At 41.2% G+C, this 137,495-nt stretch overlaps 11 protein-coding genes across 19 annotated transcripts in view; 5 read left to right on the plus strand and 6 right to left on the minus strand.

The window, feature by feature from the left end:
• Positions 1–49,643: 49,643 nt before the first annotated feature.
• Positions 49,644–54,357, minus strand: pnn (pinin, desmosome associated protein). The gene is made up of 9 exons (XM_026999937.2): positions 54,210–54,357; positions 53,422–53,493; positions 53,265–53,333; positions 53,031–53,106; positions 52,442–52,536; positions 52,255–52,330; positions 51,941–52,096; positions 51,634–51,772; positions 49,644–51,482 (listed from the first exon to the last, which is right to left on the minus strand). The coding sequence occupies exons 1-9, from the start codon at positions 54,320–54,322 to the stop codon at positions 50,254–50,256; spliced, it is 2,025 nt and encodes a 674-aa protein (XP_026855738.2). The 5' UTR covers positions 54,323–54,357; the 3' UTR covers positions 49,644–50,253.
• A 396-nt stretch (positions 54,358–54,753) lies between these two features.
• On the minus strand, positions 54,754–57,520 carry gemin2 (gem (nuclear organelle) associated protein 2). Its single transcript, XM_026999916.2, has 10 exons — positions 57,262–57,520; positions 57,000–57,084; positions 56,835–56,924; positions 56,471–56,530; positions 56,269–56,382; positions 56,055–56,099; positions 55,893–55,961; positions 55,703–55,813; positions 55,137–55,195; positions 54,754–55,039 (listed from the first exon to the last, which is right to left on the minus strand). Exons 1-10 carry the CDS (start codon positions 57,378–57,380, stop codon positions 55,003–55,005), a joined length of 789 nt encoding a protein of 262 aa, XP_026855717.2. The 5' UTR covers positions 57,381–57,520; the 3' UTR covers positions 54,754–55,002.
• A 6,955-nt stretch (positions 57,521–64,475) lies between these two features.
• ctage5 (CTAGE family, member 5) lies at positions 64,476–79,654 on the plus strand. Of its 3 annotated transcripts, none has more exons than XM_026999879.2 (24): positions 64,476–64,668; positions 65,302–65,433; positions 65,577–65,598; positions 65,689–65,777; positions 65,878–65,949; positions 66,080–66,190; positions 66,367–66,438; positions 66,545–66,649; positions 66,748–66,870; positions 67,026–67,128; positions 67,214–67,260; positions 67,345–67,435; positions 69,359–69,497; positions 69,764–69,865; positions 70,063–70,123; positions 70,242–70,277; positions 70,679–70,746; positions 70,883–70,965; positions 71,580–71,714; positions 73,849–73,971; positions 74,970–75,083; positions 75,324–75,379; positions 75,494–75,683; positions 78,980–79,654. In XM_026999879.2, exons 1-24 carry the CDS (start codon positions 64,567–64,569, stop codon positions 79,192–79,194), a joined length of 2,391 nt encoding a protein of 796 aa, XP_026855680.2. In that variant the 5' UTR covers positions 64,476–64,566; the 3' UTR covers positions 79,195–79,654. The 3 variants fall into 3 exon arrangements, with proteins under 3 accessions (XP_026855680.2, XP_026855681.2, XP_026855682.2); XM_026999880.2 differs by having other exon boundaries at positions 75,324–75,373; XM_026999881.2 differs by lacking the exon at positions 73,849–73,971.
• LOC113571101 (F-box only protein 33) lies at positions 67,270–87,804 on the minus strand. Of its 2 annotated transcripts, XR_004776783.1 has the most exons (5): positions 86,634–87,804; positions 85,730–85,837; positions 84,769–85,436; positions 83,814–84,559; positions 67,270–67,356 (listed from the first exon to the last, which is right to left on the minus strand). XR_004776783.1 is itself a non-coding variant. In XM_026999883.2 (4 exons), exons 1-4 carry the CDS (start codon positions 87,023–87,025, stop codon positions 84,273–84,275), a joined length of 1,455 nt encoding a protein of 484 aa, XP_026855684.2. In that variant the 5' UTR covers positions 87,026–87,804; the 3' UTR covers positions 80,474–84,272. The 2 variants fall into 2 exon arrangements, 1 of the variants encoding a protein (XP_026855684.2); XM_026999883.2 differs by lacking the exon at positions 67,270–67,356 and having other exon boundaries at positions 80,474–84,559.
• A 24-nt stretch (positions 87,805–87,828) lies between these two features.
• On the plus strand, positions 87,829–90,612 carry fam177a1 (family with sequence similarity 177 member A1). The gene is made up of 5 exons (XM_026999885.2): positions 87,829–87,951; positions 88,399–88,581; positions 88,672–88,738; positions 89,320–89,417; positions 89,558–90,612. The coding sequence occupies exons 1-5, from the start codon at positions 87,883–87,885 to the stop codon at positions 89,756–89,758; spliced, it is 618 nt and encodes a 205-aa protein (XP_026855686.1). The 5' UTR covers positions 87,829–87,882; the 3' UTR covers positions 89,759–90,612.
• ppp2r3c (protein phosphatase 2, regulatory subunit B'', gamma) lies at positions 90,216–95,821 on the minus strand. Its single transcript, XM_026999884.2, has 13 exons — positions 95,654–95,821; positions 95,172–95,296; positions 94,838–94,942; positions 94,556–94,668; positions 94,304–94,401; positions 94,084–94,154; positions 93,799–93,931; positions 93,593–93,648; positions 93,370–93,445; positions 93,123–93,259; positions 92,452–92,589; positions 92,075–92,134; positions 90,216–90,863 (listed from the first exon to the last, which is right to left on the minus strand). Exons 1-13 carry the CDS (start codon positions 95,718–95,720, stop codon positions 90,672–90,674), a joined length of 1,371 nt encoding a protein of 456 aa, XP_026855685.1. The 5' UTR covers positions 95,721–95,821; the 3' UTR covers positions 90,216–90,671.
• A 42-nt stretch (positions 95,822–95,863) lies between these two features.
• On the plus strand, positions 95,864–106,636 carry prorp (protein only RNase P catalytic subunit). The gene is made up of 7 exons (XM_026999882.2): positions 95,864–97,234; positions 97,316–97,363; positions 97,462–97,594; positions 102,888–102,995; positions 105,826–105,974; positions 106,125–106,320; positions 106,426–106,636. Exons 1-7 carry the CDS (start codon positions 96,267–96,269, stop codon positions 106,555–106,557), a joined length of 1,734 nt encoding a protein of 577 aa, XP_026855683.2. The 5' UTR covers positions 95,864–96,266; the 3' UTR covers positions 106,558–106,636.
• A 3,632-nt stretch (positions 106,637–110,268) lies between these two features.
• psma6a (proteasome 20S subunit alpha 6a) lies at positions 110,269–115,106 on the plus strand. Its single transcript, XM_026999919.2, has 7 exons — positions 110,269–110,431; positions 111,169–111,263; positions 111,508–111,589; positions 111,714–111,869; positions 114,248–114,426; positions 114,530–114,624; positions 114,885–115,106. Exons 1-7 carry the CDS (start codon positions 110,356–110,358, stop codon positions 114,940–114,942), a joined length of 741 nt encoding a protein of 246 aa, XP_026855720.1. The 5' UTR covers positions 110,269–110,355; the 3' UTR covers positions 114,943–115,106.
• Positions 115,107–116,385: 1,279 nt separating this feature from the next.
• On the minus strand, positions 116,386–119,216 carry nfkbiab (nuclear factor of kappa light polypeptide gene enhancer in B-cells inhibitor, alpha b). Its single transcript, XM_026999938.2, has 6 exons — positions 118,920–119,216; positions 118,164–118,269; positions 117,862–118,069; positions 117,681–117,769; positions 117,298–117,564; positions 116,386–117,193 (listed from the first exon to the last, which is right to left on the minus strand). Exons 1-6 carry the CDS (start codon positions 119,162–119,164, stop codon positions 117,158–117,160), a joined length of 951 nt encoding a protein of 316 aa, XP_026855739.2. The 5' UTR covers positions 119,165–119,216; the 3' UTR covers positions 116,386–117,157.
• A 6,604-nt stretch (positions 119,217–125,820) lies between these two features.
• LOC113571135 (insulinoma-associated protein 2) lies at positions 125,821–127,609 on the plus strand. Its single transcript, XM_026999931.2, has one exon. The coding sequence runs from the start codon at positions 125,887–125,889 to the stop codon at positions 127,516–127,518; it is 1,632 nt and encodes a 543-aa protein (XP_026855732.2). The 5' UTR covers positions 125,821–125,886; the 3' UTR covers positions 127,519–127,609.
• A 2,538-nt stretch (positions 127,610–130,147) lies between these two features.
• ralgapa1 (Ral GTPase activating protein catalytic subunit alpha 1) overlaps positions 130,148–137,495 on the minus strand; it is a 51,785-nt gene continuing 44,437 nt past the window's right edge. For 4 of the 6 annotated variants that reach the window (XM_035532518.1, XM_035532521.1, XM_035532520.1 and 1 more), the window contains 2 exons: positions 134,299–134,423; positions 130,148–130,929 (listed from right to left, as the gene is read on the minus strand). In XM_035532518.1, coding sequence (XP_035388411.1) covers positions 130,784–130,929; positions 134,299–134,423 — 271 coding nt within the window. In that variant the 3' untranslated portion in view covers positions 130,148–130,783. Of the gene's footprint in view, positions 130,930–133,076; positions 133,108–134,298; positions 134,424–137,495 lie in introns of all 6 variants that reach the window. The other 2 variants (XM_035532522.1, XM_035532519.1) reach the window with 1 other exon arrangement.

Consider the following 137,495-nt stretch of genomic DNA (forward strand, 5'->3'; position numbering starts at 1 on the left):
GAGCAATATCATAATGGATCGCTTTTTCTTCATAAATGTCCACATTATATTCAGAGTTGTGTTTACGTAGGCTGACTTGTGAACCTTATATTTTATTCTATGAGATGAATATCTCACTTTGTGTTTAACACAGAATGGCATTTTAACTGTCATGGAGCAGTTACATTTCACATTTACATTTTCGGCATTTAGCAGACACTCTTATCCAGAGCGACTTACAAAAGTGCTTTGTCATCTACTCATAGAATGTATCCTAGCCAGTACAGTAGGTTAGAATTCAAAATACTTTTGAATTAGAGTACTGCTGAAATACAGTAATCAATGCTGGTACATAGAAGAAGTGCACAATAAGCACACGCTCTATATCAGTCAACGGTAAGAGCAACAAACAATACCAAACAATAAGTACTAGAGTTTCAGTTGCTCAACACAGATACAGGATCAATGGTCATATAAATATTCCACAAATAGATAAGTCTTCAGTCTGCATTTGAAGACTGCAAGGGACTTTGCTGTTCACACCACCAGTGGAATTTCATTCCACCATCTGGGAGTCAGGACAAAGAATAGTCTCCATGCTTGTCTTCCATGAGATTGAAGCATGGTGTTTCAAGCCAAGCCACACATGAGGTTCGAAGTACTCCAGGTACAGATCAGGCTTTCACCATTGTCATCATGTATGGAGGGACTGGTCCATTTTTGGCTTTGTAGGCGAGCATCAAGGTTTTAAATCTGATGTAGGCAGCTACTGGAAGTTAATGAAGGGAACGCAGAAGTCGGGTGATATGCGTGAACTTTGGAAGATTGAAGACTAGTCGTGCTGCTGCATTCTGAATCAGTTGTAGAGGTCTGATGACCTGTAGAGGAAAACCAGCAAGTAGAGACTTGCAGTAGTCTAGCTTTGAGATGACAAGAGACTGCACAAGTACCTGGATTGCTTCCTGTGAGAGAAAAGGCAAAATCCTTCATATGTCATGAAGTAGAAAGCTGCAACACTGGGTCAGGATTGGAATATGAGTTGAGAATGACAACTGTTTATCTAAAGTTATGCCTAGGCTATGAGTAGTTTCAGCTGGTGATGCTAGAGAGTTCTCAAAAGAAGCTGTGAGAAACTGTGAGAAACTGGTTGCTGCATATGTGCACACATGTGTAGGGGGTGCTGCAATAGACATTAAACTGTAGTGAATGCAACAGGCACATTAATAGGAAACCATATTCAGAGCACCCTTCTGAAAAGTCAAGAAACCCCATATCACCAAATACCTGGCACCGCCCCTGTTCAGAATAGACAGGTACTACTGACTATAGACAGTCAATACATAGTATAGGCAGGTACTACTGAGTATAGAGAGGTACTACTGAGTCCTGAATGGGCAGCAGGTGTGAGAGAAACCAAGCATGGAATTTGTCTCTTTCCCAGAGAACATTCCGTGTGTTCCTAAAAATGTTGCACAATGTAAATAACACAAGCCATATGAACAGAAAAGCACTCAACAGATTTAAACCTAAATTATTCTGGCAAGCCCAAACTCCAGCCCACAGGACCTGACGGTATTACCAATGTGACTGTTCCTTGTTAATGAAATTTCAGCAGGTGGACTTTCTCACCTCAGCCTTAGAAACTGCGCCCAGGATTGGAGGTAATCTACAGGAAAATACCTGCCAGGTACCAGCAAAGTACAAAAGCCATTATTACACGACTTGTTATCATTATCTAAAAGATGGATGCAGGCCCAGTTGTTCAAGGCTATCCTTTCTGTGAGTGACAGAACCCTGCCATTATGAGCTGAATCCCTTTAATAATGAGTGCCTCTTTTTTCAGAATTGGGATTAAAAATGATTTATGACTGTTGCAAAGAGAAAGGTTAAAATATCACAATTAAGGGAGCTGACTTGCAAACGCTAAGGATAGCAATATAGTACTGAAGTGAATGTCTAGACATTTTTACTGACTGTAGCCCCCAAACAAAAATGCAACACCATTTTACTGAACTTTTTGTGGGACCAGCAACAGCAATGCAAAGTGACATATCCAGTTAACATAAAACAACAAAAACCACAACCAAATATGTAACTAACATAAAGAATGGCTCCCAAATAGCAGGACCCAAGTTTGAATCCTAACGATGTAATAGCCATCGTTGCCTAGACGAACTGAAGCACAGCTGGTTCCTGTTCTCAGAGTGGTTCCTGCTCTCTTCCATGTGGACCTCCAGCGGTGCAGTCCAGTTCTGTCAGTGTGGCATGGTGGATCCCCAACACTGGGCAGCACTGCTAGAGGTCCACATGGAGGTCAGAACTCTCTGCTCCATATACAGATAAGGAGAGGGTTGGAGAGGTTGACCACTTACATTTTGGAGATAAGTTGGGAAGAGTCAATGAATAAATAAATACATAAAAGTAAGGATGCTTGGTAATCCTTACACATACTGAGTCATTGATGTTATGGTTCAAAAGTGCTTCAAGGGTTTCAAGAGCTGCACCAACCACACAGAGAGTGCATAATTCTTACCCAGTGCTGTGTGCACCTGTGTAAGTGCTGTCTTGTTAATCAGGTTTAAAAAATGTTTCATCAATATCAAAATGCTTGGCTTACTCTGTATCTCGCCCAATGTTAAGAATGCTACTCGGTCCAGCTTCCACCATCAGTAGGCCACAAAACACTGGTACATTCATCCATGTTCTCCTGAGTGCCAGAGAGTAGCCTGTCCTGATCAAACGAGTGCCTGAGAAAAGTGGAAATTCATTCCTGTGGGCAAGATGGAGGGCCCCTGCTGAGTGCTGCACATCTCTGCATGAAAGGAATTCTGCTGAAGTGAGGAGAGCCTCAGTCACCCAGCAAGGTCAGAATCATTTACGAATCCCCTCCGCGGGACATCTGATTTGTGCATGCTCAATAAACATGCTTTATGCAAAAATGGAAGTCTGTGTGAATGGTGGCATAGGGAAAAGTAAACTGAAAGAATGAGGAAACCGAACCAGTCAAATAATTGTAGCAAATCTAAAACAATAAAGGAATGTAAGTATCTCAGCAAATATGGTCTGGTGAAATATTTAAAAATATTGCGAAATAGAGGTCCGCAGGAATTTACAAAACCTTTTAAAAAGCTTTTTCTCATATTGCTCTTGCTGATAACGTTTTGAAGGCTTGCTGTGACATACATAGCCTATAGCTTGCTGTGATAAACTGCTGCAAATACAAGAAACAGTCACATTCATTTTTATCTTTAGCACTTCTACATGTTCATTCCACCTCTCCCTGGGCATACTAATGCTCCTTGTTTATTGATGTATAGATGCATTCTGTTCCTATGTGCATATAAGCACATAATATAAATGCCCATTTTTATTGCTTATATGTACATCTATGGGGATCCAGGACACACAGGAAGCTGGACAGTTTTTTTTTTCTTTTTTTCTTTTCATAGCTTGCTGTGAGGATGTTTCATAAAGACAATGCCTCTCACTCTCTAATCTTGTTTCCTGTGTGAGAGAGAAAAATTTCAATCAGCTCTACTCCCAATTTCCCTCCATGTTGAATGCGCACCTGCAACTGCTTTGAAATACATGAGCATACATGATGTACGTATTAACCAAAGAAAAAGGAATGCATGTCCATGTGTGTGTGTTTGTGTGTGTGTGCCAAAATGTGGGGTTTACTTGCCTGTGAGCATGATGTACTGCTGTTAAAACAATCCTGCGGACTTTGCTGTACCCAGCAGTACATTTCATAAACTGTGTAGAGCAGTAAAGTCAGAGGTTGCGTGATATAATGTTGTTCTACATTCTTCCTCTGTTGAGTTTGTTCTTGTGAAAGGGAAGTCGTCGCAAAGCCACTCTATGTGCAGGCTCAAAACGAGCTCGATTTGCACACTGTCATCTCTCCTGGAAAACAGGAATAAATTATTCAAAATTAGTCACTTCTTCAAGAAGTGGTATGTCCTTGAGCTTCACGTTTTGAAGGGTTTCCTTGTTTGGATTTTTAAAGACAATTAGATGTGATTTTCAATAATTAATGTCTACGAAAACAACATCTCCCATTACATCTCAGCGTCATAGCCCTCACCTCCAGTCTTGCGCAGTTAGATGAGTCAATTCCAGCCCACAGATATTAATGCAAACCACATATGCAGAGAGAAAAACAAAAATATAAGAGAAGCAACAGAAAAAGCAGAGATCTGTAGTAAAACAGTCCTAACAAACAAGCAGGAACTCTCTAAATCCACAGCCTCCCACAGAGATCGGTCAATAAACCTGTGGTATTTAAACAATTATAATGTCCTTGAGGGCCACAAGAAACACGTTCAATGCCGATGGTATTGATTATGCCAAACATTATAACAGAGATGGAGGCTGCGTGCCTGATGGGTTTATAGCTACGTATATCTCTTCCCTCTGGGGAGGTGCATGATCTGAATGTGGGGGGAGAGGAATCCAGTGAAATCCTCCAGCCCTCTCTGGATTGTCTTTTCTAATGAACAGAAGATCACCCAGATCTTTGCAATGCATCCTTGGACTGTGGAGAAAATTGAGATCTTATAATTATGGTTTATACCACCTACTGAGGGCAGTCATCCTGTGTTAGCATGACTCAGGGTAACCGTGAAAATATGTTTACGGTATCAAAACTACATGTGCTGCTTAAGATGTGTCATACTTGTGTTGTCACATAATGATTTTGGTGCCATGTGAGTCATTTCCAGGTCATCAGAAGAGAGCAATCTGCCATTAGACATTACTGAGTGATTCATGGTAAGTTCATTACTAATAAAAGGCTGTTCATCTACTGTACACTTAGAACTACCAGACATCGCAGTTACACACTGATCATCTTAAATACATTACTTAATTTTCAATCTATTATTTTTTAGAACCAAATTGTTATGAGTATGGCAACAAACCATACATTTTCAGGGGTATAAGGGGGTATAAGGGAGTAAGAACTGATATTAGGGGGTAGAAGGGGCAGAAGGAGCAGAAGGGATACACGGGGCAGATGAGGCAGAAGGGTTAGATAGAGTAGAAGGAGTAGAAAGGGTAGTAAAAGGAGTAGCTGTGGTAGAGGGTTTAAAATGGGCAGATAGGATAGAAGTGTGTAAGAAGGGCAAACGGGGTAGAAGTGTGTAAGAAGGGGCAGGAGCGGTAAAAAGGGCAGAAGGGATAGAAGGCGTACAAGGATCTTTAAAGCATTAATGTTGGTCATCAGCACTGTAACACATAAACTGCCATTAATATGTTATTTTATCCATGCATTTGTTTAGATACTGTTCACTGGGTTACAGTTTCGATAAGAGCTTTTGATACCTTTTATTAGCTTTATTTACCTGATACTTTTATTCAAAGCAGTTTACAATCATGACTAAGTACAACTTGAGCAACAGAGTGCTAAGGGGTCCAACAATGGCAACTAAGCAGTGGTAAGGCTTGAACCCACAACCTTCCAATTACAAGTAAAGGACCTTAACCACTGAGCTATAACTGCTGAAACAAAAACAAGGTATTTAAAACTCTTATTGTGCAATCTTCTTTTATTACACTTATTACACTACTTTATTCCAATCCAGTGGCTTCATTTAATACAAATAATTTGCTGTTGCTTCCCAAGGGCACTGCTATGGTGATCTCTCACCCCTCAAGTAGTGGCTCTCTCTCATGCTGACTCACTCTATTAATGGACAGCCAGGAACTCCCAGATATTATCACAGGATGAGAGATTTCACTATATGCATGTTTTCTCTATATTTCTAACCCAACTAATATTTTAATGTGGTAGTCAGTTTGATATCAGCACATAGTAAAGTTTCAGGATTCAAAATTGATTTGGTGCCCATCAAATATCTCACAAAAAAATCCCATTTCTCCATTTAGAACAGGGTAGACAATCTATTTTATGCTAATTACCTAATAAAAAAAAGAATAAATCAGGACTTCTGTGATTAGTCTCCTCTGTCTTGGTTAGAATAAGTGTCATAAAAATAAATGTATGTACATAGATTAATTCACCACTTCTCACCCACACTCATCTAGACCAGACCTTCTTAAAAGGTTAAATACCTACATTAGCATTAAATATGTATTTATGAAATAAATAAATAAACTCTTTAATTTCACAACTCAACAAACTAAAGACGATCATCTAATTTGCAGTTTGAAAACATGCTCATGCAAGTACATTAAACATAACCTACAAATCACTGAAGATAAATATCACTGAGGACTTATTTCCATTGTGACCCTCATAGTTTATTATTGGTCAGCCAATTAAATTAAGTAAATGACTCTGTAAAGGCATGACGTCTTTATTGATTGTTACTGAATTCTCTACTTTCAGAATACTAATCTTTTGAAATAGCTCATATCAGGCAAACCTGCTTTATTTACCAAGGTAACCACATTTTCATGTCATGAAATAAAAATTTTAATTTCACACTGACGTGAATAATTTTCACATTGAAGAAAAACCTGAACCGATTCAGGTATGTTCACGATAAGAACCTCAGGTAGAAAATAATACCACCTATTCAAGTTATGGTTTATCGTGTTATAACTGGTCTGAGAACAAGACATGTGAAAAAAGCCTGGGCATGGCACATTTCAGCACAATGAGTGCATGCTGTTCCCTGAAAGCACCTCCTTCACCACCTCCATCAGCACCTTCATCAACACCTCCAACAGCACCTCCATCACCATCCACATACAGGAACAAAACCATTCCCCCTAGCATACATATATTTGGTATTCATCAGATCTCTCAAGATATGCCACTAATGTGCTTTAAATGCAAAATCTCTCCCAGGGTGCAGAGATACAAGTCTGTTTAAGAAACGTGCATGCTGTTACTAAAATCTGAAGTAGGACTCTAATTGTCAATGTCAGTCCTTAACTGAACTAAATGCTAGAATGTACCAGGCTAAGAAAAAGTATGCTCTGCTCTGGTCATTCCCAGAGGTTTTTGACATGTGGGCAGGGACATCTGCTCTCTTACCCTTTAAAAAATCTACATACCAGGGCCAAACTGACTCACTGATAAAGAGGGGGGTCATTTATCTTTGCCTTTTATGCATCTTGCAAAATCACTACCGTTTCCTTTATAATGGGGTAAAGGTTCCTATCATTCAACACATGCTTTTGTGAATATTTGCAATTCTGAAAAGCAATAATAATATATCTAAAGCTGTCACAGGAAGTAGAAGGTAAATTAAGAAAATTGTGGATGAAGGTCTTAAAGTGATGATCCCAAACTTAACACAGCTCTTACAAGAAGTTAACTTAACACAGCTCTTACAAGAAGTTAAATCATCTAAAGAAATTGGGGAAAATTAATTAATTAATTATGTAAACTACATAATGTTTAAAACCTAATACTTATTTAGTTCAGTGAGTAGAGCTGACTATGCTCCACATGTATGCAAATAGTGTCACGGTACGGCCCCTGCCCCCTGAAACGTATCTGTGTGTGTGTGTGTGTGTGTGTGTGTGTGTGTGTGTGTGTGTGTGTGTGTGTGTGTGTGTGTGTGTGCGCGTGTGTGTGTGTGTGTGTGTGTTCGTCTGGGTCCACTGGGTCCGCTGGGTCCTTCGACCCCTACCTGGAATAATATAAGGGCTACATGGAGTATGGGAAGCATAGCAACGTCAGTCTGCGGTCAGACAAGGGGTCCGATTGTGAGGAGGACCCTGCAATAGAAGTGGAGGAGGTCCCTCATGGGGATCTTCTCTCTCAAAGCGATATTACAGGTTCCAAGAATGATGAGCCCCCAGCACCCAAGGCTCTGCCCAGGGCATGCCACCCCGGAGCAAGCAAGCTGCTCCAGGTGACTTGGAAGGAGGTATCGTTGCGAGAGGAGGTCACTCCTCCCCCTAAGGCGAACAGCCCCAGGGCGCATGCGCCTACACCTAAGCCTCGTAGAGGCAAAAAGGCAGCAGCACCAGTGCCTGCTCCAGAAAAGGACAATAAATCCGGTGCACTTCCCGAGACGCATGCGCCAAAACCAGAACAGCCGCCGCTACCCAAGAGGGCGAAGGACAATCCCCCCGAGGCTAGTCGGTCTCCAGCTGATGACTGGGGGACTGGTGTTAAATGTGATTTAGATTGACATTAGATTGCCAGCAGTTTTCTCTATGGAAATTTGATCTAATCAAGCTACAACTTGTGCTTGTTAATGGATTCCGTCGGTTTTGTGAAAGCACCCTTTTTTCTGTGGCTCTGTTTTCAGGACAATGAAGAAACAGAAGACAATGCAGGAAACCGGGAAGTAGACTTCGGACGTATCTCCGCACCCTCAGCAGTGAGATGTCCTTATAAAGAAAAAGAGAGTGCTACTGCCACACACTAGGAGTCTGCAGGTCAGTCTCCCTGTGGCGTGGGTTAACTCTCTGACCTTTCTGCCACAACAAAGTCATTATACATACCACTTTTCAGTAAATAAGCACTCCCTACGAAGCAATTGTGAAGACCAGACAATAAGCATACAGCTGTAAGATGTCTTAGATTTACTTTTTTGTGCTTTTTCCTCACACTTTTATAACACTGAACTGAATCTATACCTCACTGCTTCCATTAAAATCCCTTCACTTGTATTAATTTCACTGGCCCATATTTATCATCAGCTCAATGAGCATCTCAGTTGTACTCATGTAAACAGGATGTACTCATTTAAACAGAAAATAGGAACTGAATCAGAATGTAGCCTAGAATAAAGATCTCAGAAAAAGCCATGAAACTTTCTAAAGTTCCGTAATGCTGAACCTGCCTCATTTGTCATAGGTTTAATGTTCAGATGACCTAGTTTATGGTTTAACCTAGTAAATGTGAGCAGATTGGATACTTTAGTCTTGGAAATCTATAACACTATAGCTGATTCTTCACTTTGGGTAGTGAGTACTGAAGCATTATTCACACTGAGTAAATCTAAAAAGTTGAGACTCTTATGAGTCTAAGGTAACACAGAATTTATTAGAATGATTCCATCCAATCAATTACACATTACATTTGTTTAGATTTTGTAATGAGGCAATACACATCATATTGGAAATAACAGACATGCAGACTAGAAAAAATGTGAATGTTACATAATAGACAGAGAGAGAGAAAGAGAGAGAGAGAGAGAGAGAGAGAGAGAGAGAGAGAGAGAGAGAGAGAGAGAGAGAGAGAGAGAGAGAGAGAGAGAGTAAGCCCAAGGGAGAGGTTTCTCCAAACCTAAGTCCTCAGTCCACCAGCTCTGTACTAGCTCCAGTCTCAGCTTCACTCCAACTGTCCTCCAAAGCCCTTCACCTCATCATGAGAACCAAGACTTCTTAGAGCAGAGTTTATATTTATTTATACACTTATATTTATCCATGTTCCCCTGAAAGCAGACAAAAGGTCACAGTAGACTATAACTAATTATTCAGAACTAACTGTTTTATAACAGCACATTGTGTGCAGAGAAGACAACTGCAGATGTGCACACAACCACAAAGCAATACAGTAGTCTTTTATGGTTTTTGAAATGATTAATAAAGACAATAACTAAAGAAGATAACAAATCCAATCTTATTGTATTCTGTGTCTCCAAAGAACTTAATGGTTTTTATTCAAGTGAGTATGAAGCCTGTGGTGTCATATTCAAATGCCTCAGTGGGAGGACTATGAATAAAATCCAACAGTGGCCGCAGCATTTAACAAGGCATTTCAATTTTGTTTTTCAGAAGCATTATTAAATTACATACATTTCTGCCTAGTTGGACATTCAGGCTCCAAATTATATGATCCACTGATATGTTTGTTATTAGTTTTAACTTCGCTCCAGGTGTATTGGTTTGTTTGGGTTTTTTATGTGATTGTCCCTTTGTGTCGCCCTGCCTGTAATTTCCGTCTTTTTCCATGCTAATCTGAGCATGAGGAATGTCTGCAGGGGAGACTGAGAGTTTTGCTGCCTTGTCTCAAAAAAACACCCCCAGTCTGATATCTGTCATTCATTAAAAGTCAGTTTTTGTAAATGTTACGGGTGAAGTAGGAAGTTTGGTTGAGGGGTTGCAGGAGGGAGCGTTGGAGATGAGTAATGGAGAGGTGACAGCAATGGCTGTATGGTATGACCCGCTTTTGACCTGTTAAGGTCCTCTTCACCTGCCACCATCTCTGCTCATTGTAAAGCAATGCAAACTATCAACTTTTCCCAAACAAAACTTCCTTCAGCTGCCGCTTCGTGCAGAAAATCACCTGCTGGGCCTCTTTTTCTGCTTGAGGAATTTCTCTGGCAAAGACATTTAGGGGTTTTCAGCAGTTAGAATCCTTGGTGAATACATGATGTGCAGGCTGGTGATGGTATCGAGAGAGACAGCTCCGTCACTGGACAGCGTCAGCTCTGTTCGGTAGAACAGCTGCCAGGAGATGCACAGTTTGCCTTATCATTTCTAAATCAGCATTTTTTCTCCATAACATGCTCAGGAAGCCTTGATTCACTCTGTTACACACTTTATAAATGTGGCTTGCCAAATGTTTTGCAAACAGGCCATTAAAAAGTATTTCAAAATCCCAGTAAAGATCACTGAAAACATTAACACGCTTTTTGGTATAACAAAGAATTAGAACTATCATTGCCATGGTGGAAATGCATCTTGCTTTGGAACCAATGAGGCAAACATTCCAATGAATCAAATGCATTAATTTACCTTCCCATCTTATATACTGTTTTATTTACTGTCTGAGAGTGAGAATATTCGGGTCATGAAGACCTACTGTATCGTATGGTATGTGTGGTGTCACTTCCTCATGCTGGGATTAATACCCTGTAGTGTTATAAATTCTTGCTAATCAAAACAGGTCAGCTTCATAACTGTGGTTGCCAAAGACTTAAAAACAAAAGCATTAACTCTTAGATGTGTTTAGTCAGTATAGTCCAGCTAATTTCTGTTTTACATTAAATTCCAAATAATCTAACATGATGTCATTTAACTCAAAATCATGTCTTACAAACAGCTTTAAAATGTCTTTCAAAAATATTTGTCTATTTGTCTAAATATATCTGTCTATTTTCAAATGGTGCCTCTCAAACATGCTTTCAAACAAGCTAACAAATGAACATTGCATATGAGCTGTCAGAGTGATAGCATCTGCTGTGCGTTAGTGGGGCTTTAAATAATATAGTGCCTGCCAGGAGCCAGGGGAACTGAAACCTGTCACTGGATGGAAACAGTAGAACATTAACTAGCTCTGATTTTTATTCTCAGTTCTCTCTGAATGTAATGGAGAGGTCCCACCCGGGTGCCTTCGGAAGCGCAACATGCTTTTCTCAACAAAGAGTACTTCATTTCTGCATCTACTTTTTGTTCTTGTTTCCTTAACCTTCAGCTTGTCTGGTTAAGCAAACAGTTAAATTGGAATTGAAGCTGTGAGGGGCTTGTATAACTTACCATAGTCCTTATACATGTTATTACAGAGACTGCTACTGTGAAATGGTGCTCTACTTATGCGTAAAATTGCATCGCTGTACTGCATGGAATATGAGCATAATGGTTTGATAGTGGGCCAGTTTGTGTATATTTGTGTCTCATTTATTAAATAGTACAAAATATTAAGATTAAATAGTAGATCAACGGCTGAAGCCTAATCCTCCTCCCCTGACTGACAGCACAGACTTGATACAATAAACAGTGGAGGCAAGAAGCAAAGGCTGAGTAGAGGGAATTTTATTGAGGGCAAATCTAGATACATAGTTCGTAGAACGGTCTACAGTCAAAAAGACACAGTCAAAGAAACAGAACCGGAAAAATACTACACAAAAATACTAAGCAGGATAACAGGCAGGGAACACTGTAACACTGGGAGATAGAAGATAACGCGGAAACATGGAGCAATTTAACGTGCAACAATGAACAGCAACAATGACCAGAAAAGAAAAGGTATAAATACACAAAGGAATTACAAGACAACAAGGAACTGCTGGGCACAATCAAGGTGGGGCAATACACTGAAAAAGAAAGCAGAACCAGGAGCTAAACATAAACAAAGGCCACAAGGTAAACCATGATGCCAGGGAAGGGGAATCGTGACAATTGTATCTTAAAGAATAGCAGTTTCGAGGTCTATGTGAATAGCAGTTTCGAGGTCCATGTCAAATTTGCAGGTAATATTTCATCATCTCCAGAAATGCTCAAAGTAAAATTCATTGGAATAATTTGACTGTAAACAAATTTTAGTAAAGTAGTAAAGTTTCACTGACACAATCAAAGTGGATATCCTTAATATCACAGTGTTTTCTCTTCAGTAGGAGCTCAAAGCACATATATGTTCAGGGATGGGGCAAGAAGCCTAACACAACAGCACAGTGTCAGAGCCACCCAATGTACTCTCACTTTTTCTCATATAATTTCTGTTATTTCTGGAATATTTCAGTAAAATTAGCCATGATCTCTTTGATGGTGGTAGAAATACTGAAATGGACAGCAGTAAGAGATACGGATAAAATGTCAGCAGTCGGCTCTGTTTCACTGGTTAGAATTTATTCCTCGTGGCCTCTTAAAGGAATAGTCTGAATAGTCATTTCAACTAAAGGTGTTAGCAAAATTATGTAATTTGCAAAATACTAATTGGTGACCATTCACTTTCAACAATTTTTTAGCAACATTGTTATGTTTGCAATCAATTCCCTTAATACTTTTGAATATAGCAATTCTACCCCTTTCCTAATTATATGTACAGACCTATGGTTGACCAACTGACTGTCATTAATCTTTTTGTCTACAGTATTGTGACACTGAATTAGGTTAATTAGGCAATAGCAGACCATAAAGACTGAGTGTAATAAGACTAAAGCAATTGTAATAATAAAATGAAATCTGCTATATGCTGTAAATAATAATACTGTAAAGAGTGAACAAGTGTAATAAAAGACCATAAATACTGAGTGTAATAAAAGACTGTAAAGAGTGAGTGTAATAAAAGACCATAAATACTGAGTGTAATAAAAAACTGTAAAGGGTGAGTGTAATAAAATGAAATCTGCTAAATGTTGCAAATAATAAAAGACTGTAAAGAATATGTGTAATAATAGATTGTAAAGAGTAAGTGTAATAATAAAAGACTGTAAAGAGTAAATGTAATAATAAAAGACTGTAAAGAGTGAGTGTAATAATAAAAGACTGTAAAGAGTGAGTGTATATTTTGGTCCACTAGACAGGTCAGAGGAGCAGTGAGGTATCTGTGTATGACTGTGATTTTATGTGATGACTCTAGACAGCCCAAGACTCTTCAGTCATGGTTCAGAGGACACTGCTCAAGAAAAATGCTCTTCTACACTAGCATCTGTTGGTGTAAGCTATTGCACCAAGTGCAGCTATGTGTGCCTGTGTTGTATGAGAAGTGGGGTGGTGTTTTCCTTAGAATATCTGATGTGGCTACGTCCCCTCACAGGTCTCCAAGCCCTTGGATTCTGTACAAGTCTAACAGTGCACGGTATACATCAGACAATGCTCGGCATCATAATGTTATCAGGGAATGTTAAATGTAAAAAGGTTGGTTTTGATTAGATGCAAAATGCTTCAGGACTGGTTTGTGCCAATCATTTAATCAGTCAGTTTTGTTGATGTCGACATCGAACAAATCACTCAAGTTATGATTTTAAACTACATATTTACACATAACATTGGTGGAACATCTTGTCATCACCAAACCTGAAATGAAGCGCCATCTCAGACGTAACTATCAGTAACTTATCAGTCACTGTGTTACTGCATTACACTTGATTATATTACCATTTATTTCAATGGACTGATCTCGGTCAATGTTCATTTCCTCCTGCCAAATCAGTGTAAATAAACTGATCATGTAATTTAATGTTTCAGTGTGCAGCTATTTTTTGAGCAGCGGTTCTGTTTGCTGAGCATGTGAACGTTAAATGCTTTCTTGGGGACCTTTTGACAAACGAATTGTATTCATTTGATAGTTTTTTCACCTTTAACATCGCTCATATATTACTAAGGAACGTTTCCTCATTAGTAGGCAAAAGACATCCAAACACACCCACTTCATAAACCCTCCAGCTACACCACTATATTGTGCTCATCTGGGTATCTTGGTCGTATTGAATCTGAATTCAATCAGCAAGAGTTTCTATTCAAAGAATTGATCTCTCTTTTTTAAATGGTGGACTATGGTGACATAAATGACCCAAACAATAGAGATCGGAAAGAAAGGAAGCAGGTGTAAATAACACATGACACTGAATGGGAAGGGCAAGACCTTGGGTGAATTAAGCATCTCAGCAAAGCAATCGCACACTAATGGGCCCTATTCCCATGACGCCTCTGCTGTTTGGTCTATGTGAACTGAAAGGAATGAATTGATTGGCTGTAATAAATTGCCCCTTAATCTCCTCAGCCCTCCGTGAGTCAGAGGAACTGAGATATGCCGTCATTTCGCTGCAACTCGCACCAAACCAGGATAGCGGCTGGAGGGTTTTGATTGGATGGGATTAGATTAGATTCCTGTGTGAATTAAACTGCCCATCAGTCAATTATATAATACTGGCTGTTTGCTGCCCTTCTTATCTCACCACTTTAGGGCTTGTGGAGGGAAGTAATTGGAATGGCTTTGGGAGTGTGCAGTCATAGCCTCCCCATCTCAAAGTATGCCCCAAAGCCACAGATGCATATCTCATTGGCATTGTTCCCATACATATTTATCAATGGGAAATAATGTCTGCCACATCCACAGCATGGTCACTCTGTGTGGTCTCCTTTCTCAGCCTCAGTTCCATGGTTTAGCCATTTAACGAAAGTGCTCAGTCCTCCTCTTGGACCAGCGCACTGATTGGGGACTGAACAGGAGGCTTTTAATTATGCTTGCTCTGAATATTCATATAAAAAAAAATGTGTTGTTTCTTTTCTGGCAATAAAAGTACTTATATTTCTTTTTCTTTTTTTTTGTGACAGTGGACAATTTGCATTGGAAAGGACAGTTTTGGCCAAAGCCAATTCTGGTCCTCCTTGGAGGTCCTCCTTGGAGGATTTCCATAGAAGCATTCTAGTGCAAACTTTATTTCAATGGCATACTTGCACCGTTTCCCCTTGTGTAAAGTCTGCTCCTAGCATTACTATATTTCATGCAATGAATCCTCATTGTGGAATGTTTTACATTTGAGAACAACTCCTGAAGGTCCACTTTATATTATAGTTTATATTAAGCAGCTGAAAGAATCAAATGAATTAAACGTAGGCGGACGCTCATCTGGGAATGAGCAGGAAGGGAGCTGGAGAACATAGATGAGCTCTTAAATCAGAATCAGATCCATGCCCTTTGGTAACGACAAGTGACGGACGAATCCGCTTGATTCCAGCCCACTTTAGAGGAAGATGCTAGGTGGCCTTCCTGCTGACCCATCTGAAAACAGGAACTGTGTGATGAACTCCATAGTTGTGTAATGAGTGAAAGGAGATTATGTGGATGTATCTGATAATCCAGATTAGAGATCAGGAATTACAAAAATATCCCTAAAACTAATTTGAAATTGGTGTAGCCTTGTAAACCATAGGAACAGTCTATACATCATGAATAATTATGATAAACAGAAGTTGTGAGCTAGGAATCTTAGCTATGTTAAAGATAACAGAAGGACGGCAAGCATTAATCCTAGCCTGGGAGGTTTTGCATGGTTAGTCAGGAAACACAAAGATGTGAAGCGGATGGTGCTTAGAGGACTTGGAAACAAAAAGACTTTCAAGCTAAATATGTATGTAACAAAAGCAGATAAACATTGAGATAAGAGTCCTGAATGGATCGTGTGATGTTCTATCAGGCTAACGAAGGTAGTGTCCTATCACAGTCAGCCTGAAGGATCAGTCAAGGCGCCCACACATTGTTGCCTTTGTAAATAAACAAACAATTATTGGTCATCCTAGGAGGGAGAGGTCCAATCAGATCCCACGATCTTTACAGCTTTCCAAGGCTCTGCCAAGGCAGACGAGAAATACAGAGTGACATGAAGATATTTGACTAACAAATGCGCACACACATACATGTATCGCAGATGGTCTCTCTCGTACCAGATGTGAGAGGTTGGCAAGACAGATGGACAGCAATTTGCAAAGAAGTGTATCTTGGGATATTTTGCGTCTAGTCTTTTCTCATCTTCCTGAAGTGGGATGAAGCTGCAACTCCATGCAGAGCACTGGTCCAGTGTCATGTCTCTAACATTCTGACAGATCTTCCACTTATCACTTATCTCCTCAAAATGTCTCCCAAGTTCTGAAAACAGCCATTCATTCTGGAAGAATTATAGATCTGAGCCCATTAGCCTGCAACTATTTTCTCAGCTTGTTTAGTTGGAGAGGTCAGCTCTGGAGTAAATGGCGATAATTTTAGTGCTGTCCCTCCCGCTCCTGCCGAACTTTTGAGGAGGTGAGACAGCCCTTCATAAAATGTCTTAAACATATGGCTGAATATGTCACCAACAGCCTAAAATATTGACCCAGGTTGAGCCTGCCACTCTTATTAGATGCCGGACATAACTGAGAATGTTCTATTTTTTTATTTCAGAGATGAAAAGGTGACAGAAAAATACCATTATTGATATTTATTATTACTATTACACAGACCTTTGGCTGTTTAGGTGGGTAAACTGATAAATGAAAAACAGCATTGTCCACTTCCTCTGACAGACAGCCATACCATCTCTCACTCTGTCGCATATGTCCCTAATGCAACACCTTAAATGAATCTGCTATTCCCCTCCCTCTGATTTTCTTATTTACTTCACCCTGCTGGATCTCTCCCTTATATTTATAAAGATCGAACAAGCAAACAAGTCAGATGTACGATGATAACCCTAAGGCATATGAGACAGAGGATATCATGGATGCTTTCACATTATACTTTTATGAATTACAGACAGAACACGTAACCAAAACATTGACTTTTCAGCCATACTGGCATATCAGTGAGCTCCAGAGGTTCCAGGCTATTGTCTCAGTTCTGACTGCCCCTAACAGGTGGAGTGCTGAACATGATAAAGGCTGGGTTTTTTTTATCTAATCTGCTCACAAATCATATCTCTGTTTGTGCAATACGGTCAGGCATGACAGGGTTTTTATTTTTAGGTGCTTTCATCACTCTTCCACTGTTTCTCAGTGTTAATTTCTTTTTATGCATTTGCACCAATGCTGAAGGAAATGTGACCTTTATCATTTCTCTAAGACTTGACACAAATACAATATACACTGACATCTCTTCTAACAATGTGGGCCCTAAAAGAAGTCATCGAAAGAAGACAATTGATTCAAGGAGAGATGAGATTGATTGGTGCTGTTTAAAGGTTTTTTTTTTTTACTATACGCTAAAGAAGACATTGGAAAAGGTCCAGTATGATCACTTACACTTTGTGCTTGTGAACTGAACCTTTTATATTTTATGGGTCATTATTATCTGAAAGCTGTGCTATTCTGAATGCCCTTGACCCTGTGAAATGAACCGAAATGACTAAATCAAGGTGTCTATCATCATTAGCTCTCTGCTGTATATATTTTTTTTATTTTTAAAGCTTTTTAGGAAATATTTTAGTATTGATGCAGTATTGCTTTTAGTCACATATGTCCTAGGATATAGTACTGCTGTTAGTCATAAATGTCCAGAGATAGGTAGAATAGCCTAAAACTGTACTCAAGTAAAAGTACTGTTACTTTAAAATAATAATTACTCAAGTAGGAGTAAAAAATAGTCCTTTTAGTTATTACTTAAGCAACAGTAAGAAAGTATCTGTTAAAAAAACTACTCAAGTACTGAGTTAGTTCATCAGAACTCATTTAATAACACCAGGCAGCAATATATATAAAGAGTGAGGCAAGTCCTGCAAAGTCATTTGAATGGGAGGAGTAGGACTCAGGCTATCATCACTTATGCTTTGCCAGTCATCAGATACCCCAATTGCATAATAAGCAAGCTTAAGAAGGAGATAGAAGCAACTGACATCTAGACAAGGAAACTTCTCACAATGCATGGAGGGTTTCATCCCAAAACCAGCACTCTGAGACTGTACGTTAAGAGGACTAGTGAGCATCAGAGCCACTATCCAGGACGAATCAACCAAGATCCAGGAGTACACCAGGATGATGGCCCCAAGTAATGAAGTGCTTAGTGAGAACCTCAGACTGCAGTCTACTGGAAGTGGCCGATATGGAAAAATCTCACCAATAGCTGGAAGAGGCTGGATTGAAAGACAGAATGGAGGCACTGATCATAGAAACACATGAACAAGCTCTAAATACAAGCTCAGTAGAGACAGGGCTCTACCACACAAGGTAGGACCCCAGATGCAGGCTGTGCAAAGATGACCCTGAGACAATCCAGCACATACCAGTGGGATGCAAGATGCTAGCAGGCAGAACATACATGGAACGCCATAACCAAGTGGCTGGTATAGTATACAGAAACGTCTGTGCCAAGTACAGGCTGGAAGTTCTGAGGTCAATGTAGGATACACCCTGAAAGGTAGTGGAGAACGATGCTAAGATCCTGTGGGACTTCCAGATACAGACAGACAAAATGGCAATGGCTAACCAACCAGACATAGTAGTGATGGATAAACAGCACATGAGGGCCATAGTGATAGATGTAGCAAACCCAAGTGATAGCAACATCAGGAACAAGGAACATGAAAAGCTTGAGAAATACCATGAGCTGAAAGAAGAGCTGGAAAAGATGAAGAATGTGAAGGCAACAGTAGTTCCTGAAGCAATTGGAGCATTAGGGGCTGTGACCCGTCAACTGGGATGGCTCCAGCAGATTCCCGGAACAACATCTGAGATCTCTATCCAGAAGAGTGCAGCTAAGATACTACGCAGGATCCTCAATCTCTGTTTTAAAGATATTTCTCTCTAAGCATCGATTTTAAATGAAATTTACAATAACTATATATTACTTATTCATGATTAAGGCTGTTATTACATATAAATTGTGTACAATCTTGCACAGGTTTAAGAATTTCATGAATATTTGGCCTCAGGAGCATCCCTTTTCAGTGTCCAGTAGTAGTCTGCAAACTCAGAGGGGCTCCACATTCCTTGGTAAGGATTTTCCGTAGGCCTACTATACATAATGATAGGTATAATTTGTAATAAACTATTTATTCTAAGTAGACAGCTAAAAGCACTTTGGTAGATCACATCTTCTAAATGTCATACATGCAATTGTAAAATATAATTGTGAAAAAATGTGAAAACATATTTGGATTCAGCATACAAAAATACACAATAGACAGCTGTTTTTTAATTTTTTGCTCTGAGTCTTTATCCTACTTAGTTTGTGTGTTCTGTTTAAGCTACATGAGTTTTTTATATTTGTTAAATATTGTGTGTATAACATTAGCCACAAGCATCACATTGGATTTGGTGATCACTATGTGATTAGTTCAATTAGTGGGAATATTCTGAGCTCTTGCCAAAGGTAACTTACTAGACATTTTACTGTTCTTTCTATTTAACTTGCAATTAGCCAGAGCTTGGAAAATGTGCTTGTTCACTGTTCATTATGTAGATCTACTGTCCAGTTGTCTAACTTGAAGCAAAGTGGTGGCACTCAGTGATGATCTTTACGAATTTCATTAACCATCTCACACTTGACACGTGGTGACATACAAAATGTAAAAATTATTTTTAAACTGTTAACAGGAGGAACGTTGACGAATATATTGCAATAAAAGTACATTTTTGACCTTGCAAAGATACTTGAGTAAGAGTAAAAAGTACCCTCTATTAATACAACTCTTAAAAGTAGCTCAAAAAGTTACTTAAGTAAATGTAATGGAGTAAATGTAATGCATTTCTACCCACCTTTGTATGTGTCCTATTATAAAGCACTGCTGTCAGTCATATTTGTCATACTGCTGTTAGTCCTGAGTCTGTATTGTTGCAATATGGTATTCTGTCAGCTGCAGAAATTACATGACTTTTAAATGTCCAAAAGTTAGAGGATCCTCATAATATTAAATCTTAATCATGAAGACACTACTATATTGTGGAACTAGAATAGCTTTCATTATTATGTCTTGACCAATATGCTAAAATGCCAGGATCTGACTTCGTGTCATGGTGGTATGATGTGTGGATTTTGCAAATGTGATGAAAAAGAACAGAGAGCAGAAAATACCTTCCTTGTGTAGCCAAAAGGTCAAAATGCACCACAGAAAACCTTGGGCTGCCACAGTGGGTAATTATATCAAATGAATCTTTTCACTTGGTTAACAGCGATCCTCTTCTGGGACATGCAGTAGGAGCCTGCTGTGCTCTGGGTATGACTGAAATAAATAGGGTTCTACACTTTTAAAAATTGAAGTAGATTGAAATCTACTTGGTGCATTTGAAAAGAATTAGTATGCTCCTGTCAACCATGAAAGACATCCCATTCATAAATGGGGCATCAGGATGAGCTTACGCCAAGCAAATCTCTCCTACCCCGGAAGACTGGGAAGACTCTGGAGTCTGTGTAGGAGCTTGGAGTCTATGCGTAGTCTTTGAGTTCAAGACTGCAGGCTTGCTGTGTTAAGAGGAGAGTTATACAGCAGGATATACAGTAGAGGGGATCGTAACAGGTCAGTGACCTCTGCTGGACATATTAAGTTGCCCCACAGAAGCCCCCACAGAAGCCATTCTGCCCCCACAGAAGCCATTAACTGACATCAAACTACCTTCACTGACAAGCACAGCTCACAAGTCCTTCTAAGCATCTGGTTTTAATATCTGGATATGGACTATGTAGTCACGTACAATAGTACAATAGACACTGTGTTTTTCTTCATTTTTGTCACCTTGTGATGTGACATAATGAACTGTTTTATGCAGGAAACAATAAAGGCCTCAGTTAACAGAATTAACTTTCCAAGAATGCCCAATAACAAGTGTGTGGCAGAAATTGAATAATGTGAATTTTCTGACTTTAACAAATCCTGACTAATGCAATCAGGGTCACTGTTTAAGTTGCATAATTGCCCTCTCTTTAAATTTTCACATTTTTTACATGACTGTCCTTACATTGGCGAGAGTTTTCACATTCTGCCTTTTATTATTTGCGCATGTGTGTGTGTGTGTGTGGGTGTGTGTGTGTGTGTGTGTGTGTGTGTGTGTGTGTGCACGTGTATATACGGCTGTCAGCAGCATACCTCTGTTCTATATTTGCACTCTCTGTCATTTACACTCCTCAAGGCTGATAATGAGGAAGGGAGCAATGGCCCCATGCTGTCACATGCTCAAAGTAAATAACCCTTTGAGTATGTGTGTGTATATGGTAGGGGAGCTGAAGGCCACATGTGTCATGACGGATGGTCCCAGTCCCTGACAGAACAACAGTCCGCCTGCAGCCCTCCTCTCTGGGTGTAGCTGCTTACCTCGCCAGCGTTTCTGTTATGGATCATTGCGTGCTTCCAAACCTGAGCTGTCCACGTAAGCCCCCAGCTATTGTCCCATGCAATTTCTCTCCAGTTGCAGCAGCAGCACCACCAGTCTTCCTCGTGTGTGTCTCTGACTCAGAGTGTGGTAATACCTATCTAATTATGAAGTTGTTTTGTAATTAATTTGCGGTAAACAGCTCACACAATTAGGCAGGGAGTCTGTCCCTCCAGTCTCAGGGGAGAAACAGAAGCTGAGCTGGCCTGTTTCATGTCTGCTTTCAGATCTGCATCTGCCTGACAGTTTTTCTCTCAGAATGCATTTACTCCTCGTGATTTCTTAGGCACAAGAACATCAAGAATTTAGGGGAAAGTCCAAAATTTGTGTAGTATTGTGATCAATACAAAATCAGTGCAAAATCAATGCAATATCACATCGTGTTATCAGAGTTTCACAAGTTGTGCACCAGCTTCAGGACCATGGACAGTGGTATTGTTTCTGCATCTACTGTAACAGCACCGATTTACTGGCAGAATCATTTGTGCTTTCATATTCAGCTTGAAATACCTTAAGGATTTAAGAAGTTCAACCACCACATATGGTGTGTGGCACTGTAAAAAACTGTAATAGTCCAGTTAAAATAGATATGAATCCATGTCCATTTTATACAACCTGAGTGATGAGTTGAAAAGAATGATTTCTTTCTGAATAACAAGCCAAATGTCAAGACAGTCCAACAGGCTTGACCATTGCATGATTGTTGCCTCAGCATTTGTAGAGATGTATCTGACAAATCTGGCTTTATAACTTCCCACAACCACCTTTTGAAGTCTCTGAGTTTAGTCCAGTCTGTGTATACCCCCTGTCTCCAGTTCCAGGGTCATATTCTCAGCTAGACACTAAAATAAGAATAAAGTGTATTCTTTTAAGTCTTGTTTTGGCTCTCACCACTCCAGTTTATGGATATTGGACTAGTTTTAGTATTCCATCTCCAAAAGCCTTCTGGAGAGAGAGGCCCCCAGCGGGATAAATTACTGTTGAGGCAAATGAGAGAGTTTTCATTATAAAGCCCTACTGTCAGCATGTACTGCCTCTGACAGGAGCCAGCCCCAGACTGTGGGCAGTAAAACAAAACAACAACAAAAAAAAACATAACCATAAACAGGGTGAGAAAAACTCTGCCAACCCAGTGCCCCTCACAACGCCTAGCCAGGCCCTTTATGCTGGCAGCAGAGAAAAAATAAGCATCTTTACAGCAGCTAACGCCCAACCAGCAGATGCACATTGGAACCACTGGCTTTTTTGTATATACAACAATGCATATTTTCCTTAATAAAGCAAAACTTTCTGAAAGAATGTTGTATGGAACAGAAAGGTATGAGATTGATATTTTAATCTAATTAGAGACAGAGAATGCGAGAGAGGGCCCGAAAGGGGGAAAGAGAGTGGGAGAGAGATTAACAGAGCTATTGAACTGAGAAAAAGAAAGTGCAAAGTAGCACGCCAGGCATAATGTGAGCAGAGAGAGGAAAAAGAAAAAGTAAGATACTGAGACAGAGCATAAAATTTAAATAGTGTTGCATACAGTCCCCTTAATAGTAAACCAAGGATCCAAGCTAATAGAGACATTTGTGCCTTTTATGCCAGGGGCTTTCCTCTTCAGCCTGACATGTGCAAGCACGTTTAGATGAGCTGGCAACCCAGCCCTGTCAGTAACAGCCCATTTAAACCAATTTCCATGATAGTGATTGTATGTACAGCACCAGATGAGCATCCCCATTCTATTTGTGTGTGTGTGTGTGTGTGTGTGTGTGTGTGTGCTCTGCCTTTGGTTAGAGAAGAGTTTAGGGATATCTTAGCTTTGTTTACCAATTAGAAGACAGTGGAATTGTGTGTGTGTATGGGGGCTATGGCTAGTGAAAATGTTAACAGCCCACATGTCTGGTTTACTGTGTCATCTGTCATCAGTAATCACAGGCATTTCTCCCAGCTTTTATCATCAATCTCGTGCAGAATCAGACTCAGTGCTTCACCGACTCAGTTAGGAAGAGATCAAAGAGAAATATAAAAATTGAGGCAACCTTCACATCTAGTGCTTTTTAGAACTTGCACTAGTTAAAGACTTGCATGCAGTCTTTTAAGATTTGTGTAAATGTTAGTTATTGAGTTGCTTCATGTATTTGACTCTGCCAGAATCAATCATAAATCCCCAAAAATGTTAAATTGTCACACCTTTTGGTCATTAACCTTTGACATGAACTAGGGCATGAGTGTACAGTAAGAGTTAAAAGCAAAACAATAAAAACATTAAAAATAAAAAACAGTAAGAGTCAAAATCTTTCTGTCTTTGGTTAGCATGTATCACAAAGCATATCTTCACCACTGTCAAAGTCACTTTTTATCAGGGTTTCAAATTCCATAAGACTGTATATTTGGGTCTGGAGATATTCCTCCATTCTGTATCTCTGCTCTTTACTCTGCCCTCCTAATAACGCATTTGTTCTATTTCCTGTTTGTTCTGTGTTTCATGTTTGTTCTGTGTTTTGCTGTCTCACTGTCTCTTGAGCATCTGTTTGACATGCATATAAACCATTATATTCAGGGGTGCAATACATGGACACCTTCACCCAAGAGGTTCCTGCTCTGTGGCACTTGTGAGTAGTGTTTGTTTGTTTTCATTTACCCATATTCCCATTCTGGCCCTGAAAAAGCAGTCTACACCACCTCACAACCACTGGTTGAACAAATCTCATACATTTGTATGGTATCTTCTCCTGCCAGACGGACCATATGAATGCATTTAACACCTGTGCTAATAGGTGGAGAGTAAATAAAGCACTGTTTGGCTGCCCTCCATTCACTGCCACTCTCTGAACCCAGTCAAATGACATGAGGTCATACAGCCACAGGGCTCTGACAGTGATTGAGCATTGCATGTTCTTTATTACTTTATTATTAAGCTTTGCATGTTCTTTATTACTTTACTTTGAGTTTCAGTGATATGCCACTTCATTATAACGGTGTGTTTTTATTCATAACATTACCAACTGCTTAGACCTAAGGAAGCCACTCTTCATACATAAACAATGTGAAAAACTAATGAATGAAGCTCACCTAGACCCACACAGTGATGAGGATTAGATACTAATACTACTTCCAAGACTCTATGGTGCTGCCAGAGAAGGAGTGAGCGCCACTATCCGCAAGGGCTGAGCACCAGGAAGAGGCTGGTAAATGCAAGCAGGTCCAAAGGCCACAGCTATGGATGCACAGAGCATGTTTATCTTTGTCGTTTGGAGAAAAAACACACACACAAACACAGGCAGCGCAGACGGGAGGGAGCCACCGTTAGACAAATGTCTAGGTAAAGGAAGCAGTGTCATGTTCCTGTGAGCACAGAAGTGAAAAGTTGTCAAAGTTCAGTGAAAACTTTCAGGCTTCATCTCCCAGGAATGTAGTTTGTTTTTTTTTTTCAAAAAGAAGATTATTTTCTCTTCTTTCCCCCCTACAGTTATATACATCTCTGTAACAAAATATGCTATCAGTGCCAACTGCATGAGGCAACCGCCACTGATGCAGTACTCAGTAATACTAGCAGAAGTGCAAGGACAATCAGTGTAGCTCAAAAAATCTCCAGATAAGACTGTGGAATTCTGTGCTAAACCATTTTAATTTGCATATTTGCATATCATTTAAGTACTTAACATCTGGGCTAGCATTAAGAGTCAGTGCCCACCCCCAACCCCATTTGCTTACTCAGTAAAACACTTTTTGTGTGAATAGCAGCTTTGCTCTTGGGATTCATGTCCCCATTGCCAGCTGTTTATGTTCCATGAACAGGATCTGCAAGGCTGCCACAGTGCCATAGAGTAAAACCTCAGCAAAACTCAGCACTCTTTCCACACTGCTGCAAAGACCACCAAGCATTTGTCAACAGTGTGCAATAGAAATTAAAAAAAATAATAATATCTATGACTGACTTATCCCAGCATTTTGCTTTTTCTTATCATTTAAATAAGGCCCTGGCCTATGGCAGGGTGGACAGAATGGCTCACAGAACAGTGCAGCAAATTAAGACCCACCAGCAATTGATACTGCATAGATTTATTGGCTTTGTATTAGTATAAACAGTTTTCAAGTTTGACGTTTCTAAGACATTAGCTGTGTTTTTTCCCTTCTTGAATAGAGAACAACAAAATAGCTTCAGGATGTGCTTACTAGTCTTTTATTATTTACATTTAATTTTTGCAATACCACATCAAAGGTCGAAAATAAACTTGACATACTTCAAAATTTACAATTCAAATGTATCCACTGTGCTGAATACTGGGGAGCACTGTGGGCAGTAGCTTTCCTCTCACTTTTTAAACATTTCTAAATACACCCATTTTTATAGTCTAAAATCATACACATGTCCATTTTAGAAATATAGTTTGAATATAATAATAATAATAATTATTATTATTGTTGTTGTTGTTGTTGTTCAAATTCAGTGAAAAAGTACTTTAAGGTCCAGCTATTTTAGTTTATTGAACAAAACGTTTGTTGCTCAGAGTACTTATAAAATCTTACTTTTACTGCCCTCGGTTATACATTTTGGGATTGATATACCTGGTTGTACGTGTCTATATATATATATATGGTTTATTGTGTGTATATATAACATGGATGAATGTATTTGTATGTTTTTGTATGCATATATAACATGTTTCAGAGAGGCTTGATGTAACATGTTTGATTGTCACTTAGGAACGACTGCTAAACTGTGACTGGTGGGGGGAAAAGTGAACTTGTTCCAATGACTAAATAGCAGAGAAGCCCAACAGGTTCATCTCTCCCTTGTTGGTAAGAGGTGCACCAGTCAAATGGACAGCTGCACAGTTGCATACACAGATCAGCAATTAGTGGACCATTCTTACCATGGAGAGTGGCTCAGCACTGCATTGGGGGTCAGAGGTCAGGAAGATGTTGCTGCTGGTCAGAGGATACCTGTGTAGGAATAGCTTTATGAATGTATGCATCACAATATGTGAAGACTTTGGCCAGGGCCAACCAGCAGAAAATATTCAATGGCGTGACCAAGGGGTGGCAAAAACACTAAGATATAATTAAAAAGTAAAAAATGCACAAACCCAGCTATTTAAAACATTAAAACATATTTGCTTCACAAACCTGTATATTTTGTCTCTGTATGTGCATTCTTCTCCACAGTGTGCAGCAAGAATTATGTTTTGTGGAGGATTATGAAGTCCATTCAAGTTAACAGCATTTTATGTGTTTTCAAATGAACTGAGAAAGATTAATTAGGATAAAAGTCAATGAAAGGTTTTGTACACCTGTTCTGTTCAATCATCCAGGAGTGGTGCAAATGAGTTAACCACGCAGGGCACATCCTAGTTAACGGTTCGGCATTGCAGCGCAGGTTTCAATGGTTATGAAATAAAATGTTTAGAGCCACACCTGGGTGGCCAGAAATTTCCAAGGGGTTGCCATGGCGCCCCTGCAATGAACCACAATAATCCACAGCAATACCAGAACTGTGAGCACAGAACAACAGCAGAGCAACAGAAGAAAGCTCTGTGACTCTCTACTAGAATTCCACAATGAGCTGCCACATGGTTTAGCACTATCCTCAGAGACTGTTAAGGAATGAACACACTTCCATGAACCAAATGTCCTTTTGGCAATGAACAACACACATCAACTAAAGGGGAATCCAAAGTCAGGCTGAAAAAGGCTTTTCTCATCTGCCCTGCAGACTTGTTGCTGCAGAAAAAGCAGCTCTGAGCCTCATGCCAAAGTTAGCTTTGCTATAGTACTTCCACATAGATTTGCATCCTGACAAGAACAAAACCACGATGTATGCTGGTATGGTATGCTTTTATATTATATATATATATATTTATATATATATATATATATATATATATATATATATATATATACCTTATGCTTCAGTAATCCAGTAATCCTAAAGAGCAGACTCATAGCAGACTCTCAATCCTGTCCACAGCAAGACCACATTTTTGTTGTGTTCCAACCACCAACAAACCTTAACCAGGTGATCAAGAGTTAAGCATTCATTACTATGCTGATGTGTATGAAGAGACTGAACAGAATGGCTTTCAGTTATTATAAGTAACGATAATGAATTTAGACAGCTATGTTCTGAATCTTCTCTAAGTAAAAAAAACATAATATTTAACTTGAAACTGTTTTCATCTGTATTTCTTTTACAACATATAATCCTTTTTTTTTTCTTGCTTGGTACTATTGCAATAAGAATTAAATACTGCAATGGTGAATGGCAAAACAAAGCCCAGTGTTTGTTGGTGTGTGTGTGTAGTGATGTGGAGGAGTATTAGACAGAACACCCCATGATCCTGATCACTCTTATGAGAAAAAAATTCCTCAGGGCCTGGTGTAATGGAAAGACGGAAGAAGTAGACAAGTGTGTATGTGTGTATGCATGTGTGTGTTCAAACATATGGAAATCACAGTGGGGAGTGTGTGTGTGTATGTGTGTGTGTGTGTTGAGAGAAAGATTCTGATAAGGATGTGAGATGGCTAGAGGAGGACTATGACCCCTGGCTGAAACCTGAAGACAGTGACCTTTCACCTTGCACAGCCTGGTTGTTATGGACCATCATGCCACTACTGTCAATCAAAAACTTCCCTCCTCCAACAACCTCCAACAGAGCCCACACAACACCATCCTCTACAATCACTAACACACTTTATCTGTATCCACAACAAAACAAGCAAACCAAACCAGACTCATACCCTAGTATCTGATGGAATGAACTCAACTCAAGGCCAATAACCGTCTCTCTGAGACAAATAGGAGGCCAACTGAAACAGAGTAACATATTTTAGCAGTCAGATGGCTGATGAGAAAACTCTTCTCACCGTTGCCTGCGGTCCAGGTCTATGGTTGCTGCTTGATCAGACAGAGATGGTTCACACCAGATTCAGATGTCTCAAAGGCAACTCTTGTTCTAATCAAGACATGAAATGCTTTGAAAAGCTAGTCAGAGACTTCATCACCTCTTCACTGCCAGCCTCCATGGACCCACTGCAGTTTGCATACCGCCACACCTGCTCCACTGATGACGCAATTGCACATCTGCTCCACACCACACTGACCCACCTGGACAAAGGGAGGGGTAATTATGTTAAAATGCTGTTTGTCGACCACAGTTCAGCATTTAACACTATCATCCCCTCCCTACTGACTACTAAGTTGGAGGATCTAGGACTGCATACATCCCTGTGCGACTGGATCTCCAACTTCCTTCAGACAGACCATAATCAGTACGGGTGGGCAACTGTGCCTCATCCACCCTCACCCTCAGCACTGGAGCTCCTCAGGGTTGTGTCCTAAGCCCGCTGCTCTACTCACTGTACACCTACGACTGCACAGCCACTTCCAGCTCCATCATCACTGTCAAGTTTGCTGACGATACCGTCGTCATGGGCCTGATCTCGGACAACGATAAGAGGGCCTGCCTGGAGGAGATTAAACACCTGGAAAACTGGTGCCAGGGAAATAATCTCCTCCTAAACGTCAGCAAGATAAAGGAGCTGATTGTGGACTGCAGCAAGAAGCAGGAGCGGCACTACCAACCTGTGAGGATCAGTGGAACCACGGTAGAGAGAGTAGACAGTTTCAGGTACCTTGGAGTTCACATCTCGCAGGACTTGTCCTGGTCCCGCCACACCAACTCCCTGGCAAAGAAGGCTCGTCAGCGTCTTTACTACCTCAGACACCTAAGAGACTTCAGACTGCCCTCCAAGGTACTGCGGAACTTCTACACCTGCACTATCGAGAGCATCCTCACGGGGAACATCACAGTCTGGTTTGGGAAAAGCACCAAGCAGGACAGACAAGCAGTCCAGAGGATCGTGTGTTCAGACCTGCAGACCATCTATTACAAGCGGTGCCAGACCAAGGCCAGGAGGATTGTGAAGGACCTCACCCATTCCAGCAATAGGATCTTCTATCTGTTGAGTTCAGGGAAGCGTTTTCACTCCCTGAAGACCAATACAGAGAGACTGAAGAGGAGCTTCTTCCCACAGGCCAATCGGGCCCTGAATCAGGGCAACTGATACACTGCAGGGACCACCACCACCATGTGACTGTAAATCTGTAAATTTGTAAACTGCAATTGTACGTTGTGTACATACACATACATCCATATATTCATTGTACATTGTGTATATATACATATTATACATATACTGTACATACATTGTTATATATTTTTTGTATTTTTGTATATATATATATTTCCTTATGCACCCCTGTTTCTTTCCTCAGTTTGGACAGAGCACTCACAAAACCATTTCACTGCGAGTTATACCGTGTATGACTATGTACGTGACAAATAAAATAAACTTGAAACTTGAAAGTTGAAATCTTTATTCCATCTCTCCAGATATTCTTCTGATAAATGAATGTTATATTATATTTTATATATCTAGGAAAAGTTAAGCCTGATGAGCCTACGTTTCTGATATATGGTGCATGGAAATAGCTGTGGAGCTTGTGAGGAATTTGTTGGTTCTCAGCTCTGCATGTCATGTGCATATGCGCGCATGCATGTACACCAATTTTAGCATCACATAGCTAAAGCTAACACTATTACAGATAGACCAGCTTCACTGAAGCAGAGTTTCCTGAAAGGGGGTCATAAATTGTTAATATGATCACTGATGCACTTTCTAGTTGGAGTTTGAGTATGAGAGTGGCTAATGGTTTATCAAATAGTCATTTCAACCAGTATCAGCCCAGAAGAATACCTAAACAGCAGAGAGGAACCCAGCTCAAATGGCTAAATATCCACACACAATCATCCATCACTCTGTACCTAGTGAATGTGTTTACATATGCTCTACCATTTGTTCAGCACAAAGACAAATGGCACATCAAGAGTGTGATGGTGTACTTAAACTATGCCAAAATGGCAGCAAACAAGCTGCTTGCATGCCATGCATGTCCCAAAAGACTATAGCTACAACAGTTTCAAGAAGCATGGGGTATTTAAGAAATCCTGGGCTCAGAAACATGGTAGTCACCTGAAAACATCATGGTGTTTTAGTGAGAACTGCTCAGAGGAGACCCAAATCATTACATCTCTGTAACTTCACAGCCAGAGGATTAGCCAAGTCAGATGAAGATACCAGCATCAAAGATTAATCACCTTCCAACTCCCAGCAATGATTCACCCTTGGGACAAGATGAGATGAGACGAGACGAGACAGGAGAAACAAAAACCTTACTCTCATTATTAACCTTATTCTTGTTATCTCAAGATGTGCATCTTGACCTAAAATGAAAAGCGGAACCCTTTTAATCCCATCAGCCCTGTCCCTTAGGAGAACCAGCTATACCTTTTAACTCTCATTGCCAGGTCTCACCGCTGAGATGTGCGGTAGGTGTGTTAGAGCTTCCCTGAGATGTGGGCTGCGATGCAGACTGACTGCTGGCCAGCAGCCAATAACAGGGAACAGCGTCTGTGTATGGTGAGTTCAGTATTTCCATTTCCATTTGGTTTGTCCCTCTGCCTGTCTTCTTGCCTCTGCTGAGGAAGTATAAGCCTTTTAACTTTCAAAAAGCCAGCTTTTGTGTAAAAGAAAAACAGAAATCATTAATATTGCATTTTTTCTGCAGGTGCTCTTATAATAAAAGCCTCATCACCAGTTTTTACCTTTTGTCTGTCTATGAGGGAGACTCAGTGCATGAGTGTACCTGAGAGAGAGCGCATGAGAGAGAGAAAAAGGGGAAAAGAGAAAGAGAGGAAAGGAAAGAGTGAGACAGAGATATAGAGCAAGAGAGCGCGAGAGATTAATGCTATATATTAAGACCTTCATATCTCAGTTTGCCGAGAGCAGAAATGTAGCAAACCTGACATGGAAGAACAACAGTGACCCCTGGAGTTTGAAAGCAGAACCATGGACTACCCTGCCAACCTTATCTGAATATAAAAGAGGAGTGCTAAAATTAGCTTTTTGTTACCCAGATATCTTTAACATACATTTACCATGTCATTTGCAGCCTCTGCCAGGTCTTAAAAAAACACAACCCTCTATTCTGGCCAAAACCTACTGTACTGTGTTGCCACTCGATTCAATGGACCTACTGATATGATATCAACCCTCAGTTTTTGGATAGAGTTTACACCAAAGAAAATATCATCTTCATTTGTACGCACAGTCACATATAAGAAATGACCATTTCAAACATATCTCCCTCTTGATCTTTTCCAGTCTCCTTTATTTTGCCTCATAATCTAATGATTCTGCTAATTGCTCAAGGAAATCCTGAGCAATGCTAAAACATGTCCAGACATGTTTGTGTTATTAAGTAACATTTCAAGTCAAACTATAATCCCAGGAGTAAATGCCAAGATCCCAAACTGGCTTCTTTTTTTATTCAAACACCATTAACATATTATTAGACAGGTTAACAGAGGCTTTGACCAAAGACCTTACATCACTGAGTTTGATACAAAAGCCTGAAATAGTCCAAAACAGATTCCTGGGATGTGAATGGTGAATTGAATAACGAACAGAGAGCTTAAGTGTAACCAGAGAAAGCTCCCATCAACCACTGAGACTTAGCAGTGCTGGTGCCCAAGAGCTGCAGAGCTCAGTCCTCTCTAGGACTTTGAAAAGGAAGTAGATATACTTTAACCCATTTGATCCAGAAGAGACATACATTTTTAACCAGTGTGGTTCTTCCTTTACTATTTTTGGCAAACATGCTTGTGATAGTAGTGTAACAACATTGTGGTGGTAATATGTAAGAAGTCTTTGAGCTATCAGAGTGAAGCCATCGCTGGAATTTCACACTATCTTAATGTAGAATCTGTTGGTTCTTGTCAGATCTTAGCAAGATTTACGAAGAGCATGCCGCATGTTAATATGTCTGACTGGTATATACAGTTAAGCAATACAGGAACAGGCCTTTATAAGAAACATGCTCTGAGGTGACCAAATTCACCTGGAAATCAAGAATAATGACAGGTTAACCTGGGCCATAGACCGAGTTGGTGCGCTATGAACAGTATAACAAAAACCTCATGGAAACCCTGTGTGGGTTTCAGGGTGAGACCAACTGTAACACTCACAGCCATCACCCCTCCCACTCATGATGCCCTTTATCTGGTCACCAGAGAGGTGTAAATTGATTCACAGTTGTTGACAGTGTAATTATGGATTTCCAGCCGCCAGTGTGGGTGACGGAGAGAGTGGGGGTCAGACAGCCTCCTCTCGCAGTGGCCAGGTCAGCACTATCACAGAACAGGGAGGCAGACGGGGGCGGAGAGCAGACAGAAACTGGACCGCAGGGGCAATTAAGCAGGCTAGCCCCCCGTCCGGGGAAATGAGAACATTACTCATGAAACACGCCTGCTGGCCTGGTGTACACCACATGGATATTACAGCACATATAAGAGCGTGCTCCATTCACAGCAGCTGAGAGGCAGTGTTAATGGACGCCCAGGCCAAAGTGATTAAGGCATTTCAAAGAGGGTATAAAAGCTAATGCTTTTAGTTTGGTGCTACTGGGGATGTAAGAAACTCCATATGTGTTTCATGCAATGAGAACAGACAGAATAAATGAAAGCTACAATTAATGGCATAATACTCATCATCTGCCTGATAGGAGAGCTATCATAATTAACCCAGTGCAATGCTAAAAATAGGTGATCCTGGTATATTGAGGCTAAATACAGCCCCACACAAATTGACTATGAAGTATCTTACCCTCATGCTGTCAGTAACAAATTTATGACTGTAATTAACACAGAAGTCTGTGGCAACTGTGCTCGATGGACCAGCCTGCATTCCTACAGTTGTGCAGTTGGCTGTGTCTGTTTTGTCTACTCCAAATGTGCACATTTTATCCTCAACATACATCAGGTGCCTTTTACACAGGTTTTAGATGTCTTCCTATAATCCCCAAATCATTAGGCTAAAAACAGCCAAAAAAAGCTTAAAATTGTAACAATACTGAATTATGGCTATAATGAAAATGCAGAGACGTGATTCAGACACAAATAGTGGTCATTAGCAGTACAGTCTCAGCCACAGTAATAAATGCAATTCTCTCAGTGTGCATACAAAAACTCCAGCTGTACTACTTCTGAAAGGCCCATGGCGGAGAAGAGCGATACAGCAGTCGTCTGCTGCTTGCCCCTTCATAACCACAGAGTGGGTCTTTCCAATTACTGAATATCGCCCTCCTCGTGATTTTGATTTTGTCAAGCGGGATGCCTGCAGAGAGAGGCCACAGGGAAGCAAATTCGGACAAACTCATCTCATAATCAGCCTCAATCAGCCTTTCCCTCTATAACACTCCCAAACTTTACAGTGCCTGTCCATGAGCAATATAAGCAACTTAATATAGTCTATTAATATATTCATTTCTTACTATTTTACTATTTTGCTATATTTAAAATGCCACAAGCTGAAATAAAGGATCTCTGCATTATTGAAACTCTTCATCACATTGTGTAGGTGCCATTTTAAAATGAGGGCGGTGTTTTAACTGATAATCTGTTAGCAAAGCCATCTGGAGCTTCCCTTTCACTTCACTCAAAAAGTCTTATGCACAACTTCTGCATCTCTGGCCTAGCCCCATTTCTCTCTTTTTTTTCTTGCAGTTTCTTTCTTTCTGCCAAGCAGAGAAGCCAGGACTCTAGAGGAACCGGAGGCCTTGACACATCTGCTCAGATATCTTTCCCCATGAGACCTGTCCGCGTTCAGAGTTCAGCCACAGTGGGAATGAGGGATGATGGGCCTTATTGAAATCGCTACCTATTCCTTCTTTCTGTTTCTTCTTTCTCTTTCTCTGTCTCTCTCTCTCTCTCTCTTTTTTTTCTTTCTCAGTTTCTGCAAAATTCTTGCTCCACAGCCTTGACAGAGATAGTGCCCTGTTTCACACAAAAAATGTTTTATACATATATATATATATATATATATATATAAAACGTTATATATATATATATATATATATATATATATATATATATATATATATATATATATATATAAGTTGGGGGGGAAAAAAAGCTTTGTGAAGGTATTCAAGGTTAAATGGGGGGGGGGGATTCTTTTTGTTACCAAGTAAGTCTTAACAAGGACTTAAATAAATAACAAAAAGATGTTCACTTTACATCAGTCAGCAAAATAAAAAACCTTAGGTTCATCAGAGGCTAGTGGAGGTCTTAAACTTCCCATTCCGTATGCAGATGGAGGAGGAAAAGTCAAGGAAGAGGTCATTTGAGAAGCGTTAATTGACTGCGGAGGCAGGGGTGTTTGCCTCGGCCTCGTTACAGGCACATCAGAGGAAGGAAGCTTGAACATGCCTCACGCTGCTAACTTAATTACCCATCTTAATTAACGTGTCCTCTACTCTAACGACGTCCAGGGGAGAGTAACTCTTAGTCGTCGGTTCTGCTCTGGCTGCAGCTCTTCCGCAGGACAGTGCCATGGGATGTTTGTTTCCATGTCTGACTCCCAATTCTGAATGGAATAAGGGTCACTGTGTTGGACCTGACTGCCATGAAAAAAAACCACATCACTGCCATCCTACTTTGCAGCAGCAAGACTGGGAAGTCAACTTCTCACATTACAGTAATCAAACTCCTCCAAAATTGCCACTGTGCTTTTATAATCAGAAAATGAATATTGCACTTGAATTATTTAGTTCTGTTTTCATTTGTCATACGTGTATGTACATACAAGACCTCTTTAAGTTCCACAACACCATACATATTCTCTCATTAAATAAACATAAACAATAAAAATTATTTAAATGATTTTTAAATGATGACTGATGCTAACACTCTGCATCTGAGCTTTGTAAGTGCTGATGGAGTGAGTGGTGCTCCGTTCACAACAGATGCAAAGTCTGATGGAACAAGCGCAATTCAGCACACTGTGACCTCCTGTCATTCCATGCCATTCTGCATGACAAAAAGAGCAGAGACTTGCAGACCAGAAAAAAACACCCCATATGTGTGAAGCACAGCCTAGCTGGCAGCCCCAAAGGCGACAGCCCCAAAGCCGACAGCACCCAGCTGCTAGAGAGGGAGGGCATCACGTGGATGCTGAGCCTTTAGACCAAGATGGGAGAAAAAGGCATCTTGACAACTCCTGGATCTGAGGCTACACCTATTTATGACCATTTTGCTTGTGATCAGTGGCACCATTACATTCCGTAAAAGGTTGATAAAATCAGAGTCAGCCAGCAGAGCAGAGTCTGCAGTTACAAGAAGAGCAAGAACCAGATCATGTCTCTTCATCACCCTTCCTCATCCTCAACAGAGACAGAGAAGACCAGAGTCCTCAGCTTGGAGAGTGGTGTCTGACAGTATTAATCTTTGGCAGTATTAACTCCTTAAACTCCAGACATATATTCTGTTATTGTTATTAAAGTATATGATTCAGTAACTGAATTATTCATCAACTAATATGGAAGGTATGTATAAGCATAAAGGTCACGAATCTGGACCCATAGATAAATCCTTGCAGTGTGGGAAGTTAAACCCCATGTTATATTAAAAATAGCTATAGAAGTGGACAGCAGAGAAGCAGACAGCTGGTGTAAGCTGTGAAAAAGCTTATATCACAATGAGCAGTTTTAGAGTTTTGATGACTTCAGTGGCAAGCTGCCCACTAGCCTGAACTCCACAAAGCGGCCAGCATTTCAGGTGATAAAATGCAGATGATGTACGTGTGTGGTAGATAGCACGCCACTAAATCAAGGTGCAAAGGGGTTATATGCTGAAAGATTGCATACCAAAGCAACCTGCCACTACGGGAGAACACAGCCTCACTTCAGGGAGTGGGTTAGTGGTACCGTATTCCACTATAAAGCAACCCTTTACACAAAGATTTCATTATAAACCGTACACTACAGACACTGCTGCGTGTATCTGAAAAAAAAATTTCCTCAAAAGGAGCCTGATTCCTGAAGGTGATGTGCCTTTTCATTTACAATTTTGACTTACACCAGAGGGTGCATGCTTCCTGTATACAGTGTCATGAGTGTATTTAGTCAATTATCATGACATGCAAAAAAGATGCAACAGATATATGTTCCACCTCCACATGGGCAGGATTCCCAGGTTGGATAATATCTCCTTCTTTTTAATCAAGGCCTCACAGACATCAGCATTTTCACCAGCTCCAATGTATGCAATCACATTTGATAATTACAGTTCAAGTGGAGAGCAGAGAGCTGTTGGTTCAGACAGGCACAGCATGGCCATGACCTTGTGGACACCGGCGAACTGAATGTCAGAACACCAATTTTTGGCTTTCTCCATAAAATGTACACATCTGTTTATAAAAAAGAACTAAGATTGGTTTAGGGCATTCATCTGTGTCTTTATTAATTTTCTTAACATGTTCCCTGTGTGTTTCTTTTGAACTCAAGAAACGGATTAAACTTCTATCACATAATTTAAAACTTGTTTAACACATAAAACATATGAAACACTATTTTATTTATTTATTTATTTATTTTGCTTTACCATTTAATATTCTTGATCTATCCTTGCAAAATGTTCAATTCAATATTTGGTTGTGGGTGGGCAAAACAGCTTTAGAGAGTTTTACAATCTCTTCTAGATTCACTGGAATTATATTTGAAATACCAGAAGGTTGTTTTTTAAGAACATTTTTTAAAGTCATTGAACATTGAAATGTAAATTTGGTCCACTTGCCAAAATGTGTTTGGCATCTGCAGATCAGTGCACACCATCTGCAAACCATAGGCCAGTTGTGCTGATCAGATCGGTTTCTTTCTCTCGAGCTCACGAGCGTCCATTTAATGATCAATTTACTGTCCTCCCTCAGCCAGCTGTGTTGTGCACTGTCCCGCTTTAACACCAGGTGGTAAAACACTGTGAAACTGATAAGCAAGGTGAGCGACAGGCAGACCATCCCCAAATCAGGACACCAAACTGAGCGTGGCCATCCGTCCCCTGAGGTGAGAGGAAACTCGTTTGAACACACACATCACACACCATACCGTGCAGATCTCAGATCAGCAGTAAATGGGATTTGGTCTGTTCTGAAAGGCCACTCTGACAGACCCCTGCATTTGTCTCTCTTCACACTGGGTAAATATCCATGTTCAGCTGATATGCTCAAGACCAGGAAATGATCCATTAATTCTTGGACTGAAAACACCAAAGAAGTTATTATAACTTATACTCATGCCACTGCTTTTAGGACACTGTGCATCTGACTAACTAATGTTAGATCCCAGCTTATATCTTTTGTTAAAGTAATAAAGTTTATATGAATCTGGGTTTACCTAGACTCTTACCAGCTAATATCTACTCAATAATTATAATTAAAATGTTTTTTGGAAGGTGGGGAGGGTGTCAACCAAAAAAAAAGTGTATGTGTGTGTTGGGGGGAGGGGGGTTGTGTTGGAAGTGTTCACATGTTCCCAATTGCAGATAACTATCTTTCAGCTCAGCTGGGAAACTTCAACCAGTGTTTGGATTTGTGGAATTTCACTGCAACCCCTGGTTTTTCTAGGTTGTTGAACAAGATCAATGGATCCAAAGAGTGTTTACACATCTGTAAAAGCTGCAAGAAGCTGGAAGAGATGTTTGGGTTACAGCCATCGCACCTTGCAGGGGAAGAGACTTATTTATCTATCTGAGACACCAGAACACATGACCTACAGCAGTGGAGATGAATGGATCAGCATGACGCGGTACAATCAATACTCCCCTGCCTAAAGAAATGTAACACACCTTTAATCTGCTATGTTACAACTGAGTTTCCTTTTATTTAAAGGCAACAGTTCACTAGTACAATGCTATAAAATATTATTCTAGATGTGGATCAGAACTATGTTTTGACTTTATAGGGTTAATTACAGGGGGGAAGGGTTATATGGGTAATTTAGTTCATCCTAAATTGGACATCTCTATAAGCAAAAATATTTGACCTTATTAATGCCAAGGAAATGATTGCATCACTGCTTGAGATAAATATTGGTCTACATGGTCAAACTTAGGGTTTGTTTATCATTTATCATTTATATGCTTTTCAAAAGTCCCAGAGGGGCACTGTCAACTTATTAATTCTCCCACAAGCCCTCTAGGGAAATCAGTGCCTACCACATTTGCACACTTCACATGGCTCTTCTTCACTAAGGGCCAGTAGTCACTACATAAGCAAGACATTACTGCAGTATATACAAACTGAATACATATTAATTAATGTAGCAGTAATACAGCTGTTTTAGATTTATTGCTGTTTACTCCAAAACCAGCTTGTGCTAGCTGCTTTTTTGACAGGGGTCATGTTACTAGAGATTCTTCTTTATTTTATTCGTTTATTCGTGACTTCTGTTCTATTATTTTATACAGACATTCATGTGACTATCAAGACTCAGTCTCTATCAAGACTTTTTCTCTATCTGTCTCTTTCAAGACTCTGTCTCTATCAAGACTCTGTTTCTATGTCTCTATAAAGGCTCTGTCTCCATCAAGACTGTCTCTATTTGTCTCTATCAAGACTCTATCTCTATCTGTATCTATCACGCCTCTAATGCACATTTGACATCTGAATAGAATTGCTGATGCATGCAAAAGTACAAGGTCAATATTCCCAACTTAAAAGAGTACAGATTGTACGCAACTTGGATAAGAAACAAAGTTAGGCCCCACTGGTAATAACACCAACAGCCAAGAAACTGCAAAAAACGAAAGCAACAGTCAATCTAGCCTGGGGCAACTGTGTTAAGTTGGCAATCGTGCACATTATCACGAGTAGATGTTCCAAAAACCAAATTTCTCCATCAGTGCATATTGCATAGCCAGCACAAACCCAAAGGGAGACCCAACATACACAACTCCCACTGGTTCTGGCTGCTTTATTTCGAACAGGCATCCATATATTTTCTCAGTCAAGCTGGCATAAGTATAAACATACAAATATTCACAGTAGGAGTCTGCAAAGCAGCTGGGCAGAATACATTATGCATTTTTGCAGAATGAATCAAAATTCTGAGAGACAAATGGGTTCAACGCAACATAATGATTGTCAACAGGACTGGAGAGGGAGGAGAGACATAAACAGTTGCTAATGCCTCCAACTGTATTGCAGCACCAACCAGTACACATAAACAGTCACCTACACACACACATAGAAAGAGACCCATAGTCAGAGAGCTTAATCTGTTAAACTGATTCAAATCACCATCAATATTCCTATTTCTCTTAATTGTTCGTGCTCATTCAGTCCTTCACTATGTTTTCTCTCTCTGTAAAACAGGCCCATTTCCTGATAGCCTGGAGTCTCTTGTGTTTTCATTAAAGAGGATCACGGGCCCTCATGCTGAGTGGCCCACATGAGATGCTGTATCAGAGCAGAGCTTCCTGCTACACTTGTTATACTGGCAATGTGTGAAAGTAGGGCTTCCAGTCACTGCCCACCATGGCACGAGATCTTCCAACTCCGTCTCTCCAAGACATATGCAGTAAAACAGGTCAAACCTCCCCATGCTTACAGTCCTCCCACACTGCAGGAAAGTGTGGTGTGAGAGGATCAAATATGCCCTGATTACTGAGGCACAGACGGCACACTACAGTGTGATGTTGACTAAGTGTTCTCTTTATTAGCTATATCTACCCTACAACATTACCCAACAGGCTTCCATATATTTATATATTTTCCAGTCAACTGTAACCACTGCTGGCCCCATTAATATACTCTGAAGTCAGCGGAATATCTAAACAGAGACGTATACCCTCTGTGTACTGTGTTAACCTTTATTGGACTCTTTCATAAGTGGCCTGGTTTTGACCAAAGGGCAAGGGTCAGTTAGATGTATTTATTATACATTTACACTATTATAATGACTGACCCACAACCTCCACCCACCCTCCACCTTTGACCCAAAGCCTGTGGCTTTTGCTAAATAACTTGATCTGTTGTGCAGATAAGGTCAGGGACCGGGTCGGATCAGATAAGGCCAGGGACAGCCAGACCCACAGTACCACACACCATCTTGGCAGATGTGCAACTAATGTGATTTTACTCAATTTTTACTATTTGCAGGAATAAAGACTGTCTCTGTGTTTTTGTATAGGAAGTCAATTAGAGGACACACACAAGCAGCAGGATAAAGAGCCTAGTTCTGCTAGGTTTAGTATTTTCTCTGCTACACCATGGCCAGATCAGCATAAGAAAGCCATGAGATTAGCTGATGAGCTGACTCATCTGGTTCAACACTGGGGGCATATTAAATGTGTATGAAAAACCCAGGAAGTGCTATTTTGCAAAAATATTTTTTAAATGTTTGATTTGTGGTTATAGCAGTGAGAAGCTTTTCAAGTTTGGTCCACTGAACTTGGCGGAACTTTCATATGTACATAAATTTCATCAAATCACCACAGGCACAGTTCACTGGTTAAGGAGGCCAAGAGAATTGATGAGCTGAGCGGCTACTAATTATATGAGAAAATATACACAGGACAAAAATAAAAATATGAATGTTCTATTTGCTCTTCGGCATTAAATTCAATTGGAATTCAGTACTGCAGGTACTGACTCAAAAGAAGTCTGCTACACATCATGTATATAGTATACTCACTCATAAGCAAAGAAGACCTCCATATCAGCCATAAAGAACCTATTAAATCTTTTTCCTTTGAAGTGTGAATGAAAGTGATACATTTTAGCACAAGAGTACTGTGAATAAATTCTGGAGACATTTTGTTAGCCTACTAATTTCTCTTAATCAAGTTAATTAAAAAGCGACTAATGCGTAACTGTGCTGTTAGAGTAAAATGATGCCTTGAGTCTGTATGGGTCGGTGTGTGAAGGAGAAGGTGAGGTGGAAGCAAAATAATGCAATTGTTCATGGGGGAAATGACAAGACTGTGCATAACGGCACATGGGTGAGAACTTGGAACCCTAATTATCATTCAGCACTTAGACGGGCACTCATTTCACACTTCATTATCAACGCCACGGTAGGTATCACTTTACATCCTGCCCCCTTCACTGGCAATCTCTTCTATCTCAGGCTACACAGGCTGACCTTTTAACTGCAAACTGCATAGAGACAAAGTTTCTGTGTTTCAATGCCACATATGACTAATAGCTTTTGTATCATTCTGCTGTCTCTACCTTACACGCAGGCAGGATATGTGTCCCCCAAAGAGTTCCATAGTGAGTTGCCACTTTCCACGGTTAATTACAAAGGAGCATTTGAGACCATCTCCTTGTGTACACATGCATGCACAGCACAGGTCACAGGAGACAGAGGGACAGATGCCTTGTTTTGTTTCCTCCCATGCTGAAAATTGATGTTTGCTGGGGTTTTTTTGTTTTTTTTTTTAAAGAGATCAGACTCAGAGAAAGTGTGGGGGAGGGAGAAAGAGAGAGACAGACAGACAGAGAGAGAGAGAGAATCCCTTATCACCACTGCTAGTGCACAAAAACCCACAGTTCTGGCCAGACCCCCGTTTCTCAAACATCTGCTATGTGGGAGTACAGGGAGGGCTGTCGTGGCACGGCATTAAAGCTTAATGCGGTTGCCTCTTTTAATGCCGACGTGATGGACAGCTCCTACCCTTCCATGCGCTGCCATCTCCCTAACTCATTGATTCATCTCTCAGTCTCTCTCCCCTCTCAGTGCCACCAGCATTAGAAACACTGAGCAGCCTGATCTGGTTCATCTCTGTTCGTTTTGTAGCTACAGCGTACAATCAGATGGATTATCTCCAGATTAAAAGCAGTCGCAGGCTAAACTCGGGCTATAGGCGGAGATAAAGGGCGAGCAGGTTCACCTGCGTCTTGCTGGCTGGAGTGAGCACATGAGAGAGATGAGGAACAGAGGTCACAGGGGTCAGAGAGAGCTCGGAGCAGGGCGTTATCAAACGAGCCAGGGCTGTCCATTACAGCTCGTGTAGTAAATTTCTATTTGAACCCAGAAGAGCAGCTAAGGCCACCTATCATAAAGTAGATTATGAGTTCAGCAGATTAGACTGTATTTATATATTAATTTGACTTAATTTACTCTCAGATCTACGGAAAGACTTTGGTTTGGGTTTGTCTTTTACTGAGCTCTTTTTTATATGGAAATAATGGAATGCATTGAATAGTAATGGTTATTCAGAGACTTCCAGCTGATATTTTTGTCTTTATTACTGTGTGTAAAATACTTTTATGCAAAAGATTATATATATATATATATATATATATATATATATATATATATATATATATATATATATATATATATATATATAAATCTTTTGCATAAAAGTGTTTTACACACAGTGTAATGTACAGGAGCAAATACAACTAACTCCACTCCTGACCATGCATGGTACACTCTGAACCAGTATCTCCTTCACATCAAGAGAGAGGACATATACCTGCTGAATTAGGACACCAGCCCAAGTGCCTCTTTTCCAACGTGGGAGGGTGGAGGGGATTTTTCACCTTGTGACAGGTAAGCAATTAAAGCAGCAGCCGGCGCAGGCCGCATCTGTAATGGCAGCTCGGTAAGAGCGGGGCCGAAGAACGAGGAGAGTAATGTAATTAGACGAGGAGAATTGCATTCTTGTCAGAAGGAGTCGTCTCTGCCCCTCTCGCTCTCCCATCCGGAGACGCTGATTTATCGGAGAGGCGGTTGGAGTAACAAAGCGGCGACAGACAGCAAGCGCTAGTTTTGTTGAGTTATATGGGCAGGAAGGCCGTGGTATAACCAAGCAGACGTTCTTTTTTCCGGTCTCTGTGACTCCTTGTGCAGTCGTGAAGCTGTCAAGCTGCCCGCCGGCTTTCCATGCAGCGGTTAGGAAAGTTTTACGACCAGAGTCCTCCGTCCTGGGGAACCGACACCACGAAGCCAACAGCAAACCGACCAAGAGGTAGTGCACATTCATCAAAAATGTTGTGCTGCTGTTGGGTGTGATTATGCTTGGTAAATTCAATCATTGCAGAATTGCTGTTCAAAAACCTTAATGAGTGAAAATGGCAATAGAAATGATAAACCTAAAAGCAGGTCATACTGTCTCAGCCAAAGAAGCAGAATGAGCTTAACCGACATTTAAAAACCTCAGCGGTGGCGCGTGCACGCACGTGTCTGTGTGATTTATAACCTTAACGGAGGACGGGTTGCCATGGTTACTGTAGTTATCTCTTTGATGGGAGCTGGATGACTGCAAGCCCGGCGCGCAGGAATAAACCTCACCTGAGGCTTAGCCCTGTTTAAAAATAGAAACGGTCGAATTAGCGTCCGCATGCACACCGAAGGGAGCCAGGAACTGCAGTAGGTCCGTGCCTTATCTTTGATGACATGCTACCTCGGACACTCGTGAAGGCGCAGGTGTTTGTTTAAAAAAAAAAAAAAAAAACGTTATTTCAGCATAGCTAAGGCATCTAGAGAGAAAGCTGGAGCAGTTATCAAACATATGGCCTGCAATGCTCCATCCATCATGACCGCCGCAACACTAAGGCGTTGGACCACTTTTTTTTGTTGTTTTTGTGCGCATTTTGCATAATTTGCATGTATTCTTCAGTAAAACATTGTGGTCATTTTTAAAACACTTTCAATGCACTGAAAAGCATATTCACACTGACATTATTCAGCCCAAGACATAGTACAAATATGTGTCCCATCACAGGCTTATCAACTAATCTTTCTATATATCTACACATACAAATCACAGAACACAACCCCTCTGACAAAAAAAACACATCTATACATACTAAGACACTTTGTACAGACTATGCTCTTAACCTAATGCATTTATCAACCATCACAGTGTATGATGCTTGAAATACATGTCTTCAATAAGGATGTCAGCTATCTAGCACTGATCTTAGAATAACTGTCAAGTCTACAAATAGCAGTGAACAACAAGCTAGCAACATTGCTTTTGAAATCATATGTAAACCAGATTTCAGCGTACAGCTCAGGGAGAAATACTGAAACAGGAGCTATCTGTAACACAAGTGTAGAGTGAAGCCTTTATCTCTATATCTTTGTGTGCCTATTCACAGCCAGTTAATTTCAACAAAACACTTCTAAGAGCTTTCAGCAAAATGTGGAGGGGTAAAAACTGCACTCTAAGAGCAAACAACAGAACTGCTCCTTCACTAGCATTACAGCACTTAAGTGTAACGCTGGCTCAGTCTGACTCCAGAGAGGGAAGTCCAGGGTCTCTGATGCAGGTTGAGCGCAAGATGAAGTGTTCTCTCCCTCAGTCTTTACATAGGTACATGCAGGACCAGTACACACTGCACATGGCCAAGCACATCAGCCATAGAGGCTAAAAGCCTCTGGGTGGGGCCTGTGGTGTGGGACCTGTCAAACAACCAATGAAGCAATCACAGCCCCTCCCCCCTTTTCACAGGACTCTGTACAAGAGAGGGCCATAAGCACTGACCCATTTTAGCTGGACACTAAACAAAAGGGGAAATTTATGTCTCTTTGTCCTGCCCAAGCAAATAGTCGTGGGGGGGCGGCGGGTAATTCTCTAGGCTACATTTCCTCTAGTTCCTCTCTAGGTGGTGGATATCAGTCAAACAGAAGAGTTATCCCTCTCTGTGGAGTCTGCTCAACCTTGGTGCTGTTCCAAGCATTGCGAACATTGCAATGCAATTAAGCAAAGAAATAAAATGTCTTTACAAAACCTTTCCTTCTTAATTGAGTTACATCTCAAACATTTAAAGAAGTCAGTTTGTGCAAAAGCAAAAGTTGTCTGTCATTTTCACAGAAACCTATCCAGATCAATATGATGCTTCAATTCTAATGAATAATTTGCCCTTAACATCATTAGTCATCAAGTGGAGAAGTACCACACTCTCGGGCTAGCGGTGGTGACTGGGTTCCAGGGCCTTATCATGAAACGCTGGCCCAATCTGCTTCAGAGTGCTGGAAACTGAGCCGCACGCTCGCTGCACACGCGCTGTTGCCATGGCACCACAGGTGACGTCGGAAACTGAGTGGTGCAGTTCAAGGCAACTGAAGGAGGCAGTCTACAGAGGAGACAGCCCAGGCAGCGCATTACACATATGCGCCACCTAGCAGTAGTTTACAGCTCCTGTTTTAAAACTTTGCAAGGTTATTTGATTTTATTACCAAAATCTGGATTTTTATTCCATTGATAAAGCACATATTACAAACCTAAGCACATCTAGAGAATGCCAGAAAAAGCTGATCGTTCATTTGGAAGTGTATGTATCAGTATTCACTGTTAACATAGATGTTCTGATAATGTATAGAGAAAAGTAAGCAGGTCTTTGTCCTAATATTTATATAGTTGGTTATGGAAGTATTAGGACAAACACATCTATAACCTACCGAGGGCAGTTGGGTCTCCATTTTGCTTTAAAGCATGTCTATCAGGAAAATACAGCCTGAGAATAGCTGTGTCTATGATGCAGAAGTCTTTAATGTGGAGGTTAGTGTGTCGATTGAATGTTCTTACCTGCTGCCTACACCTGGCCAAATTTGGGCCACTTGGGTCAAAGTACAATCCTCAAAGTAATTATGAACAGAACATGAAGTTCATTGAGTTTGTGAAGTCCCGGGTGTTGGCTGTAAGCTCAATTAGCTTTGTAATGTTTAGAAACCATAAAACATAAAAGCCAGTGGCTTCAGCTCTGTATCAAAACGAATGAATGTTATTGATTTTTAAAGAGCAACACAAGCTTAGATTTGGTTGACACTTTGTGAGGAAGCCTACAGTCTTAATAAACACAGCGCATGTTTCCTCAGACCTTTGAAGATGCAGGAAAACCCGTTCAATGCACATGAAAATGGAACCCACTCCACACAAGGCCAAGCCCCCCCAACTCACAGAAGCCCAGTTGATTTCCAGTGTGCTTCGGTCCTTACAATATGTTTAGCTTCATCGTTTAAAAGACAAATTGTTTAATAGACCCAGCTGACACATATTAGCTCAACTTTATCAGTGATAAAGACAGTTAAGGCAGTGTTGAAGGACAGGCATGCGAGTGCCCACACACACCCACAAGCTGACAGGTGGGAGTCCCTGCATTCATTAAGTGCTGCAAGAATCTTTTTGCCTTCGAGCTTTCTTGGGAAGAATCTCTACCGATCTGAGATATTCTTGTTTACGTGCACTGGAAAAGGCTGACCACTGACAAGGCAACGTAACACACACCAAAACCAACAGCCAATATGAGGGACACTTCCATGCCCATCTCTCCAATCTCCATCTCTATATCTTTTTAAAGTTCACCAGTAGATTTATATGAATTCTGATTGCATAATTAAACAAGCTGACTATCTTGTAGTAATAAGACAATGGCTCATTTGACCATGCTCCAGCACTTACTGCCAAGAGGAAAACCTATTTGGCTTACTGACAGTCTGTCTGTACTCACAGCAGCCAGTCTGGGTTTAAATGGTTTTGAGCAGGTTTATAGACCATGCCAAAAAACTCATTGTCCTTGTTCTACCCTTTTGGCTGGTTTTTCCATGCAGAGATTGAGTTCCATCTTAGACTAAATTACACTGACTTTGGGCAGATTCTCCACCGAATGCCCTTTTTAAGTCTGGGACAATGCTTCATCCATCTTCAGGAGACAGAGCCTTAATGCACAGTAAAAACGTCTAGTACGGCAGCGCCCATAGAAACGTGAACCAGTACAACACTCCTGGGCCGTAAGGTGACCCAGGCTACCTAAAACCTCCCAGGCATAGCTAGTCGAGCCCAAAAATATTAATCATCCAACATTAGACAACTGCAGCAAGCAGGAGCCTAATTTTTTTTCTGCCTGCAACCGCCCCTCCCCTGACCCAGTCCTCGTCCTCTCAGGCAGTCTTCCAGGCCTGTAACCCGGAGTTGTTTATTTAGCACCTTTCCTCTGGCAGGCGATCAATAAAAGAGCTTCATCATCCTGCCTCGTCAGAGATGCACAGCGCTAATGAGGCAAAGAACAGCTGAGTGCTCACTTTCCTCTGAGCTACTCAGAGCAAAGGGGGCACTGCTCTTGGGTACACACAGAGGACAGGGTGAAACTCGCAGGACAGACACTCTCACACGGACATAAACCGCCACCACACAGAAGAGACTAAAGACTATAGACTTGAAACTCTCATTAATGATTTTCGTGTGTCTAGACCTTTTCATAGAGCTACACCTCTCAAGCCTCACAGTGTCCCTTTGAGGCTCCAGCAGCTTCTTAATGTGAACTAAAATTCCTTCTAAACGAAGCAGGCCTGCTATAGAGGGACAAGCTGACCTCAGAGCTGAGCAGCAAATCTAGTCTGAAGGGAAACATGACCATCACTCACGAATTCCCTCATGGTTAAATAAATAAATAAACTGGGGGGAAAAAATAATAATGCACTCTACAGGTTTGAGCAAAGCTTTTTCACAGATGAAGTCAGCTGATGCGGAGCAGCCCATCTTATCATAGGCGCTAGTGCCATCTTGTGGCCAGCAATGGAACTTGGAATTTCAAAGAAATTTTGACACTTAAGGACTTTCATGAAAGGTCATTCTAATCTTGCATTTAGAGCACACAATTCCTGCATTTTCATTGTAATGTAATGATACCTTTCATAACCATTTTTCAACAGTCTATCAGGATATTTTTTGACTTATTTGTTTAAAATGTGAACATTTTGAAAGTAAATATCAACTGTGACCCTATCATACACGCGTGCATAACATTTATATGGAACAGCTATTTCTGGAACACAGTACAATCCAGCACACAGTCAGGCCCATATCAAATAACTCCTGAAGGCATTTATAACAGTTAAGGAATTCTTACAAGTTAGCTAGTTAACACCATGTGCTATTCATACATTTGCTAAGGTATATATTGGTTGCCATACAATGCAGTGCCCATAGAAAATCATCATACACTATCAAAATCCTCGCCTTTCGTCACATACTATGAAAATGAAAATAAATGGTCCGATTTCTTTCCAGCTGTGCTTACACAGTATAGCCTTCATCATCAAAGTGACAATTACTCCTTTAAAAATCAAATAAATTAGGATCCAATTAGTAAAATACCTGGTTTGGATAAGTAACCAGCCCCTTGAAGTAATCATTTTAAACTTGCACAGGTACTAATCATGGCCCTAATCACACACACACACACACACACACACACACAATTGGCCCACACCCAAGATCAATTGTAGTGGTTTTAATTATATCAATACAACCTGCTGTTTCTTAAGGATTCCACTACTTGTAGTACATGGTAACACACAAAAAAGATACAAAATAAATATCACCATGGGTGGAAACTTGCTTTCAAAAGCACTCTGTGAAAAGGTTGTGGATTAGGACACAAAAAGATTTCTGTGGCTTTAACCATCCCTCTGAACACTGTTCAGAGAATTATCAAGAAGTGGAAAGGGTATAGCACCACGAACACCTCGCCAAGATCTAGACGTCCCTCCAAACTGGATGCCCGAGCCAGGACGTTGCTCAGGGAATCTCCCAAGGGGCCAATGGCAACTTTGAAGGACCTACAAGTCTGTATGGCTGAGGTTTGTCAGTCTGCACACGTGCCAACAATCTCAAAAGCTTTACAAAGAGCTGGTCTGTACAACAGGGTGGTAAGAAAAAAAGCCACTCCTGAAGACATGCCATACCATTTACACTTCTCCAAAACGCTTTTGGAAGATTCTAATGTCAAATGGCAAAAGCTTTTATGCCCAGGACTGATGGACTTAACTCCAAGCCGTATGTTTGGCAAAAAACAAAAACTCAGTACAACCCTAGATACACCGCACCTACCGTGAAGCTACCATTTGACTCAACTATATTCTGCAAAGAGGAATGGGCAAATAGCCCCCAATCTAGGTGTGTAAAGATGAGACAGACCCAGACTGATGGCTTTAATTAAAGCAAAAAGGTGCCTCGCCTAAATCAGGGGACTGATGACTTTTCCAACCATTACACCACTTTTCCTTTTTAAAATTAAATTTTCAGAACCGTCTCCTTTTGTCTCATTACTTGAAAGAGGCTAAATGTGTAAATAAAGCTGGAGAAAGATATTTGAGTTTTGATGCAAAACAAAGTGACTTTCAAAAGGTGCATGAAAATTTTCTATTAGGCACCTAAAATTACATGAGCTTGTTTTAGCATGTACAGTATTCTGGGTGCAACGCATCAATATCCAGAACCTTCATCAACAGTACAATGAGATGAGGCAAAACGACGATTCTTTCACAGTAGAAGAGACACATATTCAAGAGTATTGAATCAATGCAGTCACCAAAAATAAGTCATGAGAAAGAATTCTTTACTTTTTGTTTTTTTAATTTAATATGCCGACAAGAAGTTTATGCTTCATTTATACAAAAAGTCTACAGCTCTCTCAAATAACAGGCCTGTTTACACTTTACTCGCAAAAGCAGGAGCCTGGCATTTACAGAAAGGTAAATGCATATCGGCACTGCACAGCTAGGCAAAGAAAAAAAAGTTACTACTCTACAGCATGACAGTGACAAATGACAATACTGAAGCCAAGACACTTATGTTCAGTATTAGCAACACATCTTGGTCATCCTCACGTTTGCCTCCAGCAATCTGGGAGTCAAAGTTTGAAAGAGTATAGCACTGAAATATATAGCATGGTGCATCACTTAAAATCAGACTGTAGAAAATCTAAAAATTATGAGTGAAAGGTCAGGAAGGAAAAAAATAAATCAGATGGGAAAAAGCAGCATGGATTCAGAGTGAAATTTAAAAACCTGTTTGAGCAAGAGGAATCAAGAAAGCCAGCTTAAGGCAATTTTTACCTCCAATAGCACTGCTATTCCCCAAAAACATACACACACCATTCCCTTCTGGCTCCAATGGCCTCACTTTTAGGATAAGAAACAAACAAGCCCTGCATGCCTTCTTCTTAACGTCGCTTTTCCTTCCGGTCAGGTTTGCGATCCCGCTCACTCCGCGATGACCTCTTGCCTGATCTGTTGCCCTCGGAAGTCGTTCTCTTCCTGTCCGATTTGGAGCCCTTGTCTTTGGAGCCTTTGCCCTCGCGCCCGCTGTTCTTGGGCGTCTTGCGAGTGCGGTCTCCACCGCTCTTCTTGCGCTCCCGCTCTGTGTCCCTGCGTCGGCGCTCGCGGTTACGCCCGTGGCCGTCCCTATCGCGGCTGCGAGAGCGGGAGCTGGATGACGAGGACGAGGAACCCGAGGAGCTGCTGCGGCTGCTGGAGCCACTGGAGGAGGAGCTGGAGCCACTGGAGGAAGAGCTGGAGGAGGAGCTAGAGGAGGAGCTACTGCTGCTACGGCTACGCTTGGCCTTGGCTTTGGTCCGAGCACCGGCCTCTTCCCCATCCTCCTCCGGCCCCTTCGAGGGGGCCTTAGCTTCTGGTGGCTGAGCTCCGGGCTCCTGGCTCGGCTCCTGAGGGATGGCTTCTTCTTCTGGTGCCTGGTGGCCAAGGTGGGGCTCAAGAGCGCCATCTGGCGTCATGGTGGTTGGCTCAACTACAGAGGGCGCGGATGTTTCCGGCTCAGGCTCTTTGCACTCAGTCGTCTGGGCTTCTGTGTGGTTTTCTGAGGTCCGCTGGGATTCGGGGACGGCATCCTGAGGAGCTTCCTTCCCTGCCTCATTCTCTTCCTCCCTAATGTCATTGCCTTCCTCATCTACTGCTGCTGCTTCTGGACCCTTCTCCTGCCGCTGTCCCTGCGCTGCCTGAACTTCTGACTCCATCACTACCGCTGTAACCTCCACCTTCTCCTCTACCCCCTTATCCTCCACTCCTGCCATTTCCTCCTCTTCCTCGTTTTCCTCTCCACCCTCTGCCTTGCCCTCGGCCTGCTCCTTCACCTCTTCCTCCTGCTCCACCACCTCACTCTCCCTAACCTCTGAGCTCTCTTCCCTCTCCTCTCCCTCCTCCTCTCCTGCCTCTTCCTCTTCCTCCTCCTCCTCCTCCTCCTCGTCCACATCATGTCGGTTACCTGTCAGCCTTACTCTCTGCTTACCCTCTTCTTCATCTTCCTTCTTCGGATCTTCAGCCCGGCTGGCGTCCTCCACTGCCCTGTCGCCAGCCCGCAGGAACTGCCGCCGGGGCCGAGCCTCCATCTTGTTCAAGTGCTCGGCAAAAGCCTGACGCCTCTCTTCCAACATGGCTAAAAGATGCGAACAGTCAAGCGTCATCCAACTTAATAGAACATCACTACATTTGACAAGCACTGAAGCAAAAAAAAAAAAAGTGTCAAAAACTAAACTACTAGCAATTAAACACACAGTTGCAACTGTAACCTAAAACAGAACACTTACTGTTCATTTTTTTCTGAGATTCTTCCAGGAGTTTCTGGGTGGCTGAACACATGCGACCAGGCAGGTAAAAGATAGGAGGTTTGGTCTTGGTACGAATGAACTTTATAATCTTGGCATTGTGGGCATTCCACTCCTCTTGCTGAAACAGTAACAACCCACATTTGTTTAAAAAAAAAAAAAAAAAAGTAAAACTGTTGCTATGGCAAAAGTATCTCGCCCATGGACAGACTAGATGATACATCTGAGAAGTTATGGTGATGACGTTGGCTGAGGAACGAGAAACGGTATGAGAGTGCAAGAAGCGTACCAGCTGGGCCAGCTCCACTTTATGCTCCAAGAGACGCAGTTCTGTCTGCTTGGCGCGTCGCTCCTCAAACAACTCCCGCCTCTCGCTCTCCACTTTCTTACGCTCTTGTTCTGCCTGGACCTCCAGTTTCTGTTCAATTTCCTGCCGTCTTTTCAGCTATAAAAGGGACAAAGGCAACAAAACCCAGGTTTACAAAACTGAAAGACTTTATGGTCTTGTTGCAGCTAGCCTGGGACCAATGTAAGGCTGTTACTCCAGTTCTCCAATTCTGACTATTTTTAAAGCATTTAATACTTCAGAATGGAAAGCCATACCTTCTCTGTGGACACCGTAGACTCCTGCTTAAATTTCTGTAACGTTCCCATCAACAGGCCAAACATGCGGCGATTTCTGAAAAAGTTAATTTTACGTCGGGTCAACAAAACCGTGACTAAAACATACATGCAGTTCCTGTAGTGTAAAATAGTTACGTAATACAAAATAAAAGCAATAAAATACTACCTTTGTTTCCCCTTCTCATCCATGGTCTGATCTTGAATAAGATCTCGACGCGTGCGTTCTTTGGAGGTAGCCACTACAGATGACTGCAACGCTGGCTACAAGCAGACAAGAGGGGTTGTGTTATACTTGTGCAGTTATGATAAAGGCTGTTCTGTTCCAACATGCCCATTCACACAGACCACAAGAGTTTAATAAATGCTCAAATCCACTCCAAGTGGTCAGTGAGCAGAGAGCCACCCCTCTCCACCAGATAGCAGTTTCTCACCTAACCACATCACAGTACACAATTCTGCACAGCATGCAGCCAATGGAACAAATGTTATCTATACTACCATACTAAAGAAACACACACAACATGCACACTAAAAACATGACAGTAATAGCAACTTGCTACATAGTAAAAAATTTCACACACAATATATAGTTACATTTCCGAGTTTGTATAACCAAGCCAACTGACAGCATATAAAGTGCTTGCTGACAAGTTAGCCTTGTTAGAATAGTCCTGAGCATTTGACTGAGGGTTTCTGAATGCCTTCTCCATACTCATTTGGCAAATATTTGTTCATTATTAAGTCGGCTCACTTACCTTTTTGACATCGTCATCATCCTCAGCGTCGCTGTCATGCCGCGAGTCTCTCCGGGCTCTCTGATCCCCCGCCAGCCTGACAAACATTTCCAGTGAGAAAATGACATTAGACCAGACATAAGATACATAAACTACCAAAAAGGGCAGTGGGGGGCTTGGTGCACCATGTAATACTACACAAACAGTACCACTATAACACTTCTGACAATAGCCTCAACCATCAATGCAGAATACCTTAAGAGTGCTCCTTCAATATCCCTCTGTTTGGCTGGGGGTCCTCCGCTACCATCAGAGAGTCCACGCCTACAAAGAGAAACGGGGCATTTCAGTATAAACCTCTAAGAGAGTCTACATTTTACTGTTTTTTTAAGAAACAAAAATAATGATTTACCTCAGCAAATTGATTCCCCGCCCTCTACCTCCACCTGGGCCTGTGAGAGAAAGCCGTCTGGTCTGACCCGGTCTGGAAAAACAAGACCATGAAAATATACGGTAAATCCTATTGGAGAGAGACTGCATTGTGCAACTACTTACAGTCGTTTTCAATAAACAGGCTCAAAACTCCTCACATTACAAAATAAGTTTTTCTCGTTTAGTAAAACAAAAACAAACCCGGAAACCCCGTGATGTATGATTAGCCAGTTAACTACCAAGGAAAGTTAGTTGTACTTCCCTCACCGTGTAGCACAAATTAGCAACACCCTTCGCTAGCTATCTTAACCCTGTACTGTTTAGTCGTTCAAAGATCCACTGTAAAGGTTTGGGAAAGACCATGCTCCTTGCTGAAACAACAGGTTTTCACGGGCAACGGCGATTTTATTACAATATCAGTTCATTGTGGATGAACCTATCTTATATAGATAAATTTGCTTCTTAGCTATACTGGCTAGCGTGTGCTAAAATAACCACCTCACAAGATAGCCGAGATTATTGAGATTTAGGGGAAATGAGCTAAGTGAGTAAATCAAAAGCGTATTCATTTTAGCATACACTTACGCATATTCTGGTACAACGCAACGGTAGCCAGATTTTTGGTGTTAACATATGTACTGATACGCGCTATATTAGCTTAGCTTGGTTACCCACACGCCCTCTCATAGCCGAGGCCGAGCTCGGCCTGGCCACGCTGCTGCACAGCGGCGGTAGCAGTGGTGACAAACAGCTTCATCTTAGCCGTACCGTAATTCATTTGGGTCCCTGCCGGTTAATTTCCTTATGTTTTCGTCCACATTTTTCAAACTCTCCTTAGCTTTTTCGAGCTGATCTTGCAAAGTTCGCACAGCCACCGCCATCTTATTAGCTGCCCACCTAACTGCATGCACACTTGGCTGCGTGGTTTTAATATTTATGGGCGCTCAACGAGTCTCCAAATTGGCACTTACGTTGACCAATGGGAGTCCGTGTTACTTACGTTAACCAATGGGTGTCCCTGTTACGCTTTCGTTAACCAACAGGTATCCGTTACTTTGTCGGGTGGGTCAAAAGAACGCCATTTTCAATAAGTAAATGAATAATAATAAAAGTTGAATGCTTTCTAGCTACGAATTTAAGGTAAATTAACTAAATAGTCTAAGGCAGGATTACAATATTTTACATTCCGTATATAAATATGAGGCAATCAATGCGAAAAACAAAATATTTTCCCTCAACATTTAAAATATACATGTAATAATGGATCTATAACATGTTGACTTATGTCAAGGAAGTAAGAGACAAATGAACATCTATTGGTTAAAATATTTTTTATTTTACTATACATTCAATACTTTTACATCAAGTCATCACAAATATTCATCATTTTTCACTGGGGAAAAATTAAACAAATTGAAGGAAAAATGAAGAGACATTAATTAAAGGAGTTCTTCAGACTAGAACATAATAATCACAAGCATCTTTTTGGGGCCATATAAAGTGATACAAATATGATCACACTGCACAGGGGAAAAAAGTAATTTACAAAAGGTTTCCTTCTTCAGTCTTTGTCAGCCAAATCATTTTGTTCGAAATACCTTTAAAACACATTTTTTTTACTTAAATATCTGTCCATGTATATATTTCATAAAGTAAAGGGTTGGTGTGACATGCAGTGATATTTGTGACAATTACCTTGCAACTATGCATATCATCAAGTTAAGTGCTGACAGCCTCTCATCATCTTTATTTTCCTGCAAGAGGCCAAACATTTAATGTCTAACTGACACTTAGATGTTGTTAAAAGGAATGAAGGGGGAAAGGGATACAAAAAAAGAGCAAGGAGAAGTTATAATGGGTGGAGGAGTATTTACCAGGTTAGCAAGGAGAAGGTATAATGGGTGGAGGAGTGTTTACCAGGTTAGAAAAGAAAAGGTGTAATGGGTGGAGGAGCGTTTGCCAGGTTAGCAAAGAGAAGTTATAATGGGTGGAGGAGCGTTTGCCAGGTTAGCAAAGAGAAGTTATAATGGGTGGAGGAGTGTTTACCAGGTTAGCAAAGAGAAGTTATAATGGGTGGAGGAGTGTTTACCAGGTTAGCAAGGAGAAGGTATAATGGGTGGAGGAGTGTTTACCAGGTTAGCAAGGAGAAGGTGTAATGCGTGGAGGAGTGTTTACCAGGTTAGCAAAGAGAATGTGTAATGGGTGGAGGAGTGTTTACCAGGTTAGCAAAGAGACGGTGTAATGGGTGAAGGAGTGTTTACCAGGTTAGCTCGTACTGCAGAGCATCGCCTTGCCAGTTGTCTGATAAGTGAATGTGCTTCAGGGAGAAGAGGTTTCTCCAGGCATGCAAGTAATGCATACAGCCATCTGCCCTGTGGAGGCAGACATTAAAATCGGCATTTACCTCTCTGTAAATTGTTATTTAAATGGCAGGAGTTTAACTGCACTTACCAACTGTGGAACAAAGTCATTCTCCTCAAACCAGTTGATCAAGTACTCAAGCACAGCAGATATGGTGGACTATATAATAAAATGAACAAAAGAGGTTACTGGACATAGAATTATAGAATTATCAATGAAGTTTTAAACCCACTGAAGCTGCAGCTCATTTACCTGATTGAGCTTGCTCATAATGCTAAGGAAAGGAGGAAAGCCAATCTGACAAAACAAATCAGGAGAGAACAATCAATGCTGAAATCATTACATGGTTTATGAATTCAGAGACAAATCTGCTCGAAATATATAGACCCTAAAAAAAATATGACCACATATGATTTGCTTGTACTATGAGATTTTTATGGGACAGAGAAAAAGAGTTTACTCATACCTTCACATAATCAAGTCCTGGGTTCCCTATGTCTCTTTCAGTTGATGTAATGTTTAAAAAAACCTTTTCACCCAGGCAAAACTTTTTCCACCCATCTTCATCATCTGGTTTGGGCTGTGGGCAAATGGGAGATTTTAAAGGCTTTCCATGCTATTACAGAACATCCCTTAATTTCAGAATAAATTTCAGAATATGGTCTTACCATGACAACATTGTCATCCAGAAATTGAACTTTCCAGTGTTGTCTGTTCTTGGTGACACTCTGAAACAGCACTGACAGGACTGAACAACTTATCCAAAACAAAACAACTGGTTGGAAAGAATACTGAAAACTGGTTAAACTTTCATAACCACAACCACATAGGGATAATATGATAATGCCACATATTACATTGCTCACAGTAACCAACTACTATGTGACCATTAATGCCCACAATTTCTTAATACAGCTGGCATCTCTAGCATTAATGTATATTACTGATAACCAGAATCCAGGTCCAACTAGAAGACCAGTGCGTTTCGCAAAATGCTCATTAAAATAATTTACCCAGCCAGTGCCCAACTACCTGTCTCACTTCGGAGAAGCTGCTGACTTGCTGCTGTTGCCATTTCAGGCTGGGTGAAAAACCCTGGGGCGCAGCCCGGCAACCTGTGAACTGTGCGAACACTTCCGATTACCCTTTATTACGCAGCAGCATGGCTGTTGTTCTAAGACTGTCCTGTGTACTTACAGAAATGTTTACAGACTGTTTTTTTCTCAATTTCTTTGGATCAATTTGTGCTACCACGACATCAGGGCAAAGTGATGCTTCCAATCTATAATAAAAGAGAGAGGAAAGGGCACCATATAGCGTTATATACACGTTAGAGTAACTAACTATGATCATGCTCAGCGCTTGCGTTAAATGTGGTAAATATAGCTAGCCAGCTAACTCACGACACAAGTTAAAATTTCTAAAATTGCATGACTGGTGTGCTCATAGTTTCACTTACTGTACATATCTGAGATATTCCTGAGGATTTCTTGGTGGTTCGTTCACATCATATTCTTCTTCAGTGCAGGGCTCTACTGGCAAAAGCCTGGGCATCAACTCTTCCACGTCTGATTTCATGTTTGGATTTTACGTAAATTATATGACTAACTCCTTATGCTATTATTTCTTTGTGTTTTTTATTCGCATGCTCTTTGCAATTTAGTTTTCCACTTTATATCGAACTCCCTCCATTTTACAAACAACGTAAATGGTGACGATTAACAGCCGCGACCGTTACTATGGTATTTGTCTTCTTCTTTTCAGACGATCTAAGCTCATCATTCCTTTGTCACCACCTACTGTTCTGAGCGCAACATAACAATCGTTTTGAAAGCAGTAGCCAATTGTACAAATAGTCCAGTTTCTCATGCATGACAAATGTATTAACATATTTTTCGATATTTGATCGACCTGTTTCCTCCATATAGTGTTGTACACTATTAGTTTTTATTGGACTGTAGCTTTCCCAATCTGGGGGATTTAATTTTCTGCCCCTCCCAAAAGAACTTCAGACTAGGACTTTTGATCTGTTATTATCTACTCAGTGCAAAATGCTTAGCTGGATGGTAATGATATCATTTCAGTTGTGAGACTTTTCTTAACCCCTGAAAGTACAGGTTCGGTTAAATGGTTTGCCTATCCAACCCTGCGTGTAATATTATCTGTGTTATGCTTGTGTGCTCAGTCACTTAGATTGGGAGTAGCCATCACATATTTTTCTTGTTAAAAGATCCCAGATGACAAAACATTTTAACTTATTTTCCTTCTTTACTCTCATTTACTTGTTTGCATTTTGTTTGTTTGTTTATTATATGGTTGCCAAAGTCTTTAAAACACTTTAGTGACTGTCATGTCTTACTATGTATAAAAAATAATTTGAAATAAGATGAAAAAATTAATGCAAATGAAATTAAATCCATGTGTGGAATGAAATCTGTGCGCTCATCAGTCTGGTCTTGCAATGTCCTATCATTTTCTGACAAGACTTGTACCTGTGTTAATGATTTACTGTCAGTAACCTCTAATCCAGTCAAACTGTGATTATGGGTGTCATTCTCTGCCATGAGTAGAGCAGTAATGTGTGCTTTTGCTGTTTCTCTGTCTGCTGTTCCTCCATATTGTGCATTTTATTACAAAATGTGTGTCCTAGGAAGGAACTCGTGAGATAAAGGAATCCTCTGTTTACTCCGCCATGGCTTCTGCACGTATCATCTTAGTTCAGCTCATCCTTGGTTTTGCCCACCAGGGCTGGGGATTAATGTCTGACTATAAAAAATGTGGAGACCATTTATGTGAAAGTAAGATCTTTTTATTATTATTTTTTGATTGCACTCAGAGATTTTACACTTCAGTTCTTTTCTAAAATTAATTCAAAATAAATCTTTTTGCCATATTGATGGTGTTCAGCAGTTATACTAATTATTTAATGATTGTTTTGATTTAGAATGTTTATTTAGTATATTGCACAGAAAGATAATGAAGTAAGGACTTTGTGTCACAAGGTTCAAGTTCACTTTTAATTCTGTTATATTCTCTGGGTGGTATACACATTATGTGTGTTTATCTCTCGGTACACGTCTTCTTTTAATTCTATTATATTCTCAGAGAAGTGTTCGCATTGTCTGCTTTTATGTTTAGGTACATGTGTTATTTTAATTCTATTATATTCTCAGGGTGGTGTTCATACTGTGTGCATTTATCTTGGGTGCATGTGTTTTTTTTTTCTAAGGCATGATGAGTCGAGTGCAGGCATTAAGAGACTATCAAGTGCAAGACTGCAGATTTTTGAAGTTTAAAAAAGGAGACATGATCGTTGTTTACCACAAACTTTCTGGACGCAGAAGTGATCTTTGGGCTGGGAGTGTAAGTTTTCTTTTATTTCACCATTTGTTTGATTAACTGAAGCATGTTATCTAGTGCAAAGTGAATTTGTTGCATTTGTAACAAAAATACAGTCTCAGTTCAGCTTCTTCTACTAGTTTTTATTTTGTTGTTCTTTTTCTATTCTTTTTATGTAGTTGGGAAAGCTGTTTGGCTATTTCCCCAAAGATGCTGTCAAAATTGATCAACTTTTTGTTGATGAAAAAAAAGAAATACAGATTCCCACTCAGGTAATGTTTCATGTTTGATGTCTAAGTCTAAGTGAATACAAGCACAAACAGCCTTACTCATGCATCACTCACTATGCTACTTTATCACTGATATACATTACTTTTCAGAATTATGACTTCTACTGCACTGATGGATTTCCTTCAGTAATTGACAGAGATTATGATGAGGTGGATGATCAAGAAGATCACTCTGCAACATCTCGAGAATTAGGTAACAGTGACGTTGATGATCCAGTCTCAGACTCAACTGAAACAAAATACAGTACCCAAAATGAGGAGACCAGCCACAGGGCCACTCAAGATCCTTCTAGAAAAGATCCTATGAAAACCAAAAAAAGTGAAAGTGAATCTGACCCAATCACTTCTGTTGATGAATGGTTTAGCAATAGTAAACAAAGTCACAATGAACCACAAGATGGAAGCAGTGATCAGGAGTCTTTCAAAAGTAGGAAACTGACTTTGGACCCTAATGGAAACCAACTGAAAGAGGAAAGTAAAACAAAAATGTTTGAGTGGATTGGAGATGAACTGACAAATGTTTTTGGATTTGGACAAAAGGATTTAAAGGCTAATAACAAAGATATACCTAAGGATATGACAGAAAACATTGATTCTCTGATTAAAGAGTCTCGCTCCTGGCTGGATTTAGGCATAAAGGACATTTTAGGCTTTGGAAAGGGAGATATTTCAGACACATCGGAAGCAAAGGACATGGATGTTCTCAAGGATCATCATGATATTGCACCCAGTGAGTCTTTAGATATGACTGAGGATTTTCAGAATAACAAGCATCTGCTAAGTCAGGGTGAGAAACAGGAGGTCTCTAGTCTGAGACTAGAAAATGAGGAAGGCACACCTGACATGGATGCTAAAAATGAGAAAACTAGTGACAGGGACACAGGTTGGTATGGCAGTATGTATTATAGGATTGCAAGCTTTTATGGAGACACTCCAGATAAGACCGATATAAGTAAAGATGGTAGAAGAGACAGACATTTGTCAGAAGCAGACAGCAAAAGACTAACTACAAGCAGACAGCCCATAGATGACACAGGTGTTCAAGACGTAGACACATTGTCAGAGTCCATGTTCTCTGTTGATCGCCTGTCAGCAGTGTTTGATGGTCTAAAATCACAATTTCAGTTAGATACAGCTGAAGATAAAGAAGTAAAGAATAATGAAGAAGAGACTTCAGAACAGACAGATCCAGGTAAGGAAGTCCTTGCTGAATACCAAAATGATAAAAATGAAAAAAGTAATGATGACAATGATGACCTTAATGTTAGTTTCAGTCCAATAGATGTGAGAAGTGACATGCAGTCACTGCCTGACCAAAAACTCACTTTTGAAGGTAGCTCTCTATCTGATAATGTCAGTCAGTCAGATAACTCCTCCCAGGAACCTTACATGCAGAGTGATGATACACAAGAAAGCAAAGACCCAGAAACTGCTGAAGAAAAGGTTGCTGATGAAGGCATACAAACCCAGATAAGCAAAGCTTTTATTGTGGAGAGTTCGCTAGGTCACACAGAGCAGGCAGATGAGGAAATGTCTACTGACACCAACAAGCAACACACAGATGCAGGTGAACATATTGTGACAGACATTAACACGGGCCATGTGACTGATATTCACTTTGAAGATGCAGGCACATCAAGACATTCGGACAGTCACAGAGAAAATAAATTTCTCTCTAATGGAGCAACAGGTGCAGATACAGTCAGCAAACTCAATGCTGAATCCAGCACATTTGACACAAGTGCAGACCGTACAAGCGCATCTCACTCAAACCTCTCAGACGATCAGGGTGATGATGTCACATCAGTGCACAGTAGTGATGAGAGTGAAAAGGAGAGCCCAGGGCTTTCAGATTTGGCAGAACCTGACAAGTTGGCTGAGTTGTTAGAAAAGCGCTCGGAGGGAGAGAACAAAAAAAGCATAAATATTCACAGTAAGAGTAGAACAGTCATGGAAACCAGCAAGGAGACATTCACGATCAGACAGGTCGAGAGCGTAATAGCAAAAGATGACAACGTGTTGGTTTCCACCACACTCGAAACATCAAAAAGCCACAGTGATGACACAAATGTAAATAAGGGCAATTATCGCAGGGCACTTACAAACAGAAAACAACATGTGCAAACTGAGACTGTGTCACATTCAGCTCTTAATATGACTGACATTAGAGAGAGGCGTGACGAGAGTTTTTTGTACGACTCTGACAAAAATAAGAATGAAGCCAACCAAACCACAGCATTATCTAAGATAACTGATGCAATTATGCCATGGGCCAACAGTGGTGAAGGGTCCAGAGCAGACCACACAGAGTGTGCTGGTGAAAAGGAAGATATGGATGTAGTTCTGGAGGAGCTGAATTCTGACAGTGCCTACAGTTCAGAAGACCCTCTTAGGTCCTTGCCGCCTCCTGAGGGGGAGGTTGAAACTAAACAGCAACAGGAGTTAGAGTGTGAGAGTGATCCTGATGACACTGAACAGGAATACAGTATGCCTGGAAAAATGGCAAATGGAATATTAAGCCTAGCAGAAAGTCAGCCAATGGAAACAAAAGAGGAAATCCTATCAAGCGACAGCACTGCCACTGAACATTCTAGTGATCCTGGAGAACATATCATCTTATCCAAGGACACTAATGATGATCACATTGCCTTTGGCATTAGTCAAGATAGCACTGAAAACCTCACCACATATGAAGAAAGTGACTCCACTAATGGTTGGCCTTCGGAAATGGAAACCCAGCAGGTGTCTGAGCATACAGAATCAGTGCGAAGTGCCAGTGAAGGGGCGGACACATTTGATCATAATGACAGCACTGAACTAAAAGTGGAAACTAGCAGATCACATACTACTGAGGAAAAAATAAACGATGAAAGCTTCGTAACAGACGAGCCAATAACAATCAGTAAGGTAGAACTGAATGCTGTGGAGAAAAACAGTTTACGTGTTTCTCAAGGACAATGCTTATATGGTCACACTGCAACAGAATCCATGGAAAAAGAGGATCAGACATCTTCAGACTTTGATGTTGATATCCAAAATACACTTTCTGTTTCCAAATCAGCACAGGAGCCTCAGATGCCTTTTAGTAAAATGTACCTGAATTTACAAACTCATCTGACTGAGGAGAATATAAAGGATATTTTGGGGCTCTTTGGTGGACACACGTTAGCATGGCTGGACCACAACCTTGGAAGTTCTGAAAAGTATGGAACATGTCAAGATAATGAAGATCTTGCTAGGCTTAGGGACTTTGAACAAACATTGGAATATTATATGAAAATAGGAACCAGAAACCAAGAAGTCACAAGTCCAGTTGTTGAGAATAATATGTACGCATTACTACAAAAAATAGATGACCTTTTATCTACTTTAAGAAAGAAGTTTATTCCTGTGATAGCAGATGGCAGTGTAGATAAAGGCCCAGGTACTAATCACACACATTTACTTATTTATTATTATTATTTTGAGAAATGCATTCTATTTCTACATGAAAACTATAATATCAGCTGAGAATAGTATACAGTATATATTATATAATATACCAGCAATGGTAGCAGACATGACTACAATTTTTATTGTTTTGGTTTTGCTTTCTTCTCTTTTTCTATTTTTTTTACTTTAACATATGTCTTTACAGATCATGGTCAGAATGAGTGTGACAGTGAAGGCTGTGTCATTCTAAACGAGGACACAGCAGTCACAGAGCAAAACACTGAAAACGTCAATCAAATGGAAAACGGCTCTCATATGAATGGCATTAAGGGCCTAAGATGTAATTCCTCTTATAACCACCATGTGTCTGAAGAGGTAGATGATGGTGATCCAGTAGAGCAGGAGCCCCAGACCGGGGAGGGAGATGCTACAGAGATGGACTGGACGACTTCTACAAGCAGGACAGCCACATCTTATTCAGACAACAGTATTGTGGCCCAGGTGCATATGGAACCTGAGGAATCCCAGAATGGTAATTGTTAGGATAGTGTTTGATTCATTATTATGTTTGATAGCTCTTTTTAACACATTGAGCGTCTCATCTTGAGAATACTTATATATAGTTACTCATTGTCACATTCATTAAGATATACAAAAGCAGGAACCAATTCCATACCAGTACTCCCATTTTCAAGTTTCATAAGAAATAATCTCAGTAATCTGTGTCTTCCTGAGTCTTCGCTGTCCAGAACCATGACCCACACAGTGTTTTTGTTGACTCTGTAGTATTTTTTGCTTTGCTTTTGACAGGAGTACTACATCGATACTCAGCGTTTGTTGTTGACGTCACATCTGATGTTCTGACATATATTGCGAAGGAAAGCGCACATCTCAAAGACTTTATATATGAGGTACGAGTGGAGGCTGCCGACTGGCTGCTATTTTAGACAGATTTAACTGTTTTAAAGTAGTATTCTTTGTACACTTTGCATGTCATCATAGACGTTTCAAGGCATAAGTTGTGTCAGTTGGAGGGAGATAATGTTATATAATGTCAGTTGCTGAATTTTGGAATGGGCATTGATGAAGATCAAAAGGTGAGTAGAAATAGCGACTTTCTGGTTTCGAGTAAGTAGTTTACCATGTCACGAAAAATCGGTTTTATAAGGGACATGCAAAGCCACGTATTAATAGTAAAGAAGCTTTTCCACCAACGACTTAAGAAAAAACAAAGTATTTTACATTTAGACCAAACGTCTGTGTATACTGCATTAATGAGAAGAATAATATGTTTTTATTATAATGGGAATTTGAACAGTGTCACTTTAAACCTCACTAAAGAACACTGTGGCGTTCTGTAATTGGTGACGTGTTGAATGAACCATATAACATGTAGGGGTGCACGGACTCCTTAATATTCAGGCAGAGTAAAGGAAATGGCTTCAGTGATTTTCAAGACTTGAAATTGAAATTGGTATCGAATATTTCTATTATAATAATACGTGGTACAATAAATAATGCCACTAATGTTATTTCCAAAAAATCTACTAGATTTTAATATGAACGCATCCCCCTTAGATGTGATGTAGTTCGCTTCCTCCCAGCGCAATGCGCTTGCCGCTATGGAGTGGTGACAGATTGTCGGATATTGATAAATAAATAGAAGTGTGGTGTAACAACAAAGCAGTTAACAGGTTGTAATAATGGCAGACGAATATAAGGGGGAATCGGTCGTCACAGAGGCGACTGATATTAAAGGAACTGCGAAGATTTACTACACTCTCGCATTGGAGAAGATTAGAGATGTATGTGCCAACTCTGATTAAATGACTAGGTTAGCTAACAGTAACGGGCTATCTAGCCGTCAGCTAATGCTAGCTAGTTAGATGTTTACTTTCTGTGTTGCATTTTAGTCCGATTAGTCAGATAAAAAAGCGAGTGTAAATAAACTTTTAATATAGTGTTTGTAGCTACATCTCACTCGTATTCCAGCTCGTTAAGTTTGGTTCCGAACTATAGCTGAGTACATCCTCAGTAATATTTGATTTACGTGTAGTTAACCTAGCTAACCTAGCGAGCTAATCTTTTTATCGTTGCCGGTTGGTCTTTGACTTGCCTGTAAATAACATGAGTGAGCGAGCTAGCTTATCTACCTAGGTTACACATAATGGTTCACTAAACCACAAAAGCTATTTATCTCAGACCTATGTTTTAGCTATTGGCTAGCTCGCTGAAGGTAGGCTGTACAGGTTATTGTGGCATGTATTCTTAAATATCCAAAGGACTGTACTGTTTAGGGAGAGAGAGAGAGTGAAAAGAGAAGTGTTGTGAAATCTTTTATTGATGAATAATTTTTATATGAGGTTCTGCAGCACCGTTTGTCTTCCTGTTTTTATATAGAGAGACTAACTTTCTGTCTCGTGGATGTGTTGCCTTAGGTTGTATCATCACTTCCTGATGATATCCGACCGGGTGCTGACCTTTATGGGTTGCCTTGGGAAGCTGTGCTTTTCACTGCCTTGTTAGGATTATTCACAGTACTCATCTTCAGCTGTAGGTTCATCCACTCAGTAAGTTAACACTGGCCTGCTAAGCGTTACAGTCTACCTGTAATGAATCAGTTTCCTTTTCTTTCAGTTCCACAGACTTTTTTTGTTATCATTCATTTGTAATGTGCAGGTGAACGTTGACACATTTTCTTCTTTCTCTACAGATTAAAAGTAGACTGTATGCAAGTGAGTGATCCTCTTCACCTTTTTTCTGGTACAAGTAATGTCAGCACTCAGCTCTGGATGAATCAGTGTCATTCTCTGGTTCGTTTCTAGGTAAAGAGAGGAGAATGGGACAGACAGTGACAGAGCTTCTGGAGGAAAAGTGTAAAGTGCTGAATACACTGAGTGAGTGCAAACACAAGGTGGGTTGACTTGTCATCTGGTCTTCAAACACATTTTCATCTTGCATCTGTCAAAAATATGGTGTCACTTAGGAACATGTGATGTGTGCTTGCTCACCAGTTTGAAAAACTAGAAACTGCACTGCAGAATGGGGGACTTTCAGCTCAGGCTTCAGAGAGAGAAAATTTGGAGGTATAGGGTTCATTCTATTACTCATAATAATTATTACTTTGCTATACTTTGGGGGTCACATCACACCTTGGTTTTCATCTTATAAAGGAATTCCTTTGTCTGTTGTGCTGTTCTGATCCTGCCCTTGAAGGCAATGTCTAAGAACCTTGAGCAGTCTAATGCTGAAATGAAAAGTGAAATAGAGAGACTCCAGGCGGAGCTGGCTAGCCAAAGCAAGTTCCGAAAACAACAAGAAGAGCAGGTACTGTAGCTACTCTTACTGTACAAACTTACAAGGATTAATGATTGTGCATTGACTCAAGGTGAACCGAATAGAGCTTCAGGATTCTAAGTTCCACTATTAAAGAACTGTGGCATTTAGTGATTTGCTCTTTGACCTCTTTTGAATTAACAGTCTGCTCTTTTTGTGCTTTCCAGCTTGAAGAACTTGAAGAGACTTTAAAAAGCCTGGAGGAGGAGTCTAAGGAACGCAAGTCACAGTTAGAGCAGGTAAGATATGTGTATAGTATTGATGTATTTATCAGAGAAAAGCCAGATTCTTCTATATTGCCATCATTGGACAAACTAAATTAATCACTAATTCCTCTGTTGACAGGATAAGACTACACTTAAAATCTATGAAATTAATACAGAGAGGCTACAGAAGAAACTACAGGCCACCAAAGAGGAGAACACGATGTTACTAGAGAGCAAAGCCCAGGTGTGTATGTGTGTGCGTGCATGCGTGCGTGTGTGTCTGTCTGTCTATCTGTCTGTCAGCATCTGTGTCTGTATAGTTTATTGTCTTCCTCTGCGCAGCTCGTGCAGGAAGCAGAGGGCTGGGGAGAGCGACTGGGTGAGTTAGAAGAGGAGATGAGGATGTGTAAGAGCTCACATGCTGGGATGCTAGAAGACTGCTCAAACAAAGACGAACGCATAAAGGTAGAGAAACTCATCAGTGTCATGTTTATAACATTACTGACAGTTCCATAGCAACTCCGCAGGCCCCTAAAGAGTCCTGTACTTCTCATTATTTTTCTCACGCACACTCCCTCCTTTCCTTTCTCACACTTTCCCATTTTTTTCTCCACTATCAGTCACTAACAGAGTGCCTTTTGAAGATGAGAGACTGGGATTCAGATGAGGAGAACACTGTGGATGCTAGTAATGGCACTGCTGAATCGCAGCATTCCCATTCAGGTGCGACTGCTTCGTTTTCATTCTCTCAATCAGAGTCCACTGTGTAGTTTTTGAGTTTCACTGTGCTGTTGCCTTGTTCTTGCAGATATCCACCAGAAGCAGAAAGTCCAGCAGCTCATTTTTGCAGCTAAGGTAGTCATCCTTTGTGCTTCACAGGCCTGAGAAGCTCTAGCTGCCAAATGGTGCACATGTGCACACATTCTCTTCTCCCCACAGATGAGTGCAGACCTGAAAGCCATAGAGGAAGATAAGAACAGAGTGTTTGCCAAGCTTGCAGATGAAATTAAAGCCAAAGATGATCTTCAAGGTATAACCTCCCTTGCACTTTTGTAATGGTTTAAGTAGCTGGAAGTGGGTGACATGTTCTCATGCCAGCAAGCATTGAAAAATATATACTCCAGCTGCATACATTTGTAGAATGCAGCTTTTCTCCTCTTATAAAGTATGACATAATGATGATGATGATGATGATAATAAGTTTAATTATATAGCACCTTTGACAGATTCAAGGTCGCTTTACAATGACAAAGATGGAGAGGGGGGAAAAAGACATTAATTGACACAATCAACACATTAATTAACAATTACAAATAGGAAGAGAATTTATGAGAAATGTTGAGAAAAGAGGTATGTTTTAAGTTGTGATTTGAAAGAGGAAAGTGAGGAGCAGAGACGGAGAGATTGAGGTAAAGTGTTCCAGTATTTTTGGGCCATGACATTAAAGGATCTGCCTCCCACAGAGACCGGTCTAAACTTGTGAATGGAGAGGAGACCTGCATCAGAAGACCAAAGTATATGTGTGGGACAGTACGAGTGTGGGAGTTCAGCTAGGTAGAGAGGTGCAAGGTCGTGCAGAGCTTTGAATGTATGGAGGAGGATTTTATACTGAATGTGTTCAGGGACGGGGAGCCAGTGTAACTGATGTAGACTAGGGGTGATGTGGGCTGAATTCTCATGGCTGAATTTTGGATATATTGAAGTGAGCGGATGGTTTTGTTTGGGATAACAATGAAGAGAGAGTTACAGTAGCGAAGATGGGAGGTGACAAAGGTGTGAGCCAGGGTCTCAGTGTCTTGTTTGGAGAGTATGGGCCTAAGCCTAGCAATATTACAGAGGTTAAAAAAGGCGTTTTTGACCAGTGACTTGACGTGGGGTTCAAAAGGGAGTGAGAAGTCAAAAAGTACACCAAGGTTCCTAACTGTGGATGAGGATTTGATCAAGACTACGTCCAAATTTAATTTAAAAATGGCGAAATTTGAGATTTTGGACTTTAGGCCAATAAGTAGACATTTTTGTCAGAGTTTAGTTTTAATAAGTTCATTTTCATCCACTGCTTGAGATCTTGGATACAAGAGAGTAAAACAGGAGGTGGTAGGGTAGTGTTAGCCTTGGTGTTAAAATTAAATCTGAGTGTCATCAGCATAACAGTGGAAGTGAAGACCGTACCTGCAGATAATCTGACCAAAGGGTAGTTTAAAGATAATGAGCAGTAGAGGGCCAAGGACTGATCCTTGAGGAACACCTTCAGTAACATTATCAGTGTGGAATTTGTGTTTACCAAAAACAACAAAATGTGTTCTATTTGAAATATTGGACATCAACCATTCAAGAAGCATACTAGTAATTCCAGTGGTTGAGAAGCAGGCAATGAGTATGTTATAATTTACTGTGTCAAATGTGGCACTTAAATCTAGAAGGAGGAGAATACTCAGGTCACCAGAATAAGTAGAGAGAAAAAGATCATTGAGAAGACATAAGAGTGCAGTGCATAGGATGGAAATCAGATTGGAAAGGTCAGATAGAGCCCGTGTATTTAACAAAGACCGCAGCTGTGAGGCTACTTTTCTTCATACCTTGGCCAGAAAGGGGAAATTGGAAATGGGCCAGTAATTATCAAGAAGTGCAGCGTTTAGTCGTGTTTTTTTAGAAATGGGATTGATAGCTGAGATTTTGAGTTTGGCAGGAACATAACCTGAAGTAAGGGATGCATTAATGAGATGACAGATGGAAGCAGAAATAGCAGAAGAACACTTTTTAAGAAGAGGTAATAACATGATATCATGAGGCCTTATTTATCTCTATGATATCAGTTCATAGTAATGATGACAAACAAATGACCGCTAAGAATTACAGTTCTTTATTTCTGGGGAAAATCGGTTTTGTGTGTTTAGTGTTGGGGTATCTGTAAGGAGAGTTTTGGGTTAAGCTCTTCCTCCTCTTCCTCTTTTAGAGGGGATTGAGCAGCTCCAGAGGGAGAAGGAGTCCCTGGAGTCTGAGAGCTCCATGTACACCAGTGAGATCCAGAAACTTCAGCAGAAACTCCAGATCATGACTGAAATGTACCAGGAGAATGAACTCAAACTACACAGGTTACAAATGTCTCATTCATCTTTTCCACCACTGGCTATGGTGACTGCAGATTAGACCTACTTTTATGAAAAAGAGATAACATTAGGTTGCTGTTTAAAATGTAGTATAGTGTAGGACTTTGTTTAACTAGTGTCCATAAAGCTCCCTTAATCATCAGCTACTGATCAGATTCACTGCCAGCTAGTATCTTTTTGTGTGTTACATCAGCACATCAACTGTGAGAAATGAATGATCAGCTGAAATGTTTCTGTTTATCTCCGATTAGGATGTTAACAGTGGAGGAGCGGGAACGCTCCCAAAAAGAGGAAAAGCTTTCAAAGGCTGGGAAAAAGATTAGCCTCGCTGCCGAGGAGTTAAACAATTACAGGTTTGTATCACTATCTTCATACAAACCAGCTAAAGAAGCTTACCCTTTTAGCACAGAACATTTTGAGAATGGGGTTCTGATATTATTTCACTAAGAAGCTTTTTTGGCAAAAAGCTTTAGCAAGGAAGTTTGATAACTCAAGTCGAACAAAAGAGAAACCTCACATGTGACACTCAAATGCCTCTGCTGTCATATAGACAAAGAGCCAAAGACCTGGAAGAGGAGCTAGAGAAGACAAACCAGGCCTACAAAAACCAGGTGACTTAAATTCTGTGGACTGGTGCTGTGATCGCCACTCCCTGAATTAAGCTTCTCAGTGATTTTTTTTTGTTTTGTTTTTGTGTTTGTTTGTTTTTGTTTCTTTATTTTGTTTCAGATTGCTGCTCATGAGAAGAAAGCCCATGATAACTGGGTGAGTGCTGGCTGCTGCTATCATGTCTGCCCCTGTCCTTTGGACTACAGTGCATGTTCTCGTTCTGTAATCTCTTAAGAGTATAGTAGATCATGTTCTTGTTCTGCAGTCTGTTATGGCTACAGTAGTTTCTTTTTCTCATTCTGTAATCTTTTGTGGCTACAGTAGGATCGTTTATTCATTCCGTAAACTCTTGTGGCTACAGTAGGATCGTTTACTCATTCCAGAAACTTTTGTGGCTACAGTAGGATTGTGTATTCCTTCTGTAATCTCTTACGGCTACAGTAGGATTGTGTTTTTGTGGCTACAGTAAGATTTTGTTCCCATTCTATAATCTCTTGTGGCTACAGTGAGATCATGTACTCATTTTGTAATTTCTGTGCTTATTCTGTAATCTGCAGCTGGCTGCACGGGCTGCAGACAGAGACCTCACTGATGTCAAGAGAGAGAATGCATTGCTCCGGCAGAGGTGATGCAAAACACAGGGGACCAGTCACTTCTGAATACTGAAAGCGTGGTGTTTAAATAGCAGTTCCACCTCTCGCAGTCTTTAGCGTAAAATTTGATATTAGGATTATTCATATTTCATCTGTGTTTGTGTGCAGACTGACTGACTCCCTGTTTAAACTGGAGCTCTTAGAGAAAGACCCATATGCACGAGACGCTCCTGCCAGACCACTGTTTAGAGGTCAGTCATGCTAAACTCTGGTTAAGATATGGATGTGCTGGGCGCTTTCTTCGGGGGGGGGAGGGTTTTGTGTGTCTGATGGGCAGACAGGTGTGTCTGTGTGTATATATGGACAGACTGATGTTGTGATGTATGGAGATGGTGTGTTTTTGGTGTTGTGCTGTATTCATCATCTTTCACCATGGGGATGGGTTGTTTTTGGTGTTGGGATGGTATGTTACAGCACAACACCAAAAACACACTTTTGTGCCAATCATACCTTTTGGAATTATGGGCAAAAAGCTAAAGCTTAGTCTAATCAGACCACATTTGTTACATACGGTTTTGGGAAACTGGAGGTGTCTTTGTGCAGAATTTAGAACTGTATTTGGGGGTAATAAGGGTTAAGTTAAACTGATGACAGGCGTATAGTATTGTACCATGTATTTTTTATTTAATTTTTTTAGCCTGAAATGTTTCTGAATTTCACATTAAAGGTGGGAAATGTTCTCACATGATTAATTATTTTTACATTCAAAAACCCTGCCATTTTGGCAGGAATGTGTACACGTTTTATACCCAATGAAATACATTTGATATTTAATACATGCTTGTGTTTGATTTGCTAACTCCAGGTGAGAGGTCTCCATATGGGCCCTCCCCCCTCGGCCGACCGCCCTCTGAAACTAGGGCCTTCTTGTCACCCCCCACGCTAATGGATGGACCCCCTCGACTATCTCCACAGCCTCCCCTGGTTCCCTGTGGTAGAGGTGACACATTATAGCCTGGTTTAGTCAAAAAGCATTACCTGGTTGTAGGGCTGGCGTATACATTATATATTAGCAATTTGAAAATTAATGAACATCAAAATGTCACCATATCAAAATATTTCCCAGTCTTTGCCATGATGTCTTCCCTGAGGTTTATTAGTATTCTTATTCACCTCTCCTAGTAGTACATTTTAAGGCATTTATCATCAGGACTGTCATTGTGACCCTGTGCTCCTAAGGACATGGACTTATAACCTTGGTATTGTTGCCACCTTGTTCTCTGTGCCTACTGTCCTCTAGGTGGGCTACTGGAGCATGTAGCTGTTGTATCAAAATAAGTTTGTTCTGCAACAGCAGGAGGGACCACGGGTCATTAAAAGGCCCATACCAGTAAACCACGAGATATACTGTATGTCATATTATGCACAATGCATTGTCAGAAACTGCATTGTGCTAGAGATAAGGCCAATGACTGAAATAATGCTGGTATTATATTGTATTAGATTGTACTATGCAGTCCATGTTAGGGAAACAATATCAGAAGGCAGAGCTTGGTTTACCAACAGCAAGATCATAGGTTCACTTCCCAGGGACCACATTTACTATTTGTAAATATGTGTCTCTCTGGATAAGAACCAAATGCTGAAAGTGTAAATATAATGTTACATAACAAATGAGGCAGAAGGCATGAAGTACTTCCATTTGAAACAATGGACAGAAAATGGACATCAGCATTATGCTGTTTTTACTTGTATAAATCATTAATGCCTACTGTAGATGGCACTACTGTAGACTATAGTACTGTAGGCATTAATGAAATTTACAAAGACAGTAGTGCTAGTGGGCAGTAGTGATTGGAGACAGTAGTGCTAGTGGGCAGTAGTGATTGGAGACAGTAGTGCTTTAAACCATAGTCCTTGTAGGCAATAGTCCTTGTAGCAGTACAGCTATAGGCAGTAGTGTTAATGATAATAGAGCTATTTCTCACAGCCAAAAAAAGAGTAAGCTTCCATGGTTTAACAACAGGCTTAACATGAACATAATCACAAACATGTTCAGCGCCGCACCTACTACTTTAAAATGCTATTTTAAAAACATAAAGCAACACTGAAGCCGACAAGCAACACCTATTTGAGTTCCCGAACGAGTTTCAGTTTTGGCATGTCTGAACCTAAAAGGCATTTTTAATTTTGGATTTAAGTGTAAAACTCATGTAAATGCTGCGAGAGTCCTGTGTGTAACTGCTGTAAGGTCAGACTCTTGTTTGCAACTGTTGTGAAATGAGAGTCTTATGTGTAACTTGCTTCGAGAGTCCTCTTTCTTCACCACGTCTCAGTTTAACAGGATATATGATGTACCAAGTGTAGCATTATATGGTTTGACGAACTTGTTTAACAAGTGACAGTAAATACTACATTTCAGAGGTACGGGAAATAGACACAAGGACAACTGAATGCTCAGAACAAAAAAAATATTTGCTAGCAGCTACTAGACTACAATTTTAGGTCACCTCTACAGTATAGGAACTCCCTTATAAAGTAAGTTGCTCCAAAAATATTTTTTCAGGTAAAGGCAAGGCTGGTTTCAATCATATTACATCCTGATGTTAATATCACACTAGTGCCAATGTTAATTTCAAAAAGATACATATAGGCTCTATATACTGGTGAAACAATATAGATATGATAATAAAGTATACCAAATTCTTGCCTATATTGCCCACTCCAACCTCAGTGATGCTTGATTCTAAGGTTTTGGGAGTCATTATCTGCATTTCATGTTGCATGTTTATTTTAACAAGTTGGCTTTGTAGTGCAAAATAATGTGGATATCATTCTAGAGGGCTACAGGATGTAAATGCATAATAAGTTGCAAATAAGTTGTGTGATATTACCTAGACATTCCAACATTTAGAAGCCCTCCAGAATTGGTGCATTGTCTAGTTTGCGCTGTTAGTATGCTGCATTTGTACATCACTCATGAACTCATTTTGACATTTTGCTCGCTGTCTCTCTCCACTCTTGAACCCTTCATTCATCCAAACCTCCATTATTGCTTCACTTCTCTTTCCCCTCCCTCTCTCTCTGTCTCTGTCTCTCTCCTGCTGTCACTTTTTTCCTGTCATATTGCCCAGCATCCCGAGGCCAGTTGGAGCCCCCTGGTGGTGGGCAAGAGTGTGAGAGGAGTGGCCCTCACTCTGATAGCGGCTCATTGTCTCCCACCTGGGAGAGAGAGCGCAGGGGCCCCGCCCCTCCAGGTACAGTGATCAGCCTACTGCTATTGCTCCCCTGTCACACGCTGGTCCCCCAGAAAATCACTAAAGGCTGCTGTACCTTGCAAAACTTACAACTTAGATTTATAGAACTGGCTGGACAAATCCCGATATCACTCAAAGTGCTTTGTTTTAGTCCCTCACTGAAAAAGAGTCCAGTGAACTTTGCAAAGTTGCCTATTAGTTGGAAAATTCCCTTTTGCTGATCATAATCCAAACTCACGACATCCAATCAGCTGACTTCCACACCTATGATCAGATAAGTGTGGACCATAACTGTGGATATCAGCTGGTTAGTTTGGATTATGACTTGCTAGCATCAGTCAATCTATAATGTAATTTTATATAGCTGTGGTCAGTCTCAGTGTGTAGTATGTTGTGGTTTGATGGCCAGAATCCTGTGGGGAAGTCAGTCATTCAGGAGGCCAACTCGCTGACGAAACGGTGAGACAGAAATGATGTGGACTTTCCCCTCCTCTGGGTTGGGAGCTGTCCTTCAACCCACAGGCCCTGGCTGCAGTGGACTGCTGGACAACACGCTCCACACACAACAGCTACCAGGGGAATTCTGCCAGGCAGCAGAGTCTCAAAAACACAGGCTTTACACATGTTTACGTTTTCCCTGCTTTAATACACCTCAGCCCATCTCGGCGTAGGTTAAGCCAGCAAGCTGAGCGGAGTGTGTTAGGTGAAGGAAAAAGCAATACTGAACAGATGATTGGATCTCCCAGGCTGGAGCTGTCAGCCCACAGCATCACAGTTTGGGCTTTGTGGGGGGCGGATAGCAGGTGGCATCACTGTATTTTTGAACGTCACCCTTATATTTTTAGCACCTAAACACCAACAGTGCTTGTAGGTGTTAGACACAATGCATCGCTATCAGGTCATGGTTCAGCATTTTTGGTTTGTGCGTTGTGAACTGGATGCCATGTTGAAAGATGCTTGACGTGTTATTAACACGTGTGATGTTATACGTATGGAAGGTCCCCATCCTACAGATCCAGCAATGGCATACAGGAGGCCCCTACCCGGACCCTTTCCCATGGGCCCCCCACGACCCCCTGGGCCTCCTGAAGCCTACTTTGCCAATAAATCTGGTAAGTTATTTTCTAGTCATTATGTCACGTGTTTTTCCCTAAGGCTCACTAAAATGTTATTTGGCAGTTAAAAAAAGTTGTTTATTAAACTCTGGCTAAATAAAGCAGAAAATCAGTAGCATTACCACAGCATGAATGGGTTCTTTTTCTGTCAGTCCTTAGAGACTGATTTTAAAAACCAAACAGCTGAACAGTGCACAAGATGACTTATGGCTTTTTTCTGCTCTTGTTTATCTACAGACGTATTTCTGGGAAATAGCTCAGGTCCCAGTGAGAAAGACAGCCAGGATGTAAATGTACCTCTAAATATGCACAGAACACCTGCATCACCTAATCTTTTTTAAATTCACCAGACAATCCAGTTAGGTCTGTAGGCATCTTGATGCAGTGTATAATCTGTTTGTTTACAGAGTCTGTATCCGATGCTTGGAGACATGAGGTTGCCCCCTGATGCTGTTATGAGAATGGGCCCTCCGCCAGACCCCCATGGAATGGGACTGGCCCCTCCCATGGACCCCAGAGAGCCCCGTTTCCCACGCAGGGTCCCCTACGGCCCCCAAGACTTCTTCCCTCGGGGACCTGTTGGGCCACCACTAGGCAGTAAGTGGATGCTGATATTTCTCATCAACCTCAAGAAGATTCATTCATATTCACTCCGATTGTAGTACATTAATGTATATGTGTGTGTCAGTATAAGTGCACAGTGTGAAATGGACAAACCTAAAGGCAGACAGAGATGCAAGATGAATTAGAGCTTTACATTATATTGTAATATAGGGTGGGTTGTGGTAGATAAACATCGTATATTGCAGACTGATCAATATACATTTTGTCATGAAAACGTGAGAGGTGACATGGAAAGATGCAATACAATGCTCTAGATGTTGTTTTGTTTTTTTTCTCTTCCAAAATGCACATCAGCAAAAAGCAAGCAATCTAAGTTGTTTGTGTGCTGAACACTGATTTGCCTCTGATGTGGGACTTTTTTCTGTGACATGTATAAACTGTCAGCGACTGGAAAATCGAGGCTAAAATCATATGAATTCGGCAAGGCTGCACTACCAGAGAGGAGGCGGATGATTACTAATTTGTTCGAGAGCAGGAAGAGGAATGCAGCAGCTGCTCAAAGGAAAGCGGCTAAAGTGGGAAGATTTTGAGAAGTAAAAGATAGGCTGGCGAGAATTATGGGTCCTAAGTCGCATCAAATTTAGCACTGGAGCTACCTCTGATGTTAATCCAACTCCCCAAAACCTTAGTCAGTGGGTAGGTTAAGATATGTGCTGGAGCTGGTACTTTGAGGCACAGTTTTTATTAGACTGCAGTTAGTCTGTCACAGGGCTGTTATATTTACATTCATGGAATTTAGGTGACGCTTTTATCCAAAGTGACTTACAATTATGACTGAGTACAACTTGAGCAATTGAGGGTTAAGGGTCTTGCTCAGGGGCCCAACAGTGGCAACTTGGCAGTGGTGGGCCTTAAATCCACAATCTTCCGATTACAAGTCAAGTACCTTAACCACTGAGCTACCACTGCCCCTGTTATACATGGAGGTATAATCAGGTGCTTAAATCCTTGGCCTGATTGTTGAATAGTAGACACATAAAGGTTAATTGTCTTTCAGGTAGAAACAGTAGTTAGGATTGTGAAGGAAGGGCATAGAGTCAGTGGTCAGACACAAGTTACCAGTGGCAGTAGATGGGATAAAGCATGAGACTGGAAAGTGGTATAGGATGCAGGTAGGCAACTTCAGGTGTCACAGCATGTATTTGTTGCATTTGGAAGGGTGTTGCATGATGTTGCATTTCGTGGGGGAGCAAATAGTTTATTTTATTGAGCTAACAATTATATCTGAGGATGTATTTGAGGAAGCTTTTGAAAGAAAGAAAAGCTGAGACATGCAGACCTGGTGGCTGACGTGAGGCAACGTTGTTGTTGTTAGGCACCTATTAAGGTCAATACAGAGAGGCCATTCGTGCTTGCGCGAATTCTAACGCGAAGCATAGTTGTACCGTTTTCTACTGAACAGTACGTATATTTTAGTCATGTGTGAGAAATATATATGTGTAAGTTTTCTGATGACAATACATGGTTGTATATGTTATTTTACAATAAGAGCAGAAATGTTTTGTATTGAGCGGGATTCAAACCAAACATTTCTTAACCACCATAGTGAATTTACCGTTGCTCTACCGAAGCTGTGTATGAAACGTGCGAGCCAGATAAACTTACCGTGCCTTGCAGTCATCATGTTGGTTATTCTCAATATTGTACAAGCTTTCTGTAGTTGTGAGGGTTGGTGCTTCCAATGAAATACGTGTCATTACCAAGACAATAGGCACTAATCACTTCACAGAAGGGAAGTGGGCATTTGGTTGCTTGGTTTGCCTTAGGAAGATTTTCATAGCATTAGTCATTCTAGTGTTAATTCACCGAAACAATGGAGAAGAATGGTGCCTATTTGAGAACCCCAGTGAAAAGTCTGTGAACCACCTCCAAGGTGTTTTATCTGTTGTTACGGTAAGTGCATTTAATGGGAGGGGGAAGGTTAGCTAGGCCATTATGTAATACCTGATGTCGTGGCTCATGGAAGGAACATCATGAGTACTGAATGTGTCATTGTCAGCGCCAACTGACCTTTCTAAGAATATTTGTTCTAAAAGTATGCATGATAACTATTTTTATCAGGAGTGTTATGAGGGTAGTAGGAGAATGCGTCTATCAGTCCAACTTCTTATAATTTATCCTATACAATCTATAAACTACTTTATATTGAATAAGATGCAAATTACTATCGTCACTGAGAGTGGTTTACATATTTGGGTCCAGAAGTCAGTGCTAGGAGACATCACAAGATATTTTTCCCATTTTGATGTTGGAAGTGAAATGGTATTGTCCATTGTGGCAAGACGTTAAAGACTTGATCATTTCTTATTATTTTATTTATGCTTCAATTAATTTGAACAGATGAAGATGATGGGTTTTAATATTTATTTTGGACTTCAATACAGGTTTGATTTATATATATTATAAATATTGAATGCTCTGAAATTCCAGACCAGATCATCAAATGAACTACAGGTGCCATCCTGAAAACATGATGTGCAGTCTTTATAGTGAAGTTAATGTTGAGCTCTTAAGTAGAAAGTTTTAGTTGTGCCAAGATTATAGTACATCTGCATGTTGTCAAAGAGCAGTTGATAATCATTTGATAATTTTCCTCCAAGCCATCAGAGCTGTTATGACTGTACATGTGCAAATGTGTGGTAGATTAGAATAATTCTGTTTCTAACCATGAATACTATTTTAGTTTGCGGTGTATCGATATGTTGTCATTTACTTGCCAAATAGAATATGTGAAAGCTGGAGACTTTCAACTTTTTTGAAGTGTAGTTTGGTTCTCATTTTTCCAGTAAAATTTTTACTGCTGCATAACACAGTGAACCATCTAGTGGGTGTTTGAATGGGGATCATGTTGAATAAGTAATTTAGTTTTAGAAGGACTGACATTGTTACAGTTGCTTTTCTGCTAAGTGTGGGTATGTCCAAGTGTTGGGTGTGTCCACAAATCTGAAGACCTGTGTTAAGTGTTAAGGGGACCTTTCTAGCTATGCATTAATTTCTATACTTGTGATTTTCCATGGCAATCTGGTATGTTCCTTTCTTTAAATGTATTGCTAAACAATACCAAAGGAAATTTAGAAATTGCTCTCAATTTATGGTCTGTATGTTGATGATTTTAACATTTTTGCATCTTATAAAATGATAATGGTTCATATGTAAACTAGTGGTTATCTTCAATGTGTTTTCAAAGCTCAGAATGACTCCCAGGTTGTTTCTGCTTATTGAAATTTTGGAAGTAAATTACAATAAGCAGTGTTTTATTTTTGGCCCAGTGCGAGGAATGCCACCTCCTGGAATGTTTCCCAGAGCTCTGCTGCCTCACCCCATGGGGTATCCACCACTAAGACCTCTATCAGATGGCTTTCTGCCTGGACCCCCTCCAAGACCTCCACCTGACAGTTCTTTACGAGGGCCACCTCCGAGACCTTCTCCACCGGGAAGTGAACAGCCATCCGAACAGCCCCCCTCTCCACACAATGTCATTTGAACAAGCTCTCAATCTGTTCTTTACCCTCCCTAGAGTTTGCATATTGTGCGACGCTTCCTGTTGTACCGAGAGCTGTTTCCTCTAACACAGTCTTTGTGGTCATGTGACTTCTTGTTAAACAAAGTCACATTTCTTTGGCGAGCTGATGCTATGACAGGGAAGCTACAGAGTATGATGCACAATTATGATAAGAGGAAAAATGATTTTGCATAGGTTCTATTGTGGGTTCAAAAAATGTGAACAGTGGTTGCCCATGCAGGTATGTAGATATAGGTGAGAAGAGACTCAGTCTTAATTCCAGAGAACACTGGCAAACATTTGCAGGTGCTTGTGTTTACTGTAGTGGTATTTAATAACATCTTTTTAACTTTACCAGTTATTTAAAGTATGACATGTATATACAGGAATTGTATCAATACAATATTGTGAATAAAGAAATGTATATACATTGGCCCCCCAACTCTCACAATCTTTCTCTTTGTAGCATTACAGGTTATTATTCATCATTTTGAATAGTTCTGCTGTAATGTGATTCTCCAGAACTGTCCTTCGAGTTTGCATATCAATGGTTCATTTTGATGACCATCTGTGCCTTAAGGAAGAGTGGCTTGACTAGTGTACAGGTAGATGTTGAGCTTAATAGAGGTCTGGCACTTGAATGAAGTGAAAAGTTTTCTAGAAAACTTTTCACTTCATTCATTTCCTGCCTTTCAACTTAACCATCAGAACCAGGAAACAAAGTGAAAATTTAAAATAAGATATTTAGTTTCTAAACCATCTAAGAAAATGTCTACAGACCATGTTCCTTTTTTCTTAATGCTTTTATTTACCGATTAAAAGAAAATGCATTCGTTCAACATTGATTCAAAATAACAATCAGGCTGGTTCATCCAACACGTCAGTTACATTTGTCCTAAGTTTTTACTTCATGGTGGAACCTCAGATCACTTTTCTAATCAATAAAACCTCCCCCCACCTGGCATGTCTGCACCTGTGCCAGAGGATGTCCTGTTTGTAGATGTACATATAAAATCCAAAGCTATGTACTCACTGGAGACAAAGTAGAGTGAACACACCTGCCAAAAAATTAAACATTTAAGATGGTAAAACCATTTTTGCAAAAACAACGCTTAGAAACTTTTTCCATGTTCATATATAGAACCCAAACGCATGGCATAAAAGTACACATATTGATTTTATATATTATATTAATATATAAGATCTCCATATGCACTGTAAGGTATCTTATTTATCTCCAATTACATTTATATGGTAAGCAGCTTGGTCTTAGCACTGCTTGTGCCCCATGATGGCCACTTTATTGCAAACTGTCCTGATTTTAAACAAATGCACAACATTCGTACCACTTAGAACTGGGGCCTGTTGGCCAGTCTCATAGAGACCATGTCTGTGCCCACGGTCGCCCCTGAAACTGAATTGGCTTCCGAAGAATCAAGATCTTAAAATAACAACAATAATAATAATAATAATGATAATAATAAGGCCAAGTATAATTGCAAGTCATTTTTCATTTATGAGTGACTGAAAAAAATGTCAACCACTGGATCATATGCATTCCACTTGCATAGTTTTTGACTTTGTTGTAATGTGAGCCAGTTGTGAAGAGAGTGAGGGGAGAGGAGACCTGTCACCAGCCTTGTTGTTCAACATACAGTGGTCGTCTGGCTTAAGCCACCTAGTAGAGAAGTTAACCATATACCCTGTAAACCAATCAGCAGCCTCTACCACTGCTTAGGTCACACTTAAGACAACAAGTGCGTCTCCTCCCCCCGCCCCCATCCTCCCAATCCATCCCATCCTCCCCATCCAGCTGGCATGAGGTCATTGAGCAGTAAGGTTACTATAAAAGCTCACTGAGCTAACACAGGCCACGGTTTAATCACCTCTCAGACAGGCCTCAGAGCAGCCCACTGTAGTTACAGTTTTCTTATTTACTACAACAGAGATTTGGATTGTGAATGCATATAACACTTCCAAAATTAAACATTACCCACCCACATCTCCAAAATAAAGGAAAAAAAAAAACATGTCTGGGATCCAACTGAGTTGTAACTGACTGGTCTACTCACTTCAGAACAACAAAGATCCTCCTTATGCACAAGCACAAGTGAGGGAGACAAATCACACCTACTATGTCTCCTACAATTAAAAGATTTTACCTAAAGACCAGCTGGCTGCTGATGCTAGGATCCCACTTCAATCCCCCCCTGCCTGAAAAGAATAAAAGAGTAAAAAAATAGTCATTTCATGCAGACATTTGGCCATTTTAGTTTGTTTTTATCTCCCCAGTGGAATGTTCCTTACACGTCTCATAGCAGCTTAGAGTAGGTCTGATAGAACCAACCTTGATTTTTTCAATAGTTAAATTACATTCACTCTTCACAGTGAAACAGGTGCATTATAAGAGAGCTCTACTGCTGTTGACCAAAACCACAGCACAGCTGTGGCTAGCACATGGCCAAACCTCCCTTTCTTCAAATCCATTCATCTCTACTAGTAGCTGTATGAACAGAATAGTAGTAGTAAATCTCAGATGGCCCTGCCTCTGCCAGCATGCGGGCACTTCGTTAAGGTTGCATTTCCGTTCTCTTTGGCAGATGACACGGATGCGCCGACTGAAGTCAAATCCAGTGACTCGGTAAAGATTTCTCGTATGGAAACTTTCGTGGTTAGAGGCCTGAGCTATTGGACTCCTCCACCATTTAACTGACGGTAACCCTGAGTAAGGCTATTTCCTGTTCACTGCAGAGAAAGTGGTACGCCTCTGGAACACAAACCTCCTCCTAGGATACACGCACTCTTTGAAACAGACTTTTACATGAGTACACAGAAAGCATAAAAAGAAAAAGAACACACACTTTGCTATGTCATAGTAACACCTGTCTGTTGCTACACTAGACATGACAGTGTTGACCAGAGAGACACAAATGCTGTGGGTTTGAAAAATGAAAGCTATTCTGAGTATAGGCACAGCATGAACATCTGTGTATCTTAACTGACCAACAGAATTGTCTCCCTCTGACACCAGTCCCTACCCACTTTGTTCAGTTAAAAAAAAACAAAAAAAAAAAACCCCAAAAAATACAATATTACATTTTCAAATATAGAATAATCTTATCTAGATCATTTTTGGTGTAGTACTAAAATAGAAATGGGCATTTCAAAAACGCATCAGAATCCCACTCTGGCATGCATTTTAATAAGTATTCCTTTAGCTGCATCTTTGTTTCTCATGCACACACTGCAGTTAAGCTCACCTACAGAGGCACGTTACATGCAGGCTGCTCTGAGCTGGCAGATCTCATTGGTTTGATTGCTTTTCAGCTTTTTAGACTTTTTTGGATAGCGGATGAGGTTCTACAAGATCTGATGTTGCTAAGATAATGGCTCAGATCTCCTGACCTGCATATGAAGATTGTTTACTGTAACTGCTTGAGCTGTGACAGCCAAGCATAAAAACAGGTCTTCCAGGAAGGATGGTTTGTGGCTACAGTTTCAAACCTGATTTTACCATGTACATCAACCGAAGGATAGGAGATTCCTCAACTTTACAGATAAAAACCATGAGATTTTACCTGCTAATAATGCTTGTGTCCTGCCAGATTGCATTTCTGTCTGACTATTGCTGCATCAAGCATGAGAAAATAAGATATGCTTTCAAAAGGAGAAGCTTGCAGAGAAACATCACCACCTTTAGGACAACTGTTGTTCAACATTCATTCATGCTAAGCAAGCAACCACACCAGTTTCCTTTCACTAGGAGCTTTAAAATGGCAAACAGAACAGAAAGAGCCAAGTAAAAGCATATAGCAGACAAACTTGAGAGAAAAATAAATAAAAACAAAATTACCTGTAAAGCACATACGTTTGGAAGAGCTATTTTCATAAAGAAAGAACACACAACCATTCCATCTTGCCTATTAAGCGCACAGACTAGGAACAAACAGCTCGAAGAAAAGCCTTTACTGGAAAAGAGCCAGAAGGACAGGAATCCTGAGATATGGAAAAAAATAGCAACTGCCCGTTACCACCCAACACTCTGCAGGGCTGCTAACTAGGACCTCCTGATACTTACATGACACCGTTCATACAGGTCTACATAGGAATAATGCACTAGATGACTGCTGGTCTAGAACAGGCAATATTAATGGTGAACTGACTGAATCCAGGACTATAATAAACGAGTGTGTGGGGGGGTTCCAAGGCAACTGTGACTCAAGTGAAACGGATTAAACCGAGTGAATAGCTGATTGTTCTCATTCATCCTCCTCACCACCATCATCTTCAAGGTTGTGGTGTTTGTGCCTACCTGAGACAGACTGAGGGGATTGGAGACAGAGCTCTAGAATTTGTGCTGCAGGGTACTCAGCAGACAGGGCTTTTGTAGCGCCAGTCTGGAAGCCTCAGCTATTGGTTTCACCAATCGCAGAAGTGTGTCCACTTCCAGGTTGAGGAAAAACAAGTGGGATCTTTATCCCTAATAACACCATCTTAAATCATCATCATCATCATCATTATCATCGTTCCTCAACAATGACAACATATTCAAATAACAATTAGGAATTGATGAACAAAGAGGAAGGCTGCAGGGTTCTAACCAATGGCCATCAGCCGTGTCCCTCGGCTGGAAGACTAATATCCCTATAGAAGATCGACAAATCTGCGGGATTCTGTCATAGCCAGGATGGAGCAACTGATACTCTGAGGTAACTCCACACTCTCTAAGAGAAAAACAACACAGAAACAGGCGAACAAAGCAAACTACTCCATACAACTCTTAAGCTAGCTGTGTAAAAAGCCCCTCTCCACCATTCACTCGATTAGCTACTAAACCAATACCCGACTATACTTTTCCCATTGATAAGCAGGATATATAGATAGATATAAATATAGAGCTAATACTGGTTAAGCACAGCACATACAAAGGATTAATTCACACTACAAGGAAAAACAAAATCCGCCTCCCCCCAAAAAATGTAAAATGCAACAGAGCCCATTGGGTGGGATATCATCAAACACCACGTGGGAGAAGTGCAGAGGAATAGGCCCCAACAGGTCTATGCAGGCCCTGTCAGGTTTACACAGGCCCCGCTGAAGGTCTGCACTTCACGGTGAAAGTGGTGGGTGGGCTCATTTAGGACCGCGCTGTTGTCCATGGAGAGATGCCAGACACGGCCCAGCCCCTGAGAGACTTCCTTAACCAGATTGTGGACAGGGTCGCCTTCGATGCACTCAGACTGCTCTGGGTCAAAGTCGATGCTCTCCTCCGACACGGACAGCACTCTGAGGTTGGACCCACGCAAGCGAGAAATGGCAACTAGGTTGTGGGACCACACTGTGTAACCTGCGCACAACAGGTGGAACTCTCAAAGTGAAACAGCACAAAGAGAGAACTCCTATATAGATGTATGTGTCATGCGTGTCATACTGTGTTTTCCCTTAAAGAAGTTGGATACAATAATAGTAAATGTATGTGGATTAACTATGTTGAAACTATGTCTTAAAAATCTTTCCAACTATGTTGAAAAGTGCAGCGCAAAATTTTCCACTCACCATGGATAATCAGAACCGCGAGATGAATACAGCGCCAGGCCAGAAGCACCAGTGGGTCCTCGTTTCGGTTGATGCTCAGGTCGGGGAAGCTGGCGTCGTCCCTCATCAAGACAAAGTGGGTGAGGGTTTTGCAGTACTGCAGCGAGATGAGCTCAAGGACACCGTCCGTCACCAGCGTGTTGTAGCTGTCCAGGTGGAGGCGCTCCAGAGGCAAACTGGGCTTCAGCACCCGCAGCAGGTCCTGGCTGCACACATCCAGGGCCATCAGGTAGACACGGAGGCCAGCGCTGCGCCGTACAAGGACCTTCAGATCGTCTTCGCTGGCAGTGCCATCCAGTGGCTTGCCCTCCAGAGCGGCACCGTCGAGCAGCAGAGAGAGACGATGGAGAGGCACACGGTTGTTGTCCGCAAGCAGCCGGCATATGACGGAGGTGAAGTCACAGAAGTCGAGAGAGAGGGAGCGCAGGTGAACAAGACGCTCAAGCTCGATTGAGCTCACCAGGCTGGGAAGCTGGTTGTCCAGCAGACTGAGGTGCTCCAGAGTTTCAGCGCTGGGGTTGGACAGGGATGAGAGGGAGCAAGGGGTCACGACGCCAAGCATAAAGGAAGAGGACAGCCACTTCAGCTGCCTGCTGTTCGACAGGATCTCCTCAAACAGCTGCTGGATCCTGAGAGTTGGGGGTGGGGGAGAGAATCTAGGGGTTATTGGAAGCTTTTTACTATGAAGTCTGGTGATAAGACTGCCCTTCAGGATTCCATAGCATTTTGTAAATCTGCTGTATGAATAGAATGAACTGCTGTTAGTTCATTCACAAAGTTGATAAACGCGGAAAATCTACTGAACCCATGTAGAAAATCTAATTGGAGATGTGAACTAGGTTCGAAAAATAAAACACTAGCTGAAAACATTTCAAAATACTTCTGATAATGGCCATCATGATAAAAAGTAACCACAACTTACTCTTTTTTCTTGCCTCCTTGGTCGACCTGGCTGAGGTAAGAGCTGTCGAAGATGCTGTCGTCGTGAAGAATGCACGTATCCCCACGCAGACTCAGCTTCTGGAGATTTCTGTTCAAAAAAACAGAATTTGCCAAATCAGTTTTGGTTGCAGGTTACACACCGTGCATAAACCCTGTTAAGAGATAGCTTCCGCGACTTCTTTAAAACAAATAAGGAAGAGATATATTTAGCAGTAGCACAAAAAAACCTTACATAACTATCTTAGCTAGACAATGTCAAATATTTTTTATTTGTCGGCATATTAGGTTACTTGCTTTGCCATCTGTCGAAAGGTTTCCAACTTGTTAAATGGGGTAACTACAGCCTCGAATATACTAGCTACATAGGTATGCCAAATAATGCTTAATTTACATGGTAATTTTGCTGGAACACTAGCTAATACAGACAAGAGTTTACCGTGTGAAAGTTACGTTACGGAATAACAGCCGCTTCTGAGACCACTAGCTTCAAAAACCTAGCTAGCTAGCTAGCCTACTACCGTCTATGTAAACTCAAAGCATTGGCTTGCTAGCTTAGCGTTAGCTTAGCTATATTTGTGGAGTCAAATAATAAGAATCAGCCGACATCGTTCGCAAACTGTTCGTAATTTGCATCAAATGTGGTAAAGTCTTTTAATGACAGGTTTTTAAAATATGCTCTTAAACATAGCCCTGATCTCACCGCGGAGCAAGTGTGGGCACTCGTACATCACAGAAGCCATGACAGTTACATAACGGCAGGGTTTTGTTTATGAGCCCATCTGGCTATAATGGAGGAATACAGCCTGTAGCATACAATGGCAACACAAAATGGAAAATGGGCAAACACACTAAAATGAATATTGAAAACTGTTAGAACTCCCTACCTGTTATTACGAAGACTGCCAAGTACACACAACACCTGGTCGAGATATGTGGTTACTGCATCTCTCCAGCGCTCAGGAAACTGTGGGTCGCCTTCGACAGACTCCGTCTGTAAAGGGCTCAGGTATCCGTCAACAGAGGCAAACTCCAGCTCCAGCACAAACGAGCCGAATCTCCGCATGAGAAATTCTAACCTCTGCGTCTCCTCGGATCCAGATCCGCCGCGGACACTCAACTTGAGCTCCGTCCACAGTGCGGGGTAGAACAGACACTCCCTCCATCGAGAGCAGACGGCAGAGGCCCGCAGTTTATCCCGGTCGGACAAGAAAGAAAAGATGTGGACGATAAGCTCGTTCGGTAACGCCAAGGCTCCGACACTGCCGCACAGAGCCATGGCAGACCGTTGCCAAACAACTAGCTATGTTTTGAAATGGTGGGAGCGATTATATCCGTTATACGACTCCCAGTTTCCCCTCCAGCCCGACAGCCGCCCCTGCCCTGCTTAGATGAAAACAAACCGCGCTGGAGCAGCCTTGCTTTCAACACTGGATCATTCCACCTCTTTGTCGTTATAGGGGCCAATACAACACGTTGAGCCGTGTGGTTTATATATTCAAAATAACACTAACGTTTAAGTGCTTTGTCTTGAACTGTAGTCCTTGTGCATGGGAGACAGAATGACTAGTAATTGTATATTTTACGCATTGTTCGCTTAGTAAACCGTTCGTTGGAACGATCTCTCCTCGGGTTTTTTTTTTTTTGCCATACCCCTGAGGGAGAGTACCCGTAGAGGGAATCAATGCTCTGAGCCTTTTGCACCGTGAAAACATTTTCATCAGACCAGACAAGAAGACAATGACAAAATACATACAAAATATCTGTGTTGTATTTGTTGCGGTATGCTTTAAAATGAACACTGGTTTAAATGTCCCTGTTCGCTCTATGCAAAAAGTTACTATGTTACCATGTAATATGTTTGTAATTTCATTTTTGAACATTTGTGCTTTTACACTTTCTTTTTTATTAGTGTTATTCTTACTCTTATTATGAGCACGTGTAACACGGGGGCTGCTGCGCAAAGACAGTTAAGCACTGTATTGCAAAAACGTTTTTAATCACTGGGTAAATGTCGAATTGTCATTTCCTCTTTTTTTGTATTCGAATAAATCGCGTCCCTTCCGGTATGCCTGTTAACAGGAAGTGAGCAGCACATCACGTAACTAGCAACTATCAAAACAGGCCGAGAAAGAGATGGCAGCGCTGTCACTGTATCTCACAAACGTTAGTGTCTCTTTAGGACAGCCAATGGACTCGGAGAAAGTAAGTAGCTAACCAGCTAACGTGTATTAAGTTGATTCTTAGCTACGTTTACTAACTATAATGTGTACCATTAGTTTAGGGGACAGCTAGCTAGAGAACCTGGTTGTTTTCTTGTCCAGAATAGCATCTGTTAGCTAGCTATGCTAACAGGTTAGCCTGCTGCTGAATTTGGGCAAGATTTCTATCTCTATCTATCTATCTATCTATCTATCTATCTATCTATATATATATATATATATATATATATATATATATATATAGATAGATAGAAATATTTATTTATTTATAAGTGGGCAGTTTCCTTGTAATGCTGGCATAAGTGCTGGCAGCCTTCGATAATATGAAAACTGCACGTCACTTGTTGGGTCACTTTAGGCTTTAGGCAGTATAACTAGCTAAAATATGTTTTTCTATGCTCATATGGTAACTCGGATGTTGGCGATTTAGAGTTCTGGTGTGGTGAAGGACTTTGAGAATGTGGAGCTCGGCGATACTGGGAAGAAGCAGAAAGTGCCCCGCAGAACCATCTACTTTGCAAGCGGTGAAACAATGGAAGAATATAGCACAGATGAGGAAGATGAAGAAGAGGAAGAACAAAAGAAAAACAGCGCTATGAGCACAGTTGATCCGGTGGGTTTGTATTGCCTGTCTTTTGTAGGGTCTCAGTTTTCCTACTTTAACTTAATCTAAACGAATTTTTGTCTTCATATTTGACTCTAGTCGAAGTTGACTTGGGGCCCATATTTTTGGTTCCACATGTGGAGAGTTGCCACATCCACCATTTCAGGTAACACTGATGTGTACTATGCAGTCTCATGTAAAATATGCTCAATATAAATTGGCTCAGATGTGTACATAAATGTAGTATAAATATACTTTTTTTTTTTTTTTTTTTACAGTTCCTGAACTTGTGCTTTCAGAACTCTTAAAAAGCATGATATTTGTCACTGGATGGAAGAATCTGTAATTTTCTATTCCATCTAGAGCATCTTGAAGCCAAAGCAATGTTGCATTAGTTTAATTAATAGTTTGGGTGTATTTGTATTATTGGGTTTGTTTATGTATAATACATTTATGCAGGTGATATAACTTATTATTAATAATAATAATTAAATTATTACTATTGTTATTAATAATGTTTTTAATAATTAATAATAACTTAATAATAATAATAATATAGGGTAGCAGCTTGTATATGTAGTGGTGGAACTGTGCAAAGCCTTCAACTCAAAGGTGCTGGCATGAGATAAACAAGAGAGATGGCACACTTAAGTCAGCAACATCTACATTGAGAGGAAAAGTGAAGAAAATATAATTTTAATTTTTTTAAATAGCAAATGTTACACCCTATTTGTTGGTTGGTTTCAGTCTGTGATTACCTTGGAGAGAAAATGGCGTCGCTCCTTGGTATTACCTCACCAAAATATCAGTATGCCATTGACGAGTACTACAGGATGAAAAAGGAGGTATGAACAAGGCATGGGTTTTCACCGTATGAATACTGCAACTTTAGTATTCACATCCTGACTTGTGCTCCTTTCTGCGTTGGCTTTTTTTGGGGGGGGGGCTGTCTGGTTTATCTTTCTCTTCCTCATCCAATCCTCAGGAGGAAGAGGAGGAGGAGGAAAACCGCCTGTCTGAAGATGCTCAGCATCGCTTTGATGAGCAGCACAGTAAGGAGAGTGTGCAGGCCACAGTGGAGCAGCCTGAAGCCACCGCCTCCTTTGTAAATGTGACTTTTGAGCTTGAACAGGAGCCACACACGACCCCTGACTCCAACAAAATGCCTGCCCCCCTTCCATCCTAGAGCTCTACATTAAAATGACAGTGTACATTTCTGTATTTACAGGGCTAAGTCATATCACTTCTTCACTTGTAATGTTGTATTTCACTAAGGGTTGAAATGTGAACAGAAAGAGCTTGTTTGTAATTCAAATTGCTCATGGATTTTTATTTATTTTTTTTTAAACTAAGAGCACTCCTTTTATTTTCCTTAAAAAAAAAACTTGTATGAATTCATACATAAAATAATACTTGGGCAGAAATACCCAACTCGAGTCTAATTCTATTATCTAGTGTTTGTCAGATCTTGTACCTTTTTGAAGACAAGAAAATGCTGTTTACACTCTGAAGTACAGCTGCTGTGCAGGTCAAACTACAGCGCTTTATCATTAATTGAGAGGTCTTTGTAATTTTGCTGAACCAAACCATTGTGTGAGAAACTGCAAAGGCTGCATCCTGACTTCACCATGATCATCGAAGGCTACACAAAGAACAGATGAGTCTTTATTCTCTGTTTCTGCAAATGAACTACAACAATGTTTTTCAGTACACATTTCCTGGCTTGTGTGCCAGTCCTTTATAGTGTATTATTTTACCCTCTGCTAGTGTGATCAGGAACAATTAGCTAGGGATTTTTCCTCACAACCTTCTTTTAAATTGTAGGTAAAACTAGCTGTGTTAAATACATGTTATGTGCACAGGACACAAAAAGGAAAGAAGATACTAAATCTAACTGCTTTAACCTTTTTACACCTCTCAAAAATCATGTTACTTTGAAAATATGTATAATTTATGTATAGATACTAAAAAAACTATGACATGTGAGGGAAAAGCCATTTTTTTGTATATAATATCTGTTAATAAACTTTTGAACATGGATTGTTTGTTCTTGTGTGTTGTGTGCATAGGCAACTGGTTTTTCTAGGAGGTAATAAGTGTCACGTGTCCTCTAAATCAGCTGTGGTGCCATCATTCTCATTGGTAACCAGCACTTCTCTGTTCTCATATGTCCAGAAACCGTTCAGGTCGATAAGGATACTTGTAACTGTGTCCCCCTGTCCACTGTTGACCAGGTCCTGGAGTGTAATCTTGTATGGATCTTTGGGCTTCACCATGTCAAAGATTTCATCCTGTACCCACAAGACAATAAATACCATTTGTGTGTTGATGTACACCACAATATACACATCTGCCAGTTCATTATGCACACCTGTCTAGTAGCATGTTTGCACCTCCTTTGGCCTTCAGAACATGAATTTGCCTGGCATGGATTCTAAGAGATGCATAAATGACCAACTTGTACAGTGTAAAGTGGATGGTTGCACACTGTAACCAGTCCTTTCTGCTTCAACAGGGCTGAGAACCAGGGTCTGTGTAGGTCCCTGAAGAGATTAAGATCTGCATTCAAATTAATGTAACCATTCAGTGACAATGTGCGGCACGGTGCGTTATGATGCCGAAAGTGCCCAGTGGAGTGTGGATGAACTGTAGCCATAAATAAATGGATTCAGACACTCATTTAGACATTCTCAGTGGGCAGTAATATATGCAAGAAAAACCTCCACCGCTAGCCTCTATGTTAAACCCAGACAGCATAGCTACATGTACTCATGTAACTTGAGCCAAATACTGATCTTTCCATCAGTGTGACAAACAAAAAAAAACCTAGATTAGCCCATTTTTAATGCTCCTGTGTGCTGTTTTTCTTGTTTTCGCTGACAACATCCACCAGCTGAAATGGCCTTTAACTGCTGTGCCTCGTTCAATGATGCGATAAGCAGTGCATTTAGAGATGGCTTCTTGCTTACCAGTGTTGATCAGAGATGTGATATGCATGGTTTTGGTCTTTAGGTTGGTTCCCACGATTTTCACCACTGTCCATTGACCCCCGTGACCCACAAACTGATTTTGCCCCCAGAATCACAGATCCCTGATAGATGTTTGCTTTTTGCCTCCTTTTCAATAAATCATTGAAACATCTGTGCGTGCAAAGCACAGGATGACCACTACTTAGTAGATGCTACAGCAACTATAATGCCACATGCAGAGTCACTGAGGTCACTTGTTTTGCCCATTACCACACACATCGGAACACCAATAGACTCTAGGAGTATTAGCTTGCCTGGGTTGTATTAAAGATTGAAATCACATTATGTACACTCAGACCAGTAGTACAATTCATGTGTGTGGGTGTGACTAATAAACTCACAGTAACCATGAATTTTAAAGCTCGCAAACTCAAAACAACATCAAGATATGTCCTACAGGTTGTGATATTTATGTACTGGCATGTACAATTCCCAGGAATAAACATTATTCACAAAAAGTCACAGTCACAAACCTTGACATCCTGAAAAGACACTGGCTCTTGTCCATGGATCTTCATCTGTTCCTGAATGGCCTAAGCACATACACACATGCACAAGGCATAAATTCCCCAGAGAGCACACCTATTGTCATACTGATAAATATGCAAATCGCTTTGGATAAGACCACCTGCCAAATGTTTAAAAGTCTAATTCACTAACTTAGCATTTGCACATCACATCAAACCTCAAACAAATAAGATGGACTGTATGATTTACTGATTCAACATGTCTGATATGTTTAATTCCTTGCCATGTTTATAAACTTTATAAAAAGAGACTGTTGAATCTTTGCTGGTAAAATGTTTATGCCAGTTCAAGGACAATATTTTGCCCCAAAAGTTCTTCCTACCCTGAAAAAGTAATTGAGAGCGAAGACGTTGAGGTAGCCTTTGTTGTCCATGTCCAGGAGCTTGAAGATGTACTGCAGGGCAGCTGGCTCCTTCCTGTTCTCCAGAGCCAGCACAAAGTCCAAGTATGTCTTATAGTCCTGAGGCAGGACCGATTCCATTACACACAAAAAAGAGAGAAGAACAAACACACTAGTCTCTCATATTATAAAATCAAACTTTAAACAATTTCTCTTTAGTATCCTAAAGCTAAACATATATTTGGCTAAATGAAAGAAACCTATAATACACTTACACCAATGGAACCTGTAGTTCAGATTTCATTGCTTGATAATAGAGCTGCACTATTTGGATCAGACTTATATTATACTCTGCTAATGCCTTGTGATGTTACCTCCCTTTCAATAGTGCAAATAAGAGTGAGGCTAATAGCACCCTCAAGTGGAGAACTGTCTGCCTGATAAACATGCATGAACTACAATCCAAGTCGATATGATACTTTACATCAAAATGTGCACCAGAAAATGCTTGATATTATATGGTTAAATACTGGCCTGTTATCATTATGTAATGATTATGTAACGATAATGAGAATTGTGCATTCATATTGGTATCGGTAATATTGTAAATCCATCTACACTGTTGTTCTCTGTTCTTCAAGATAAGTGTTTACCATTTCACCATCATAGGTCAGGCATTCCTGATAGACCCGGTCTAGGAAAACACTGGTCAAGGTGCCAGTTCCGTATCGAGACAGCTCTTCTTTGCTGAGCATCCCATTGTGATCCTTGTCAAGGTTGAGGTATTGACCTGAACATCAAGATAACAAATATACTACCTAAAAGATTAAAGCCAAAAAATTCTGACTGACATTTTGACATCAGTACGTCAAATAAAATAGAAATTACTGGGCAGCTGACCATAAACCCGAAGGGCAGAAGGAGCAGAGAACCAGTTAGACTCCTGACTCTCCTTTGATAATTCTTCGTCTCTGAGCTGCAAATCAGTTCGACATTGTAGGAGAACAGGAAATCTTTAGGTCTTCAGTTATTGCTCTGTGACCTCCAAAGTATATTTTGGAGACTGCAGTATACAGATTTTTGATTAGTGTTGGGAAGCATTACTTCAAGAGCATATACTAACCTCAAGCAGATCGTCAAGGAAACTACAAGCCAAGATGTCCTGAATTTTAATTTTCCCTAAGGAGTAAAACAAAACATGCTAAATGTGAGGGAGGAATTAGGTGCAGAAAGAGAATAAATATGTTTTCATTTAACATATCTGTTTAAAAAAGAACTCAAATAATTAAAATAGACTGAATGAACAATTTACAACTGCAGAAGACCTACCTGTTCGGAGAGGGTCGAGGAAGAAGAAGAATTTGCGAACAGCAGTGCAGACATAAAAGGAGTAGAAAGATTTCTCCAAGCCATCGAGCTGTGGGAGAGTGGGAATTAACTCCAGAATGTAGTTCTCCAAGTCCTTAAGAAAGTAAAACAGGGAACATTAGGCCACATGGACACTGAGCGGCATTCCAACTTGCATCTGCACTGTTCTCCAAATAGGATTAAAGGATATAATGTTTTGAAGACTGCACTAGGGTCTACCTCTGAGCCCAAAATGAGGTTGCTTACAGATTCACGGAGATAACCCTGCCCCGCCACATCGTACAAGCTCAGTCCAATCCTCGTCTGGTGTAGCCAAACTGACAGGAGAACCAAAGAAGAGCTCTCACAGCGTGCCTCATCAGAAATGGCTTTTCCTTTACATTTTAACTAAATCAAGCACCATAATGAACTATCCCTGAATGATCTACAAAAAAGTAGTATCAGAGTTTGTGGAATAAATTATCACCTTTTCTCATGACATAATTAAAGAACTGCATAATTGATATGCGGCCATATGGGTCATTGTGAAGCAGCTTGGCATAGACTCTGGCAGTGAAGAACAGCCTGAGAGACAAACCAGAGAGATGGGGGAGCCTTCCTGAGTAATTTATGAATCATTCATGGCAATGTCATGTAAGACAAGTTTAACATTAATAAATGCAATGTAAAATGCTAGACAGATGGAAGATGACACAGCTGCTCTCTGCTCTCCACTTACTTGCATTTGGTACCTGCTTTCTCCCCGACCTTTAGGAAACTGTCATAACTGATCATTGCTTCGTCACCTGTGGTAGGCGGCACTTGATGCTTATCAAGAAGAAACCACAAATTCTGTGGAAAAATACAACTTTGTTTTTTTAATTTTATTTTGTAGTGTGTTTTAAATATAGTCTTAATGGTAGTATACAGTAACACAACTGGATTTAGATTCATTCTATTAATCAGTATAAAATGATGGAAGATTGATCAAATGATAAGAGAATACAGGCCACTTTCGTACTTGCAACTCCTCATTGTCAAGGAGTTCCCGGCTCTTCCTCTGTAGAAACACAGCTCTTGACTCTTCCCTTAGTTTCTGCAGCAGAACTTCATCTTCTGCAGGAAGCTGTCAAGAAAGGTCACCAAGTTTGAAATGCTGCAAGTTTTTGACTCCCTCTCTTACTGGTGTGGGACGTGTCACAAATATAAGTCTAAAATACCAACAGAAACACTAACTATATACCGAGTAGAGATTGACTACTGTATATGTGAATGCTTAAAAAAAATCCGTACTACTTAAACAGTTGTTCATCATGTCCTGCAATTCATAACTTTTATGGCTCATGGTTACTCACTCTGTAGTAGAACCGTGGGATGTGTTTGAACGTGTTGTCTTGGTTTCCACCTCCCTTCCATTCAGAATAATACTTCGTAAAGAGCTCCGTTTCCTCGGCTTTTTTCTCGTCTTCGGTTCTGTTGTCTGTGAGACAGGGTTGCCTTTGAAATTCACATATAACGACGCCGATAAACAGCTGAACAAGTCTGCAACATTGACTACACCGACTTGGGTATAGGTACTTTATTTTAACTTTGGCGTTAACTAAGTCAAACCGCCACCCAGACAAGTTCACTTTTGTAAGCTTGTCAAGCAAAATTATCCTCGGTCTGATATATAAATATCACAGTAACAATGACTAGCCACTGTCAAATTAAACGTTCCCCACTTGTTTGAAAGTTTGTGATTAGAACAGATATCCTAAGTAGCTAGCATAGCATAGCATAGCATAGCATAGCATATGACCATTATAGCCTGAGGTAGGTTAGATGGCTATCGAACCTGAGTGAGTGGAGGCAAGGCGTCTTTTTAAAATGTCTTTCCAGTGTGCAGTTTTGTCGCTTGTCATAGCTGCAGTTTAGCTGGAAACAAATTCCCGTGAACACGCATGAGAGAAATCCAATCTGTATTTTATTCCTAAACGCCAGACGGTTGGCCAACTATTAACAACTCCGAGTTTGTCGCAGACAAATGACGTTTCGACAAGCGACTGTGAAACCTACATGAGGGAGGTTGATAGCTGTGAGCTTTCCTATATGTTCTCACTAAATGTGTTAACAATCAACTTAAAATTATTTAAGAGAAGTGGGTAGACTCGTTACTGAAGCAGACTACATATTTGTAATGAGAGTGTCAAGTTTGTTTATCTAGCATAGCTAGTTATGCTTGCTAGCTAGTACTAGATAAAAGGTTAAAACCTGTTTAGAAACATTAGGCTTGTTGTTTTGTTTTTTTTAACTAACCATACTGTTTGAGATCGGTTGTTATTTGGCAGTTTGAAAAACTTTGTAGTAAAAGTACATGCCAGGATTGTTGCAATTGTGAATCTACAATAGGGCAGGGATATCTGCAGAAATATTTGCTAAACAAGTTAGTTTGGATACTCGTTGGCGAGATGCGGTGGAAACTCTTTGTGATAACTAATTTAAGGACTGTGCGACCATTCCTTGGACATGTTACTTATAGCCGCCATTCGCTTAGTGTTGTGCAACAGAACAAACAGCCAAATATTCAACTTTACTGCACAAAGGGAGAGAGAATTCTGTTTGATGCAGGCGGCAAAGATGCGAAATTAAAAGACTTCACTTTCAGAGAGAGACCACCTTTCCGAAAATCAGTGTTTGCTGCTGGCACTGCCAAAAGAACAGCTGATTTTTTTAAGAGACAGTCGGGAGTAGAGAATGAGCAAAATGAGAATGGCTTTGTCAGAAGCAGGGTGTCCTTTATAGCAGACATCCCTGAACAGCCACTGACTGCTTCAAAATGGAGGACCCTGAAAGAGAACTCTCCCAAACCAGAGCGCTTTGAGCTGAGAATGATGGAGGCACTGCTGGCTGCTGGGGCAGATCTTGGCATTGCCAAATCTCTTCTGACCTATGTTGCTATGGAGACTGGGAGCCTGCCCTATGAACTGCTGCTGAGGTATCTCACCTTTTGCGTTTCCGGGGGCTACCACTCCGAAGTGTCAGACACCTACGACATCATGAAGAACTGCTTTAAGAATTTGGACACTGGTGCTTACACCTTACTGATGAAAGGTTTTAGTAAAACTGAGCACTGGAGGGAGGCCTTGGTCTTGCTGGAGGATATGAAGAAATTTTTCATGCCCTCACCTCGTAACTATGGTGACGCTATTGCCGGGGCTGTGCTCCATGGCGACAGAGAGATGGGTTGGACACTTTATAGTGAACTTCTGGAACTGGGTCTGACTCCCAGACAGGACACATGGCAGTGCCTGTTTGAGAGTGCCACTAATCGACACGACCACAAAGACAAACTCTTAGCCATCCTGTCCTACATGAGAGAGAACCAGGTCTTTCCAGAGAAGCCACTGGCCAGAAGCATCAAAGTGTGGTTTGAAAGGTAAACTCCTATTGTTCCCCCTGTTCACAGTGCTTAAAGAATACATAATCTAGTGGGATTGCTTATTTCACCTTGTTACAGTTTACCAGATGAAAAGTGGAAAGGGAGTTTCTCCTCTGTGGATCCAAGGTATGTCACATAGATTCTACAGGAAATAAGATAATTATAGGTTTATGACAAGGTCATGCTTAAGTATGCATCTGTTTGTGTTGGCTGATGTTGCACAGAGGACAGTGCCGGAGTTGCCAGGCAAATTTAGAGTCAATTCGTCTGACGGAGGAGGAATATGCCCAGCTAAAACACAGCGTGATGGCAGATGTGATTGAAGGCAGGGATGTATTCAAGAAGACCACTCCAGAGGTTGGCATCCTTCCTAACCCACCTTTACATCTCGTATGTCAGAGAACGTTCACCAGTCCTCATCGATTTCTTTCCATGCCATGTATTTGCATCACTCACCACTAGATGGTGGAAGTGTTCCAGGATTTGTACTTGCCCAATAGAGGAGATTCTTCTTCAGGCAGAAATAATTTTACTAGTTTGCCCACTTATGTTCAATTGAATATTACAGATAGCTTCACACATTTATTTATATGAAACGGAAAAGGATTTTATAGATTAAAAAACAGAAATATTTAATGTATTGGCATCTCAGGCCACATGACAAATGTACCTTGTAAAACTAGCTTTTTGATTGCCTTTGACAATATGCACATTCTCACAAAGATGTGCTTTGGAGTGCTTAAATGTCTTTTTTTTTCTAAAACTGAAGGAGCACCAGGCTGTGTGCTGTCTTATTTGTTCCAACACCACAGAATTATCATGCCCAGAGTTGTATTCTGCCTCTGACTTTTCTGGGCTTTTAAACTTGGTTGAGCTTCCTATTTAGATGCTAGTGTTATGCAGAAGGTTTTTTTTGTTTTTTTTCAGGGCACAGAGTTATAGATGTAAATAGCAAGTAGCCCTGCAGTGGAGCTGTTTACTGCCACATTTAGATGAGACAGGGGCTTTCCAGCATATGTTCTTCAGTGGGTCTGCATGTCTCTTAGTTTAGCATTCAGATTAAAGCATCCCTCTTTAGTAGATATTCTGCACGTGATGTCACAAGGCTCGTTGGTTTTCTGAAGATCCCACTGCCAGTGAGAACAGACTGCTGACACCACCAACGTGCTGAGGAACTGTTTGGCATCAGTGTTCCACCGTCACCTCTTAAAAGGACATTTTCCACACATGCTTCAGTCCATTTTGCTAGAAATAATTTTGAATTTGGTAGCAAGAATGACATGGCTGTAATGAGATATTTATATATGCCTGCTATTGTTGGGCCATTTGCAGTCATAAAATGGAGCACAAAGGGGTTTCACATTACAGCTGTTAAAGCCTCTCACACGAGTGATGATGGAAAGTCCCAGCAGTCTGTCTGTGCGGACTATTACCCCCCCCCCCTCCCCCCCCCACAGCACTTTGCGAAGTGAAAGCAGCACAGGACACTTTAGACGCCCCCAGTCAGATCTGCAGATGCTCAGGCACACATTCATACACACACACTGTTTCTTTTCAGTCATTCTCAGTATTTCACATCTTTCACAGAAGGTCAGGAAAAGGTGCCCTTTGTTGATTCTATCAAGATTAAGATTAAAGGTTTTTCGTGTTTGCCTTTGGAAGTAGTGTCAGAATTTAATTGTTTAATTGAAAATTTAAATGGGCAGTTTGGAATGTTGTTGGGACTTTTTTTTTAAAACTGGGATTGTACATTGGGTTCTGGGTGCAGGGAATACCAGACTTTTCAGGTTTGCACAGAAGAAAGGGGAAACCTGCTCTTCCTGTTTGGGGGGGGAAGGGCAGATTCTTAATCTGGTAAAGTACAGTAGGTGTCTCATAAGTGGTCATACCCAGGGCTGCAATGGGAGTTTTTCATGAACTCCACTTTTCCAGACGTGGCATGCTTGGTTTTACTAAAGTTCACATTATCTAGGGGTTGCTCTTTTCATTCTCTCCTGGGGGTGTACCGTGAAGTTTAATTCACGCATTAGCAAGCCAACTGGTTTCGTTTAAGGTAGTCTTGTGCTGAACACTAAGTAGCTGTTTACTGCCGCGTCGTCCTGCCTTAAGTTATACTGAAAGCTTGCTTACTAATCTATGAATCCGCCTCTGTAGTGTGTCCCACTCACTTATACACACACTGAGAGTTGAAGAGCTCCGCCGATCACCTTTTATCACAATGTGTGCCGGAGAGGTACGCCTCCCATATGAAATGTTCCAGCCAGACTGCCTTCCTGGTCATAGACATGGCCCCCCATCTTATTCAGAGAATAAAATGTTCTCTGAAACCCATACTCATTAGCAAACATGCATTCTTTAATTCTATTAATTAAATATCAAGAGGAAGGTTTGTGTCAGGCTTGGCTGGGTTCTGTTCATTTCAAAATAAATGCAAAGCTCATTTATTGTTCTGCAGAACAGATATGAGCAAGGGCTGCTTTTATGCTCCTGTGGTAGGCAGAGAAGCTGGGAGCTGTGAAGCTGGATTCACATAGCTTAGAGTTACAGCTGCATGCAGAAAATGGGAAGAAAAAAATGTATTGTTTGCAGCATTGAACTGATCAAGGTTGTTAATTAGATTTAAAAAGGAGTCGTGCAATTCTTGACATGCCACAGTGGGTAAGATGGCTGTGTGAAGGACTTTTGGTTATAATGCTCACAAAACCCTCACATGTCACGTTCCCAGGGAAGTCAGAGCCCCCAGGAGATCTTCTGTCCTGGTCATCATTTCTACACACGTTTGGTGGCCATTTTCATTCTGGTATTTGTCTGTGGTTGTTATGAAGGTGCTCTGTCTGCTCTTGTATCAGCTGGGAACCCGCGAAGGCCAGCACAGCACAGGACACATGTGACCTTCTGACTCCAGGCAGTGCAGGACATGTCAGGCCTCCTGACTGGTGGGGAATCCCCAGTCTCTTTGTTCCCACTGTGCTTTAAGGTTTCCATGAGAACAGATGCAGACCAGCCATCTGCAAGAACAGAAAGCCTTCTGAGCAGCAACCTTGGCAGCCCACGTGCTGTAATTCCTGCTGTTCACCCAGAGCGCCTTAACCTTGTGTTGATGTCACTGTGTGTTCGCCATAAATGAGCATAGCGCTGCTGTTTCTTCAGCTCAGCAGTGAGGGTGTGTGAGCTGCTTTTATGCATGCATCAGGCACTGCAGTTCTTCTCAATTAAGTCCTGAATACACTGCATTGAAAACGTGCATGTTCAAAGCTCAAAACAATGTATCAATAGGCACTTCATCCACCCAGAGCAGAGAGGAATTCCCCCAAATCTTCTACACCACCCCCCCTCTCTGTATTGCACCCCTGCACATCACACACAGTTTTCACCCACTCAGTAACATAGCACATGATATGCCTCTCTCTCTCTCTCTCTCTCTCTCTCTCTCTCTCTGTCTCTGTCTGACATGCATGCATGCACACAGACACACATACTCACTATGCATCCAAGTTATTGCAGTTCAACACATTCCTTCCCCAATATAATAAGAGGCAGACTTCTGAGTGGAATTGATGTTTTTCCACAGTGTGGAGGGGAGAGGGGTTGATTGGCAATGTTAAAGGCATGTCTTGCAACCTCTGCAGCAGAGACATAACTGAAAGTGGGGTTCTCCAGCCATCCCTGGCTTCCACAAACACTTGTGGTTTTTGATAAACACACAGCATTTTGTTCCTCAGTTCATGATGCACGTCTGACCACATTATACTGTTGCAGCCTCAAGGGACAAAGATAGGACTCCTTTCAAAGAATAGTGCTGTACCAAACGACACATGCAATAGTGTGAGAAAGTGCCACTATTCCATTGGTTCTGATTTTTTGCTCCAGCCCAATTTTAACACTGTTCTGTTTTGCCACAGAGGTTAACGCCTATAAGAACACACATGTCAGAATTCAGTGACCCAGAGTCTGGGCTCATGTGGAGTGACTGCCTCATACCTTCTGTTAGTCCAGGCCACTGCTGCATGTAGTGTGGTTTCAATGGTGTTGCAAGAGTAAGCATTCATAAATTGCATGGCGTGAGTAAGAGGCTTCTGATTAACAGCCCTGTGCAACCGGGTGACCAAGGGCTGAAAGGTGAGGGTGGGGCCTTTTTGTGTCTGGTCCGTCTGGAACTGTTTGGATGTTCTGTTGGCCAGAATTTCTGGACACCTTCCAGCATCTTATTTAAACAGTAAAAAAGAGAAGGACCTCCTCCATGACCCAAGTCTTGATGGTCTCATGTTTATGCTCGTGTTTGTGGTCCAAATCTCATGTTTATACTCTTGTTTTTCTGAACACATCCTTACTATTGATGTGAACACCAGCTATATAGATGCATGTGTGGATTATCTAAAAGGCCAATATAGAGAAGGCACAAAGTCCAAATCTATAATACAAGGACAAGAGAAGGCTGTTGTTCATCTGTACATAAGGTGAAATGTGCCTTGAACATCTTTGCACGCCAAGTTCATCATGGGATTAAGGTTTTATGGATTAGGAATTAGGTTTATGTTCTTGCTACTTTTTAGATGGGTTTATTCAGACCTTTGGGATTATGTATTAAATCGGTTAGCACATGCTATGTCAGTAAGTTGCACAGTGATTGGACCGTAATCAGTTTAGCGCAGTGATTGGACCCTGATCGATTTATTATCTAGACAGTGCAGTTCTAGTCTGTCTCACTTTGCTTCAGCAAAATAACTGTCCATGTAAACATCAGTGAATCAAGCCATAGTGTCAGATTCCATGGTTTTTATTATGGAACTCTAGATGAAAGGTCTCTATTCATGTTGGTGTGGCCCAGCATAAGATAATAAAGGCCTCGTTTAGATAGGCAGTTCAGTCTGTTTTTTGTATATGTATATATTTTATACATTTATGTGTTTCAATTTTTTACTTGTTCAAAGTGTGTTCAGATGTTTTCCTTGCGATCTGGACCACATCTGAAACAGCTGTTTCCACAGGTCAAGTAATACTGGTGTAGATTCACAAGTAGAAACTAAAATTGTCAATTTTTCATTCTCCCCTGCTGACTTAAACAGACCCCAACATCCTTTAAAATGACCTTTAGAACTCGAATACAGAAACTACTGCAAACAGAAACTATCCACAAAACAACACTGAAATTTCCAGCCCAGAAGGATTGTGTCTCGTACTTACAAAGTCATGCTATGAAATCAGCTTACTTTACAAAAAGACTGGTTAAAGAAAGTGTGATTTCTTCATGGACTTTTTTTCACAACAGGATTTGTAAAATTGTGGCTTTTTCTTTATTTGATTAAAACATCATTGCCTGAATTTTAAAATTATTATATCCTAAAATTGAATTAACTGAATTAAGGCTAATTAATTTTAAAGTTATTACAATAATTTTAAAAGACCCTTAGTTAACACACGTAGAGAGATTTGCAACGTTTCAAATAGTTGCAAAGCATTCACAAAGTGTTTCCTCACAGCTGTCTACTTGGTCAAGTGTGAAATGATTTAATACACAAAACAAGTCCTCTTAGCCATTGCAGACCCCAGATCGTTAGCATGTACTAACGTTAGCAGCTGTGTGACGAGTCTGCCATGTCTCTTAGCCGTTCCGCATCTCTGACTGAGGCTTGCTGTTTCCTACGTGCAGGAGCTGGAGATCTTTAAGGCCTTCGTGAAGAAGAGGCCCGCCTTTGACGTTGTCATCGATGGCCTGAACATGGCCCACGTTGCACCCAAGTGCTCAAAATCTGAGACAGTAAGTACTAAGCATGTTGATCTCTCCTTCCAGAGGGTCCCTGACGCAGGGGTGAGCACTAATCTAGGATTCCAGGACATCCAAAGTTTCAGGTAGTAAACTGTAAATGTTGCAGTGTAAGACTGCTAACACTGGACTTGTGTCTTTACTTGGACGCTGTTGTAATAAATATCTTATGAAGGCCAGGAATGTTGGTTCAGCAGTGAGATGCTTGGCATAGTCCTTGTATGTATTCAGGTTCACTAATTTCACCACAGGAACGAATGTTTGAAGTTCCTTACATTCATAGATTCAGCAAGAGCTTATACTATAATGTTGTCTTTTCTGGAATGGTCTTGTTTCAGTGCAACACTGAATTCAGGATTTTACATTCTGGCATGCTGTTCTGGCATTGTCAGAACACCACCCGGCTGGTTTCCCCATTCTGAGCCAGTAACATTGTACACCAGGGGGCGATATTGAGTTTGTGGCCATTTATTTTTGAAAACTTTACAGAACAGAACCAAAATGCCATTTTTTTTCCACTAACCCTGTTAAGACCACCCAGCTGAATAAAACCCCAAATTAGTCACAGGCGAGAAAGGGAAAAGCCTGATATCCTGAACAACATGCATCTTTGGCTATTTTGTATTTAATTTTGCTGCAGTATGCTTCTTTAACTGGTTCTTAGCTTCAGATAGTGTGGTATATTTAGCTGTGTTATTCCCCCTCTCCCACTTAACACCACATTAGTTGTACTCACCAGGCCATGGGGCGACCGCAGCAGTGGAGGGGGGGTGAGCCAACGTTTATGCCTCTCTGGGTCATTAGGGTTTTAAAGTGAAATGTCAACTCTTAATCATCACTTATGTCAAACTGAGACATACAGTCCCAAAAATGGGTGAGTGTATATCGATAATGCTAGCAGAAATTAGAGTAAACGGGTAGCGGTTATAGCGATTCAGCTGGTAGTTCCATCACAGCAACACTTAAATACATGTATGAGATTTGGTTCACATCAGCACTCCCATCACAGCCTCTTTTGTTTCTTCCTTTTCGTCTGCCCACACGTCAGTAGCTGTCGGCTTCACCTTGAGTCTCTCAACTTGTCAGTGAAACTCTGATCCTGACGCACCACAGACCCACAGAGGGGACATCATGCATTTCCATACGATTTCAGCATTTTAAGTCATGCACTGGCCAGCTTACTCGCGTTTATTTACAGGAGTAACTTTTGCCCCAGCAATTTATTAACTCTGACACGCATATCTGCAGGAGCCCAATCCAAAGGATCTTCTCCTGTGTAGGGTTTTTCTGGAATAAGATGTATTATTTTTACAACTGCCCATCTTTTATAACTGTCCTGAGTGTGCAGTTTCTGAGTCAGAAAAAGGCTATTTGCATGATTTAAGGATTTTAAAACTAATACTGTTCCTGGACTCTTACTGTGACCAGTGTTAGAACTATAACCGGAATGTGCAGTATGGAAGCCAGCTTCTTTCATTTGCCTATAAGAACCACACCTTAACTGGGAAGCTTAAATGTGAAAGGAATGCAAACTAATTCTGAAGAGTAAAGGGAAAAGATAAGAAAAGATCTGGAGTTGCATCAGGAAAGGTTCCTACAAGGTGTGGGTTAAAGTTTACTCGTTAAACAGGCTGGTCTGCAGGGCATGGTGCTTTCCACCCCAGCGTCAGCTCCACAGTCCACTTCCTTATGATGAATTAGCAGAAATGATAACAGCAGCTGGTCTGCCATCAGCAGCTCTCTGTGAGCGAAAGAAGAGGAAGGACAGCCTTATTTGTTCAGGTGATCCCATCTGACTTTCCTTTCCATGTTGAAAGCTTCACGTGTTGTATGATTAACATTTAACATAATTGGCCTTTATCATCACTGGAGACTTTAACCTTAAAGGTGTGGTCAGTTAAGCAGGGGACCCTTACTGAAAATAGAATATTCTATTAAGCCTGACAGAATATTAGACAAATTATTATGAGGAAAAAAAGGTTAGAAATGTATTTGTTAGAAATGTGGAGAACAGCTTGTTAGAATGGTTGTAAATTTAAGATTTCTGGAGTAAATATTAGATCCTGGTGGAAAGGTCAAATGATTTGTTCACAGTGCAACTATTATGTCCACACTATCATACTGTGATCAAGCAAAATTCCCAACTCTTCTAGCATTATTTGGTATGTATTCTGAATGTTATTCTAGAGGTACTTGAACACTGCATATTGCTGTGTGTGCAGTATTCCCTCCATCTTGAGAAAATGAACTAAAGAAGGGGTCTGTAGCTCCGTAAATCTTAAGTGACTGATGTTGCTATTCATAACTCCAGGAAAGAGGAGACAAACCACACAGATAATTATTTTGATTCATGGCCAAAACATGCAAGGAAGTTCTTAAATTCAAATCTGCTCCTCACAACATTCTTTGGGTATTCTTAGCACAGTATTCTTAGTTCAAACTTGGAAACAACAAAGCATTTTCTCAACTTGCGCATTTGCCTTTTGTTGACTCTCAATGTAGGAAAGACTACTTCCTATGCAACAGGAAACTTCCCCTCCATACTGTCTGTGGGTGAGACAAAAGTAGGTTAAAACCCAAGTTAGGATTTATCATTTCCCTTCAGCTAATGAGCAGTGGGTTTCGCACTCATCAGCCATGCCAAGGGAAATTCCTCTCAGACAAGAAGATGAATGATGTGGCACTGATGAGCTTAATGAATGAACACTTTTCATTGAGAACAAACAACGCATTTTCAATTAAAAACGCCTTGTTTTCATCTGAGGCGAATCACCAAAGGGATCAGTTATTAAAAGGTCACTTAGAGCGAGTTGTGCTCCTGTAGTTGCTAGCAGTGGTCACCGAGCTGGAAGAAAAGGGCCTGAACATCTTGGTCCTGGGCCGGAAACACATGTTGCATCCCTCTCGCAACTGGAACAAACATGAAATGAACCAGATCAAAAAGAAGGCCCATTGCTTCTTCACTGAGAACATGTGAGTGAAACATTCATGCGTGCACACTCACACATTTACAGCAGTTTCCAATATCCATATCACTCTCTTCAACTTATGATGCTATTTCGTAGACATGGTCCAGCTGTTCCAAGAGAGTGAGCCATTTCACTTTTTTTCGTTCTTTCTCAGCTCTGAAGATGACCCTTTCCTGCTATATGCTGCCTTGCATTCCGGGAACCAATGTAATTTTGTGAGTCGTGATCTGATGAGGGACCACAAGGCTTGCCTCTATGACAGCACCACCAGACGCCTCTTCTTCAAGTGGCAGCGTGGGCACCAGCTGGTAGCCAGTGAATATATCCCTAGAAAACGGGTTCACTTTCAGGTGGGTGTAGACGCAAACCCACAAAGAGGAAGAAAACATTTAAACATACTATGATTTCATTTTAAGGACTCAATGTTGTGGCTTTTGTTGTTCCTTGTTTTTCAGAGGACATCCGTCTATGATACAATAGTCCAGACCATGGGCACTTCTTGGCATATTCCTTATGATGAGGAAGGTGGAATTAGAAGCACATATGAAGTGCCCCAGAAGTGGTTATGTCTTAATAAAGAACATTAAGGATTTTTGCTTCTCACATATGATGGTTGAAATTGACTGCATTGACTACACAGAACAATAAAGATTTGATTTTACAAGAGCAGCCTAGTTCTGTGGTGCACAGTTAGAATTTTCTCCATCATATGATTGATATAAAATCTTAACTTTTAATATATAAAATTATATTATATAATATATAATTAATATTTTTAATACTATAATATAAATGTATTGTGGCTAGGATAATCTAAAAGCATACTTAAAAACATTGTTACTTCAAATAATGTTCACTTCAAATACTTGAAGTAATGGTTAAATTAAAGATAAAAGCAGTGTATGAAACTTGAGTAGAAGTTAACAAAATAAAAATTATGCTGTCACCACCAGAATGTTATGAAATTAGTAACTGTGAATTAATAAAATCATAAAAAGTGCAAAAGGTTCAAATCCATAAATTGACTAAGTCTAGCTAAATAAATGTTAAGAGTTGCTTGGCATAAATAAGAACTACAATATTAAAGTATGGTGGCAGAGTCAAAAATGGATCTATAAATTGTCAGAGAAATGTACTTTTACACTCATAGTTTTAGTAGTTCTGTACAGCTGATAAGCTTTACCTAAATTTTACCTTTAAGCAAGTAAAAGTAGGAAAAATATTACTAGTCTAAATAGGCAAAATATATAAGTAAAATATAGGCCTACACCAGGGTAATCAAATGTCCTATAAAACTCAAGTGAAGCCATCCGTTCCAGGGGACCCGTTTTAAGGCATTGGATTGCATCTGTAACTTTTTCAAGTGTAATCGCAATGTTCTTTTTGTGATCTACTAAGCACATTTGTTTTGGGGACAGACTGTACAAACTGACAAATAGAGTCCTCATTACATTTTTATATTCATATAGCTTGGAACAATAGCTAACTATTTCCCCTTTGATCATCTGTAATACTACTGTCAATATTTAATCTCTGAATCGTGCTATTTTTGCCATGAGAATTTTCTAAACAACAGATGTAGGCTGTGTTTTGTTCGACCTGCTCCAACCATCTACTCCTAGATCTTACAAATTCTCCTTCAGCCTTGGCCTTATAGAAGTCATTCAATTTACTTTGAAATGTTAACAAATCTAATCTCACGGTCTGTGAGAATTAATGGGTTTTCTTATGTAAGTGTGGAAATTTGTGAAATAATAATACCTTTCATCATGTCTTGTCATATGAGCCAAGAAATTTCAATATGCCATGAAAAACTGCTGCTTTGTTTTAGAAGTTCCTAATTACTGTCAAAACGTCTGTCATCAGACCCTTGCACCAAAAATGCTGTATGAGACCTCAAATTTTTCAATTACCACTTGTCTTCAAAATTGAGTTATTTAGTTTTTAGTATGAGCCTAGCCCTTTAGTCACATTAGCAAGGCCTAACATAATCAGAAGTGACCTATAGCTTTGTGGTCTGTCAAAGGAGTAGTAAAAATATGCACATTGACTGTGTGCATCCAAACAATTCGAAACCAGGCAGAAGTCAATAAGTAACACATGTTCTGCACTTTACTCTAGGTATACTCCATTTTTCAACCAGGTTCAATCTGAGCATGATACGAATTAAATTAGAGGCAGATTAATGACCTACAAGAGGAGGCCATCTAATAAATCATTTAGTGTTATATTTGTGAGAGGTCAGAGGAAAATTTCCAGTCTAGTTTAAACTGACATGAAAATGAATTCGTGTCTTTTTTTATTGCAATGTTTCCCCGAATATACTATTGGTCATTATATTTGTCACTCCTCATTTCCCCTGCCTAACTGGCAATTTTAAGACAACTAAAAGCCTGCATGCCAAGTCAAACATAAATTACAGGTGGAAAACACCCATTTTGGCTTGCTGAAAGGGTGCCATGTCTAGATGGGTGGGCCACAACCGTCGAAATCCATTACGTATTCCACTCCTATCAGCAAAGATAAACGATCTGAGACTACAATGGACAAACGGCATGGTGTGGGGAGTGTTTATTGGCCACACCTCCGTACCAACCAAGCACCGCTGGAATGGCCTAATATTGTTGCTGGACATGTGCATTCCTTTATGGACACAATTTATTCATCTTATCCGAGGCGCACCTACTTCCAGCATGATGTGTCATCTCATAAAGCACAAATCATACAATCATGGCAACATGGATCAAAATCCTAAAAGTATGTTTACAACATGCTACAAAAAAAAAACATCTTTGTCAGTCACGTGTGCGATGTCTGACACCATTTTGGAGGTTATATCTACAATAAACGGTACAGTAAACACTAGTTTAAACTAGTTTTCAAGTAACTCATTAAGTCAGAAGTCTGGAGAAGCAGAAGCAACCCGTACCAAGAATACCATACCGAGACAAACTTTGCAAGTAGATGTCAACTTTGTTATATGGCACCATTCCCCCCGACATAATTTATTACAGAAGGATAAACCACACAATGTAACTTTTTAACATCTTAACACGACATTTCTGCAACCCTTTTACCTGGGTGTTTTTGTTTACTGAACAACAAATCAACCAACTCATAGATGTAACACCAACTGCTTTAAAAGAAAGAAAAACAGCACTCTTTATGAACTCTGAAAATCCAGAGAGCAAACAAATAAGAACAAAAGTGATGTTTTTGCATCTAGCTGCTGCAAATCATTTGCTCCTCGTTAGTCAGCAATCTTCTCCACTGCCTGTCCACTGAGTTCAAGATTTAAAACTCTTGATGCTCGCGTACAAAGTAAAAAATGGACCAGGTCCTCCATACATAGTGTGGAGTACGTGGATCGGCTTGAAACACTATTCTCTGTCCTGGCTCACAGATGATGGAACAAACTTCCTCTGGTCCCTTGCAGTCTTCAAACGCAGAACAAAGACTTATATATTTGTGGAATATTTAGAATGCCCATCGATCCTGCACCTGTTGGATAACCGAACGTACAGTTTGATACTGTCTGTTATTGCACTTCTCGTTGTCCGAGATAGCGCTTATATGTGTTTAGCACTTCTAGGCATCAGCATTGATCCCTGTATTTCAACAGTATTCTAGTGCAAAGGTGTCTTGAACTCAAATCGTCTGTACTGACAATGACTGACATTTTCTGAGTAAATGCCAAAGTACTTTTGTTAAGTCGCTGTGGATAAAAACGTCTGCTAAATGCTGAAAATGTAAATGTCCATAGCCTTTTTATCCAAGTTGGAATCCTAAGAAATCTGGTCGTGTGGTTAACCATTATGCCTTACCTGTCGTGGGATTTATTGTTTAGTGTACACAATAGGCGTCGCAGAGAAAATGCTCAAGAGTTGACTAAACACCAGAGAGCCTTGACCACAGAAAACCTTCAAACATCAGAGATCCTTGACCACAGAAAACCTCCAACCATCAGAGAGCCTTAACCAAAGAAAACCTCCAAACATCACAGATCATTGATCACAGAAAACCTCCAACTGTCGATTAAACCCAAAATAACTTCGGCTGACGGCATCTGTCAAAGACCGAATGTTGCTGTTCTAAGTGCAAAGCAGGTTAGTACTTTCTAACAAAGTGGTCTGTGGACAATATCTGTAAAGAATAGACTTATTTTTAAATATCTGATGGTCAAGTTCGACATTTTCTATCTTCGATGTCATCTTATTAATCATTTTAGCTAATACAGCCTGGCTGTAAACGCGTCTCTACACGAGACCTGGATGTGAATCTAACATCCTGCGCTACTACTTCCGGAGTCGTATGCGGTTAATGGATGTGGTGCTCTTGTTTACAAACTTCCTTTTTAAAATTTGAATATATAGCTACTCTTTGCAATGTCGCGGGGTTCGAGTGCAGGATTTGACCGCCATATCACCATCTTTTCTCCGGAGGGAAGACTCTATCAAGTTGGTGGGTATTTTTGGAACATAGGTTAAAACTCTCACGAAGAAACCGAAAGCACTCCTAAATGCCCAGTCACTGGCCCTCGTTAGCGCTCGCTAGCCTCGTCCACTATTACCTTATGTTAGCTAACGCTAGTTTGACTGTAGCACTGATGCTGTTCAAGTTTGTATTCAAATATAGCATCGTTTTATGCCGCTGTTGTTTTTCTTTGCGCGTTTCTGTTGATGGACGTTAGCAAGCTCACCAGGTATGTTACTTAGCTAGCTAGCTAGCTAGCTAGATGCTATACTTGTCATCACAACAACCTAATTAGTTATGGCTGAGAGAATTAGTTATTCTAGCTAGGGTTAGTTTAGTTGACGGTTAAACTGATGATGGTTCTTAACTAACGCTAAATAGCTATACGCTACAAATGTGACTTTACCTGCGGGTTTTGACTGGCAGTGTAAACGGTACAGTAACTGCTCCACGCCTTTTCGCAAGCTAGCTACGTATCTCTTGCTTGCAGTTTGAAGCGATGTCCTTACGTCTGTTCTAATCACATATAGATATATTTTTACGGTTCATTCCCGTCGGGTGTCTACTATGAACAAACAGGCGAGTTCAGGGATAACTGTACTGGTTCAGATTAATTTACTGTAGCGTTACAATATCTGTTCCCTCCAACCAGGTCTCTACTAGAAAAAAAACAGTAACCTAAGTGTTCAGCGTCTCTATTTCGAAATGTAAAACTTTTTCCACAGAATATGCTTTCAAGGCTATTAACCAAGGTGGCCTTACTTCAGTAGCTGTTCGTGGGAAGAACTGTGCAGTTGTTGTCACTCAAAAGAAAGTACCAGTAAGTAAAAAGTCTATTTGTAGATGAGATTTGTAGATATTTCTGTGTGACTTTTTTTTTAATTTTTTTTTTTTTAGATCTTTTCTGGGATAAACGTTTTAGTTGTAGCATGTCCAATGTGCATAACCCCATACATGCTACAGTTCTCATTGCATGAAAAATGTTTGCCTTGTAGAGATACATTACTTGTTGTTGTTTTTTAAGGCACCTGTTGCTACAGTGATATCTGTTTTTCATTCCTCAGGACAAACTACTTGATGCATCCACTGTTACTCACTTATTCCGAATAACGGAGAACATCGGTTGTGTGATGACTGGGATGACCGGTGAGATCTTTTATCATTTTTTCACTACAAGCCTACCATGGCTGTGATTCCACAAAGCTTTCACTTGTTTAGATGTACAGTATACTTCACTTCATGCGTCCTGTTTGTGCATGCACGTGTGAAGCTGACAGCAGATCTCAGGTCCAGAGGGCTCGATATGAAGCGGCAAACTGGAAATACAAATATGGCTATGAGATTCCCGTGGACATGCTGTGTAAGAGAATTGCGGATATCTCTCAAGTCTACACCCAGAATGCAGAGATGAGGCCACTGGGTTGCTGTAAGTCCTCATGAGTTTGTAAGAAATAGTTCAAGTGGAAAAACTCATTCATCTGTAAACGTTTACATAATGTATAAAGGAACAACAAATGTTTAAAGAGTTTAGCCATTTTTGTATGTTTACTCTTGTTTTGATGCACACATTTGCTTGTCTGTGTCAATATAGCTATAGATCCTTGTAATGCACACAGAACTGAACAGTTACATTAATTATTCATACAAATTACAAAGTTGTACAGTGGTCTGATCTTCAACTAAATCCTAATAACGGGTTTTCTGTCCAAGTTTTTGTGATTTTTTTTTTTTGCGAAAAATATCCAAATATCGCATAAGATTTTAATGCTAGGATGAGGTGGAAAAGTCAGAATATCACTAGAATCAAAATTTGAAAACGAGTGATGGAAAGGGTTTTTTTTTGGAAAAAAAATGACGATGTATCAAGCTGAAAAGCCAAATTAAATCTCTCCATTTTGCTTGTTTCAGTGCCGCCCCTAATCACGGGAGACTGCATCATCTAATAACCATAACCTTCAAATAACCATAGTGGATGGAAACAACTTGATTCTAAATTTTTCTGCTGAAATTTTGTAAAATGCGTAAAACATTTGCAAAACATTTGGATGGAAACCTGGTTAATAGATTAACTAGATAAACTAATAGCACACAAAACAGTTGAGTTTCTTATCAATATGGATTGTGTTCTTTAGACATTCACAGTTCAGGATAAGAAAATCTATGTGAACCCTTGTATTTAATAACTTATGGAACTTTCTTTGGAAGAAATAACCTCCCCCATACATTTCTTATAGCTCCTGATCAGACTAGTGCAGGGGCTAGGAGCACTTTCAGAATCTTTCTCTTTAGCAGAAGTTAATTAATATTTCTGGGCCACCTTGCATGAACAGCTCTATTCATTGTCATGCCACAATGTTAGAACTTGGTTGAGGTCTGGACTCTGGACCATCCTATAAAATTTAAGTTGTTTTTTTGTTGTTATTTGTGATATAAAGAATATGTTCAAAGCTACAGGCAAGTAATGTCACCAGTGAAAAGAGAGGAGTGTGCTGTTTAGAGACAGAATGGATGGTCCACATATTTTTTGCTTTCTGGAAATTAAAATGTGCTTCTATTTGTTGGACTGTCGTGGACTCCTTTATAAAAAGATGCTATTTGGTACCAAGTTTCAAATATGAAGGACAAGTTGTGATACTGAATATGCTTCAGGTTTTAAAAAAGACAATATCAGTTTTAATTACTATCTCACAGCCCTAGCAAGGACACAGTTTTAGTTTTTATTTCCAGCCTGAGACACACCACACTACACCTAGGTTTCTAAATTCTTCCTCTGAATTCTCAGACCAGGACCACCTATCACAGGCTAATATAATTATTATTATTATTTATACTATTTGGAATTCATTGTCCCTTCTATGATGGCAATCTGTCCAGGCTTCTGGGGCATATAAACAGCCTCAAGCCAAATGCTCCACCCACTACACTTCATGGCTAATTTTGATGTTGGCGTGCAGTGCTTCCAGACATAGTGTTGCATGTTTTTGCTAGAGTTTCACTTTTCCCTCTTTGATGACAAGTCTTTTGTGAGGTGCTTCCATAAACACCTTTCTTGTTCAGTAATTCTTAGCGTGAACACGTGAGCCTTTTGGCGAGTTCCAATTCCTGCGGAACCTTTGCTGCTTCATCACCATCATCCTCACCTCCTTCAGAAGTACCTGTTGAGCTTTTGCTGTGGCACTTTGCCAGGTTTCCTCCATTTGCATACAGTTTGTTGCATTGTGCCGTGAACACCCAATCCTCTGATATTTCTTTTCATCTGGGCATGGTTCACTTAAACAACTGTTTCTTTAGGAGAGTACACTGTGTATTTTAAGCAGGGTCTTTGCATGGGGAGGGCACCTCCATCCCAGTTCTCCAAGTTTATCTTATTGGAGCCTCTGCCTTTAAGTTTTTGGAGAGGTCTTTAGCCTAAACTTTGAGTGCCTTTTCAGCCTGGTCTTTGAAATGTATGTATATAATAAGTGAACAACATGATGTGCTCAGTGTTGATAAGAAGGCACGGTTGTTTGTGTGTTTTTATTGTCTAAATTGTGACTTGGCTGAAGATCAGACCAGATTTTAATAATAATAATAATCATCATCATCATTAAGAAGAAGAAGAACAATAATAATAATAATAATAATAATAATGGTAATTCCAAAGAGTCCGCAAATGTTTTTTGGAACTATGCACACCCATGTATGTTTATATGTATATTTTTATATCTTAGGATGACTATACATATACATTTAAAGCAGGTGGAGTAACATATATATAATATATGGTATGTTTTAGACACCAGTGTTTTGTAACCCCTTTGGTAGGTATGATTGTGCTCGGAGTGGATGAGGAATGTGGTGCTCAGGTTTATAAGTGTGACCCTGCCGGTTACTACTGCGGCTTCAAAGCCACTGCCGCAGGGGTCAAGCAAACAGAGGCTACCAGCTTCCTGGAGAAGAAGGTTAAGAAGAAATTAGATTGGACCTTTGAGCAGACAGTAGAGGTAGGTCACCCTGGGGGATGCAGACGTACAGTTTACCTTAACCCCGCCTGAGCTGCAGATGTTATGTTATGAGAAAAGCTGATTTTGTTTTGTGATCCCGCAGACTGCAATAAGTTGTCTGTCCACTGTTCTGTCCATTGACTTCAAGCCATCAGAGCTGGAGGTGGGGGTGGTTACCACAGAGGAGCCAAGATTCAGGTGAGTGAAGGTTCAGTGGCGGCTAAATGGAACAGGAAATTGTTCTCGTATACCATTTTACTCTCTGGGGAACCACAAAACCAGCTTCAGTAAGACTACACACATAATCAGGCTTTTACCTTTCATGCATTTTTGCTGTGACCTAGTTATAATGTTTATTGAGGAAGGCTCTGTATATCATTGAGGTGTGTTGAATTGAAATTACTGGGAGACATTTGAACTGCATAATGTTTGGTTGTTCTCTCTCTCTCTCTCATCAGAATTTTGTCTGAGTCTGAGATTGATACCCATCTTGTGGCCCTCTCTGAGCGAGACTGAGAATAAACAGCTCTCAGCATGAGAGCATTATTTGTGAACACGATTGTAGGAAGCACTACAACATATCCTCAGTATTCAGGTCAACTGCTCAAAGTCGCTGCTTCATGCTGTTTATTTTTGCTTTTTTGTGCAACACTTCAATAAAATGGACTTGTTTTTGACGATGTAGTTTCCTTTTTTCATAAATTGTCCTTTTGAATGATGTTATAACTTTGTATTAATGTATTAATTGTAAACTTTGTTTAATGCCCTTGTGAAAAAATTCCATCATGTGTAAATAAATATTCCCAACTCACTGTGGATGCAAAAACAATTTAAACATACTGGCTTTCAAAATCAGACTGTTTTACATTATATATCAGCGTGGCCTTTTCTGAGGAGTTGTTATTGCAGCAAAATGCAACTTCCTGTTTTGCTCGTTCAGTCAGTCAGCTGACACTTCTCCCACGCTTAAAGTCTGCAGAGCCTTACAATTAAAACAGTCTAAATAGAGCCTTTCTGTTTTTTGCTGTGGCTCTTGTTACTTTGCAAATACATCCACAAAAGTGTATTTTGAAAAGGGACTAGAACACTGCAAGAAGTTAGCGTAACAGACCAGCAGACCTGTGTGTCAGCATTATGTAATTTTCTTGCCAGTACATCTACTTGTAGTGTTCTCATGTTCCCTTTTTTATCTATATGTATTTGAAGACTGGACTTCTCTGGTTCTTTTTTGTCTTAAGATCTAAATGAACGCTGTCCTATATACAAGCTGCAGATTCCCCTGTATTCAGTGTATTTGCATAAAGTCAGCTCTCAGGTCTTGGCCCCATTCCCCTGTCAAAAGCCACACAAGAGCTTCGGAGTTTCCAACTGCTGGCCAGATATCGCATCGCGCTGAATCAAGGGAGCTTCTTATATGCACCCTGGGACTCCACTCCATCACAGGCTGCTTGTGCCTGAGCCAGCTTCAGTGCTTCAGAGACGAGCATTATGACTGTCATTTACGTGCCTCTGGGTTTCTGAGAGCCCCGAAAAAGTTGGCAGCGCTGTGACAAAAAGACACGAGACTGCGGTACAGCCCCCTTGTGTACTCTCAGGTTTGTATTCAAATTAGGAAAACCACACATTGACTTTGTCTGCGCTTACTGTAAAAAGGAAATCAGTCGAGTGGAAGGGAGATAACAGATATCAGGATAGCATGATAAGATAAATTTTACTATGGTGATGCTGTGTGTTTAAACAAATCATTAAATATTGTGAAGTGTGAATGGAATTTTGGATTTGAGGCAACCTTGAGAACGAAACAGGCATTCTTAAACCTAATTTAAATAAATATTTGTATATGCTCATTTCTTGCCTCATGTAGAAACCAAATATATTTTTGATTGTGCAGAAACCTAAAAACTAACAGATACAAGACTTCCTCTTTGAATGGTCATATGACAGTCGCTTACAAGAAAATGGTGGAACAATTCTGTTTATTTTCTATAGCTATGGGAAAATGGTTGACTAATAATTTGTCACATTCACATTCAAAGAACAGCTCCATACAGTTCCATGAAGGCTTCTATGGTTGGAATCCGGGAAGCTATGACTCTAATGGGGAATTTTCAGCATTGCCCGTCTAGTCTGAGTAACTGCCCCCCCTGCCTTTTCAGGAAATTCCAGTGTACTCAGCTGATGGAAGCCTGAGTATAAGGTTCCTATTACAAACCCTTCTATTACAAACTCTTCTCAACCACAAGAAAAGCATGCACACCCCATTCCGCCCCAGACAGAAGTAAATAGGAACACCACGTATTGCGCTTTTCATGGTTTTAATTTACTGCAACCTTTTGGGATTGCCCCACAAAAGAAAAACTATTTAGTTTTATTTATTCTCAAATGTCTGTACACATTTACATTATAAAAATAGATCTGTCTCTATACAAAATAGGTAACACCTTAGTACAACAGCGCTGCAGGTAAGCACTTCTGCAGGCATTTCAGTCTGTTGTGAAGTGCCAACAGGGCATCTGCCCGCTCTAGTGTTCTCTGGCCCTTTCTGCCTGACATGCTTAAACAGCTTTCCCATCTCTTGTTGGCATGGCGACTCTGGCCTTCTCCCAGTGGGGGCTTGATTCCCAAGAGACCTGTGTTCATGTGACCACCTTGCTCCTGGTTGCTGTTACTAGGAGAACATGATTCTCTGCTCGGCTTCACACTGGAACTCTCCAAACCACCGACCACTTCCCTATTTCTGCCCCATCATTTTTATATCATCATATATCTGTTAAAGGGCAAAAAAAACAGTGTTAGGATCTGGTAATCTGAAAACGTGCAACAGCAACTGAGAGGCTGAACAGAGGATCTCTACAGCCAGACCACACACACCTCTTCATCAGACAGCTCTTCATCCTTGTAGTCATCTTCGCTGTCCTCAGACTCACTATCTGGGAGCTCTCGGAGGTCGTTCGCAGTAAGATCGAACAGGATCTTCTGAATGTCAGTGTTCTGACGCCCGTAAGTCAGGTGGTACGCTGTATGACCCCCGTACGTCACGCTGTTCACGTCGGCCCCTCTGTTCACCAGGAGCCTCACCAGCTCAGAGTTCTGCAGGTCCACCGCCAGGTGGAGAGCCGTCCTGCCATTACACTGCTCCTGATGAGACATGTGAGGAAGATGGTTAAGTTCCGCTCCATCCCCAAAGCTGGTTTACATGAAGATATACAAAACATAAATAAAGGGGGAAAAAATATGAAGGCTGTGAAACCCACCTGTGCATTGATATCTGCGCCAAGGGAGATAAGGTTCTCCACCAATGAGAGATAACCATGGATGGAAACCAGGTGTAAGCATTTCTGACCTGAAACAAGATACCAGTGATGAGATCCAAGAGATCATGCACAGAGCTGGAATGTTCTCACGCTAGCTGGAGAAGCTCCAGGCAGTACTTACCACTGTAGTTGGGAGTGTGCAGGACGGCCGGGAGATGCTCTTGGCAGTTCTGGGTGAGGAGGCTAAAGCAGGAAAGGGAGCCTGTTCTGCAGGCTATGTGGAGGGCTGTGTTGCCGTTGTTATCCACTAACGTGGGGTCACAGCCCGCCTCCAACAGCCTCTCCACCACTAGTGGCTGCTCAGTCACCACGGCCAGGTGTAACGCTGTCTGTATTGGGGGAAAGGGGTGATGATGCAAGATGCTCAGTAACATTTGGGAGAAAAGCATCACTGTCGTAATTGAATATGTGTGTTTGTTTTACCTGTCTTTGGTAGTTTTGCTTGTTGAGAAAGGGGTCACTGACTGACATTTCAATTATCCTCACTGCAGCGTCTTGGGCTTCGTGAATAATGGCGAGGTGTAGAAACCTTTAAAAAGAACCAAGAGACAAACGCGTAAACATGCAGCCGAGCAAGTAGGTGGGAGTTATATGCGGGGAAAATCAAAAGCAACAAGCAACCCACCGCCGTGCACGCACGCACGTACGCACGCACGTACGCACGTAAGCACGCAAACACTTTTCTTTTTCTTTCTATGTTTCTTACGCAGTCCTATTCTTCCTGGGACGAGCATGCGCTCAACGCTTTGGCGTAACGCAGTTTCTGATTCCTGGCAGGCCGCCCGGGACTTTCCCAGCCCGGGCGGCTCTGCAGCGCCGCCCACACCGACGCCAGGCCAGAGTACAGTCCGTCCTGATGCTTCCTTTTGTTTACCTAAAACCATTTCGATTGTAATCGCGCCGAACGCCTTTGGCTAACTCTGGTATGTGGACTGCAGTCTGTACCTCTGCACTAAATCTGCATTATATCATAAAATTATTTACGAAATATGCATTCTGTGAAGGATTTTTTTTTTTTAGCAATTAACAAAGGTCCCATTACTTAAACAGTTAAAACTGCTGCTTATTTTCCCGAGCAATGAACGTGCAAACGGTAACATCGTGTCATTTTAAACCACTTTCTGTGCATAAACGTGCATGTACGAGCGCCAGCTGAATTCCAAAGTGAAAAACGCTTACGTGTCTCCGTCCTCGGTAACTTCATGTTTCCACGGCTCGCAGCACTCCTCACGCGCTCGGGGAGCGCAGTCCACGCGCAGTCGCCCGATGTCACGCGCCACCTCCGCGTACTCGTCTTCTTTAAGGGAATCCAACCCGCTGTCGAGGCGATCTTCGTTGCTGGACGGCGCTTTCCCAGATTTGGGTCCGCGATCGTCAACGCCGTAATCCACGGAGCTGGTCCCGCTGCTTTGATAAAACTCCATCTTGTTTCGGAAGTCTGACCTACTGGTGATCGGCGCACGGATGCGCGAGCGTTAAAGCTCGCTCGGAGGAGGTGGAGCTCGTGCTGGGTGGGGGATTTCCACATGTGATTGACGCCTCGACTGTGTCTACAGGGAATTTATCCAGGACTTTGGGGAAATTTCTCCACTTAATCAAGCAGGCGGCAGTATCAGTGCTGTTAATGCTAAAAACCCTTTCTTCCCCCCTGATTTAAAACATTCCAAAATCCAGTTATGCCTGATCTGAGCTGCTTTAAATATAGTTATATATAGTGCGCTTCCAAACCTCTCCTGCAAACAATTTTTTTTGTGCTGCATAATGCTAACACTACAATAGTTTTGCATCATAACAAATAAAAATAAATGTTATCACAAAGAGGGAAAATGACCTATTCGTGCTGGAAGGCGTGCTTACTATATGTGCTGGGTAGATTATAAAAAAGAAGAGGAAGTACTATATGATGTACTATATGATGTACATATTCACCCAAACAAATAAATATTTATCAGTATTAAGGTTACTGGTCCCCAAACGGCAGTGTTTCCCTATACTTCTGTACGCGGGGAAACTCCGCTATGAGTTCCAGACTGTGTGTAACAGTGTGCTAAGAGTGGATTGTTTCTAAGGAAACACGGAAAACCTGTTTGCACAAGAAGGCATTGAGGCACAAGTATACACACCAGAGCAAACGCTTCAGAAGCATAACTACCATAGCAGCCGGAGCTATGCCTGGCAAGCAGAGCGGTTACGCCATATGAGTGATTTGCATTGGGTTTCAACGTAAAGCAGTGGGACATATCTACTCAACCAAAAACAATATCACTATGTTAAAAAAACGAGCAACAACTTTGCAGAATAATGCTGAAGTGATGTTTAAACAAATTGTAACATGAATTGCAGCACACAATTTTTAGAATAGACTGAAAAATGCACTATAAGTGGCTCTGAAACTGTAGGTAATTGTCATGCACTTTTAAAAAAGGAAGTTCTGCCTCCTTTAATCTGATATGGCAAACTTTGTATGAAACATTTAGCAGTTACATGACCGAGTTGGCAAGGACATCCTAGCACATGAAGTCCTGGAACAGTAAGAACAGAAACTCTGGGCTGTGTTCCCCACCACGTTTACACCTATATGGTGGGGAAACAGTGGACTGACCAGTTTCTCAACTCTCTTCCTCTTTCCCCAACACAGAAAACTTCTCTCTCACACACACACATGCACACGCGCACACCCTTAACCATTCCCATGTTATTTGTTCTCAAAGCAGATAAAAGACTGTAAACATCCTTATATTAGAGTATTAGTGTAACAGCGTTGTGATTACATGCCATATGCCAGGTGAATTGCAGTGTGTTTAAGCTCACCTTGTAGTGTTTGCCTATTTGAGTGTATGTAATGTACTAACAGAGCTTAATCACAGCCTAGATGCATCCATCTTGTAAATCTATCCCATATAGTGTCATATATTGCCCTACAGTATCCTATAGTGTCCTGTAGTGCTACTGTGAATGTTTCATTGCAGTCTTTGATCACAGGCTTCATATATTGCTATTTTAAATGACATCATACATTATATAGATCAGGCTTATTTAACTCCTGTCTGAGACAGATTTCTGCTTCTTTAGTTTACTCCCTGCTCCAGTACACTTGATTCAGAACATTATCAGTATGAATCAAGTGTGATAGCAGAGTCCAGCCTCAATGCAAATACATGCAAATTGTACAATGGCCTGCAGTCAAGATGTTTGAAATTCCAACATGTCACAAGCATGACTGTATTAGTCATTTTGTTTAACTTTTTATTTTCATGTGTGATTAACAACTCAGCTGAGTCACGGTGAGCCAGGCCTTAGATGCTCAGGTGAGAGACAGGACACTCCCATCCTGGATTTCCCATATCTTACAGACACACACACACACACACACACACACACACACACACACACACACACACACACACACACACACACACACACACACACACACACACACAGACAGGTGTTCCTGGAACCCCTTAACAAGCTAATGTGAATGACTGTGAATGACTGGGCATTTTCACATGAAGTTAAATCTGACTTTAAATTACAAGCAGGAAAATGAGTATTTCTCGAACCTTTAGCTCGGTTCGCTGCAATCGTTTGACAGCTCTGTTGTCAGCGGTGGATCGTGAAAGCTGATTCGTGATCGCAGTGATCTGAACAGTCAGTGTCACGCTACTTTGCAGGTTTCAGTGAATTGTGTATGTTCCTGTGCACAGGGGACTCCTGAGACCAGGTCCACAGGTCGCGTGACTCACGTTGCCTGCAGTGAAGCGCGTGTGGAATGCAGGGCAAGCCTATAGATGAGTGGTGTTTCTTAAAGAACAGCTAAAGGTTACATTCCTTGGGCTTCCCTGCCTAGTTTTCACAAAATCATGAATATTTCTCTGTACATATAAAATATGTATTTAACGTAATTTTAACTAGAACAAGGGATTGAATGATTGTGTTGTGGTAAAATTATACAATTGTTGTATATTAGTCGTTGTATAGTATAGTAATTCACACATGCATAGTTGTTCCAGTAGTTCATGTGTATAGGCATCCAAAATCTGAAATTATTATTTTTTTCTTAGAATGTCCCCATTCCTATTGTATCAGCCAAAATTTTAACTGGCACAAAGTCGTATGTTATATGGCTAAACAGCTTTTTTCTCTTTGGATCAACTTCACCTACCTATGATGTTTTCTGCCGCTGATCAGCATTCAAGGAATGATATTGCCCTCTAGCGGTGGAAAATAAACACACACGCACACACACACCAGACCACACCTCGTGCCACTCCTGTCAGCTAAGAACAGGTAACTGAGGCTACAATTTGCACAGGTTCATCAGAATTGGACCATAGAAAATTAAAAAAAACATTGCCTGGTCTGATGAGTTTTAACTTCTGCTGTGATATTTGGATGGTAGGGTCAGAATGTGCTGTGAAGGAATAGCTAAGATTCTATGCAGATATGCAGGTCTCTGGTAGAGGAACTGAGCTAGACGGAAAAAGAAACCACCTTTAGAAGGGCAAGTGGGGAATTTATATATATATATATATATATATATATATATATATATATATATACACACACACACACACACACACACACACACACACACACACTTGGACCTAGCACAAGTTTGTTTATTTTATTTTTTTTTACTATTTTCTACATTTAAAAAAACAGCAAAAGTATCAAACCTTATGTGATTATGCTGTGATAAACAAATATTGACTAACTTAGATTTTAGATTCTTCAAAGTAACTATCACTTTGATGGCAGCTTTGCACGTTCTTGGTGTTCTTAAAACCAGATTCACAAGGAAGCCTTCTATGATGCTTTTCCATCAGTTTTGAATATTCTCACATATGCAGAGTGTAAAGTTGAGCGGTAAGGAGGCGGACGCATGTGCTGAGAGGAGCGAGATTTAATAGGGGCAAATCCAAAATCAGAGTCATTAAGGCAGTCCAGGGTCACAGAGCCGAGACGGAGAGTACTGGAAAACATTACAAAACAAAAACATACGAAGGCTAACTAGGGAAGCAGGCTAGGAAACACGAAGGTTAAGATAAATACAAAGAAACAACCCTCAAACATTAATTCAAACCATGAAACAGCGAAACAAACAATGAGCAGCCACGACCAAGGCCCACAGCAGGGTTTAAATACATGAGCTAGAAACGAGGGACAGGTGTACCCAGTCAATGTGAGGACAAAACGAAACTATGGAACGGAACAAACACAAGACATGGAAAACGCGGAACATGGAAGGGACTGAGCGTGAAACAGAGCTCATGTAGGGTGAGGAACTAAAGTTCTAAAAGAAAACTCTGCTGCGGATGCAGCTAAAATTGTTCCTTTGTTTGTGTGTGTGTTTTGAAAAATTAATGCATATATAGGCTAACACCTTTCACAAATAATATTTGTCTTAAAAACAATCTTAAGCATGGTTCATCACATTAAAATGCCTTTATTACTATTAAAATCACACGTATGTGTGTGTGTGTGTGTGGGGGGGGGGGGGGTGTTGCATATTTACTCTTATTAATGTTCTATGCTCTTTCTTTATTTCTTGTGAATTTCCCTGCCAAGATCAATAAAGTTCATCTTATACATATGTAAGTACGTTGATAGATAAAAGTAGACGAAAGGGTGACAGACATATAAACCGATACAGATAGATAGGCTGGTTTCATAGGCTGTATATAAGCCTTGCCAAACTGACATACACAAATAGTTTTTAATTTAAATATTTAAATAAACAGGAATTAATCCAAGATAGTTTCCTTCCCTTGAAAGCTGCACTTCACTGAATGCCCTGGGGATGGCGACAAAGTGAAACCTTTAAATGTAATAGCTTTTATTCTTCTAAAAATGTAACGTTTGGGCGACCTTTGTTTGGTGGTTAGGCTACATGAAAGTTTTAAGTGTACTGCAGAGTTATACTAGTGGCACGGACATTAATCAATAAATTATAATATGGAAAACTCTTTAATCCGATATATAGGCTATCGTAATTTTTAAAGTTACAGGTTACAAGCAGGTAATGTATGGGCCCACTGGTTTTATAGCAATACACCTGTTAGTTCGGAATATGAGCCCTAGTTTAAAAGGTTTAAAAATGAATTAAGGAACAATCTGTCCAAGCAGGAGATGCCAAACTCTGGGAAAGAGCGCTGCTGGAGCTGTCCACCTCCCGCGGTGCTGAATTACCGAAGTCGGAGGAGCCAAACCATGAATCCAACCCCACACTTAATCATCATATAATGTTTAATCAACTCAGGCCCCCAATGGCGAATACACAGACAGACGCGAATATAGAAGATAATTGAATTATTATTCTATCTGATATTTCTACGAATTCCTATGACTCAGCAGACATATACAGACGACAGATTTAATAAGGAGACTAACAGCGTGTACATGGGATTTGAAGAGGAACTGCTAAAAGAAAGAAAATTATAATCACGAGTCATTTATTCAGTTGTTGCTGTGTTGACTAAATTTTCATGACAGTAGTGTTATTGATTTTGATGATAATTAAAACATTAGGCATAGCAACCAAAATAACAGAAACCTTCAACGGAAAATACATTGTGTGTTCATATTAGTTAATTCTCATCCTCATATGCCGGTCACATGAATGTCCTGCGACGCTTCCCAAACTACGAACCAAAGCGGATAATTGAATGCTAAACGGTGCCCCTCTCCACCTCTATCCGTGGAATAAAGGCGCGAAGCGACTCTGATCTCTTATCAGCATCCCCAGATTCGTCATCGCGCACTCCTGGCAGGTTATCGCTACGTTGGCGTGACCCCCAGCTCTCATATCTGTGCCTTGATTAGAACCTTCTGCCATGAGATCGGGACTGCTCTCACATGGGAAAAGAGGTAAACGATTTTCCCATCGCTGGAGCTGGTATTAAAATGCACATTTAACGGACACGTGTTTGGTTGTGAGTATCTACAACCTGTGAGGTCTTGTTTTGAGCACAGTCAGGCACACTCGCGTACATTTTAAGGATCAAATAAATTTTTTTTTGCCATGTATTAAAGTCGTTGTTAAGGTTTCCTTACGCTAGTTTTTTTTTTTTTATTAATTATTTTATTTATTTTATTTTTTTTTACAAATTGAGATTAAAAAATATCAGAAGAAATCTGCCCTTCCCATGGGCCTATATCCTCCAGGCCTAAATGGAGCTGCAAAGTCGCTCACAGCGTGCAAAGCTTGTACGGTTGAAGCTCCGCTCGATTTCTTGCAACAGAGTTCTCATGGGAAAGATTTTAAAATGACAAAACAGCACTATGTTCGTAGATGAGGGAGAAGCCATACGCTTCACGATGAATTCACGGTCTCTTTGGAGGCGCTAGAAAAACAAACATGTCCCAGAAACTTCATGTATTAAAGCGTTTTTTAATAGTGATATCACAGAAGTCTCTTGCCATTGCGAGCAAGGCTTGTATTAAAGTAATTTCAATTTATAACGTCAAGCCTTACTACATTAGCGATTAAGTTTATGATAAACAAAGATTAAAGTGCGAATTCACGACGCTTATTCATAAATAAAACGGAATAAAACAGGAATGAACGGAATAATTATAAAAAGCCATTGCACGTACGCTTGATGTAGCCTTATAGGCTATTGATATTTGTTTCACTACTGATGTACAGAAAACATTTGAAATATACGTTTGTCATAGAGTTGAATCAGTCAGGGAGGAAAAGAAAAAGAATATTCAATTTGCTATTAGGCCTACAGGAATTCAATTATGGTCAAAGATATACATCAAAAAAGTAGACACGAAATGTCTGAATACAGTGTGAGTGGCACTGATGGGGGCAATATAAGGACCTCTACTCCTCAGAGACCTGATCATAAATATTCGGATGTGAGAAAACGCAATCTGGTGTCCATTAGCAATGAATCTGTAACTGGATATCCTCATTAACGGTAGCCACGCCCTCTTTGCTGTCAACGCTGATTGGGCAAAGCTTTGGCACTGACAGTGACTTCATAAAAAAAAAAAAAACTACTAAAGGCGTCCCAAAAGGATAAAAAAACAAACCACACACTGATGTGACAGTGTCCTGCAAATCTCCATCCAAGCTCTTCTCCTTCGGTCTTTTGCTGAAGGTGCCCGAAAGTGGACTTTCGTTGAAGACAAGAAGATGCCACGAGGATTTTTGGTAAAAAGGAGCAATAAACGCACCTCGGCGGCATCGTACAGAATACGGGATGAGGACAAGGAGTTGCTTAAAGCGGACCTACCGATACAAACTACAGACGGACCGACCAGGATGTTAGTTGAATACCCATATATGACAGCGGCTAACCCCATCGGAGAACCGTGGAAAAGCTCACCTGTAACAAGCGACCACGCAGGGCTGCGTGAAGACTCCGCGGACGTAGAGAGCGGGGCGAATGTCGCGGATTACGCAGAAAATTATGTAAGCAATCCAGAATTTATCAGATCCCCGTGCAGCGGTAATGACTCCTACAGTCCCACAAAGCCAGTCATCGTAGAGTTGAAGCAGTCCTTTTTTGATAGGTGCCTGAGTTCACCGGCAAGAGCAGAGTCGTTCCCTCTGAGTACGCCCGTGTCTTCCATTGAGCGGCTCCTCATGAGCCACGGGGAGCTGAAGTTTGACTCGCCCCTGCACCCTTACCCCCCATTTCAACAGAGTACAAAACGATCTTGTATAGAGTCAGACCGCAAGACCAAGCCACCAGCCAAAAAGCCCAAAGTTATTAGGAAACTTAACTTTGAAGACGAAGTCACTACTTCACCTGTCCTTGGGCTAAAGATAAAGAAAGAAAGCCCTGAACCAAAAGTGGCACCAACGTCGTCTGGGAGAAAGAAGCCACTGGGTGAGTTTATCTGTCAGCTCTGTAAAGAGGAGTACCCAGACCCCTTCTCTTTGGCACAGCACAAGTGCTCCAGGATTGTCCGCGTCGAGTACCGCTGTCCCGAGTGCGACAAAGTCTTCAGTTGTCCCGCAAATCTGGCGTCGCACCGCAGATGGCACAAACCTCGCAACATTACCAACGAGCCTCTGAGTGGTAAAGCGCCGCAGCACGGTGACAGTCTGCACGACAAGTCGTCGGTCGAAGGGAAGGAGAACTCGAGTAAGGCTCGAGTTAACGGTCAGCACCTCGTCACCCTGGATAGCGCCCAGTGCCTCCGGCCAACGGAAAGCACGCACGGAGAAGACCACCTTCGCAGAGGGTCACAGGAGGGTCCGCCGTCGCTGGATCAGCCGTATGCGTCTACAGAGAAATGTTATGAGCTGCACAGGACCTCGAATGACAACGCGCGGCTGTTTGAACGCTGCCCCGAGGCGAACGACTCCTCTCCCGCTGGATATCTGTCCTCTCCCGGCGGAGCGGAGGACGTGTACGGGTGCCACTACTGCGGCAAAAAGTTCAGAAGACAGGCATACTTGAGGAAACACCTCGCCGCACACGAAACCATAAAGGCTGTCCCGTATAACCACATAGAGAGCGGACAAATCACTTTTCCCTGCCATCTGTGCGGCGCGCATTTCCCCTCGGGGGAGATTCGTGATAAACATAAACTCTGGCACGCAGTAAGAGACGACATATTTGTGGGACCGGGGAAAACAGCGAGTGCATTAATGATACCAGACCTTAATCCGGGAGACCAGCAGGTATTTTCGTGTAAACACTGTCCGTCGACCTTTTTCAGCTCACCGGGTTTGACAAGGCATATCAACAAGTCTCACCCCACGGAGACGCGGCAGGTCATGTTGCTTCAAATGGCGGTCAGGCCGGGATGCTGATGCTTACGTTACCGAGCAACGGACCTGACAAACAGCCGACACTTATAGCCATGTTCATGGATTATGTGATAGTACAGAATAAGACGTGTTTAAGTGACTGTATCGACCCCAGCATGTGATTTTGTTTTAAATTCAGCCAATATGTTGTAGCCAATATTTTCTTCTTTATCCGCAAAGCTGATTAGATGAAGCGTCGTTAGCTTCGAGGTTATTGCAATGTCTGGTTTAATAATACCTAGATTATTTTGTTAGGAATAACCAATAGTTCATAATGCCTAACAAAAATATTTCGCAATTTGATACATTTCATAAAAATATCAAATATTTTGTGTCTGTAAATGAATGTAGCTCCCACAGAAATGTGTCATTAGACGCGCATCTTTTTAGGTCATATATGGTCGTGATCACCCTGTAGACTATAAGCTATTGGAAAAAAAAAGTAAGATTAAACAGAAAATGCCTAGAATTCATACAACAATGAGACGCCTATATGTATTGATATATCGTGTAATATTTATATTTTCATATGTAATCAAGACATTTCCAGCTGTCGTGGAAAAATCAAATGCAAAGCTCAATAAAGCTAATTCCCACTAATGGCTTTCAAATATACACTTATTTGACAATGTCCAGACAGTCCATACCCAAATAACAGCTTAATGCACAGGGCCTGCCGATGGTCTCCTTTCAGAACCAACTCCTGTCGTTTGCGTGATAACATTTATCAGAAGCAATTATTATTTAAGGAGACTAAAGTGGAAGACACCCAGAGAACGCAGTCACGAAGTTGATGCGCAGTACAGATACCGTATATAGATTATACATTAAACATCACAATCAGAAGAACAGACAGCTATATGTGGTAAGAATATTTTTATTTTCTTGTTTAATTGCATGTCCACTCTTCTCCTTTGATATTCATTACAAATGTATATTACGGTATGACAATATTATAGGTTTGTGTACATACATGTGTGTTCTGTAGGTGTCATAACACATGCAGTTAGCACTGGCATCATGCAGCATTTGATCAGTAGAAACACACTAAATGTCTTGGTAAATGTTTCTGCATTCACTTTACAATATGTTCAGATTTCAGTTACTTGTGTGCAGGGTGTAGCTACAGATATATTCTGATGAACCTCTAGGGACGCATGACTGACATTCCACGAGCTTTTTCTGATAATGTTTTGAATTCTTCTGAAAACAAAAATGTAAAGTAATCCTGTAAGGTCTGGCTTCTGAAAAGTCATATTATATATATATATATATATATTATATATATTATATATATATATATATATATATATATATATATATATATATATATATATATATATAATATAATATACATACATACATACATACATACATACACACACACACACACACACACACACACACACACACACACACACACACACACACACAACTCTGCAAAAGCAATTTGACCCTAACAAATGTCTCCAAACACAACAGTTTTAGTTTATGGTCTCTCACACAGCCGTTTACAAACATTCTTGTCTTGAGAGAGAGAGCAAAAACCTACAATAAAAAAGAAAAAAAAAAACCAAAAAAAACCTACACACAAAACAAGCAAAAAAGTAGTAAAAAGATGATAAATAGAAATGCTTCCTGTGCTTCCCCTAAGCACCGTACTCTCAAGGCGGAGTTCCTGTGCTTGTTCAGCTTATATCCAGCCATAACCTTTCATCGCATTGCCCATTGCGTGATGACTCTCCAAAGCCGTCCTGCTGAGCCTTCGTGTCTGAGGAACTCGCAAGATGTTTGCAGGATGTTCTGCGCAGCCGGGCATCCTTGGCCGTGGCAGCCCACTGTCTGCTACGTTTCACAAGCTCAAATACTGCAGAAGTGTCTGTGGTGCTTGGCACTCTTCAGTGGGAGCCTGGGGCCGAAAGGGATGGCGTGAGAGCGCTGAAGTTGGCCTGACCTGGGCTCGCGTGCTCATGGTTGCTCAACGTGGCTTGAGGTCCATTTAAAACGTACATTTTGTTCCGTTTTGGGTTTTTTGGCTGGTTTAAATACTGTTAAATATGTACACAGACCATATACTGTTCATACACTATACACACATTAAATATGTATATATTTAATAATAATAATGTGTGTGTGTGTGTGTGTGTATGTATATATATATATATATATATATATATATATGTATATATATATATATATATATATATATATATATATATATATATATATATATATATATTATATATATATATATATATATGTATATATGTATATATATATGTATATATATATATATATATATATATATATATATATATATATATATATATATATATATCGAAAACGGTGGTTCTGTATAACAGAAGATAACGAAAAGATCAACGACATTCTAATAAGGTGAAAACAATTGATTTTACGATCAAGTGTGACCCATCTATCTTTATATCTATCTTTATATATATATATATATATATATATATCTTTATATATATATATATATATATATCTTTATATATATATATATATATATATATATATATATAAATAAATATATTACACACACAAAGAAATAAAGGAGAACAGTAGTGTTGTGTGTCAAAATGCAGTAAAAACATCAGTTTCACTTAGTGTAATAAAAAAGAAAATAAAGAAAGAAAAACAATGTAACAGCAGGAAGTGGTTCAGTTTTACCACACATCTACATCACAATCAGGACTCATGTGGCCATCTGACAAAGAAAACCTCTCATCTGTACAGGTATAAAACACATTATCGATTATGCACCAGAAATCAGTATCAGTAAGTCTGTGGATCACCGTACGACCACTGGCACTTCCAGTGGGAGGAGATATTACCCTGCTCTGTGACAACACCAGAGTAACCACATAACCTCAGCAAAACAACGGCCACATTAGCGGACATCAAAAATACACATCTGCCATCTTTTCATGTAACTCGTACTGGTACACATAGAAGTCCTTTCAGAAAACTGTTTCCTCAGCGATCCCTGGCTCTCCGGTTAAGTTTTGAAAGGGAGGAGTCAGACTATACTGGGAGTGTGGTTGGTGCGAGGACAGCGGCTGTGGGCATGGTCCTGACAGCGTGATGGGGCTCTCTGAAGGGACGGCGAGCGATGTGGCGCGTCTTGCAGGAGCCTGCCGGCGCACGCGAGTGTGTATGTGGGTGTGTGTGCGCGGCGTGGTGGAGGACGGGGTCAGGTCTTGCGCGTGAGTGTGTGGGCGTGCGTGCGGCGTGGTGGAGGGTGGGGTCAGGTCTTGTTGGCCGACCCGGAGGATCGTCGAAGCTTCATGGACACGCGGCTCTTGCTAGCACGCGGCGACATTGGCGAGGCTAAGTCACTCACGTCTACCGCTGCCACGGGGGTTTCGGGCGGCTGGCTCTCGAGGCATGGGCCTGTGGGGGAGAGGGTGTTGGAAGAGGAGACAGCACAGCCATCAGCCCCCTGCCTACCCACTGCAGGCCTTTATAAAACACTGAGCCCCGGATGGCCTCAAGCCCCGCCTACACCCCGTGGGCTGCAGGGTCACCCTCACCCCACCAGGGCCACGCATTTATCAGACTGCAAAGCATTAACTAGTGTGTTATGTCAGTGGGATGGGAAGGTAGCAATAATTCATATAAAAGTTAAATTCAGGTGATTAAACACGCAATCATCTGTCTTTGGGTGCTCGGAATACAAGTCATGAATGCCATTCCATATTTATGTGGAAAGAGTAAATGCCTCCGGCATTGTCACAGTGACACATTTTCAGTTTTATAGCTTGACAACATCACAGTACTTGATAACTTCACAGGCAAAGTAATGGCAGAAAAAAGAACACCACTGTGACATGTCATGTCATACAAAATTATATCATGTTACCAATTGTGCCATCGTACAGTGAAATAACTGTGAAGGCACCTGTTCCTCTGAGGAGTGAGAGTGGTTAATGCAGAGAGAGAATCGAGGGTGAATTTCACAGAACGAATCAGAGGGGAGGTTGCGTCTAATCAAAGCTGAGATTTGACACCTCGTCTCCGAGGGGTGGGTGGGTGGGTGGGGTGGTAGTTAGAACAGCGCAACACAAACTACACAGCGCTGGGCCAGGGGGTGAGGGTGGGGTATGCTAGGGGATTTTGTTTTTAATTTAGCTTAGCATTCAAAGCTAGTGTGAAAGCCTTTATGTTTCAGGCCTCTGCTCTTTAGCTTAATGAACTCTAAGTTTTCTAATGGAGGCTTGGGGAGGAGGACCAAAATCGCACCATTTCTCTCTCAGACGGATGAACGGAAAGCAGTGAGAAAGAACAGGGAGGAAAGAATGATCGGGGCGTGCAACAGGAGGAGCCAGAGAGAAAGGAGAGAGGGCAGAGAAAGAAAGAGTGATAGAGAAAAGGTTCAAACAAGCATGCAGAGGGAAGTGAATGAAGAGGAAGCGCAGGAGAAAGACTTATGGCAGGAGAAATGTGAAGAGAGGAGAGATCGGAGAAGAGAGACAGGAAAGGAGAGACCAGAATTGACAGGAAGAGAGACAGAAGGAAAGATAGGAGAGGAGAGAAAAGGTATGAGCAGACTGTAGAGAAAGAGCAGCAGGTGCAGACATACCAAATCACACACACACACACACACACCACACCACACCACACCACACACACACACACACACACACACACACACACACACACACGCGCGCATGTACATATGTGCGTGCGCACACACACAATCACAAAGCAGTAAGAAAAAACAATACCTCATTACTTTCCGTACATCTACTTTGCATTGGTAATATCTTTCTTTCAGGGTGGAGAGCACTGATTTAGAACAGCATGATTTTATATGTTATAGATTCTGCAGGTTCTACATTATAGATCAATGGTAAAGACTTTAGTACAAGGAAAATCATAATGCAACTATTAAAAATTAAGTGCAGCTTGACCCCATTTTGGAAAAAAGGTCAGCTTCAATTCTACTCCTGTAATAGTGCAGTTGTAAAAATGCATACAGGCATACACAGATAGCAGATGAAGGAACAAACTGTGGATAATGTAATTATAGACCATGCAAAAAGTTCGGAAAGAAATTAGATAAGGAAATATGTAATAGTAAAAAAAAAAAAAAAAAAAAAAAAAGGTGAGTGTGTGCACCAGGTTAGTGTTAGGGCTGTGATGTAATGTGCATGCTCGACTGAACAGTCCACTCGTCGGTGAACGGAGAACACGAATGATTAGCTTGTGTGAGGCGGAAGAGACTTGAGTCAGTGAGGGGGTGGGGGTGGGGAGGAGAGGTTGGGTCAGTGGGGGGTGGGGAGGAGAGGTTGGGTCAGTGGGGGGTAGGGAGGAGAGGTTGGGTCAGTGGGGGGTGGGGAGGAGAGGTTGGGTCAGTGGGGGGTGGGGAGGAGAGGTTGGGTCAGTGGGGGGTGGGGAGGAGAGGTTGAGTCAGTAGGGGGTGGGGAGGAGAGGTTGAGTCAGTAGGGGGTGGGGAGAAGGCACTCATAACCTGGTTCCAAGCAAAACAAACCCATTAACAGACAGCCTCAACCACCAGAGGCGTCCAGGAGTCTTACCTTTACATATACACAAGGGAAAGATTATCATCTAAAGGGGGGAACAAAAACAAAGAAAAATGGGAACAAAAAAGAAAAGAAGAAACAAAAACAGACAAACAAACAAACAAACAAAAAGAATCATGATCATTTGGGGTTAGGAAGTGACAGGAGCCCATAGAGGCTTGTTAACACGTGAGCGAGAGTGCACTCAGGGCCTGAGAAATGGCTCCACAGGGAGGGGGCGGAGCTTCACCCATGCCAGGGCCCGCCCCTGCTCCTGCAGCAGCGCTGCACTGCACACAGGCTTCTCCAGCGAGACAGCCGTGAGACAGCCGCGAGACAGCATGGGTTCAACAGTATGGTCAACAACATAAAGGGTTGCTGATTAAGTACTGCTGGGTGGTGCAGGGACACTGCAGGAACAGAATCAGGACCAAGACTCAGGTCATTTTTCAGGTCCAAAGCAAAGGGTTCGTTTGGCTGACTGAACAATAAACAAGTCCATGTTGAACACAGGCATGCATTCGTTCTACAAATGACAGGCTCACAGAGGAGCCAACGGTCTGAAGCAGTTATGTCCTTCACTTTCTATTCTAAGTGTAGCGTTGAAAAACAAAAGGTTGGTTAATGGGAGTCCAGTTAAACGTCCCAAAAAACTTGCTCAGCTGTCTGTCAGTCTGCTATCCTCTGCATGGGTACGCTGCTGACAGAGCAGAAGGATCTCGATATGTTCAGATGAGGCAGGCCTGTCTGTGATGCTAGCGGCACGAACGACTCTTTTCACTCTGTGTGTGTGTGTGTGTGTGTGTGTGTGTGTGTGTGTGTGTGTGTGTGTGTGTGGGCGCAGCTGGGTGGAGAGGACCTGCGTGCAGCAGAGCCGAGACCAAACCCAGGAGTGCGGAAGAAGAGGTGAGGTGTAAACCCCAACACTGCTCAGCCCTCACTCACTACACCAGCCGAATGCTCTGTGTGTGTGTGTGTGTGTGTGTGTGTGTGTGTGTGTGTGTGTGTGTGTGTGTGTGTGTGTGTGTGTGAGCTCAGCTGCAGACTCTGATGTGGCCCTATGGGCTCTCATGGCAGTGGTGAAGTATGATGTGTTAACGTGATGATTTCGCGCCTCAAACAGCACGGCTTTGAGGACGAGCTCAGAATGAGGTGCTCAGTGTAACAAGTGGTGGAATACAGAGAAAGCAGAGGTGCAGGTGGATGGTGATTGGCTGAGAGGTGGGACTGGCCGTACCTGTTTCAGAGGTAAGGTGGTGAAAGGGGGCGGGGCAGAACACACGGGCAGCGTAGTCCTCAAAGGTGCTGGGCTCCAGGTGGTGCTGGACGATCGTCTCCAAATAACGCGCCCGCTCCTCGTAGCTGGATGCAACGGTCAAGGAGTATCACACCAGAATGAATGGAGCACAACAAGAGCATTCTAACGCACACATACATAAACAGTACAGTAAAAGAGACCCAGTTAACACATCCAGACATCCAGCAGAACAATAAAAGCAAAAATCAAAACAAACAAAACACAACATGCCCATCTAGTGTGCTTCTAAGTGATCTTCCTAAAAGAAATATTTAGTGAGAACCAGGGGAACATGAGCACAACCTCAACAGAGCCATACTGATGGTACAGACGCAGAGAAACACATACACGCACATTCTGAAACACTACAACGGCCATTTGAGGGTACAGACGCAAAGAAACACACACACGCACATTCTGAAAGACTCCCAACAAGCATCCTGGGCTAACAGAGAGGAAGCACACAATCTGTCCATAAAACCTGAACTGTATTATGAGTCTGTCATTCTTTATGTAGGGTGACACTGAGTAAGAATGGGCATCTTTCTGTCCATGTTATTCAGTTAAGAAAAATGATGATATTGAGTAAATGGAGTGGATTGGATTAAGCTGCAGTATATGGGCTTAAAAACGAGGGAATTCTGTTAATGGGCGAGATCTGATTATGCTGGGTTCAATGGCATATGGGCTTCTGTGCATTCATAAGTCAGCAAGCAGACAGTAGCAGGCTTTGGGTAACAAGGGACACTGTGTCACCAGAGACCAACCTGATGGACGGGGGGGTGAGAGAGCGAGATTGAAACATTCTCTTTCTCTAAGATACTGCAAAGAGCAGGAGTGAGTGAGAGCTGATTGAATGGAGATATGGAGGATGCCAATAGGAGGAGAGGAGCTAGGAGAGGAAGACGGGGTCTAGGGAGGAGGAGGAGGAGGGGCTAGGAGAGGAAGACGGGGTCTAGGGAGGAGGAGGAGGGGTGGGGCGGGAAGCAACAGCAGAATCTGATTCCCCTGCTGGGGTTGCAGAGGATAGGGGAGTATTTTGGGATCTGGTGCCCACACGGGGCCAGGAGCCCAGGCAGACGTGTGAGTGTCTTCTATGGGGGGGTCACACCCTCATGCCAAGCTGTCGTTTGCCTTTTCCTGTTTCCAGCAGGCCGACTTCCTGCTGGAGGCTGGGAGGAGTGAGAGCGCGGCTGAGAGGGGCGGAGGGGGTGAGAGGTCCCGCAGAGTAGCAGCACAGACACACACACACAGATGCGCGCGCACACACACACACACACACACACACACACACACACACACACACACACACACGTCAAACACCACAGCTTCACTCATAACCAACATGTGCAGTGTGCTGCAGTGCTGAGAGGTGGTCCTGACAGACTCTGCATGGCAGTGGAACTGGGACACCGATCACTGAATTACTGCTAGAAAGTCAGTCACTCACACACACATAGACAGATGCAGACACAGACACACACAGACTCGAGCTAAAGGACAGAGATGCATAGATTTCGACAGATATTGACCGTCATATTGAGAGAGAGAGAGAGAGAGAGAGAGAGAGAGGACAGAAAGAGAGAAAATGCGCGCACACACACACACACACACACACACACACACACACACACACACACACACACACACACACACACACACACACACACACACTCAAACAGGCCATGGTCTGTGGGCTCTGAAAAGACGATGGTCAGCCTGGGTCAACTGTACTTTGCTCTCCAATCAGAGGGGAGAGACAGAAGGACAGAGTGAGAGGAGCGAGAGACACAGACGACCAGAAACGGACTCCACCGCTGTGTTCTTTAATGGCCTTCTCGCGAGCTTACTGAGTGGGCACCACCCCAACCCCGAGATGAGCCTCTAATGCCACCCTGTCACCAAGACAACAAACCCTCTGAGCTGTTGACTCCAGCTTCTCTTTATGTGCCGCAGAGAGTGAGGGGAAGAGAAAAACAAATTTTTTTTTTAATTTATTTATTTTTTGCATCACACGTCCCTCCAAATATCCCCAGCCGAGCATATACTGTAATTGAAATTTTTTTTGATGGGTGGTGTTTTTTATGACTGCTTGTTAAAAGAAGAAAAGTCCTTTTAAGAGAGTGCGCGGCTGGTGTGCTCCGCTCCTCTCCTGCTCGGAGCTCAGCGAGGACAGAGGTGGATGAAAAGCAGCCCCTTTTGTGCATTACCAGAAACTCATTTTCCCTGCGGATGAAAGGCAGTACGTGTGTGTGTGTGTGTGTGTGTGTGTGTGTGTGTGTGTGTGCGCACACGCGTGCGCGTGCGGGGGGGGGAGAATGCTCCTGGCCTCGTACCCCCTCCTACCGAGCTTTTCATTGTCGCCGCGCTCGACTCCCGGGTTCGGGGAGGAAAGAGAGAAATTGCCAGTGAAGAGACAGCAAAAGCGAGCTTGTTAGCACATTAGGAGTGAAGGGACCATGGTGCGCTCCAGTGCCAAGCCCCGTCAGCGTGTTAATTCAGCACTCCGAACATGCTGGTGCTCATAGTCTCCAAATTGATCACTCCTGCTCCCCCCCCGCACCTCTATTTCTCTCTCTGCCACTCCCGCAACATCTCTCTTTGAGCTCGTTCCAGGGGTAGGACAGATGTGGAGGGGGTGGATGAAGATGAAGAGAGAGAGTCAGGGAGAGGGAGAGATATCAGGGAGTCAGGGAGAGGGAGAGTTGCCTGAGAGATATCACAGCCTCAGCCACCAGCAGCTCTCCACATAAGATACCCTGACCTCTGACCTACACCTACACAAAATGCAATCCTAACACAACAAATACAGACCTCACCGCAAAGACCGTCTTCACTGCGACTTCTCGATTACACACTCCAGGAACAGATGATGCAGAATTGAGGGCCGAGGGCAGCCGATTATTTACATGGAATGCCAGTACGTGTACGACGAAACGCATCTGAGAAAAGTTCAGTATTTGGACATAAGAAAGCATATTAATCAAACCACTGGGAGTCTAGCGAGAGGGTGTAAGGAGCTGGGAGGAATGGGAGGAACGTGTTACACACAGGACAAAGCCAAGCACGAGCATGCCTGCGCCCAGAGAGGACGTGGAGTCATCTCTCCACCCGCTCCTGCTCCGCTATTCCCATCT

The sequence above is a fragment of the Electrophorus electricus genome, chromosome 13, assembly GCF_013358815.1.
Source record: "Electrophorus electricus isolate fEleEle1 chromosome 13, fEleEle1.pri, whole genome shotgun sequence".
Lineage (NCBI taxonomy): Eukaryota > Metazoa > Chordata > Actinopteri > Gymnotiformes > Gymnotidae > Electrophorus > Electrophorus electricus.

Bases quoted from the DNA above. Each gene is read 5' to 3' on its own strand.
- LOC113571135 (XM_026999931.2), top strand. From the start codon at position 125,887: ATGCCACGAGGATTTTTGGTAAAAAGGAGCAATAAACGCACCTCGGCG.
- prorp (XM_026999882.2), top strand. From the start codon at position 96,267: ATGCGGTGGAAACTCTTTGTGATAACTAATTTAAGGACTGTGCGACCA. The intron at 105,975-106,124 runs GTGAGTGAAACA...GTTCTTTCTCAG, and splicing joins TGCTTCTTCACTGAGAACAT to CTCTGAAGATGACCCTTTCC. The intron at 106,321-106,425 runs GTGGGTGTAGAC...CTTGTTTTTCAG, and splicing joins GAAAACGGGTTCACTTTCAG to AGGACATCCGTCTATGATAC.
- ctage5 (XM_026999879.2), top strand. From the start codon at position 64,567: ATGGCAGACGAATATAAGGGGGAATCGGTCGTCACAGAGGCGACTGAT. The intron at 65,950-66,079 runs GTATAGGGTTCA...CTGCCCTTGAAG, and splicing joins CAGAGAGAGAAAATTTGGAG to GCAATGTCTAAGAACCTTGA. The intron at 75,684-78,979 runs GTAAGTGGATGC...TTTTTGGCCCAG, and splicing joins TGTTGGGCCACCACTAGGCA to TGCGAGGAATGCCACCTCCT.
- psma6a (XM_026999919.2), top strand. From the start codon at position 110,356: ATGTCGCGGGGTTCGAGTGCAGGATTTGACCGCCATATCACCATCTTT. The intron at 110,432-111,168 runs GTGGGTATTTTT...CTTTTTCCACAG, and splicing joins GGGAAGACTCTATCAAGTTG to AATATGCTTTCAAGGCTATT. The intron at 111,264-111,507 runs GTAAGTAAAAAG...TTCATTCCTCAG, and splicing joins TCACTCAAAAGAAAGTACCA to GACAAACTACTTGATGCATC.
- pnn (XM_026999937.2), bottom strand. From the start codon at position 54,322: ATGGCGGTGGCTGTGCGAACTTTGCAAGATCAGCTCGAAAAAGCTAAG. The intron at 52,331-52,441 runs GTAGTATTTTAT...TAACTTTTTCAG, and splicing joins GATGAGAAGGGGAAACAAAG to AAATCGCCGCATGTTTGGCC. The intron at 52,097-52,254 runs GTATGGCTTTCC...TCCCTTTTATAG, and splicing joins CTACGGTGTCCACAGAGAAG to CTGAAAAGACGGCAGGAAAT.
- LOC113571101 (XM_026999883.2), bottom strand. From the start codon at position 87,025: ATGGCTCTGTGCGGCAGTGTCGGAGCCTTGGCGTTACCGAACGAGCTT. The intron at 85,838-86,633 runs GTAGGGAGTTCT...TTTTTTGAACAG, and splicing joins GGCAGTCTTCGTAATAACAG to AAATCTCCAGAAGCTGAGTC. The intron at 85,437-85,729 runs GTAAGTTGTGGT...CCCAACTCTCAG, and splicing joins CAAGGAGGCAAGAAAAAAGA to GATCCAGCAGCTGTTTGAGG.
- gemin2 (XM_026999916.2), bottom strand. From the start codon at position 57,380: ATGAAATCAGACGTGGAAGAGTTGATGCCCAGGCTTTTGCCAGTAGAG. The intron at 56,383-56,470 runs GTAAGACCATAT...ATTTGCCCACAG, and splicing joins TGGATGACAATGTTGTCATG to CCCAAACCAGATGATGAAGA. The intron at 55,040-55,136 runs GTAATTGTCACA...TGTGTTTTAAAG, and splicing joins ATGATATGCATAGTTGCAAG to GTATTTCGAACAAAATGATT.
- fam177a1 (XM_026999885.2), top strand. From the start codon at position 87,883: ATGGCAGCGCTGTCACTGTATCTCACAAACGTTAGTGTCTCTTTAGGA. The intron at 88,739-89,319 runs GTAACACTGATG...GGTTGGTTTCAG, and splicing joins TGCCACATCCACCATTTCAG to TCTGTGATTACCTTGGAGAG. The intron at 89,418-89,557 runs GTATGAACAAGG...TCCAATCCTCAG, and splicing joins ACTACAGGATGAAAAAGGAG to GAGGAAGAGGAGGAGGAGGA.
- nfkbiab (XM_026999938.2), bottom strand. From the start codon at position 119,164: ATGGAGTTTTATCAAAGCAGCGGGACCAGCTCCGTGGATTACGGCGTT. The intron at 118,070-118,163 runs GTAAAACAAACA...CCCCCAATACAG, and splicing joins AGCAAAACTACCAAAGACAG to ACAGCGTTACACCTGGCCGT. The intron at 117,565-117,680 runs GTGGGTTTCACA...ATGTCTCATCAG, and splicing joins GCGCAGATATCAATGCACAG to GAGCAGTGTAATGGCAGGAC.
- ppp2r3c (XM_026999884.2), bottom strand. From the start codon at position 95,720: ATGACAAGCGACAAAACTGCACACTGGAAAGACATTTTAAAAAGACGC. The intron at 93,260-93,369 runs GTCAGCTGCCCA...CTTGATGTTCAG, and splicing joins TTCTGCCCTTCGGGTTTATG to GTCAATACCTCAACCTTGAC. The intron at 90,864-92,074 runs GTTTGTGACTGT...TTGTGGGTACAG, and splicing joins TGTCTTTTCAGGATGTCAAG to GATGAAATCTTTGACATGGT.